Consider the following 120,559-nt stretch of genomic DNA (forward strand, 5'->3'; position numbering starts at 1 on the left):
GAAGTGCCAGGGAAGAGATGGTGGGAAGGGTGGCCTGTCTAGTTCAGACGGAGGGACAGCGAGTGTGGGGTGGGGCGAGGGAAGCTGAACTCCAGCCACTGGGTGTGGGGGGAAGGGTCGGTCGGCTCACGGTGACCTTCAGGGTCGGAGAAAAGGGAAGAGGAAGCACATTTTTGCTGCTCCTGCTCAAGGCTTCCTGAAGGCGGGGCCCCCTGTTCTCTGCTGCACGTCCGGCTTTCCTCTGGGCACACGCTCCCCACGGCTCACACATCCCCACACATGGACGGGGTCCAAAGCTCGCAGCGCCCGCCCGAGACTCTGCTAGTGACTCTGTCCCCGCATTCTTCTGGATGCTGAAAAGGAGGCCTTGATTCATAGGTTGAGTCTTGGCTTCACAGTAACTTCATTTCCCTGACTTGGAACCAAGCGCTCCGAAGAGCTGGGCCAAAACCTTGGCCCACGTGAACTTCCCAGGAGTGTCTGGCTTCCCTCGCAGGAGTCACTTTAAATCTGAATTGCCTTTTTGAATACAGAACCTCCTCTCTTCAGCCTCCTTTCTGCTCTCCTCATTTCCTGTTTCCCCTGCTCCCGGTCCCCTTAGTGTCTGCTCGCTATCAAAGAACCGCTGTGCTACTTTCAGGGATGTTCTGGGGCCCAGCTGTGCAAGGGGCCCAGGCCCCAGTGTCCTGGGGGCTGCCGCCCGGTTTCCATTCTCTCCCTGTGCCGAGAACCAGAACCCATAACTGGCATCTCTGGTGAAAATAGTATTCTTTTATGGACCCACTTGGGGACATTTTCATCTTCCCTGCCCTCTCTCCTGGGCCATGCCTTCCCCTTCCTTCCCCAGATCCAGCCAGAGCGCTACTGCAGAGCAGAATAGAGTGCCTGAGAAAGGAGACTGTGGATTCAGACCACCCTGCACTTACTCTCAACACCATCACTTGGATTAATTCATCAGTTTCCTCATCTGTAAAATGGAGACAATGACAGCTGCTCTGGAGGCACGTGGGGGGAGGGGGGGTCCAAAGAGACAATATATGTATAAAGAGAAGAACATGTTATTCCTCAGAATTCCTTTTAGGAAGGTAGAGCTGTCTTTGTGGAGAAAATACTTTGCTGAGTAGAAGCTGAGATCTTAGGGCCAGAGGTGGAGCCTCCCAGCAAGACAAAGGGAGGATTTTGTTTGCAACTCCCGGAGGAAGTGGGGGGCCAGCAGAGGGCGGAAATCCTGTGCTCCAGAGATGACCCCACCCCATGGCACACCCTTCTCCCACCAAAATCTTAGGTCAGGTTTACTGAACTCATGAAATACTTGAAGTAAGTAATGAGGAAAACAGAGAAGGGGCTGAGCCTTGTCTCCAGGGAGCGGAGGGGCAAAACCCTGACAGCATTTCAGGATGAGAGACGTGGGGGCAGGAACGCCTAAACACGGAAGACATGGGACCCTCCTGGGAAGAGGATCGGACTGTCAAAGGCCATGGATCTCAGAACCAGATTTCTCAGGGGCTGGAGGCACCAGCTGAGAACCTGGTTAGGCAGGCAAGAAACTGTAGCTCGGTATTGTTATTCTGTTTGGTGCTTTCCTGGGTCTTTCCCTGTTGACCTGCAGTTTCTGGGTAGATATCACTTCCTTCAGGAAGCCTTCTCTGATTTCCTAAGTGTGGGTTAGAGCTTTTAACTCCGAACCTTTCCATGTATTCTTAACATAGCAGTTCCCACCCTGAGTTATAATTGCGTAGTTGCCTGGTCTACTAGACTATACACTTCATTTCGTCAAAGCTAAATCTTCTATACCTTTGTGTTCCCAGACCTAGTACAGCACCTTGTACATCATAGGGTCTCAATAAATATGTGTTCAGTACATGACGGTATAGTAGAAAAATCAAGGTCTTGAGAGTTCTATAAAAACCAGGTTCAAATCCTGACTCTAACACTTAAAAGCTGTGCAACTCAGGGCATGTTACTTAACCTCGCTGAGCCTCACTCATCTATCTCCTCTGTAGACAGGAAGGTGCAGGATCGGTGTGAGCTTGGAATAGGAAGACAGTGCCTGGCCAGTGGGAGTTCAGTAGCTGTTGGTTCCTCAACACAGTCTCTCATATGTGGCCTGTCTTTTCCATCCACACGTCCCCACCACGTCAGAGCCCTCACTCAGCACCTTACTTGGTCTCCTGACTTCACGCTGTTTCTCTTGGATTTGTTAAGCTCTTCCACGGTGCCGGACAGTGTTCCAAAGCAGGAGTCAGCTAACTACACCCTGCGGGCCACATCTAGCCCGGCACCTGTTTTTGTTCTGTCCACAAGCTAAGAAAGGTTTCTACATTTTTTAATGGTTGTGAGGCGGGGGGGAAATAAAATAAAAAGAGGGCTATTTCATGACACATGAAAATTATTTGAAATTCAAATTTCCATGTCCATGAAGAAGGTTGAATTGGCCCGTAGCCATGTCTCTCTTTCTCCTGTCATCTGTGACTGTTTTCACACTGGAACAACAGAGCTGAGTAGTTGTGACAGAGGCCGTATGGCCCACAAAGCTGCAAATATTTACCATCTGGCCCTTTAGAGAAAAACTTGCCATCCCCTGTCCTAAGTTTCTAAGCAGGTCCTCCGGTGGACGATTACAGGGTTTTCTGGGTGCCGTGGGAGGTCAGTACGGTTACTACCATCCTTTACAGCCCAGGTGCATGAGGAGGAGAGAGGTTAAGCGACATACCCAGAGCTGTAGAGCTTGTAAATAGATTCGGGATCGAACTCCTACTGCCTCTGAAGTGGTTAGGTGCTTGGGGACCACGGTAGGTAGCCTTGTACGCCAGGCGGGGGAGTCTGTCCTTGCAAGTTCTCCATCAGGGGAGTGATGTGATCAACTGAGACCTCGAGGTGGTCACTACGACCATTACCCTGAAGGAGAGAGAAGGGTGGGGACCAGTAGCCTAGAGTAGGGAGTAAGAATTTGAACTCTGGAGCTCAGCTTCCTGGGTTTGATTACAGCCGGTTACTTATCTGTACAACCTTGGGCGAGTTACTCAACCTCTCTCCGCCTTATTTCCTCAGCTCCACAATGGGGCGGGTGGGGGGCTGGGTGGGATCATGGAATCTAGACTCTCCCTTACAGGGTTGTTGTGAAGATTGGAAGGGAAACTTCTGTCCTATCAATCTGCCATTGAGGCCCGGCGCAGCCCTTGATCTCAGCTAGGGTTCTGCCTGCTATTCTCCCAGCAAGAAGCTGCTGCTCTCCGTGTTTTCCAGGAGCCATTCCAGGCAATCAGGACACAAAGAGGAAGAAGGACAGAACAACCAGGCCTGCTCCCTGCCTCCCAGGCCCACTGGGCCTGCGGAGCGGGTGAGGAGAATGAACTGATACCTGGGAGGTGGCACAGGTGCTGCGATGGGCTGTGACAGGGAGCAGAGGCAGGAAGCACCTCCTCCGGCTCTCCCTTCCTGGCTCAGGCTCGCACTCCTTCCTGAACACCCCAGGCGTGCTGGTGGGTCTGCCCAGGCCTCCTGTGCTGGCCTAAACGGGGAATAACATGAGCACAGGCAGTTGTCCAGCGCCCTGGCAAGAGGCTGTGTCTGGAAGCCCATAAATCACAAACCAGACCAAGCACAGGGCCCCTCGGAGGACCTGGGCAGGAGGAGAACTTGGCCACTTCCACTCGACAAATTACAAAACAACAAATTGACAAGAAGGCCTATTGATGCTGAAATAAGCCTATCAAGTTCCAACCTGGAAACTGGTATTTGTCTCACTCCTGCACCTTTGAGGTACAGCAAGAATCCGGAGCTATTAGGAATTGTATCATACTGTGTGACAGCAAATCCTGCGTGCCTTGCTTCCCCCCCCCCTACTGCCACTTATTAGTTTTTTGTTTGTCATTTATAACTGTGCATTTATGTGCATGCATATGCAGCTATGTACAGAAAAAAAGGTCGGAAAGACACACCAGTGGCTTTCAGCTGAGATGGGGTGGGGCTACTGACACATAAGAGGAGGAAGAGGGTGCTGTTTATTAGTATCACCTCAATTCTTTTTTCCAAAATCCTCACACTTGGGTAGAATACCTCAAGCATATGTGTATTTTAAAAGCCACTCCCTGAGTTTAAACCTAATCCTGGCATGTCTCTGTGCCTCAGCGATGTCACCCGTGAAAGGAGAAAACTAAGAGGAGCTGTCTAATCGGGCTGCTGTGAGAAGTTAACGACTTGTTGCAGCTCAAGTTCTTAAAACTGTGCCTGGCACATGTAATGCTCAATAGGAGGTGACCCATTACTATTAAAACAGAAGAGACATGTAGCAATGCATGTTTTTTTTTTTTTAGTTTTAGAAAATATTAAAATGAAAAGAATAAAGAAGGGAAGGAAAAGAAGCCATGATGTTTGCATGTTTTTGAAGATCCTGGAAGATGGAGGGCCTGCCCAAGCTCTGTTCTCCCCTATGTGAAATGGGAGGGGGATACAGAGAGATGGGAACAGGCTCTGCAAACCTAAAGTGAAGTTCCAGAGCGAGGAAGGGCTGTTTCGATGAGGAGTTGGGTCGATGCAGCATAAAGGAAAAACCACCCGGCTGCCGGCCGCGAGGGCTGACAGGAAGGAGGTGGCTGGGCTTCCCTTTCCTTGTTGTTGGTTCCGGCCCAGAAACCCCACCCTGGCTGGAGAGAGAAGACTGGGTCATACCGAAGGGCGCCGCAACCACTCCCTGTTTTGTCAGACACTACACGGCACTCTCTGTTTTGTATATGCGTTGCGTTTCTCTTACTTCTCTCCCAACTCATTTTGCCTTCGGTGCCTCTGTGCTAGTTACTCACTAGTGGGTTACAGACAACCTAACAGCTAATGTCCACGGATGCCAGGTGCTGTTCTGAGACTGACTGTAGTAACTCATTTATCCTCCAAGCAATTCTAGAAGGTAGATAGTATGTTTATTTTCTCCATTTTACAGAGGAGAAAACTGAGGCACAGAGAGGTTTAGTAATTTGCACAGTCTGTAGATAGCAGCTCTAATATCCAATCTCCTGCTGTCTGGCTGTGGACTGTAGGTGTTCTTGGTGACCAGACTAGAATTCCTTTCAAACTTGATGACAATCAAAACAATTAGGGAAGAACAGGCCCCAGGAAGCCCACCACATAGCAATCCTCTAAGATCTCCAGGGATGACCTTGCACAGAGGTTTTGCTGAGACTGGGATGCAGGGTCCATATCCGCCATCCTGCCTCAGCCCTGCCCTCTTGCATTCACCAGCCCCGGAGCCAGGGGAGAAGCCCAGGCAGTGACTCCACAGCCTGTCTTGCTCACCACACACACACACCTAAATTGTCTCCAAAGGAGCACAAGTCAGTAAGGGATTTTTCAGAAACAAACATTGAAGCAGGATGTTGGTATTTGTGGAGACTCGGCTTTCAGAATCAGTTTCCACCCCATGCTTCCAGCAGTTGGTAAATACAGCCTCAAACACTTCAGTGCCTCGAAGCAAGTTGCCGAAGACCCTCCGTTTTAGGAAGAACACCCAGCCCTCAACGCTGGGGGAGTAGCTGAGATCATCTGATGCCAGGTGATGCCTGCTGCTCTGACAGCTCCTGGGATCCCTTGTCCAGGACATTGGACAGCACACGCTCTGACAGTGGCCTTTCCTCTCCCAGAACATGATGGAAACCCCACCCCCACCCCATCCTCAGCCTCAAATGGTTTGCAGATTGTCTGGGGTGACTGTTTCCTGTGTTTTGAGATCCCAGGTGGTGAGAGCATTCTGCCGGCAATCTGTGACAGCGTTTACTTGGAAAGCTGCTTTTATCAGTCAGGATGTGCTTGGTGGCAAGTAACAGAAAACACAGTCCAAACTGGCATAAACAATAAAGGGGAGTTTATTGGCTCATGTAACCGAGCAGTTTCTGGATAGGTTTCAGGTGAGGATGGATATACGTAGTGACTCAACCTTGTCACAAAAGGTCCCGCTTGCTTTTTATCTCTTCTCTCTGCTTTCCACATCAAGTTCATCCTAAGGCTGGCTCCCCTCAAAGGAGCAAGAGACTTCTAGAAGCCTCAGAAAGCACGCTTTCTTGTTCATTTCTAGCAGGAAAAGGAGTAGCTGCCTCAAATTATTAAATAAAAGTCTTGGGTCTTTCATGAGATCATCTAAGGTCACCTGCTGTCCATCTCTGAACCAACCACCGCAGCCATGCGCAATAAGCCAACTATAATTGGTTTTAGAAAAATTGCTGTTTTAATTTAAAATTTTTTAAATTGATTGATTAATTTTAGAGAGTAAGAGGAAGGGAGAGAGAGAGAGATAGAAAAACATGGATTTCTTGTCCCACATATTTATGTACTCATTAATTGATTCTCATATGTGCCCTGCATGGGGATTGAACCCACAACCTTAGCATATCAAGATGATGTTCTGGCCCTGGCCGGTTGGCTCAGTGGTAGAGCATCGGCCTGGCGTGCAGAAGTCCCGGGTTCGATTCCCCGCCAGGGCACACAGGAGAAGCGCCCATCTGCTTCTCCACCCCTCCCCCTCTCCTTCCTCTCTGTCTCTCTCTTTCCCTCCCGCAGCCAAGGCTCCATTGGAGCAAAGATGGCCCAGGCGCTGGGGATGGCTCTGTGGCCTCTGCCTCAGGCGCTAGAATGACTCTGGATGCAACAGAGCGATGCCCCAGAGGGGCAGAACATCGCCCCTTGGTGGGCATGCTGGGTGGATCCCGGTCGGGCGCATGCGGGAGTCTGTCTGACTGCCTCCCCGTTTCCAGCTTCCAACTTCGGAAAAATGAAAAAAAAAATAAATAAATAAATAAAAGATGATGCTCTATTGAACTTAGCTACCTGGCCAGTGCCCCTTGGAAACATTCTTGTTCCTTCATTCATTTCTCTCAACCATCCCCATAACCAATTTACCATCAAACCCTATTAGTTCTGTGACAAAATATAGCTAGAATCTGACCCCATCTCACTTTATACATGGTATCACCCTCGTCTAAAGCATCATTTTCCATCAAAATATTGCACAAGAGCCTTCTAATTGCTCCCTTATCCTCTCATCTGCAGAGAAGCCAGAGTAATCTTTTTAAATATTAAGTCATATCATGACCCTCCTCAGTTCAAAAGCTCCTAGTAGCTCCCATATCATTCCAAAGCAAAGTCAAAAGATATAACACTGACAGAGGTTACTATAGATCCGGAATATGTATCCACTATAATGTGGACATACGACTGTTTGCCAAATGAAGGTATATGAGTAACATTCATCTGCCAAAGTTGTCCTGGTAGGGGTCCTTGAGGGTTAACTCCAAATGAAGGGGCAGTATAGGACCCCTTGGACAGGATTTCCCAATCTGCCGTGCTGCTTCCCGAGAAAGTTGAAACTGTTTACACCGGGCTGCAGAGTTCTGGTGATGAATAGTATGAGACTGACTTGCTCGGTCTGTCATGGTTGCTCCATATAATTTTCTTTTGGGTAGCTTGATCAACAAGGGCATTCCTAGGCCCTGGCCGGTTGGCTCAGTGGTAGAGCATTGGCCTGATGTACAGGATTCCCGGGTTCGATTCCCAGTCAGAGCACACAGAAGAAGTGCCCATCTACTTCTCCACCCCTCCCCCTCTCCTTCCTCTCTGTCTCTTTCTTCCCCTCCCGCAGCCAAGGCTCCACCGGAGCAAAGCCACCTCGGGCACTAAGGATGGCCCCATGGCCTCTGCCTCAGGTGCTAGAACGGCTCTGGTTGCAACAGAGCAACACCCCAGATGGGCAGAGCATTCTCCCCTGGTAGGCATGCCAGGTGGATCCCGTTCAGGCGCATGCGGGAGTCTGTCTGACTGCCTCCCCATTTCTATCTTCAGAAAAATACAAAAATAAATAAATAAAAGAAAAAATACAACCAAAAAACAAAAACAAAAAAAAAGAAAAGAAAAGAGAAAAAAAAAAGGAAAAGAAAAGAAAAAAAAAAAAAAAAGGGCATTCCCTTGTGCTAAAGCTCCAGGGAGCATGGAGTGAGCTTGAGTATGTCCTATGAAACATGGAGCTCTATGTTGACATATAAGTCTTTGAAGAAGGAGGAACTGCTGAAATAGTTCATCAGCATTTGTCCCTAAGACAGCAGTCTTTATAGTGGAAACAGAGCAGGAGAGGCTGCTAAGCATGTTATAGCTCATTGTCTGTATGCATTGTTCTATTATTGGATTTCCTAAACCAGCTAAACTGAAAATGCTCCTGCATATGGAGCAAAAGCATTTACTGTATTTTGTCATGCTTACAATCTTTAATGTTAAGGTATTATTAAAGTGTATTCAGCAAACAGTTTAAGGTCAATTAAAAAAAAAATTAAAAGGGGGTAGTCATATCCTGGAACTCCTACGGGTCTACCGTATCATGTTTTTTACTTAAAAAAAAAATTTACATTTCTTTGGAATGCTGATGAACAGGAGACACCATATCTTTTTCGCCTGCAAACTACTACCTTCTTTATTATATCCAGCTAATAACACTGTTTTATCTTTTTCCAAATAGCTCCAGATATATGGAAAAGATTTATATAGGCGGATGGGGATCCTCAACCCCTCAGCGAAATCTTCTGAGCATGGCTTTTAAGATAACTAGAGGCAGAAAAAGCCCAATAGAGATCAGGGGAACTACCAGCTTTTAGGATACACCCTTAAAGGCTCCAACGCCCCAAAGGGGTCTCATAGGATGCCATCTGGGTCCGGCTTCAATAGTGGAAAGGAAGGTCATTGAGCTAAAGCCTGCAGGCTTACATGCCTCTGCTGTGAGGAAACAGGGACATTGGAAGTTAGGCTTCCCCCTCGCTCCTCTAAGGGAGGGTTCAGTCTCTTCCAGCCCTGCTCCAGCCACCTATGACCTAACCTTGCCCAGAAAGCTGGGGTTTGCCACTGAAGGCTGAAGGTGCCCAGGGCCGTCGGCCCCATCTACGACACTGTGGACGAGCCTAGGGTATTTCTTCCAAGAAGCAGGTAAACTGATCTCATTTGCACAAGGGCCACTTAACTATGTTTTGCCTGAATAGTCAGGTTTTTTATCCTTCCCTCAAGGATCTCTGTTGTGGGTGTTGATAGTCCTATTTTCTGCTGCTTTGCTTAATATATAGTGTTTCCTTTATCCCTCCTACCTCAATGCCCCACTCATATTTCAGGCTGGGACCTACTCCTAATTTAGAGCTCTCTTTCCCCCTTTTGCCAACTTCTATTATGAATCTACCTTTGCCACCCAGTTTAGTGTATCCCAAGGTTATCTTTACCATGCCACAGTCGCAGAGCTCCAGGGAAAAGCTACCTGGTCTCATCTCTCCAGGCAGAGGAGAACAGAGAAGCTCTATATCCACATATGCTGCAAATGGCTTTTCCAGTCTACCTGAACCATTACCAGCTAGAAGCAGCAGTCATTGGGACTTGGACATGAGCTGCAAAGTATAGAATGGTGACAACAATTCCAGTGCCATGTGGACTTTTCCTGGATGTGGACTTTTCCTGGACTCCTGCACCCTGTGACAGCTCCTAACAGACTGAACTGTGGTTGGGTTGCATTTTTCAGGGATTTGGCATGGTGATGGGGCCAACTTGGACTTGGTGAACATGTTAAGGACACTACTCTTTTATGGATTCTTGCTGCTGTATTGGCCAAGAGTTTGCTTAAAGGTTTTTAATCACTGTAAAAAAAAAAAAAATAGAAGATCGGATAAAGAAGATGGGGCACATATACACCATGGTATACTATTCAGCTAGAAGAAATGATGACATCGGATCACTTACAGCAGAATGGTGGAATCTTGATAACATTATGTGGAGTGAAATAAGTGAATCAGAAAAAAACAAGAACTGCAGGATTCCATATATTGGTGGGACATAAAAGCGAGACTAAGAGACATGGACAGGAGTGTGGTGGTTACGGAGGGGGGGGGGGGAGGGAAGGAGGGAGAGGGGGAGGAGGAGGGGTACAAAGAAAACTGGATAGAGGGTGATGGAGGACGATCTCTCTTTGGGTGATGGGTATGCAACAGAACTAAATGACAAGATTACCTGGAAATCTTTTTTTTTTTTTTTTGTATTTTTCCAAAGCTGGAAACGGAGAGACAGTCAGACAGACTCCCGCATGTGCCAGACCGGGATCCACCCGGCACGCCCACCAGGGGGCGACGCTCTGCCCACCATGGGGCGATGCTCTGCCCCTCTGGGGGGTCACTCTGCTGGGACCAGAGCCACTCTAGCGCCTGGGGCAGAGGCCAAGGAGCCATTCCCAGCGCCTGGGCCATCTTTCCTCCAATGGAGCCTCAGCTGCAGGAGGGAAAGAGAGAGACAGAGAGGAAGGAGAGGGGGAGGGGTGGAGAAGCAGATGGGCGCTTCTCCTGTGTGCCCTGGCTGGGAATCGAACCCGGGACCCCTTGCACGCCAGGCCGACGATCTACCACTGAGCCAACCGGCCAGGGCTGGAAATCTTTTCTTTGAATATATGTACCCTGATTTATTGATGTCACCCCATTAAAATAAAAATTTATTTATTAAAAAAAAAAAAAAAGAGGCCCTGGCCGGTTGGCTCAGCGATAGAGCGTCGGCCTGGCGTGCAGAAGTCCCGGGTTCGATTCCCGGCCAGGGCACATAGGAGAAGCGCCCATTTGGTTCTCCACCCCCCCCCCCTTTCTCTCTGTCTCTCTCTTCCCCTCCCGCAGCCAAGGCTCCATTGGAGCAAAGATGGCCCGGGCGCTGGGGATGGCTCCTTGGCCTCTGCCCCAGGCACTAGAGTGGCTCTGGTCGCGGCAGAGCGACGCCCTGGAGGAGCAGAGCATCGCCCTCTGGTGGGCAGAGCGTCGCCCCTGGTGGGCGTGCCGGGTGGATCCCGGTCGGGCGTATGCGGGAGTCTGTCTGACTGTCTCTCCCTATTTCCAGCTTCAGAAAAAAAAAAAAAAAAAATTAAAAAAAAAAAAAAAAAAAGATATAACACTGCCTAAGAGATCCTATACACTCTAGCCTTCTACATCTTCCATCTCATCTCCTACTCCTCTCCCTTCACTCACTCTGCTTCAGTCAGACTGGCTTCTGGCTGTATCCCCAAAACATCAAGTATGCCCGTGCCTGAAGGCCTTTGTATGTGTCCAGCCTGCAACAACCTTTTTTCTAATACCTTCTAGGCTCATTCCTGGATGTTATCTGATGTTATCAGAAAGATGCTGTATGACTACCCTATGTGAAAAGACACTCAGTCTATCTTTAAGCCACTGACTTCGCTTTATTTTTCATAGCACTTATCATTACCTAGGACATTTAAGCATTTTTACATGCCGTATTTCTCCCCTCCTAGAATAAAAGTTGTATAATAGCAAGGTTATTTACCACTACAGCCTTAATATCTAGAACAGTGAAGGCATTCAATAAATAGTTTTTGAGAACAAATGAAATATTTTGAACACAGAAAAAAACCAGCTAATGACAGATGAAAAAATAAGCTTTGCCAATAAGCAAACAAATTGACCAATTTTTTGTTGGTTAAGACAATATTTTTGTCTATTAAATTGGTAAGAACAATCAAACAACAAATCTACCACTGTTAATACAGCAATGAAACTTGTATTTTCATGTATTATTGGCAATCAGTCTCACTAATTTATTTAATAGATATTTATGGGGTACCTACTATATATTACTAGTCATTATACAATTATCCAATATGTACTTTAATCCATAATAACATTCAAAATCTATGTACTAGTCAGGATAGAATAGGTTATGTGTAGTAACAAATTAACTCTGGAATCATAGCACAGTAGTTTATCACAACAAAGGTTTACTTCTTGCTCACTCAACATATCTACCTCAGGTTGATAGAGAGGTAGGGTTTACATGTCCCTTCCCCTCACATTGCATTGGACAGAACTAGTCACATGACCTTACCCAATGGCAAGGAGACTAAGAAGTAAAGTTTTCTGCATGTACCAAGGAGCATAGAGGCAAGACAGTAAATATTAATACAGTCTACCACAAACCTTGATCATGAAATCTTACCACCTTACTGGAATAACCTAAACTACATAAAAAACTACATTAAGGACAATGTTCATTGATGTCTTATTATTATTTTAGTAAATAGAAAGAATCTTAAATGTTGAATAATGAGGAAATAAATACTCCATATAGAATAGATTATTACGCAGACATAAAAATGATAATGAAAAAAATATATATAATAATTAATGTTATAAAATAATAAGTAAAAATTAGGAAGCTAGCCTGACCAGGCGGTAGCACAGTGGATAGAGCGTCAGACTGGGATACAGAGCATCCAGGTTCGGAAACCCTGAGGTCACTGACTTGAGCACAGGCTCATCCAGCTTCAGTGTGGGGTCACTGGCTTGAGCATGAGATCATAGACATGACTCCATGGTCACTGACTTGAGTTGCTGGCTTAAGCAAGGGGTCACTCACTCTGCTGTAGCCCCCTGGTCAAGGTACATATGAGAAAGCAATCAATGAACAAGTAAGGTGCCTCAACGAAGAATTGATCTCATCTCTCTTCCTTCCTGTCTGTCTGTCCCTATCTGTCCCTCTCTCTGACACTTTCTCTTTGTCTCTGTCAAAAAAAAATTTTTTTAATTAGGAAGCTAAATTTTGAAATGGATACTGTGATTACAACAGCATAAAAATATATCTAATGAAAATTCTTTAAAAAGACATAAGAATGTATTTGTTCAACAAATATTCATTCAACAGGTACCTCCTAGATGGTAGGCTCTGTGGATTCAGAGATGAAATACACTGTGTTTGGACTGGACGTGCTACAGTTTCTAAGTCTATTTAGAATGAGCTAAAAGAAACCCTTGCTAAAATCAGAACAGTTATTCTAATAATTTTATGGTTTCACATAAGGGTGGACTTTAATTCCATTTTGACTTGAATCACCCAGGTTATTAGACAGAGTGGATCATTTACTCAACAGGTATTTACCAAACATGCACTAAGTGGGTGACAAACATGATCAGGACACCAGACCATGTTCCCTGACCTCCGAGGATTTACACTCCAGCTAGAATCCTACACATCAAGCAAGCCTGGTCCTTGCTGGCCTTAGCATCTGTGGCTCTCCTTTAGATAATTTAGATAATGTTCAATTCATGGTGCCTAAAATAGTGCCTAGCACATAGTTGGTGTCTTCTAATGTTTGGTTTTCCCCCCAAATCTACTCTACTTATAGGTTTCCCATCTCAGTTAATGACATCTACATCTTTTGTTGTTCAGGTGAAAAATGTAAGGTCATTCTTTTTTTTTTTTTTTTTTTTTTTACAAAGACAGAGAGAGAGTCAGAGGTCAGAGAGAGAGGGATAGATAGGGACAGACAGACAGGAAGGGAGAGAGATGAGAAACATCAATTTTTTGTTGTGGCACTTTAGTTGTTCATTGATTGCTTTCTCATATGTGCCTTGACCAGGGGGCTACAGCAGAGTGAATAACCCCTTGCTCAAGCCAGTGACCTTGGGTCCAAGCAATGAGCTTTTTGCTCAAACCAGATGAACACGCGCTCAAGCTGGTGACCTCGGGGTCTTGAAGCTGAGTCCTCCACATTCCAGTCCGACGCTCTATCTACTGCGCCATCACCTGGTCAAGCGTGAGGTTATTCTTCACTTTTCTCTCTCACACTCCACATCAAATCTGTCAGAAAATCCTATAGGCCCTGGCTGAATGGCTCAGAGTTGCTGGTTTAATCCTTAGTCAGGCACATACAGGAACAGATTGATGTTCCTCCTATAGGTCCCAGCTTCAAAGTACATTCCAGAGTTGGACCAATTCTCACTCCCTCCACTACTACCATCTTAATCCATGCCACTATCACCTTCCACCTGTTCTTTCATGCCATGATCTGAATATTTTTGTTTCCCCAGTATTCATATTTTGAAACCTAATGCCCAATGTAATAGTATTGGGAGGTAATTGGGTCATGAGAGCAGAACTCTAGTGAATGAAATTAATGCCCCTTACAAAAGAGTCCTCATCAAGCTCTGTGGCACCTTCCACCAGGTGAGGTTATAGCCGAAAGATAGCCATCTGGACTGTCAGCAGACAGAGTCTACCACTGCCATGACATTGGACTTCCCAGCCCCAGACTGTGAGAAATAAATGTCTGTTATTTATAAGCCCCCCAGTTTATGATTTTTTTGGTATATCAGTCCAGAAAGACTAAGCTGCAGGGACTCCTAATGGGTCTCCTGGCTTCTCCTCTTGCCTCCTAGGCTATTCCTCACAGAGCAGCTGGTGAGACTGTTTACATTCTACCTCTGATCACGGTACTTCTCTGTTCAAACAATTCTGCTGTGGATTCAAACTCTCCATTCCTACAATGGCCTTTGGGGCCTTTCTCAACCCCCTCGGACTCAAAGCCTCCTTTAAAAACAAATATTGTTTAACATTTCCTTTACAATTCAGAAATGGAATTTATAGATCCTATAACCATCCTTCCATACACAATTAATCAAAAGAATAATATGATGCCTTATATAGAATATAAAGCAGAAATAGAACTAATCCATAATAAACTATGTAGCTTAATATGTAAACACTCAAGCAAAAACATCTCCATGAATTAAAGAAACACCCACTATCAGATGACGCCACTAACCTTCACGATCTGGTCTGCCTTCCTCTCTCTGACCTCAGTCCCAGCCATTGCACAGTTCCCTCTCTCTGCTCCAGCCTCTCTTGACCTCCCCATGGTTTCTGGACCATGCAAGGCACCTTCCTGCCTAGCTCTTTGCAATTACACTCATCCTTTAGGGGGCCAAATGGCTCGCTCCCACACCTCTGCTCTTTTGCTCATCTCTCTTTCTCTCTCTCTCTCTCTCTCAGCAAGGTCATCTCCGACCACCCTCTTTAAAATATCAGTATCAACCTCTCTCCCCAAATAGCCACCCCACCCCACTCAGTTTTCTTCATATCACCTATTATTTGACATACTGGATATTCTATTTGTATGATGTTGTCTGTCTCCTCTATGAGGTCACAGATGTTTTACCCTACTCATTCTCCATTGTATATACTTATAAAGTGGGTGCCTGGAACATAGTGTCTAATGAACATTTGTTGAATGCATGAAAACAATGGATAAGGGGTATGTATTTGGTGATAGAATGGATTACTACAGACACCTAGCAATCGTGACATAATTGTTGAATCCCTTGCCTCTGTCCTCCCATACTTTGTTCCTCCCAAAACATCTCTTCCACGTGCTTGGTGCTTCCCACGGGATACGTTCTCCACTCCTCCTTTTAATGCTTGATCTGGCTTCCTCCAACTTTGGTGTCACATCTGGATCGTGGATTTGTCTCACTCCTGGGTTATGATCATATTGTGACAGCTTTCTAGAAATGCCTATCTTATCCTCCTTCTTCTCCTCTACCCTGTCTCCCACCCTTCCACCTTCCCAAACACTCCAAATCTTTGTCTACAAATGTACATCCCCTGATATGCCCACCAAATTTCTACCCATCTCTCAGGGGCAGGTTCACATGCCCCTTCCTTCCTCAAGGATGCCCAATCGATGTCCAGAAGTCAGTTCCATGTCCCAGAGACCTCATAACCACGTGTACCTCTTCCGGCTCCCGTCACATCCTTTGCTGTGTAAAATCTTCATGGTCACCTTGGCCCTCTTGCCAGAGTTTAATTTGTTTAGAGGCAGGAAGTAAGCCTTACTTATCTCTTGCTTCTCCCATGGAGCCAGTAGATGGCCAGTGAATAGTAAATGAGATCATTTATGTCAAGCCCTCAGCATAGGTCCTGGCATGTGGCAGATGTCCTGTCAGAGCTGGCTGCTGATATTAGTTCATATACAAGGGAGGCAGAGTTCAGTTCCACCCGGTGGGGAGCTACAGCCTGTGAGGGCAGCTAGGTGGGGTTTGAGAGCCTGTGGTGTGTCTGGGTCCTTGTAGCCTGTGCCTTTCCCATCTGTAGCAGGTCCCTGTGTTCCCTGGCCCATCTGAGTTCTCCTGCAACTGCGGAGCTTCCATCCCAAGTGACTGCAGATGTCTTCCTCTATGCCTGTCGTGGGAGCTTGCTAGGCTGCTTGTAAACACAACCCAGAGGTGGGGGGAGGGTACTCAGTACTCTTGGGGCCAACCTTTCATCAACACAGGTGGGAGCTATTGGGAAAATGCCCTAGTGTCCTTGAATTCCAGAGGGACAGTCCTGAACATGTTCTTTGTGGTTTCTTTGAATGTCCCTCTTGGGATTGAGTCCCTATTGCCCCAACTGTGACCTGCTTTTGGGTTTTCTCTCTTCCCTGACCTACTTGCCAATTTCTTTAATTGTGCGTTCTGGGATCACTCCCCAAAACTAAAACTATATGCACGCGAGTCCTGTTTGGAGGGGAACCATACTGCTGACCATTCCTGAAGAAATGGCTGTCCAGCCCCATAGACTGAAAAAGCCCTACCTGAACCCCACCGTGACATACCTTCCCTGTGGTCTGTCGTGCCAGCTCTGTGGCACCAGACATGTCAATGATGGAGGAAGGATGAGGAACAGTTGGGTCACCTGCAGTGACAAAGATTGGAGGGGGAGGTACCTATCAAGTTCATCCTGGGTTTCCCTCTACCCTTACAGAAATCGCCCCCTGGAAATAGTGGCAGTGACCCATTATTCACAAACAAAGGCCTTCCTCTCTCTCTCTCAGATGTGACCAGCACTTAGACCTCTACAAGAAAATGTCTCTTTCAGTTTAGACCATCGTGCTGTGAAGCCATTAAGGACTCACTTGTCTGTGGCTTTCATGGTGCCGCATCCTTTCCTCACTGTGGCTGCCATGTGTTCACAGAGCCTGGCGCCTCTTCTCACTGAGCACAGGACGGGATTCAATTCCTCAGCCTCTTTTGCATTAGGTGTGGACATGACTGAGTTCTGGCCACTTCTACACCTGGCCATTAAGACCCTCCTATGGGCCCTCCTCTGTGTTTACTGATCTGCCTAGAGGCAAAAGACTACAGGCCCCGGGGCATGGCAGAACTCAAGGTGGCAGTAGCCTGAGACCCTGAATCACCATGTGGGAGATGCCTACATTGACTTGACTGAGAACAAATAACTTTGATTGGGTTAAGCAACAGAAATAATATAACACTGGTTTAATAGTTGAGTGGTAGTTGGTGGATAAAGTGATGTAAGAAGCTAGAAAGAAGAAAATCTGTTTCATAAAGTGGCAAAATACTGTCTTCTTCTATAGCAGTAAGCATGCCTACTAAGCCTGTAGTTCTAGGGGAAGTAGTTAAGAGTCAGAATGATAGGATACACTGACTTTTCCCAGGAGAGACTAGGCTAAGGTGAGGGAGGCAGCTAGGGTCCAAATTAAGCAGGCAGTCACTTGCATGACTCTGCTCTTAGCAAGATCAAGATGAGTTTAGGAAAGATGGGTTGGTTTGAAAATAGAAATGGAAGAGGCTTGGGAGAGTCCAGCAACACAGGGTCTCCAGTGTTATAAAAGCCTACTACAGTACTTCTGGATCCCAGAGAGGAAAACAATATTATTTGAGAGACAAAGGCCCTTTCTTACTCAGACCTACTAACGAAGATCTGATTAAGGATGTATCCTTCTCATTGATGCCCATTATTTCAGAGAGTCTCAAGACAGCTGCTATTAACAAGAGAGGAAAAGACAGACACGAGTGAGGAAGCTTGAAACTGATTATCGGAAAAAGCTTTGGGTATGAACTTTTGCTCATGAAATTATTGGAAAGCAAACATTGGAGCTTTCTCTTTCTAGGTTTTTAGGGAATTATATTGCCAAATTAAAAAAGAGCCTAGAGCCTGACCAGGCGATGGAGCAGTGCATGGAGCATCGGACTGGGACACAGAGGACCCAGGTTGTAGTAGTAATATAATGTTACAGTAATTAAATATATAGAAATATAAAAACATATGGAAGATATATAAAAGTAATTAAGATATAATATTAAAATTAATTAAGAAAATTAAATAAAGTTATGCCGACTGGATAGGAATTAATATAGTGTGTGCAGATGTGATAAACAGACTCTGACTTTCGAGCAGGGCCCAGTTAGTGTGTGTGTGAAGTTATACATAGATAAGAAGTGGCTTGATGTCGTAACTCTGTAAGTTAACATAAACAAAAAGCTTTCCTAGGAACATCTTAAAAGTGGCTTGATGTAACATTTCAGTAGATTAACATAAAAAGGGCTCCCTCCGCTGAGGTAGTCACCCAGACTCCAACATTGAACATGGACTGTCTCTACGCTGCTCTGAGCTCTGACCAAAGACAGCTGAGAGGAGCAGGCCGACGGGGCCTCCTTAAGCTGTCTGTACCCAGGCATGCCAAAAGGATTTGTGAGTAATAAACTGCCTGTGTGATTCTTGCAACTAACTTGTGTGTCGGTTGTGTTTTTCCTCCGGTGGCAGTTAGTGTTGGCATTGATTAGTAGCATCCTCATAGCCTCCTCAAGAGTAGTCTCAAAGAGGCTGCCAGCCCTGCTGATTAGCAGGAGTGTCCTACTGCATGGGGAAGTCAAATCAGGAATGTCTGATCGATGTAGAACTTGGGCTCTACTGGGACACAGGTGCGGAACCCCTGAGGTCACCTGCTTATGCACAGGCTTATCTGGCTTGAGCACAGGCTCATCAGCTTGAGTATGGAGTAGCTGGCTTGAGCGTGGGATTATAGACATGACCCGTTGGTCACTGGCTTGAAAGTCAAGGTTGCTGGCTTGCAGCCCAAGGTCACTGTCTTGAGCAAGGGGTCACTCGCTCTGCTGTAGCCCCCTGGTCAAGGCACATATGAGAAAGCAATCAATGAACTACTAAGGTGCCGCAACGAAGAATTGATGCTTCTCGTCTCTCTCCCTTCCTGTCTGTCCGTCTCTTGTCTCTATCTCTGTCTCTGTTGCACACACCCAAAAAATGAGCCTAGATTTAAAAGGTCTTTGACAGAACCTTGAGCCAATCCCTGAGTCTCTAAACTTGCACAAGTAGGAAGTAGGCTTCAAATGTTGTGCGGTCCTCAAGGAGAATGGGCCCCCCAACACCCCAGGCTCATAGGTGGCCGTGGAGAACAATCGAGGAACCTTCCAAAGATCAAAGGGGACCAGAAAGCCCGGAACAGGAAACTCTTCCCAGAGGGACAAATTGGGGTGCAATTAAAAGCATGCAGCCAAGGAACTCACGCTGACTCCCAGGACAGTGCGCAGGGTACCTTCCCGTCGGGACCAGGGCTGTCTGCTGTGTGCCTGCCATTCTCCCCTCCTCATGGGCATGTTTATCACTCTATCCACCCCTGCCCACCGCTTTCCACTGGACATGAATGCGGCAGGGAAGGCAGCCTGTGCTTTCAGTTCAGAGGTCAGTGGACAATGAAGCAAACACTCCATCCTGGTGGCAAAGACCCAACAGTTCTGGATTTTTAAGCTGAATGCAGCAACTGTCGGGGGATGTTGGGTTGTCTCTTTTGGGGAGGGAATGAGTCTGCTGTCTGGGTGGAAAGAAGGGTTAGGTGAGTGAGAGTGGACTCTGGCAGAATCTGTGTGATCACCTAAACCATGTCCTCTTTTATCTGTAAATATAGCTAGACTATAATTCCTTTTTTTTTCCTTTTAGGTGAGAGGAGGGGAGATAGTGAAGCAGAGTCCTGCATATCCACCCAGCAACCCCATCTGGGGCTGATGCTCAAGTACTGAGCTATCTTTAGCGTCTGAGGCTGATGTGCTCCAACTGGGAGCGATCCGCAGTGCCTGCAGCCACACTCGAACCAATCAAGCTGCTGGCAGTGGGAAGGGAAGAGAGAGAGAAGGGGGAGAAGGAAGGGGGAAGAAGCAGATGGTCGCTTCTCATGTGTGCCCTGACCAGGAAATGAATAGACTATATTTCTTACCAACACTTGCAGTGAGATGAGGCCATGATTCTGAGTTGTGGCAAAAGGCACAGGGAGAAGACAGACGCTGCTTTCAGGCCTCACCTATTAAAAACCTCCAGTGAATAATTCTCCATGGTTGTCCTCCATTGGCTAGCTGGAAGAGAAAGACCCTAGGGCTCTCGGGTATAGGAAAGCTACCAGGTGAAAGGAGTTTGGGACCTTGAATCTCCTACCTGACACCTGCAAATGAATTCCATGTAACAAGAAATAAATATCTACTGGAGTAAGCCAATACAATCTTTGCTACAGTGACTACCGTTACCTTCATACAGCCTACCTAGTAGGCTTGTTGTCAGAATTGAGTGAGTTCATGTGAAAAATGATGCCTGTGTTTAATATTATGAAAAAGGTTGCTATATAAATGTTGGCTACTTTTATTTGCTTCAGAACAGGCAAAAATATGTCATAAACTATAGCTTGGCAGAAAGCAGTAGCAGCAATGGAAAGCAACTTACATACAGGATAGTGTTCCTAGCTTTAATAGGAAAGTCTTGGAGTCTGTAAGAGCCAGACCCTATCCCTAGGGCACATCAGGTATTAATAAATGTCTCCTGGCCAGCCCTAAATTCCATTTCTTTAGTGCCATGGATGCTTAAAAGCCAAAAAACTTAGTTGCTTTAGAAGCCCTCCAGCAAACCCAGGACAATGTGTGGTATGCAAACACCCAGGTAACTCAAAGAGTTTAACTTCATAGAACTAAAAGAAAGGGAGAGACTTTCAATACAATTGCCTGCCACTGGGGCAGACAATGGAGATCCACCTTTAACCCAGCCAAGAGCACTGCAGAGTTAGCTGTGTCTGGTGTCCTGTTACCTAAGAGAGGAAGGAGGGGAGGAGGGAGGGGCAGGGGAGGTGGGGGAGAGGACTGAGGAGGAAGAAAGGAAAAGGGGTGAGGAGCATGCTATAATTTCTCTGACCACAGTCTAAAAGGAAAGTCAATTGTTGACACATTTTGCTTACACTCCGAAATGGGCTTTTAAAACAGAAATCTTACTATTTTCTATCAGAATGTTTAGCTTTGTGATAGTCTAAGAAGGTTCATTTCATTCAGTTTGAGAAATACTTATTAAGGGCCTACTATGTACATGGCTGTTTTTAGTGTAGTTGGTTCTGCACAATATCATAATTACAGAACGTATTGTTTTTAATATATGATGTTCTTCCTAGCGTCATAGAATGCCATATCACGTGAGTAAGAAAAAAGGGCACCATTATAGACAGTAGAGCTTACCGGCCGTGAAACACAAGAAACCCACCCCCCTCCAGTATGACATCATCTGAACTAATTACATCATCAACCACCGTATTTTTAAGGAAGGCCACATTTTGAGGTATTGGGGTTAGAATGTCAACATATCTTTTATTTTATTTTTTAAGACTTAACTTATTTTTTTTCTTCCTTTTATAAATTATTTTTATTAATTTATTCATTTTAGAGAAGAAAGACAGAGAGAGAGACAGAGAGAGAGAAGGGGGAGGAGCAGGAAGCATCAACTCCCATATGTACCTTGACCAGGCAAGCCCAGGGTTTTGAACTGGTGACCTCAGTGTTCCAGGTCAACGCTTTATCCACTGCACCACCACAGGTCAGGCCTCAACATGTCTTTTTTTCGGGCCCAGGAGTGACACTATTCAGTCCATCACACTGCTCTCAAGGAGGTTCTTCTGGCTTAAGAAGAAACCATACAGTAAACACATTGTCACACGATAAATTATGAAAACGTCCTCTGCGGCAAATACTCCAGCGGTGACAAGGACAGTAAGACACGCTAATAGGAGAAGCTAACTGAGGTTGAAGGCGGTGTTCTGGACGAGTATCTCTGAGGAAGGGACACTCAGGAACAGTCCTGAACAGGGGAATGACAACCAGGGAGCTCCGGGATGAGGAGAAATTTGATGAGTGGCACATAAACGACGGCTCAGAGAAAACCTGAGAAGAAACACTCTCTCCCGTGTCACTTTCATCATCGAATGGCCCCAAACAGTGTGTGTGCGCGCAGGAAACCCGGCTCCTCCCGCTGCGTCTGTGAAAGAAGGAAGGTCCGTCTTATCATCAGGTTCTCCTGCCATTGAAGTGTTTGTTTTGTTTGGTCTTTTCAAGGACCACGTTGAGTGAGCCAAATTGCATTAGCAGTCTTTTCCCCTTGGGAGCTGGCTGAGGCCGCCAGGTGTTGTGTCTGACTAGGCAAATGTGAGAGAGTCACTTCCAGTGTGAACTGTTTGAGGAAAACATGTCATATTTACGAGATTTCTGGATTAGTGGAAATCAGTTCGAGGGTATGGTTTCAGTCCGTGCTGCTGGGCTCATTGTGAGTTTTCAGCACACCGCTGTGAAGTGAGCAAGCCTCTGAAAGTGTGCTTTTTTTATACTTTCCACACACACACACACACCCTCCTCAAGTCTCCAGAACCCAGCTATTCTAAAGGGAGTTAAGACTTCCTGAAGCAGTAGACAAAGAATTGAGTGTTAGCTCCTCGGCCAGGTTCGGGTTACCTCCGACGGCAACTGGGCCACAGTGCCGCCCGAGTCTATTTTCAGGGCTACGTGGGGAGAAGGGGAGGGCCCCTTGTCCCTGGAAAGGCTGTGCTATGGCTGGGTGTGGTGGGAAGTCACCCTCCCTCTTTGGGGACAAAGCGTCCCACCCTAAGCCGGATAGCAGCATATCACAGCTTGGCCTCCCAATGTCACCACTGGCCTCCGTTTCCCAAATCATCTGAGGTCAGAGAGCCCCAAGCCAACAGAGGTGACTCCACAGCCTCACAGGAAGCTGGAGCTGTGAGAAGAAGGATGTGCTGCCCCGCGCAGGTCCCGGTCCCCGAGGAGCTGTCCGCGCGGAGCCAGGGCAGCTTTGGGCCCACGTCCAGGGCTGCTGCGGAGGGCCAGGTGGTGTTGGAGTTGGCCCACAACCTCCCCTCCATCACATTTTCCAGGAAGGGGTGGGTAGGGATGGGTCGTAGGTGGGGACATGGTCAGCAATGAATGTTGGTGTTTTTGAGAGGGAGCCAAAGCATTGTGTGTTTCAGGGGTCTGGCAGGCGGCCTTCACCGAGGGAGACATACATGACAAGACCACTACCCCAGCCTATGGCTGACTTGTTTGAACTTTGCAGGGGAGGATGGGCATGGGTGTGAGTCCCACCATTGGGCCAAGCCCTTTTTTATTCCTTCCTTTAAGCTTCAAGCAAGTGAAACAAGGTGCTCAATGGTGGGCTTGATGAAGTGGAAGTGTGCTTTTTATTACCAGTCTTGCCAATCATTTCCCGGAGTTAGAAGTCAACAGAGAGTTCTTCGCTCTCTATTATTAAGTACTTGTTTCTAGGTCTTAGCTAAGGCAGGTAGACACTAATAATGGTTGTCCGTGCACACACACAAACACACGCACATACTCATACACACACCACACACATATGTGCGCGCGCACACACATGTGCGCACACGCGCCTAGAAATAGACCTGTATACTGAAAACTATAAAACTTCAATGAAAGAAATGGAAGACAAATAAATGGAAAGATATCCTGTGCTCATGAATTAAAAGAATTAATAGTGTGAAGATGTCCATACCAACCCAAAGCAACCTACAGAGTCAATTCAATCATCACCGAAATTCCTATGGCATTTTTTCACAGAAATAGTACAAACAATCTTAAAATTTGTGTGGAGCCCAAAAGACCCCTGATAGCCTAAGCAATCTTGACAAGGAAGAACAAAGCTGAAGGCATCGTGTTCTCTGATTTCAAAATATATTACAAAACTATAGTAATCCAAACAATCTGGTATTGGCATAAAACCAGAAAGAGATTAATGGGACAGAAAAGAGAGTCCAGAAATAAACCCATAGATAATATAGTCAGTTAATTTATGACAAAAGAGCTAAGACTATTAAATGGGGAAAAAACCAGTCACTTTGATAAATCGTGTTGGGAAAACTGGACAACTTTCTTACACATACGCAAAAATTAACTCAAAATGGATTAAAGACTTGAATGTAAGACTTGAAACCATAAAATTTCCAGACATCAGTGTTGGTGATAATGTTTTGGATTTGACATCAAAAGCAAAGGCAATAAAAGCAAAAATAAGCAAGTGGGATGATGTCAAACTAAAAGGCTTATGCACAACAAAGGAAACCAACAACAAAATGAAAAGGCAACCTACCAATGCAAGATGATATTTGCAAATCATATAGCTCATAGGGAATTAGTATCTAAAGCATTATATAAAAAAACTCATAGGACTCAATAGCAAAAAACAACAACAAAAAATATGATTTTAAAAGTGGGCAGAGGGGCTGAATAGACATTTTTCCAAAGAAAACATAGAGATGGCTAACAGGTATGTGAAAAGATGTTCAACATTACTAATCATCAGGAAAATGCAAATCAAAATCACAATATGTAGGCCCTGGCTGGATGAAGTGTCAGCTAGCGTGTGGATGTCCCAGGTTTGATCCCCAGTCAGGGCACACAGGAGAAGCGACCATCTGCTTCTCTTCCCCTCCCTCTCCTCCTTCTCTCTCCTTTCCCTCTCACAGCCAGTGGCTTGATTGGTTCAAGCAACAGCCCAGGGCACCGAGGATAGCTTGATTGCTCCGAGCATCAGCTTCAGGCACTGAGGATAGCTCGGTTGATTCGAGCATCAGCCCCAGATGGGGGTTGCTGAGTGGATCCTGGTTGGGGTACATGTGGGAATCTGTCTCTCTGTCTTCCCTCCTCTCACTTAAAAAAAAAATCACAATTAGCTATCACACCTGTTAGAATGATCAAAAAGATAAGAAGTAACAAGTGTGAGGATGTGGAGAAGAGGGAACCCTGTGTACTATTGATAAAAATGTGGAAAACAGTTTGGAGGTTTCTCAAAATATTAAAAACAGAACTACCGAATCATCCAGCAAACCCACTTCTGGATATTCTTCTGAAGAAAATGAAAACACTAGCTCGAAAAGATACATATACCCATATATTCATTGCAGCATTATTTACTGTAGCCAAGATATAGAAACAACCTAACTGTCCCTCAATGGGTGACGGATAAAGAAAGTGTGATATATCATATATACATCATATAATGGAATACTATTTGGCTATAAAAAAAAGAATAAAATCTTGCCATTTGTGACAACATGGATAGAATTTGAGGGCATTCTGTTAGGTGAAATAAGCCAGATAGAAAGACAAATACTGTGTGATCTCACTTATATGTATAATCTAAAAACAAACAAACTGAGTTCATAAATACAGTAAACAGATTGGTGGTTGCTGGGCTGGGGGTGGGGAGACAAAATGGGTGAAGGGGGTCAAAAGGTACAAACATCCAGTTATAAAATTAGTCAGTCATGGCATGTAATGTACAGCATGGTGACTATAGTTAATAATACTGTATTCCATATTTGAAAGTTGCTAAGGGTAAATCTTAAAAGTTCTCATCACAAGAAAACAATTTTTGTAACTGTAGGGTGATGGATGTTAACTAGACTTAGTGGTGATCATTTCACAATATATACAAATATTGAAGCATTATGTTGTACATCTGAAACTAGTCTAATATCAATAATACTTTGATATAAAAAATAAGAAATTAAAGACAAATCATGGTTGTCCAGCTTGCAGCCAGGGGAGCATACTCATGTATGTGAGTTGACTATTTATAAAAGTCCTTTCCACTGTGGTTAGATTTCTTCCTCATACAGCCCCCACTGCCCTAAACCCAGAGAACAAAAGCCGCAGAAGAATGTCAAAATCCACCATGGCCAACCTCTAGCGGCTCTCTGGGCAGTTTTCTATCAGAAAGAAGTGGGTTCTCTCTGGGAAGTTTTCTACCAGAAGTGGGTTCGGGCAGCAGCAAGCTCTCCCCGAGGAGCCAGGTGGCTGGTTCCACCTGGAAGGTTTGGTGCTGCAGGCTGTTTCCCACCTGGTGTAAATCACACCAGGGGCTACCTTTGCCACCAGCGGGGTATCCACAAACAAAACCAGGTCAGGGCTACTTGTTATAAATTTGAGGTCTGTGGTATTTGAAGGTGCACCGTCATCAGGAGCCTGGGTATTTGCAGGGAGAAGGCTGATGGGGTCGTGTGGGCACCAGAGGAGACTGTCTGTTACCTGAACTCACGACCTGGCTTGTGGGCTGTAATCCTATGTCAGCTTTTCAGAGCTCCCTTCACAGGATTGCCAGCTTTAGCAAATAAAAATGCAGCATGTCCCATTGAATTTCAAATAAACAATGAACACATTCTAGTATAATTATGTCCCACATATTGCATGGGATATACTGATACTTATTAACAAGCATTTGCCCTTTATCTGGAATTCAAGTTCAAGGAGGCACCAGGTGTTTTCTCTGACAACTGCCTGGTGCAGATGCCTGAGGAAACTTTGCCGAAGGCAGAGGTGAGGGGAAACCCTCCCTCGGTGCTGGCTTCTTTGTTTGCTGATTAGCCTTTAAAGCAGGGGTCCCCAAACTTTTTACATAGGGGGCCAGTTCACTGTCCTTCAAACCATTGGAGGGCCGGACTATAAAAAAAACTATGAACAAATCCCTATGCACACTGCACATATCTTATTTTAAAGTAAAAAAAAAAACAAAACGAGAACAAATACAATATTTAAAATAAAGAACAAGTAAATTTAAATCAACAAACTGACCAGTATTTTAATGAGAACTATGCTCCTCTCACTGACCACCAATGAAAGAGGTGCCCCTTCTGGAAGTGTGGCGGGGGCCAGATAAATGGCCTCAGGGGGCCGTATGCGACCCGCGGGCCGTAGTTTGGGGACCCCTGCTTTAAAGGCTCCTAGAGGCTGGTTGTCAGACTGACTGTTTGCTTATGGGATGAACAATTTAATGCAGAGAACCTGAATGGCTAGTTGTCACCAACCCAGCCAAAGAGGCTCTTCACAAAATAGAAAGGTGACCTTCAATAAAAATTAAACCTTCAGGTAACTTTATCTCCATGACCAGCTGATGTCTAGTGATGAGCCAGCCACCCCGGCCCAGCCCTTTCTGCACCATGGGACCACGGCTCCCCTCCTTCCCCATCACCCTCTTGCCCCGATCCAGACATGCGAGGAGGGCAAGTCCACTGGCTCCCCTGGCTGTCTCTGCAGTGTTCCCCGAACCCATTTACCTGAGAATCTGGGCGCATATTTGTTACTGAGGTGAAATTCACACAACATAAAAAATTAACCATTTTAAAGTGTCTGATTCAGTAGCATTTACTACATTCACAACGTTGCTCAATCGCCACCTTGATTCAGTTACAAAATGTTTTCTTTCATTCCCCCTGAAGAAACACCCAGTCCCCATCAAGTGGTCAGTCCCCAGCAACTTACTTTTGGTCTCTTCAAAAAGGGAGGGCATCTAACTGCTCTGCTGTACACCTGAAACAAATACACAATCATTTGAACTGTAAACTGTCACCGAAAAAGAAAAGACATGGAGGGCTTGCCTCCGTGAGGCTGGAGCCCACGGACAGGATGGGTCTACAAGCCTAACGGCACACCTTTACCCGGGTTGTAAAATGAAAGGTTTCACAATTACAGAGTCCTAGAAAGACAGGTGTGGAAATGGGACGAGTCTTTGCTTGACAGAAGAGGGCGCAGTATAGAGCAGGGCTTACCAGGAAGAATTGGCCAAAGCTGCCAGGCTGTGAGACAACGGGGAAGGAGGTCATCGGGCATGAAAGAGTTGCTTGTGAAATTATTGGGGAGGAGGGTAAGGGAAGGGACACCAAACAGGTGCCCAACTGGGCTTGAGCTTCCGGGTTTAGCGGAAGTAAATGAATCACTGTGGGAAGGGGCTGGGCTTCCCCTCGGCCGCTGAGTGCTTTGAGGTTTCCTGACTTACAGGAGTTAGTTCCTTCTCAAAGGAGCCCTTGACTCTCTTCTCTCTAGTGGGACCAACCCTCCTCACTGTATATGAAATCTGGTGCAACTGCATTTTTGGAGACAACTGCTCCTTCCTGCAGTGAATTGTAGACTTTTCATTACCCAGCCGGTCCCTACCTCCTTTGTTCTTTTGCTGCCAACAGGGGTTTGCAGCTTGCCACAACACTTCCCCACTCTGAACAGAGCGGCCAGGGTTGGTTGTCCCCGTCGTTCAAGATTGAGGGCCAGGTGTTGAGCTAATACCTCCTTTTTGTAAAGGATTGTATGAAAAAGAATGAATCAACAGGAAGACCTCTCTGAGACAGTTGGAGTGGCCAGGGTGGCAGAGTTTTACAGTCATCTACTTAACAAACATGTGTGGGGTGTACACGCCTGCCAGGCACTGGATTAGAAGGTGAAAATGGTCACCGCTGACCTGTAAGTATTGCATTCCGTATACCAGGCACCATTCTACATGCCTCGCCTGTCTTCACTTGTTGAAGTACAGCAGTGCTGTGATTATCTAGGTGAAAACAAGCTTGCCTCACGTGTCTACTCTATCCCCTCATGCATACAACCTGTCCCACAAACACCTTTACCCTCCAGGCACCTCTCCATTGCTCCTGTGGTTCACGGAGTCGAAACCGCTGACCCCTCTGTTAAGCCTATGGACGCCTTGCTCAGGAATCAGGGAAGTAACAATATTCAACTAGATGCTCTGAATAAATATGAAGGCATCAGGCAAAAACACCAAAAGGCAAAACATCCTAGTACCAGTCACAAGACTGATGTTTCTGTGAATAGAACTGGAAGAATCTCCTTGGTCCAGCCTGGAAGGTGACCTTTCATCCTAGGTTTGGGGGACAAAGGATCCCACCAGTGTAATTATACTCTCTTCTAAGAAAAATAATTTGTGACACATCGAACTTAATACCATTTTGTTTTATACTCTTACATGGTTTCTTTCATCTTAAAAAATCCATCAAATAGGGGAAAGTCTTTATTGTGTCCTGCCATGGGGATCAGAAAATATACATAGTTCCTATGTTTTTCCTTCAAAATTGTACTTAAGTAGTGATGATCTCTTTAGGCTTCAGTCCATCTGAAACTGTCTCGCTTTTAAACTAAGCTTGATTGCCACATGCTCTCATTGTGTTTCCTAGCTCGGATCAGGTTTTGATGGTGTGTCGGTGCCTGTACGTGTGTCTGTGTGTGTGATTGAAGTCTTTCAAGGAAGGGTTAAAGATTCATGTACAAATCATCTTCTCTCCAACTCAGGGCACTTAGAATCACTGTGCTCTGAAAAAGTGGAATCACGAGGGGGGTGCTGGTTGTAATGCTGTTTCCTGGGATGCTTCAGGAAGGGTAAGGAGACTAATTGGTTGGTCTGGCTAACAATTCAAGATGAGTCCAAAAGAAGGAGCCAGATGCTGGCAGGAAGTGAATGGAGATTCACCTTCGCCCTGGTCCTTCAGTGGCGGGTGCACAGATGGTGAAAAGCAGAACCCTTACAGGAGAGCAAAAGCCCTTTTCTATATCATCTGCCAAAGAGGGGACAAGGAAGATTTACCCTGCCTCCAGGGATCAGCCTTTGCTCTCATCTTAAAATCAGTTAAGCCGAACACATACATTTAATTTCTAAATATATTCTACATATATTTTAAAAAGAAATCATCTAAGAAGTTTGCCCACATTGCAAACCTATTAGTATGAGTTTAGTGGCTTCAGGGAATGTCCTGAAAGTGTTAACTTTGCGAAAGGCCTATGAGTGAGGCAGCAAAATAGATGGAAATAATTGGCTTAAAATACTGAACATGGGCACCCTCTAATCTGGGATGACGGCGAGTCATGAGGTTGTGCACTACTGAACGCTAGGGGGCACCATTGACATGCAAATAGCATTCCCTAGACCCCTGCAGATCACCGGCTATACAATACTCAGCAGTCCCACCCTCACTTCTTGGAAGCCGAGGTTCCCATTCAACTTCATTCTTCCTGCTCAATGGCGCTTTTCTAATTTCTTAGCAGAAAGCATTAGAGGCAGTGGTGGGATTCAAATAATTTAACAACTGGTTCTCACTTGCAATTTATTCACGTATGGACGGAATGAACATTACCACGGTTGCTTAGAATATGCTGTTGCATGGATGAACGTTAAAAAAGAGTAAGGAATGTAAATTTGTGATTTCCATATTGTGCAGCTGCCCAGGCACCCACCTTAGAGAGAACCCTGATTACAAGTGCCATTTTAACAAGTGGTTCGCTGAACTCAACAAAAAAAATTAGGTATTGGTTCTGTCAAACCAGTGCAAACTGGCTGACTCCCACCACTGACTGCAGGGGCCAGTAGATGCTGCCCTACACCCTCATTTCCACAAGGGATTGGTAGTATACATTTTCTCAACACATTAACTTCAGGTATAGAAACCTCACAGATTAAGATGAATTTGGTGGAAGGAAGTAAAAAAATAGGAAGGAAGACAATGTAAATTAGTAAAAAAAAAAAAAGTCTGAGCATACTTATAGTAATATGTAATATCTTTATGCTTGAGTACATAAAGGAAATCAGATTAGGGCTATAATTTAAATAAAAAATCTCTAAATGGTTTAAGTAAAAGGGAAAATTTACTAGTTGCTTAACTTATGACGTCTGAAGTAGGATGGAAGCAAAGTTAGTTAATTCAATGGTTCAACAATGTCAAGAAAGATTCAGGGGTTTTTTTGTGTGTTTTTTTAAACTATTTTTACAGTTTTATTTTGTTTTTCCAGTTTTTAACCATCCCATGCCATTCTCACTTAGCAGGTTGACTTTGACTCTCTGGCTGCCTCATGGTTGCAAAGTGGCAGCCATGGTTCCAGATATTCCCACAACATCTTTGGACAAACGATTCTTTCTTATGTGTACATGCAAGTATGTGTGTGTGTTTCATCTGAGAAGAAAACCTTAGTCAGATACACTCCATACTAAAGTACAAGCTAAGCTGCTAAAACAAAAAGACTTGAAAATACAATGGTTCAAACAAGAAAGAAGTTTTTTTCCTCTCCCGTACCAGTCCCCAGAGTAAATCTTTCTATCTTGTTTCTCCGCCATTCCCTGGAATTATGTTCTTGCTTCAGGTTGGATCACTGATACCACCTCCTGTTCTACAGAAAGTGGAAAAGGACAGCAATCATCTTATTAAAAACATGATCTGGAAATTAGAATCATTTTTTCTCACATTTCATTGGCCAACACTTAGTCATATGGCCACATCTTGCAGCAAGGGAAGCTGGGAAGTATAGACTATAGTTGAGCATGTGCCTAGCCAACACTGGAAGAATGCAACTATATAAAAACAAAAGGGAAAATGAGTAAGTGGAGTTAATTAACTGTTTCTGCCACACTTCTGTAGTAGATTTATGCTCTTGTCTCATTGGCCAGAATTACTTCACATGATTAGGTCAAACCATTCACTGAATAAGAAACAGGACCAGCATAATTGGCTTAGACCTGGGTTTCTCATCCTCAGCATCAATGACATTTTGAACTGTATAATTCTTTGTTGAGGGTGGGGGGCTGTTCTATGCCTATAGAATGTTTAGCAGCATCTCTGAGCTCTACCTACTAGATTTTAGTAGCGCAACCCTTTCACTTGTTGTGACAACCAAAAACATCTCCAGACATTTCCAAACTACTTAGTTGGGAATTCCTAATTTAGATCAACCAAGATTTTACCCTGGAGCAGAAATAGGATGCCTGTTCCTTGAGTCATATTTGAAAAAAGATGGACACAAATCAGAGCTATTCTAGCAGGGTGATGGAGGAATTAGCCTAACAATGTCCTCTATGAACAATCATGAATAAACATCAAACAATGTGTTACCAAATGGAGGTCTTGTCAGAGCATCTTTTTATTTATTTATTTATTTATTTATTTATTTTTTCTGAAGCTGGAAACAGGGAGAGACAGTCAGACAGACTCCCGCATGCGCCCGACCGGGATCCACCCGGCACGCCCACCAGGGGGCGACGCTCTGCCCACCAGGGGGCGATGCTCTGCCCATCCTGGGTGTCGCCATGTTGCGACCAGAGCCACTAGCGCCTGAGGCAGAGGCCACAGAGCCATCCCCAGCGCCCGGGCCATCTTTGCTCCAATGGAGCCTTGGCTGCGGGAGGGGAAGAGAGAGACAGAGAGGAAAGCGCGGCGGAGGGGTGGAGAAGCAAATGGGCGCTTCTCCTGTGTGCCCTGGCCGGGAATCGAACTTGGGTCCTCCGCACGCTAGGCCGACGCTCTACCACTGAGCCAACCGGCCAGGGCGTCAGAGCATCTTTAATTAAATATTTTGTTTATTCAACATGTACATCTTAAGAGTATACCAGATATAAAAATGTTTCAAGTATTCTCAGCTTTGGAAATACAGTAATAAAGCAAAGTCCAACATCCCAGCCTTTATAGACCTTGCACTTGAGCACATCTAAGTTAAGAGTCGGCTACGGAGGTGGTATAGGGTAGTACAAAATCCTATGCCAATGTCGGTGAAGTCAGGAACATTGATAATCATTGGTCAGAATAACTGAATTATATGCAAACTAAAAATATCAAAGCTTTTTCAAATGCTTGCAAGTTATTTGACTCCTTAAATAGATCGAATCTCGCTTACATTATTTTCCTAATGAATCCTTTTCCCCATGAACTCGAAAAGTAAACTTTATACCAACTCATATCCAAATCATGGCAAATATGGGTAGGATCCAGATGAATGGAATGTCACTATGTTTTTCTGGCTTTCAAGTTCTTTTTTAAAGTCATCATGTTAAATTCATTGACTTCATCTATAAAAATAGATTCAAATTTTGGCTGAAGAAGTGGAAACAGAGTGATAAGAAATGACAATCTAACACGTTCTAAAAATTATTGGTGACAAAATTGAGTTTGTTCTTCCAATTTGCTCATAATTATTTTATTCTGACTTTTATTATTTTTTTCTAGCGAATCAAGCTGTTTCCACTTAGATTACTTCTAAATCGTCTAATGTAGCTGTATTTAATATAAATCAGGAGGCAACTGAAAAGTTTGAGAGAAAACAGAGGCCCAAATGAATGTCACGCGGTAGGGCAAGTCTGCAGAGACTGTTATCACAGGCCCTGTTTCTCTACAATGTCTCATTTAAATCTGGAAAAATAAAAAAGGTGAAGTGTTTGTCGAATGCCTGAGGGCAGAGATGGAAAAAGCAAAGGTAAGCTTTCAGAGAAATAAATTTAGCAGGAAATTGCAAAATGAGATTTGGCTTGAAAATATAAGTTTATTTACCAAGAAGGAAATGACGAAAAGATCAAAGCACTCATTCGCCCTTGCTCATTCTCCCAATTTCATTCTGGGTATGACTTGCGAGCTCGGGGTAACGACCACTATATTAAAACTGGAGGAACTTTTACTTTTCCCCTTGCTACCTGGCCTCAAATATGGGTTGCTGCCCAGAGGTGTATGGCGGTGGCTCAGCTTATAGCTTTTGCCCGTTACGTAGGCTTTTGCACACATAGATGACTGCATTGGTTTTTATACCCTATGAGCTATACATATATATTTTTTTCATTAAAAATATCTGTTGAAATAAACATACATCATAATCACTAAAAGCATTTTTACATATTCATAAGGAAGTAAAAGCTAGTAAAAGAGTTAGAGACTCACGAACACATAGCTCTGATGGAGTTTCCTTCCTCACGAAGTCAGCTGTTAATATTATCTGGTTTGACCTCAGAAATGAAGTGAAAAAGTCATTGTGAGTCTTTTCTTAGGACCAAAAAGTCGTTTATAAAGAATTATTCACATCTGAGGAGGTGGTGATGCAGTGGATAGAGTGTCAGACTGGGATGCAGATGACCCAGGTTCAAAATACCAAGGTCGCCAGCTTGAGCGCGGGCTCATCTGGGGATCATAGACCTGACTCCACGGTCACTGGTTAGAGCCCAAGGTCGCTAGCTTGAGCAAGGGGTTACTCGCTCTGCTGTAGCCCCACGGTCAAGGCACATGTGAGAAAGCAATCAATGAACAACTAAAGTGCCACAACTAAGAATTGATGCTTCTCATTTCTCTCCTTTCTGTCTGTCTGTCCCTATTTGTCCCTCTCACTGTCTCTGTCACACACACACACACACACACACACACACACACACAATTATTCATCATCAGAGCTTATTGAACATAACAGACACTTTTAGGGGATCTGCCCAACCCATCTGGCCTTTATGGCTACAGCTTCTGTTGGGTGGCCTCTTCATGACTCCAGCACTCACTGGTCCCCAGTGACAACATTCTTTCTCCTGTGCCTCTCAGGCCTCAGGAAGACACTGGCCTCTTGCCATTGTTAACTTTTAGTGCCTCCTCATACCTGTCTTTTGTGCCCTTAACCTTACCCATACCTACAAAAAACATAGTCTCTCTATTAAATTTTTTGTCACTTAAAGCCTATACATGTGCCACTTGTGTCTTGCAGGGACCCTGAAAACCACATTTCCGGTGGTATTTCCTATCGCTACTTGAACAAATTACCACAAATTGGTGGCTTTAAAAAAATCTCACAAATTAATTTTCTTACAGCTCTAGAGGTCAGAAGTCCAAAATGGGTCTGTAGGGGAGAATCCATTTCCTTGCCCTTTCTGACTTCTAGATCCTGCCCACATTCCTTGGCTCATGGCCCCTTTTTCAGTCTTCAAATCCAGGGATCTGACATCTTCAAATCTCTCCTTCTTTCTCTCCTGCCTCTTCTACGGTCCCCTGAGATTAGTTGAGTCTGCCCAAATAATCCAGGACAATAACCCCATCTCAAGGTCCTCAATCCACAAGTCCTTTTTGTCATGGAAAGTAATTCATTCACAGTTCCTGGCATTAGGACATGGACATTTTGGGGGCTGAGGGTTTTAATCTGCCTCCCACCCTTCCTTCAATGCAAGACATCTTTCTGTTTTCTTTCCCAATACTCTGTCCCTCCAGACTCTATTTTACCTATCATCGTCATCACATTTCATCAAATATTATCTGTCCCATGTTCCACTCTATCTCAGCCCTGATGGGCCATATAACAAGAGGCATTTACTAGTCTCAAGAGGTCCATGCATAGTAATGGCTTCTTATGCTGCCCTCCTCATTGTGTTTACATTCTAACAAGATCTGTAATGCCCCAGAGAAGGGAGTAATAATGAGGCTTTCAGGTACTCAGTGAGGAGATAGTACAGTTGGTGTTTTAGAGCTCACTTGACTGTCCATCAAAGCCTGGAGATTATGAACTCTTGGAGGAACAGACACTACCACACAGCGGGTAGGAGCTTGGGCTCTGGCTTCCAAACTTCCTGAGTTTAAAGCTTTCTGTTATCATTTATTACACTGGGGATCAATTATTTTTTCATTTTCTGTTGCATGAGGTTTTAGAACTGTTTCTATATATTTTTGCATCGCTGATTCCAAATCTGAAATCCGTTTTCTGGTGCATGCTCTAGTTTTTATGCAATTTTAATTTCTTTTTGTTACAGTTAATGGCATGCATTGGTTTTTAAATTGGAGTTAAAGGGCAGCGACTCTTGGATTGAATATAACCACAAGGCAATTAATGTTTTACAAACATCACTTTTACATAATTGTAATTGTTTTTAAATGTAAAAAATTATTATCTGATAAAAAACACCCTCTTATTTTGTTTTAAAATTGAATTATGGCTTCTTTGAGTAGGCATAAATGTAAGAATAGTCCTGACACCTTCTGTTATATATCATATGTGGCTGTTACACACTTCAACGTAAAAGGCGCAATATTTCATCATTTGTGACACATGCATATATTGCCTATTTTCAAGTTCCCCTTGGTGTTCAAGACAAGAATTGGGCTCCTCATATTGTGTGTCATAATTGTGAGGAAATGTTTTGTGACTGGACAAAAGGAAAACACAAAGGAATGCCTTTTGGTATTCCCATGGTTTGGCGTGAACCTAAGGACCACAGCAGTGACTGTTATTTCTGTCTGATCCATATAAAGGGCATTGGCAAGAAAAAATGGCATATGATCGCATATCCTAATATTTCTTCAGCAATACGACCTATCCCACACTCTGAGACACTCCCTGTTCCAGTTTCCAATGGTTTTATTTCTTCTAAGGATGAAGAAAGTGAACATGGTGATCATGTGTATTTTGATAAGATGCATGAGGAAATGGTTATAGAATATGAGGGGTCTTCTTCTGATGCCAAGCAGTCATTAACCCCTCAGCAGTTTAGCCAACCCAAATTGAATGACTTAGTAAGAATGACATAAAAATTGTCCTTGACTTTCTGAAGTATGAGGAGCATAACTGGATCATTTGTGTGGATCTTAAAATGGTAAATTTCCTGCTAGGCCAACAGAGAGGTTTCACAAAGTATCCTTGCTTTCTGTGTTTGTGGGACAGCCAAGCTCAGGAGAAACACTGGACACAGAAGGAGTGGCTGAAACACGAAGCTCTGGAAGTAGGGATGCAAAATATTGTGAATGAACCTGTAGTTAATCGAGACAGGATCATTTTTCCCCCACTTCACATCAAACTTGGCTTACTGAAGCAGTTTGTTCAGGCTTTGAACAGAGAAAGTGAATGCTTTCAACATATTATTTCTGCTTTTCCTGCCTTGTCTTTCTAGAAGATAAAAGCAGGTGTATTCGATGGGCTTCAGATTCGAACCCTCATATGTGACGAAGAATTTTTCAGGAAGATGAATAAGGAGGAGAAAGCAGCATGGCAGTCTTTTGTGGCAGTTACAAAGAACTTCCTTGGCAACAAAAAAGCAGAAAAACTATGAACTTCTGGTTCAAAGGATGCTGTTGACTTTCCGCGACATTGGATGTAACATGAGCATTAAGATTCACTTCCTGAACAGTCACCTTGATAAGTTTTCCAAAAATCTTGGAGCTGTTAGTGATGAGAAGACTACTGCTGGAGCGTCAAACAAGATTGTTCTCAACAAGTACACAAATGCAAGAGCTACAAATGCAAATTTTTGCCTGAATAGAATTTAAGTAAGTTTTGTGCAAATTTTATGATTAAAATAAGTGTTTTAATATGTTCTATTTCAAAATTGTAGACAAATTCTGATGCAATCATATCTTTTAGTGTATTTACTGCATTATATAAATTATTATATTTTCACAAAGATGATGCCCAAGAAGACATTCTACATCATTACGTTAAACTAAATGTTGAAAATTTTACAATAAGATGAAAACCTAAAATCTTGAATTGCAAAAAAAAACTGTAGCTTACAGAGAAAAACTAATGTCAGATTTGAGATCAGCACACTCGAATTAGGTAAGAACAAGTGTTTTTGTGGATGCAACAAAAATTTTGTTCCTTAGTGTTATCTGTGTGATCTTGGGTTTGTTCCTTAACATCTCCGTGTAAGTTAAAATATAGACTAAGATGCGATAACAAACACACCCCAAAATTATCTAAAGGTAGATTTAGGGTAGGCATGTGGCTTTGTCTCACAAGCTCAGCCAGGGACCAGGTTCTCTCTGTGTTGAGCGCTGCTGTTCCCCAGCTTGCCCTTGCTGTCATGGGAAGTTGGCACCCTAATGCCCCATCCATTACTGAGCATGGGGACAAGGAGAAGCAAGCACAGTGGGCCAGCAGCTTCCTTTTAAGGATAGAACTCTGAAATTGCAGACATCATTTTTATTTTCTACTCACATCTAATTGGTCTAAATTTAGTCACATGACCACATTAAACTGCAAGGCAGTCAGGGACCCAGTCAAAATGTACGGTCTTCTATTACTTAAAGAAAAGAAGAAACAAGAAGGTGGGGGGGGGGGGGGGATTGGAGAACAATGAGGAGTCTCTGCCACATTCCCTGCAGCTTAGTTTTCTCATGTACAAAATGAGAACATAGTTTTAATGATTAAATATAATACACAGAAAAGAATTAGGGTTATTGACAGACAGAGTAAGTGTTCAGTAAATGCCAGTTTACATTACAATACTGTATGCCTCTCCCTTTTCCCCTCCACGCTTGGGTCTTCATGTCTGCTCCATGGTAAACATATAGCATGAGTGATCCAAGGAAGTGGGAGGTCAGCCCGTTGGCTATTGGCCTGGGTGTGGATAGACTGGCTGGTTTAAAGGTGCAAGGTTAGGGCACACCACCTGGCACCCGCTCAGAGCCTGGCTCACCCACAGCACTGAACAAACACGTGATGTGGTGAATTGAAGAATGTCATGGAGTCAGCTTGGCCCAAAGAAGAGGGTAAGGAGGGCGAGAAGCCAAAGGAAGAGGATGACAGGGCAGAGGAAAGGAAGACAACGGAGGAAAAATAGGGGACCAGCACCTTTGTGTGAAGTAGAGAAAGACTCCCCTTTCTCAAGAGAGGTTTCTGTCTCGACATTGTCATAATATGCAAATTTATGCTGACTGATATGATACGAATGGTGCTCCCTCGAGTTGTTCAGTTTACAACCCGTACAACCAGTCCTAGCACAGCCATACACAGGTTGGGGGACAATAGGGAATAAGAAAGCAAAGCCACATTGGTAGGAAATATGAGACTAGAAATTAGAAGCAAAAGTGATTTTGGACAGAATTGTGTTCAAATGGACTAATATTAGTGAACAATTGATTAATGCCTACTATGTGCCTAGCTTTAATCCTATGTGCTCTACATAGAAAATAATTTAAGTTTCACCATAATTTGTGTTCCTGTTCCCCCAACCCCCAAATTTTATGTTGAATTCCTAACTTCCAATGTAACTGATGAGACAATATTTGAAGATAAGGTTTATAGGGAGTTTGTTAAGGTTAAATGAGGTCATGGGGGTGCTAATCCAATAGGACTGATGACTTTGTAAGAAGAGGAAGATACCAGGATCTCTGTCTCCCTGGGCACGCACGAAGAACAGGCCATGTGAGGACACAGTGAGAAGACAACCATCTACAAGCCAAGAGAGAGGCTCCCCTAGAAAGCATCCCGGCAGACACCTTGATCTTCTAGAATTCAGAACTGTGAGAAGAGTTGTCTGTTGTATTTATTTATTTATTTATTTATTGTATTTTTCTGAAGCTGGAAACAGGGAGAGACAGTCAGACAGACTCCTGCATGCGCCCGACCGAGATCCACCCGGCATACCCACCAGGGGGCGACGCTCTGCCCACCAGGGGGCGATGCTCTGCCCCTCCAGGGCGTCGCTCTGTTGTAACCAGAGCCACTCTAGCGCCTGGGGCAGAGGCCAAGGAGCCATCCCCAGCGCCCGGGCCATCTTTGCTCCAATGGAGCCTTGGCTGCGGGAGGGGAAGAGAGAGACAGAGAGGAAGGAGAAGGGGAGGGGTGGAGAAGCAGATGGGCGCTTCTCCCGTGTGCCCTGGCCGGGAATCGAACCCGGGACTTCTGCACGCCAGGCCGATGCTCTACCACTGAGCCAACCGGCCAGGGCTTGTCTGTTGTATTTATATAAGCCACCCAGTCTGCTGTTACGGTAGCCTGAGCAGACCACCAACAGTGAGAAAAGAGAAAAGGTTCATTACAGTCCAGAAAGGGCAGAACATAAAGGAAAAGGAGGGGCAGGAGAAAGAAAAAGTTAGCTCTTTTCTTCATACTGTGCATCTGGGACTTCAATGAATCTGATAGCCTTTTTTGTTCAGTCTTTATAAATGAGGCGCTACTGCCACCTGGTGGCAATATACCTAACCTAGTAATTCACTCATTCAACAAACACCTACTGAGTGCCTCTGTGTGCAAGGAAGGGAGCTAAGCAAAGGGACTAATATTAGTGAACAATTGATTAATGCCTACTATGTGCCAGCTTTATCCTATGTGCTTTACATGGAAAATAATTTAAGTTTCACCATAACCCTCTAGGTATTATCTTTTTTCAGAGGAAGAAACAGAGATGCTAAGAAATTCAATAACTTTCTCAAGAGCCTACCGCTAATAAGAGAGAGAGTCAGAATCTGAACCAGGAAGCCTGACTCCTGAACTCTTCACAGATGCACCCTCTACCCTTCTGGTTTCTTCTTAATAAGCTGTAAATAACCAGTTTAAAGGAATTGTGTAAAATATCAATAATTTGAAATAGCAGCATATAATGTTGATGAATTAGAGTGTTTTGTAGGAAACAGCCTAGAGCAGGGACACTTTTAGGGAGGCTAATTGCTTGGTACAAGATATGATCAAGGAAGGGATTCAATCAGGTGGAAGAGTGGGATTAGAAGGGAAGGGGCAGATACCAGACAAAGAGTTAACAAGGCAGTGTTACAAGCAGGGTCAGACTGTAATTAGCTTGGGGGCTACCCCGTCCTGTGTGTTTGTGTCTGTGGGTTATTCCTTATGGATTCTGTTTCTGATTTGTCATCACAAACCTTCTTCTTCAACTAAAAGAGGCCACATTCACCTGACTCATTGTGCCTCCACTAGATTAGGGCACTGGCCCAGACTGGGAGGGTTTTAAAAAATAGGAAGTCCACATTTCACAGGAGCTATTTCAGCAAGAGGGAGAGAGGTGGGTGAGGAAATAAGGAGAAGGCAGAGCGGACGAGGGGAGTGAGAGAGAGAGAGAGAGAGAGAGAGAGAGAGAGAGAAACAGTAGAGTTGTGCTATCCTATATGACGGCAGCCACGAATGACTGTTTAAAATTTAATTTTAACTAATTAAATTAAAATTTTAGTTCCTCGGTTACACTGGGCACATCTCAAGTGCTCAGTAGCCACCTGTGGCTGATGCTTCTATAACAGACTGCATAAATATAGAACATTTCCATTATCACAGAAGGTCCCATTGGACAGTACCTCTATAGATCCCTTATCCTGGACAATGGGGTCTTCCCCAAGACTGATCGGGGCATAGGTCACCCAGAGACCGTCTGACAGCTGAAGTCTGCAGGTCAGCAACAGTCATTGAGCAGAAATTATGTAATCCCAAATGGTGCCTCTCCTTCCTCCTGACCTGTCCCGGGGAGGGGGGCTCAATGGTAAGTCGCAATAGAATTGGCTCTTTTTTTGGGTGAGGTGATGAAAGTGAAGGGAGGGACCTTGTGTCCCCGTTCCACAGGGTCCTGGAGAAGGTTGTAGGGTGCTTTTGCTTGTGCCTTCCAAGGGTCTCCTTGGTGTCCACATGGCTGCTGGTTAGAGAAAACAAGAACCACTTTCCCTACCAATCTCCATTTTGCTCAAGGCCTTTGTTCATAACTGATGCTTAATTAAATTGTCCAGACTTTGCCTGTCATTGCAAACTGACCTCTGGACTCCTGGTCCAATCCTTGTGAAGATCTGAAGGTGGTTAATAAAGTTCGTTTTGTGTGAGTGACAATCATGCTTATTTTTTCATATTTGTGCCTCTGATTCTCCAACCTTAATTTTTCCACTTTGCTAAAGTGGGAGTGATGGGTTATTTAGACAGGCAATAACCAGCTGATAAAATTAAATTTTAATGTAAGCTGGCTGCTTAAGAGAGGCTTACTAAAACCCACAGACAAAAAGACACAGAATGAAGGTAACCCAATACCAATAAGTAGGGTCAGACCCACTTATAGCATGGCCTTGTTAATTCTTTATCTGTCCCTTCCCTCCGATCCCACTCTGCAGCCTGACTGAGTCTCTCGATCCTATCTTGCACCAAGTTTTTTAGCCTCCCTGAAAGTGTCCTTGTTCCAGGCTCAGTCCCTTCTAAAATACTTTTCAGCTAAATTCAGTCAACAAATATTTATTGAGCATCTACTACCCTCAAATAATTATGGTCAAGTAGGGAGACACATTGCATAAAGAAAGAGACATAAACATGTAGACATAAAGTGAAATAGATCTGTTGGTTAATATCCTTTTGGTTGCAAGTAATAGAAAAACTCCAACTGGTATAAGCTGGAAAAGGAAATGCGTTAGCTCACGATGTCCAAGATTTATTTTGAATTTAGGAGGGGTGTCATTCAGAAGCTCACACAACGACATTGGCAGTGACATTGCCCACTCTCCCATTCCTTCCTGGCTCTCTTGATTTTGGCTTCATTCTCAGGCACCACATGAAGACAAGAAGGCTGCTGGTAACTTCAGGTTTACCATGGAAACATGAGTTTCTCCCCCAAAGTTCCTGTCGTGTCTCAGCATTCATTCTATCTAGACAGGTCTGGCTCATAGGATTGTCTCTGAACTGGGGCTGCTCTTAGTGCTTTGATTGGCAAGACTTGGGTCACGTGGGCTACTCCAAAAATGAGGTGGGTCACAGAACCGTTGCCAGAGAAGAGAGACTAGAAGCTAAGTAGACAAAAAACAGCAACTGTTTCAATAACATGAGCGAGACCTATTGAGAGCATGGAGAAGCAGGTATCCAAATCTGTATGCACGTCACAGGGGTTCCACAGCAGAGGATGGGCCTGAGCTGACTCTTGAAAAAAGTGCAGGCATTTATTTGCTGGTCAGAGAGGAGAAAGGATGAGAAGGTAATGAGCTGTGTATCCATATTATTGTACCAGGCAAAAAGCCTGATTAAAAGCCAGGCTTTAGGGCCATAATGCCTGATTTTAATCCCAATTCTGAAATTGACTAGCTTCATAATCTTGGCTGGTTACTTAGCAACTTAACTAACTTGGTTACCTAACCAGGACAGGGCTCATGCCTCAATTTTCCAATCTGTAAAATGGGAAAAGTAATAGAACTGACATCACAGGATTGCTATTAGGATTATTTGAAATGTATCAGTATGTCTAAAACACTTAGAATAGAACCTGACACATAAAAAGTACTAAAAAAAATATTAAAGAAAATAAAATGTCTTTATTGATTAATGCTTGCTATAACCCAATTTAAAATAATGGCATATGATTATTTTGTGTAATGTAGTACAAATTTGGTTTTAAAAACTCACAACAGAAGAACAACAAAACTTTACCTTTCACATGATCATTTATAGAAGTGACATTCTGTGTCGAATAGAATGTCATTTCTTGTACATAAATCGCCCTCGACCCCGTCATACTGTGGTAAACTGTTATCCCACAGTTGCACATTGTATAGGAAATATAGTTTCTCTTTCCGGCTTTTGTTTCTTAAAGTCTAATCTTACAGACTTATTTTTGCAACATGTTGCTTAATTTAGCCCACCCAGCCTCAGGAGACAGCAACCTGACCCAAACACCCACAAAGGAAAGGAATCTAACAGAATGGACACGCTCTGCCTTGTGTTCCTTTTGTAAAGGTCTGGCTCTGAAACCGGATCAATAGTCTTGTTATTCGTAGTCTGCAAGTTATATTTTCTTAATTGATTCATTAATTAATGTGTACACATAAAGGGCTTGGACAGATGTTCTCGTTATATTTCATTCTTTGGAAACCCTTCAATCTCCACCCTTAAGAAACAATGACTTTCAAAATGGTCTAAGCAAAAGGAAATATATGTTATTCACAATGCAATGTTTTGTGCAGTAGGAGGAATAAAGGAAGTTAGAGAAAGACCTGTGAGGAAGCCAGGGGCCAGGGCAGTGTTCCAAAAGGATGTGGTCTAGGGTCACACTGCCCAGTCTGAACCACAGTTCTACCTCTCCCAAACTGAGTGACTTGAGCAAATGACTTAGCAGAGCCTCAGTGTCCTCCTTTATAAAACGGGGGTGGTAATAATGCCTACTTCATGGTAGTAGCCAGTCCCCAAGAAGCCCCCACTGACCCCCACCTCTTGGTATTCATAGATTGATATATTCCTTCCTGCTGTCTCCGGTCTGCTCTGTGTGATCAACTGAAAATAACAGGAGTAGTAGCATGTCACTTTCCAGGCTCAGTGATGCCAGTTTAAAGCTGGAAAGGCAGCTTCCCAGAACTGCTACTTCCTCCACTGCTGGGGGACAGGAAACCTCAGTGAACCCTGCCCTGACCGCCAGGCCAGGGTACAGTGGACAGCCCAGGACATAGACATCTTGTATAAAATGTGATGCATTCATTTTTCTTTTAAAATACATCTGCATGATCAAAGTGTGTGGGTTATTTTTCTGACTTTGCCTTTGGTATCTGACCTTGCTCTTAAACATCAACTTCACTGGAAGTACTTGCCTTTTCAATTCTCCATCCAAACTTGACACTTGTGCAGAAGGGGTTTCCGGTGTGTGTGTGTGTGGGGGGGGGGTACACACAGGCATACAGCGATCATATGGGAGCTGGCAGAGAGTATTAAACCTCTAATTTTATTTATGTATCTGGTGTGTTTCACAGGCATGACTAGCTGTATTTTGTTTTTCTGTTGTTCTTTCAACTTTTCTCAGTGGGTTAGTGTTTTCTCTGCCACCTGGTGAATACCTTCTGCAGGCTCATGACTTTTCTAACCATTCAGGTAATGCAAAGGTCCAGGGTCACAGTCCACAATTCGCAGCCTCCATGCAGAAGTTGGAATGCAAGCATAGTGAGCAACAAGAAAATGGCAGAACTAGTGATTCTCCAAGTCTGAGATAAGGTGGGCATGTCGATTTAACAAACACAACAAAACAATGGTCATCAAATCAGATGACGAGGTAGTCCCCTCATGGCAAGCAAATCAAAAGTATTAAGATGGTGATTTAAATTAATAGTTTATATTCATTATCATTGACAATGAACCTTGCCGTAAGTGTATTTTGTGCCTTGAGATATTAATTATATTAGCACATGTAGAAAATGTATAAACAATCAAATAAACATTTATGGAGGGTGTGCCTCCAAATTCTTACTAAGGTTGGTTAGCAATAAAAAAGCACTAGAGATCCTTGTTTTATGTTCCCACGCAAGCCTAACCACTTCCAGGGAGATGTCCACTGACCTCTCCATCGAACTCCTACAGGATGTGTTGACTGGTCCACCTAAACAGTTTTTAATTATTATTTCCCACTGCTCTTTGATGTTTTCTTTTTTTTTTTTTTTTTTTTTTTTTTTTCATTTTTCTGAAGCTGGAAACAGGGAGAGACAGTCAGACAGACTCCCGCATGCGCCCGACCGGGATCCACCCGGCACGCCCACCAGGGGGCGACGCTCTGCCCACCAGGGGGCAATGCTCTGCCCATCCTGGGGGTCGCCATGTTGCGACCAGAGCCACTAGCGCCTGAGGCAGAGGCCACAGAGCCATCCCCAGCACCCGGGCCATCTTTGCTCCAATGGAGCCTTGGCTGCGGGAGGGGAAGAGAGAGACAGAGAGGAAAGCACGGCGGAGGGGTGGAGAAGCAAATGGGTGCTTCTCCTGTGTGCCCTGGCCGGGAATCGAACCCGGGTCCTCCGCACGCTGATGTTTTCATTTTATGATCTCCATTTTCCCAGTAAGTTTGCAAACTTCTCAGGGACAAATGGGCCTCCATGCTGCTGGTACCCGTGAAAGTCTGATGATACCCCAGCGTTGTAGTAATGCCTGCCGTGAGGGTCCGCTTTTGGCCGAAGTTCAGGAGTTCCGCCGTTAGTTACCCTTCTCCAAATGAAGACCAAGAGGTGGATGGGAGGGGGGAGGGGAAGGAGAAACGGAAAACTTCGGAAGAATCTGCAAGATCTGCTCTGTTGCATTCCTGACGGAGCAGAAATAAAGGCCAAAATCTATCACAAAATATCACTTGATTTCTAATGTTATATTTTCTAGCCAATGACTGCTCTCTGAAATACAGAGGAAGCGTTTGAGGAGTGAGAGACTGAGAAGTGCTGGGAACCCAAGTCCTCTTCAACAAGTGATGACGCCAGTCCACCTGTGCGTCTTTCCTCTCTGCCCTCTCCCTTCCTTTGTTCCTCCCACCCTCGCCTCCCTTTGACTCCTTTTAAATGAATTATTGGGGAAGGGGGGTTGGTGTCGAGTTGTATGAGTTCTCTATAAATTTTGGATATTCACCCCTTACTGGATGTATCCTTGGCGAATATGTCCTTTCATTCGGTGGGCTGTCTTTTCATTTTGTCTTTGATCGCTTCTGTTCAGCAAAGCCCCACCATGCCATTCGTACCGAACTGGGTGCTGTAAGCGAGTGGAAGGCACTGTCGGGCGTGCCTGTGAGAAGCCTGCTGCCTTAACTCCTTTGGGAAGGAGCGAGGTTGGAAGAAACATGCCAAGTAACTGGAAGGATAAGACATACCTGCAGGTCTGTCTCCTGATTGGCAGTGACTGTGTTCTATAAAGTCGCTGCGAACACTGAATAAACAAACCCTGTGCTACTGCTCCCGGGAGAAACACGGTAGGCTCCTGAGAACCTCCCGTCATAATATTTTCATCAACCAACTGAGGCATAACTTTGTTTTATGTGTGTTTCTAAAAACACTGTATTCACTGTATAGTTGTCTTATTAACATTAAAGACACGGCCAACAGCACAGTGACTCAGGCCTAAACGAAGCTAATCTGACTCACACTTCCTCCATACGGCACGCTGCAGCCTCCTTGTCCGAGAACCCGAGATAGCTCATCCGCCTTCGCTTGGAGGACATGTTAAACAGCAAAGTCACCAACAAAAAGCACAAAAACGTGAAAAACAAGCCACCAAATAGACCACAGAGGGGACACTTATTCACACTTTAAGAAGCAGAAACAAGAACACGGAGCAGCTAGGCCTGGGAGCCTCAGGCAGCTCCAATTTCTCACAGCTCTGCCTGTGTCCACGAATGTCCACGAAGAGGCTGTGGGTATTGATTTGGGGGTATCAAATAAATTTGAGGAAGTAGAAAAAATCGGAAATATAAAATCTGTAAGTAAAGAGGGCTGTGTGTATGTGTATGCATATATACATATACATGTGTATATAAAATTCTCATTAAGAAAAATTAAGAACCGCCTGACCAGTGGTGGCGCAGTGGATAGAGCATGGCTTAGGATGCAGAGGATCCAGGTTAGAAGCCCAAAGGTTGCTGGTTTGAAGCCCATAGTCACTGGTTTGAGCGCACAGGTTGCTGGCTTGAAGCCCAAGGCTGCTGGCTTGAGCAAGGGGTCACTTGGTCTGCTATAGCCCCACGGTCAAGACACATATGAGAAAGAATCAATGAACAACTAAGGTGCCGCAACGAAGAACTGATGCTTCTCATCTCTCTCCCTTCCTGTCTGTCTGTCCCTACCTGTCCCTCTCTCTGTCTCTTTCTGTCTCCCTCACTAAAAAAAAAAAAAAAAAAAAAAAAAAAAAGGAAAAATTAAGGACCAAAACAGTGAGGAATACAGAGTGGGAAAGTCTGTTGGAGAGTGAGGGCAGTGCACAGAGGGGAGGGCAGCGAGCAGGGAGAGCCGCCCTGCACAGGGGCCTGGATGAGCAAAGTCGAGCCCAGGGAGGTGTGTCTGGCAGGGAGCCCAAAGGAAGTGCTTGGAGGGGAGGGAGAAGCCAGGTTAGGAGGCCTGTGGAAACATGTGACCCGGCTTGAGAAATACTGATAGACATCTGCAGAAGAAGGGAAGAGAAGGCCAATTTTGTGTGTGTCTCTTACATGAGTTTGCTCAACTCCAAATACCAAGAGAGGCCTTTTGTAAGAAATGACAAAATAGTAGATAGTTCCTCACACACGGATTTGTAGATCAGAAAAATATTTAGGAGGAAAACCCTTTAGGTTGGTCTTTGCTGGAAACATATTTAACGGGCAAGAAGAACTAACCTGCTCTGTTGGCAAAATCAGAAAAATTGGGCTCAGAGCCAATCAACATGAGACAGAAACATTGCTCTTGACAATGAAATCCTGTAGACACACGTGTCATCCTACTCATGATTTACACAATCAGAACAAAAGGTTTTACGTACTTGTATTGAGAAAATGCTACTGGCTACTTAGGGAGAATACACTGTATTTTAACACACCATTTGGTTCAGAATATTTTTTTTCTTATTTTCCTCCTTAAAACCCTAGGTGTGTCTTATGTTCAGGTGCGTCTTATGGAGCAAAAAATACAGTAAGTGAGCTGGAGTATGAGTCAGAATAAAACCAAACCAAACCAGATATAGCTGAATCTTGCAATTAGGCACATCTAGAAAAGAAACAGAAGTGCCTAAAAGGAAAAGGAAGTATGATCTAGATCAGCATTTGTGAAGACATTTTTTCTGGTAACTTGGAAACAGCTCCCCCCCCGTTTGACCCACCTTTCCCCATGTAAGCTGGGGGTTGCTGGGTTCGTGTCCATGACTACAGACCCTGGGTTGTTGTAACCAATGAATTTTGGCTCGGTGCAGCGGTCCCAAAACAATGGGTTTTGGCATGGGTTAACCTGTCCGAACTTCAAAGTGGCATGTCAAAACCTGGCTACAACGTGTCCACCAAAACACGTGTTCTAGAATGCCTGTAGTGATGCCATTCATAACAACCCAGAACTAAAAGTTACCCCAATATCCATCCACGGTAGGAATGGAAAAGTCAAGTGTGGTATATCCACAGAGGTAATACTACTCAGCAATGAGACTCTGCAACCTAGAACTACACGTAATAATATGGATAAATCTTATAAACATAATGAGCCAGAGAAGTCAGGTGTGAGAGTACCCACTGTATGTCTCCATTTGTAGAAAAGAAATTATATAAAAGCAACAAAGATAGAAGTAACATATTACTGGAAGTCAGGTGGTGGCTACCCCTGGGGAATGAGACTTCTAGAGGCTAAAAGGAAATTTCAGGGGGGCCTCTAGTGGGGTGGAGGTAATGCCCTGTGTCTAATCTGGGTGATGATTGTATAACTGGTTCAAAGTCTGTACTCCTGAGGTGTCAAAGGGTCAAATCCCAAATCGTCAGAGTTTGGAGTAGGAAAGATTTATTGATCTAGAAGGTGCCAACCAAGAAGATGGAAGTCCTAGTGGTCGCTCAAATCCATTTCCAAGAGTACAGAGGTCAGGCTCCTTCTATGGCAAGGGAAGGGCAAATGGGAGCAGTTTTTGGAGAACTCAAGCTCAAGCAGCATTCCTCTAATGATTAGCATGTCTAGACATAAGACAAGGCAGTGGCTATTAGCCTCAAGGCCATGGGAATGACACAGGCTTGAACAAGATGGAGTCAGAGAGACTGAGCATTTCACTCTGTTACAATTGCACTGTGTGTTCAACTTACAAAATTCAGTGAGCTATACACTTATGATAGGTGCACTTGTATGAATGGATAGCATGCTTTGAGAAAGATGTTTTTGAAGTGTTTACCATTAGCAAGAAGGTGGTAGGGCATTCTCTGTCACAAGCAAACATATTGTCTGGTATCCCTGGAGGACAAAGAAGGGGTTCAGGAGGTGGCTTTCTCCTCACCCCAGAGTCAACACAGACTAAAGCACTGAAGAGGAGAAAGCCCAGAACCTGTATGAACTCTCATTCATTCATTTACACATTTGTTCATTCACATGCACTCCTACTGGTAGGGGGAAGACCAGGAAACACAGTTACATGGAACTACACGGTGTGGGAGGTGCCGTGTTGGGACGACATTAGGGTATGAAGGGAGATCTGACTTGAGGGTCCAAAGCCGTGGACAGCAGGAGAGGTTGCCCTGATATGTTGGATTACTCTTGCACTGAATTTACTCCAACCGCGAATGTATCCGTTGAGCACACAGATCACCTGAAGACCTTGTTAAAATGCAGATACTAATCCAGTCGCGGAGTGGGGCACGAGATCCACGTTTCTGGTGGGGCTTTTGGGAGATGCTGAAGCTGCCGGTCCTGTAACCACACTCTGTGGGGAGGAGAGGAGGTCATTTGACCAGCAGTGATTTCCTGGGCTGGATCCAACCCAGCACAGCTTGACAATCTATCTTGTTCAGGCTAGTCCCTCCCGAGGGTAAGCAGAGAAATGAAAGACAGACCTGTGCGGAAGGAGACACAGGGCCCGGCAAGGCTCTCCACCAGCCCCTGCCCGCTGTCAGCCATAGTGGGGAGGGAGACAGAAGGGGCGTGGCTGGGGGCGGGCGGCCGGGTGGGGGTGCCGCTGATGCTATTTTACAAAATTGGAAGAACTTTGACTTGTACTCCTTTCAATCTGGCCTGTCCAGCTGTCCAAACCTCTCCTCGACATGAAGAACAGACGAAAGATGTAAATATAAACATAACGTGCTTGCACAAGCAAAATGAGATTGAACAGAAAAATGGAGGAATGGGTCAGGGTTGCCTCAACCATTTTGTGAGCTAAATGAAAAAGGGCGGCTGAAATCATTTCTCACTCTTTGGAAGGGAGAGTTGAAGGGCGTCACACACACCTCATTCCATTAGGGAAAGAGACTACTAGACTGCGGCCCAGACTGCAGGGGAGGGAGGCAGAGTCTGGAGGGGGAACCCAGCCAAGGGGCACAGGGTGGGGGCTGCTGGGGGGCTGGGTGGGAGGAGGAGGCTTCCAGCTTGAGGAAGAGGAGCAGGAAACCGACAAATTGCACTTTCTGGAACAAGTTTCTTTCAGCTTGGCCTGTGGAGGTGAGACTGCAGGGCTAGAAGGGACCAGCGCTAGTGAGCTTGACATCAGTGGGAGGTCATGGAAGGCTGTTTTTGTTTGCAAATCTGGGTTCTGGTGACCTTTCTTTTTTAAAAAATCAATGGATAAATTTTTTGGAATAGGTAATATATTCACATACATCAAAACTCAAAATATTTAAGAGGTTACTCAGCTGAAACATCTGCTTCTCACCTCTGTTCCTTAGCCACCCTGGCTTTCCTCCCCATAGGAAAACCATGCCATGAGGTTCTTGACACTCTTTCCAGAAATATTTTACATAGATACAAGGAAATTTGATATGTATTCTCCTCCCCACCCTTGACACAAAAATAGAAAGTCATGCACGTGTTATTCTGTCCAACTCTCTGCTCACATGGCCCCTTTTCAGGCCTGTGCCCTGATTCTGTCTTCCTTTGGCCCACAGGAGCTCCGATCTATTGACTCTGCCTCCTCACACATTCTCACACCCCTGGTGTCCTCACCTTGCCCAGCTTGTACACGTTCTTGGCTAACCCCCACCCCCACCCCCCCAGACAGTCACATCTACTAATAAAAGTAGAGACTATCTACTGGAGACATTGGTAGAGACTTTGAAGGATTTTTCTTTTTTTTTTTTTTTTGTATTTTTCTGAAGCTGGAAACGGGGAGAGACAGTCAGACAGACTCCCACATGTGCCCAACCAGGATCCACCCAGCACGCCCACCAGGGGGCGACGCTCTGCCCACCAGGGGGCAATGCTCTGCCCCTCCAGGGCGTCGCTCTGTTGCGACAAGAGCCACTCTAGCACCTGGGGCAGAGGCCAAGGAGCCATCCCCAGCGCCCAGGCCATCTTTGCTCCAATGGAGCCTCGGCTGCGGGAGGGGAAGAGAGAGACAGAGAGGAAGGAGAGGGGACGGGGTGGAGAAGCAGATGGGCTTCTCCTGTGTGCCCTGGCCGGGAATCGAACCCGGGACTTCTGCATGCCAGGCCGACGCTCTACCACTGAGCCAACCGGCCAGGGCCGAGACTTTGAAGGATTTTTAAGCGGGATAGTGATGTGATTAAATTAGAAAGAATACTCAGCAGAAAACACAAGATACAGGAAAGAAAGACCTATTTGATAAACAACACTTTCAAACTTATGCCATCGTCCACAGTAAAGTGGTGCCAAAGCAATAAACAAGGGCAGGCACCTGCGTTCAAACTGATAAATCCATCTGAGCGAGACCGGGTGTCTGAGTAAACACTGAGTTCCTTGTGAATGACAGAAAACCTAAAACAACACGGTCTTAAACGAAGCGTAAGCTTATTTCTCTCTCAGGAAAAATCAATCCAGGAGCAGTCAGTCCACAGAGGAGTTCCACGATCACCAGAGACCTGGTACTTCCAGCTCACAGCTCCTTCTGCGTTGCTGCTCCACTACTCGCAGCACAGGGTCCCAGCCTCATTACACAGCAGGGCTGTCAGAGCCCTAGCCATCAACTCTGCGTTTCAGAAAACAGAAGAGAGGAAGGGTTTAAAAAAAAAAAAAGTCACTGTTAAGGATGCTTCCTACAAGTCATAATTGACAATTCCACTAATCTTGTCCAGAACGAAGTACATGACCATAACTGCAAAAAGATTGGGAAACATAGCCTTCTGGGAGGTTGTATGTACAGTTAAACATCAAAAGTTTTACTAAGGATAAAAATATATAGAGATGTTGGGGAGACAACTAATAGTCTCTGCCACATCAGATGTATAACCTGAAGAAGAACGAAAAAGAGTAGTTATTAAGGAGTATGTGAAGCACTGGACTGGTTTGTAGGCTTCTGTACCCTCAGAATTAATCTTTCCCAAACACATCACTGCTTCTGGTCCCGTGCCTGGATTCCTGCTACTATGTCTACCTGGAAAGCTGCCCACCTTACATTCCCATGTTCAATTCTATAGTTCCTACCATTTGTCCTATTAAAATCCTGCTCATTCTTCAAACCCCATCTCAAATGCTATATTGTTGTTCCTGACCTTCCATAAAGGGCTAGAACGTATCCTCTAGAACTTCATTTATAGTTCTCCTTGGGCCTTGGCCTTCATCTAACATCATACTTGAGTCATTGGTATAGCTGTGTGCTCGAGTTTAAATTATCCAACAGGTAGGACAGAACCTTCCCCAACTCTATTTTAGGTGGCGCAGTGTCATAGAATGCACTTAGTAATTACCTGTAAATTGCACTGACTACTTAAAGAAAGAAAAGGTCTGTGTGAAGTAAGGGGAAAAACAATGAGAAATCTGTGTACCCTTTTAAGGACAGATGTTAATGCACCAGCTGCAACTTCCTGAATTTCCTAAATGCAAAAGTATCTCAAAAACGTATGATCATTGCTAATGTTGTAAACTCTTTTTAGAATCCTACTGCAGTGTGATCTGCTTCTCATTTCCCATGTCTGGTTGCTTTCCATTTCCCAGGCCTTCCTAAAAACTCTTGCTAACAAACAAGAGAACATAAGTATTACAATTGTCAAAATAAAATAAAAGCCAGCCAAAATAATACTAGCTAACAGGTGACCAATGCTGACACCGTGCCAAGCTTAGTGCTAAGCACTTCACCTACATTATCTTGTTCCATCCTTTCAAAAGCCCATGAGGCAGAGGTATCTCATTTATCTTGAGGCCTAGATGGATCAAGTAACTTTGCCAGGTGAGCGGTAGAGCTGGAATACTTCCTGTTCATATTGCCCTATAAACATATGTACTAGTTCCTTTCATAAAACTTCATGTAAGTCATCTTTCTCATCCTTAATAAAGTCTCCTTTCATATATGCACAGTAATATCATGCTCATTTTATGGAAGCAATTAAAAGCTTCATTTTTTACACTAGTCTCAACCCACCATTGCATAAGAATAACATTCCTCTTGTTTGTGAGTCGATAATTTTGTACACTATATTTGGGGGGTTGGTGCGATCAACTATATTGCATCATATTTGTCACCCTATATTTGGTAACTCCCAAAGCACTTTTAGGCCACAAAAAATGTTTACAAATATAAAGTATGTCATTTTAGCCCTGTGAAATTAAAATATATGCAGATGTAAGGTGTTGGATTTCATAGTTTGAAATGTATTTATTTTCCTTGCAAATAAGTGCATAACATCTTTTTCTGTTGCTGGAGCCCAATTTAATTGTTAGATCACTTTGATATAGAATGGAGCTATGCAGCACTCTCCAATGCTCAATTCCTCAACTATCCCTCACACTTTTTTTTTTTTTTAACACAGAGACAGAGAGAGAGTCAGAGAGAGGGATAGGTAGGGACAGACAGACAGGAACGGAGAGAGATGAGAAGCATCAATCATCAGTTTTTCGTTGCGACACCTTAGCCATTCATTGATTGATTTCTCATATGTGCCTTGACTGCGGGCCTTCAGCAGACCGAGTAACCCCTTGCTCAAGCCAGCGACCTTGGGTCCAAGCTGGTGAGCTTTGCTCAAACCAGATGAGCCTGCACTCAAGCTGGCGACCTCAGGGTCTCGAACCTGGGTCCTCCTCTGCATCCCAGTCCAATGCTCTATCCACTGTGCCACTGCCTGGTCAGGCCCTCACACTTTTTAAATCTCCAATTTCCTCTTCCCTAGAACCCCTTTCACTCTATATCCCAAATTGTTAAAGTATCCTCTCCCTAAAAACGAAACAAAACAAAATACTTTCTCAATGCCACATTCCCCTCTATTCTTCTTTTATCTCTCCTTCCCATATTGGCCAAGCATAGACAGAGCAGCCTATGTTCTAGTTCCCCTCTTCTCTTTTATTGCTCAATCCACTGCTTGCTGGTGCCCACCTTCAACTAAACCACCAAAGCCAACGAAATGACCATCCTCCACACCTCTGATCCAATGAGACATTTTATTCGTTATTGTAATGGCCCTCTAGGCGGAATCTGACATTGCTTGTTGGTTCTTTCTAGTTTATTTAATGAGTTTCTCTTCCTCTATTCCTCCCTGTCCCTGCCCTCCTAAAAAATATTTCAGCTTTATTGAAGTATAACTGACAAATAAAATTGAAGGTGATTGATTGTGAAAGGATTTCTCCAATTCTCTAGCCCCTTTTTATTAAATGCTGGTGTTCTCCCAGCTTCCAACCTCTTTGCCGTGCTCCTTACACGCTCTCCTTCGGCTCAGCCTACCCACTGTCATAACTGTCAGCCACATTATGTGATAACTCTCATGTCTACTCCAAACTTCCCCAGAGCTTTGGACTCATAGACATCTCCACTTTGATCCCCATACATTCTCAAACTCCGTATGTCTAAAATTAAACTTAGATCTTTCCTACCTAAATTTGTCCTCTTCCTATAGTCTCTATCTTTCATTAAGGATTATCCAGCCATTGATGCCAAAAACCTGAGAATCACTTTAGGCTTCTTCTTGATCTGAGAATCCATTTACCGAAGTATACCAATCCTTCCTTCCTCTCTGTCCTTACTATTGATACTTTCCTATGTCAGGCTCCCGGCATCTTCTTCCTATTTTAATAGATTCTTTACTCTCCTGCCTTTCACTTTCATACCCATTCTCTGAATACTACCAGCGTTTTCTTGATAACATAAATCTGACCATGTCACTGCTCTACTTCAAACTCTTCATGGGGAATCCATTCATGCATTCAGGACTATAGGCCCAGCTGCTTAAAGTTCTTTGAGACCTCTGAGGTCCCATCCTAAAAGTAAGCCGTCCATCAATCCTTCCTCTCTGGAGCAGAGCATTCCCCTTGTGGCCAGGGCACAGTCATATTACAGGAGACTGACAATACAGCATATTGAAATAATCTTCCTAAATTTCTAAGATGGGAATATTGGTTTATTCTGTTTTAGACCTCCAGGACCCAAAAATGTACATAATAAACACACAAACACATCTCAGACGCGCAAGCCTGCGCAAACACATAAAGAACAGAGAAAAAGAAAAATCACTTGTTAAACTGACAGATTTGAGCTGGGGTTTTTTTTTGGGGGGGGGGTTGTTTTTTTCACTTTACTGTATTGCTAACATGGCAAACAAGCAACAAAAAAATCCTCATAAAATATAAATCTTTCCGTGAGTTACTTCTCCCACACTGGCGTTTAGAGTGTCTGTATGAACATTTTCAAGTGTATTTAAGGAGGAAAAATTACCACATGTGCCTCCCCGTCGGGGAATCGAACCCCGGTCTCCCGCGTGACAGGCGGGGATACTCACCACTATACTAACGAGGAATTGCACACAGGAGCGCTGCTTCTGACAGACTACTTATCTTATTTCACCCCGCCCAGTTCTTACTATTTACAACTATAAATAGGCTTTATATGTATTTTTTACCATTACAACTTCCAATAAAATCAAATAGAAGGAAAACTAAAGCGGTCCGTTTTATACTATCCCCGCTCTTCATTCCCGTCTGTTCCCACTCCCTTCCTTTTCCTCCCCTCCATTCAAGGAGCAATCCAGGATCCTCCGCACACGCTGACACACACTCCCACGGTGCAAAGCGCACGTCTTGTCGCGCTGCACTACGGAACTTGTAGTTCCACCCACGCTACTGCCCACTCTTCTCTGGCTTTAAGAAACTTCGTTTCCCGGTAGGCGCCGGGAATCCCTCCTCCTGTTCTTAACCTCCCTCCCTTCGCTTCTTGCTATCAGTCGAGTAGTCTGGCGGCTGTGTTCCGGTTCTCGTCTGTGTGCCGCAGAACTCCCCCATAGTCATGCCGGAGGTAGTGGATACGTGCTCCTTGGCCTCTCCGGCGTCAGTCTGCCAAACCAAGCATCTGCACCTACGCTGCAGCGTTGACTTTACTCGCCGGACGCTGTCTGGGACCGCGGCGCTCACGGTCCAGTCTCAGGAGGACAATCTGCGCAGCCTGGTACGGTGGGATGCGCGCCCAGTGCCCACCTCTCCCCGGCCACCCGCCTCTCGTCCCTCGCCGTGCAGCGGCCCCAGGCCAGCTCCACGCCCCCGTCTGCCCCGCGCATCCTCGGTGCTCCGCCGCAGCCCTCGCCCCTTATTCTGCACCTCCTCCTTAGCCCCACTCATTTCTCAACGTCCTCTTCAGCCCTCTCACCCGATTGCGCCCCTTTCCACCTCCACTTACGCGTCTGCATCGCTTCCCTCACCCCACTGTATACTCCTCCCTCCAGTCCCCAGGCACAGGCTCGTGCCACATCTTCGCGCACTCCTCACCCAAATCCTCGTTTTAGCACGAATCCCCTTACCCCTATAATCCTAGTTCCCAGCGATACCCCCCCCCCCCCCAGTGGCCTCCGTATTTCCTCAACCTGGGCCCAAAACTGCCTCCTCAGACCCCAGGGTTCTTCTAATCCCCAGTACACCTTCCTCAATCCACACTCTCATCTAAGTGTCAGACCCACATCCTGCAGATGTCTGAGCCCACTCGTCCCTGCCAGGAACCTTTATTTCAACCCGTAGGTCTGCAGGACCCCTCCCTCAGCCTCTTTGTCAGTCGTTCTCAAACCCCTTAGGATTCTCCGCCCCACACTCTCTGCCCTGCTTTGATACTTCCAGTCTCTGCTAACTCTAGAAGTAGGTCCTTTTCTTCAGGGTCATGGTCCTTCCTATCCGTGATTCTTGTCACCTTGCTCTTCTCATAACTTAAGGACAGGGGGGCCATTCAAGCTTTCTAAGGATGTTTCAATTTAATATATTAGTTCTTGATTCCAAAGAGCAAGTAATAAGTGCACTTCTTAGAGAAGATGTACTTCTGCACGGTCTCCATCTACTTGAATGATGAAAAACTTTGTTTGGATTTATGGAATTTTATTAAATTATTTTATCTGTACAACATAACCTGTTTTCAGTGTTCTCACTCAAATTGTCTTGATAGTATTTGGATTGTGCCTTCCAGCTGGAGAATTTCATAGCTGAGTATTTTAGAAATAAAAGGCCAACCACAGTGTCTTTTGCATAAAGTAGTGTGGTGATAGCTTATTTACTAAAGTTTAAGTAAGAATTTATGGTTTTCATGCCTTTTTCCTGCTTATGTAATAAGCTTATATTTTGAGTTCATTAATATGAACTAATAAAGTACATCACTTTCTTATTCTTTGTCTATTAACATTTTGCTAAACTAATTCTGAGTTGATAAATAGGTTGACCCCTCTATGTATTGATATATAGTTACCGAAAGTACTATAAGGAAGAAAATAAAAGTATTATAAGCCAGTAGGTGGCTATTTCCTTATGGGTTGTACTTTGGTCTTCTTGAAGTACCATGTTCTCTTTGATTGCAGGCAGCTTTTCCCAGGCGGGATTGGCTGAACTAAAGTCCTCTTTCAGTGCAATCTCCTTTTATTAAAAGAACTGAATTTTGATGGCTTATCACTGCCTAATATGACCTTGCACACTCACTCTACCTGGTTTGTAAAAAATAAAACTTTACCTCTGCTCCATGAGTAAGCACAAGTCAGGAGGCCTGAATGAAGAAAGGGCGCCTCTCCCTCTCTCAGGACCACGCCTATGCTGTCTTCTCTCTCAGGCATGCATCTCCTAAACTCTAAGGTCCCCAGGAGACTAGCAACCAGGGGAGCAATGGGCAGCGGCAGTTGGTCCCGGCCTAACTCCCTGAACCTTTCTTCAAGGCCCCTTTTCTCTAACTTTCCTGTCACATTTCTGGAGAGCCAAAGCAGCCCCACTTAGGTTTTCTCCTGTTGCTTCTTCTACCCTAAGCCCTTCCTGTTTCACTGTCTGCAGCTTTAATAAATGTACTCAAAAAACATTTTTTTTTTTTTTGAAAAGAGTGTCCCAAACTAAAATCTACCCATTGTTTTTACATTCCCCACATCTAGAGAAAAATGGTTTTAAATTATGATTTCTGGTTGGCAGTGGTAGTACAGTGACATCTGTTTATAATTGTTTGCTTGTTTGTAACAATAACCTGAGACCAAGAGTTTGATTTAATTTTTTTTGAAGTTAGCTTGTTTTCTTTCTTCCACTGAATTATGGACTCTTAAAGGTAGGGATGGTGTTTCATGTCTCTATGTATCTCGGGTTGTAACTATATAGCTCCTGGCATGTAAAGAACACTCAGAAGTGTGATGATGAAATGGATGAATTCAGTTGGAAAGCAGTACCTAGTTTGGCTTCACTGATAGTAGTGCTTAGTCTATTCCGAGGGTGAGATGGGATCCTACCTCGCTGTCATGAATAGAGAGGACCCAGGCCCTTTGCTGGGTGAGGGTATCATATTCTTTCAGTTTCCTCTTCTTCCAGTACATGATGCTGAGGAATCCTGAAGGAGCTCTAATAGGACTAACTCCCAGCTTTTCTGAACATCCTTTTGAAGTTTCTTTTGTTATTTGCACTCAAGTTGAGTACTCATTTCTGATAACTTTCAAGCTGTTCTTTCAGTTGGTGGCTCAAAAGAGGTTTTAATGTCTCTGCCAAGATCATGTAGTAGTTAGAGGCAGAAGACAGAAATTGAGCACAGCTCTTGCTGACTGCGAACCCTCTAGTCTTCACTAAGTAAATGGGAATCAAATCAAGGTGGTTTTGGTTTTGGTTTCAAAGCATAACCCCAGGCTTTATTTTTTTCTTTAACAGCACCCTGCAAATAACAAGTAGAAAATATAAATAGAGACATAGTAATAGAAGCAAACATGATGTGAAGCCCAGACACAAACACAGCATTGAGCCCCAGGATTGGCATGGAGAACTTCCCAACAGCCTCTGCAAAGTGGGAATCAGTTGTATAGTCTGTGGCAGCTGGCCAGCTGCTTAGAATGTTATTCAAGGAGGGTACTGTGAGAGACAATAAATTACATCCTCAGTAACTTTCTGCCTTTAGTAGTACTACTTCCTGTAACTACTGGTGGTTATCTTGGCCTTATATATGGTTGGTACTCAATAAACAGTTGTTGAAAAAATACTAATTCCAGCCTATTTAGTTTCCTTTGTTATTTTTTTGGTGTTATTATTTTTAGTCAACTGTTTAATAATATTTATCAGTGAAATTTAGAAGGGAATTTCTTAAGTAATTAATTTGGGAATGATAGCCGAGGCTTAAGACTTGAGATGGACAGCATAAACAAAGCATTTTCTATTTTCTCTTGGTCCCAGACTTGCTTCATACATTGACATCTACCATTGTTCAGACATGTAGTGAACCCTGGGCACGCAAACCTAAGTAACATTGACTTTCTTAAAGAATCCTCAGTCTGGTGGAGAAAACGCATCTTTGAGAGAACTGGGCCAACCGCTGTGACAAGTACAGAGGATGGGGAAAGGTTTTCACAGAAAATAGTCTGAGAATAACTTGCCTCTTCTGATTCTGAACATACTTGAAAAGTTTAGGCAATACAGAAAATGGAATGTGTTTCACTAGGAAATGACCCAAGTAATTCATCCTCATGGTTATTAGGGCAGTATAAACACAAGTAGTTACCGTATTTCCCCAGGTATAAGACGCACCTTAATTTGGGGGCCCGAATTTTGGAAAAAAAGTATTACATAAAGTTATTGAACTCAAGTTTTATTCATCATAAAATTCATACAACTCCTCATCACTGTCAAAACTCCCATCCATTAGCTTGTCCTCATCTGTGTCTGATGACAAATCACTGTCTTCATATACTGCCTTGTCCTTAGTTCCATCTATGGCATTGGAAATGCCACAACCACTATAAGACATAACCAGTTTTTAGGTCCCAAATTTTTCAGGAAAAGATGCGTCTTATACATGGGGAAATACGGTATATACATAGATATAATCAAGTTTTTAAAACAATTCCGATATTCAGAAATAGGTACTATGATATGAAGAGACAACAGAGTAACTATTATTCTTAATAAAATGTAGTAAAACCATATATTCTGAATATAGATGATATTTCAGTTCTACTAATGTAAAGTAGTGGCACCTGTTGAGATACCCCAAAAAGAGAGTAACCCAGAAGAAATAATTACCCAGTAGGAGGCAAACAGATTGTACTCATGACAAAATCTGGTTGCTCTTAAAAAAAAGGAAGTGAAAAAAAAATAAACCAGGATGGAAATTTTTTCCCAACCCAATATTGTTGATTCTAGAGAGGTGAGAATCAAATTAGTGATTGCCTCTGTGACTTTTCCTGAGCCTGTCACCCACAGTTAGCTAACATAAAAGAGAAGACTAGCCTTCCAACTCCCTGTGCAATCCCAGGCCAGCCAGATTTTAAGGAAAAAGTGCCAGAGGAGGTGAGATCAGACCGTAGGCAGTTCTGAGACAGGTGCCAGACTTAGGCTGATGGTAGATGGAAAGAAAAGGTGTGAAGACACTGTGCAAGAAAAACTTGTTAATTGGCCCTGTTGGATTGGGAAGTGGGATCAATTGTGGATTATTTGAATGTTTCAAATGTTAGGTACCTTGAGGAGTTCCGTGAACAGAATAGAGAAGTCAGAGAAGAAAGCTGATTTAGAGGACATATGGTGGCTTCATTTTTTAGAATTTTAAGGATCTATTAAATGTGAGGCAAATTTTCCTGTGGAAATCTTAAGGGGATAGTTAGAGACATCCAGTTGAGGTCCTGGGGAGGCGGTACAACTGCAGTCTGGAGTCGTCAGCAATCCTGTTAGTTGATGTGGGCATGGCTGAGATGTAGGGAGTGAAGAATGTGGTAAGAAATTCAAAGGACAAGGGCTGGAGCATTTGGACATACCCATATTTAGGAGTTAGAAGGGGGAGGAAAAAGCATTAGACAAGTAGAACCATTTATGGGTAAAATCAATGAAGCCAAGGAAAGGACTTTAAACAGATTGTGTGGTCCATAAGCGCTAAGAGTAGACAGAGGCCAAAGGTATTGAACAGAAAAGGCCTACCAATCAGAAGGACTGCCCTGTCAGCCGCAGAGGAGCTAGAAGCCAGATTGAAGAGGGGGAAGGGAGGAAAGATGGATGAGGAAGTGGACAAAGCAGCCATAGATTGACCTTGAAGTTTGAAAAAGGAAAGAGGAAAATGAATAGTTATCAGAGTGGGCTGAAGGATCAAGTGATATTTTAAAAATAATATGAAAGGCTTGTTTAGGTTGTTTGGAAACAGTCTCATGATCAAAGTCGAAGATTCTAGAATGAGAAATTAGTTGAGAGACAACAAAAGGGCATGGTTTCTAGGCCTCAGATAGGGGATTACCAGGATAGAAAATGCTCATATATATTGGCTGCCACTTCCTGCACAGAGCAGTTGTCCTTAATCAGCCACTGCAAGTAGATAGGCCCTTCCAATCCTAAAGGTCATTGGGTCAGGGTAGCCATACCAAGTTTGGCTTTTTCTAGATACACAACTGCAGCAGTTAGTCTGTTTATTTGCTTAACCCGTGACAAGGTTTGTTTTAATGTTTAGATATATAATAGTGCATAGGAGTTGGACTATATTAATTCTGGGAAGAAATACAGTAAGATATATTGAATCATGCTGAAATACACAAGTTATAGATGAATGTTTTCATAGCAGAGAGGTTTTAGGAGACAGAAGCAAAAGCATTTTAACTTACGTTTGACTTTTAACTAAAAGCCCAAAATTTGTATGAGTATTCCAGACTTACATCAATACATATGTAACTCTTAGAACCCAATAATTTTCAGAAAGTTTGGGTCCCGAGGGACAGGGCCTATGCTAACATTTGACTCCTTTAATTCCTGAAATTTCACTCTGTCTTATTCTCCTTAAGCAGCTAGTTCTGCTCTATACTCATTGCAGGTAACTTATTTCTAATACTAGTTTTCTCTGGTGTATAAAGCTATTTTCTTATTTAAAATATTAATTTAATTTAATTCTAGATTTTGGATACAAAGGACCTTACAATAGAAAAAGTGGTCATCAATGGACAGGAAGTCAAATATGCTCTCGGAGAAAGGCAGAGTTACAAAGGATCACCAATGGAAATCTCTCTTCCTATTGCTCTGAGCAAGTATGTTACCCTCTTTTATCACTAAATAATGGGGGGAATATATCTGTAATTAACTTCGACATCTTTTCTATTTTTGGTTTGTGTGTATGTAGTAATTGGTCCATTACTCATGATATGCTATTCAGATGAAAGCTTATAGTGAAAATTATGTGTTCTTAAGATACTAGAGAAATTCATTATATCAAGTACTCAAACATAGGACTTTTGATAACTGTTCCTTCTTTCCTCATCATTTTACTAATATCTCGTCAGCCATGGCAGTGGGAGCATGCCATCTTAAGGAGGCATTTCAGGATCACCTGGGAAACTTTTATAAGCTGCACATTTTTCACCCTTTCTCAAGAGGCCAGCCATTTTTATTAATGGAATAATAACAGTGACAAACAGAACCATTCCTATGTAGCAATTTTGAGAAAAGTACTTCAGATGCAGTCTTTTACCTAATCCTTACTGTAACCCTCTGGAGTATGACCTGCCTTTTACAGAGAAAGAAAGGGAAACTCAGAGAAATAAAGTAACTTACCCAAGAAAGTGACAGCTAGAATTGTCCTATTGAGAGTATATTCCACTCCTTGATACAGTGGGGAAGGGAAAGGGTAGAGAATCTTTGACCTAGAACAAGGGCAGTGTACCCCGCCTTTTAGTGGCCAGTGTTTTCATGCCTTCTCTTTCCCTTTAAGAAAAAGAAAAGAAATACCCACATGTAATGCGTGAGGTAGATATCATTAACCCCATTCTACAGACGAAGAAACTATGGCCCAGGGAGGTCACATGATTTGCCCATGTTCCCAGCACCAGAAAGTGCTAGAGTCCGGATTCAAACTCAAGTATGGCTCCTGGTCTCCAGCGTTGTCTTACTATTTCCTCATCACCAGTGCTGCCCAAACTATCTGGGGCGAAGGACCAGTTTCTGTTATTTTCAATCCATCGCAGACTGATACTTTTGTAAAATGCAGTAAAAATGAAATACAAGAAAGAAAAGGTTAAATACAAGCACACTAGATTTTTAATGACTAGATTCTACAAACAAAAATGACTCTAAACTTTTCTAAAAGCTTATACTCGATTTCTTGACTTACCTGGTCAAGTCACCGTTTTGGAGACCACACTGCTCGGTGTCAGACTCTGGCACCCGCCGCTGTGGTAGTTCAAGTTCCAAAATGACTTCTTCCACTCTCCCACTACCATAAAAAATGACACAGTGTGACACACACACACACACACACACACACACACACACACACAGCCGATGGCACCCAGTGGGGTGTTCAACTACTGTTAGTTCCTGTGACATGTTCGTAAGCAGTTAGCACGGTAGAGGGAAAAGCACCCCAGACCGGCAGGAATGGGAGAGGCCAACTTACCCGCTTCGATGTGGCATTTCTAGAGCTTGCTCTCAATCCGTAACAAGACCTCTCAAATTATTATTTATATCATTCAGTGTTTGTATTATGACTTCAAATTTTAGTTATATTGAATTATACCATACTAATATATTGGTTTGTTTCATATAGAAATCAAGAAGTCGTGATAGAAATTTCTTTTGAGACATCTCCGAAATCTTCTGCTCTTCAGTGGCTCACTCCTGAACAGACTTCTGGGAAGAAACACCCTTATCTCTTTAGTCAGTGCCAGGTAAAAAGGAGTCAAATGATATATTAGTCTCAGCTCATGACATTGAATAAAGCAAAGTGGACAGTGGTGTTATGCATACCCAGGCCTCACCTAAGATGGCATTTTAATTTATCTTATGTTATTAAAATAACATATTTTCATTTATATCTCTCATAAGTAATACGTTTGCATATTACTTTAAAAAAGAAACTTCCTTTAATTTGAAAACATGTCTACTTAGATTGGACTATGTAGGTCACATTTATATATCTCAGCACCTAGCATACAACTTGGCATAAAGTGTGCACTTAACAAATGGTTGTAAAATGGAAGGAAAACATTAATAAAACAAAGTAAGTACTGGTTATGAACATTGCTAACCATGAAAAGTAGAAATGAGATATCATATTTCCTAATTCTTTCCAGACACCATTACTCAGAGGTAACCACCGAGTTTGGTATATAGAATTTCCAGAGTTTTCTACATACTTGCAAATGTATATATTAAATATACCTTTAAAACAATATGATTTCAACTACTTCTGTTTTAAAATCTAAGAATAAAGAACCATATAATAGAGACAGTCTATCACAAACATAATATGTATCAAACTCTTCTGAAAGAAAAATAAAACCCTAATTCTGTCAGCAATCAAATAGTTGACAATTAAAGGAACTCATGTCATTAATCATTTACTATATATTTCCAAGCATTGTGTTAGATACTTTGCAGTTTTGATCCTCTTAATATTCCTGTGTGACGATATTATGGTAGGCTCTAATTTGAATGCAAGTCTATAAATAAGGAAGCATATGTGAATTAGACATATTTACTTTCTATTGCCGATTGAAATATTTTTTTAACCTAAGAAACCCTTAGTTCAGTAATCTGGAAGAAATAGAATGTTCTAGGCAAGAATGTACAAAGTGTGCACTCTCTCTTAGTAATATCTGATTCTCAGTCATTCTTATAGAATGTCCATGAACTTAAGTTGGCAATAAATACAAGATTCGTGAGCCACAGTAATATGCATCTTGAATATATTATTTCATTTTTCTTTTATTGGCAACTGTTTTTCATACACAGGAAAGAGATTTCAGTTAAATTCAGAAATTTTTGCAGTTGATAGGAAGCCCATAGACATGCTTTTGTTTGATAAATTTTCCTACAATTGTTCTCTGTGCATCTTGGCCTGGGTTGGGTCTTAACTAGAGAGATGCATGTAAAAACCCCTTGGCATTGCTGAGTCACCTACCAGAGACATGAAGGAACCCCAAAGGCAGGCACGGTCTCGGAACCTCACTTTGGGAGCAAGAACCAGGTGGTTCTTCTAGTTCTGCTTAATTCATCTAAAAGTCATTTGGGATCTTATATCCTTGGGGAATCTACTAAATCTGAAGTGAAAAGGGCTGGAGTTTGGGGGTATTAAGGAAGTTTCTGATGGCATGAAGTCTATCTAGGAATTATGCCAACTTCAGAGAGAGACATCAGTATCAATATTCCTTCAGGCTCAATAGACTGTCAGCGAGTCTGATGTTCCTTTTTCACCAGCAATAGATACAGACTTGTTTCTAAACATGCCCAGATATGAAATTGTAGGTTCCCTAACCGTCCTTGATGGAACCCGTGTTTATGACAGATTGCTGTGCAAGCAGAGGGACACGTTCCATACTATATCAATGAATTTGGCTGCATGGTGTGGAGGGAGACTGTTCTTTTCCCTCTTTTTCTTCTTAGTTTTTACTTTCAAAGTTTGTTGCAAGATGAGAACATCAAGACTCTAGCCCCATTTCCCAAGCAGTATTTCTCAAAACACTGGTGTCCCATTAGATGTTAATAACTAAGCAAAGAAAAATGGGTTTCATGTTAAAATAAGTGTGAGAACCCAAACAGGTTTATTTATTTTAGGTCTTTTCAGCACCCCCAGGAGGCTGATGTTCCTAGTCACTCTCACAGACAGGAATGTTTTGAGCCACCGTTCCCAAGTTTATTTCACCGAGTAGCCCTTTTTCTCAGGGTTCCTACCAGCCTCTCGCTGGGCCCTGCCATCACAGAGTAGGACACTACTTAGCATTGCTTCATCTTACACATGTGAGCACTGACCGCCCATTAACATGGGAAATCAGATTTTTTAAATCTACAAATCAATTTTTACTATCCCAAGAAATGTGAGCTGTATTTTTATTTTATTTATTTACTTATTTTTGTATTTTTCCAAAGTGAGAAGCGGGGGGTGGCAGACAGACTACCACATGCGCCTGACTGGGCCATTGCTCCGCTGGAACCAGAGCCATTCTAGTGCCTGAGGCGGTAGCCATGGAGCCATCCTCAGCACCCAGGCCAACTTTGCTCCCATAAACCCTTGGCTGCGGGAGGGGGAGGAGAGAGATAGAGAGAAAGGAGAGGGGGAGGGGTGGAGAAGCAGATGGGTGCTTCTCCTGTGTGCCTTGGCCAGGAATCGAACCTGGGACTTCCACACGCCAGGCTGATGCTTTACTGCTGAGCTAACTGGCCAGGGCCTATTTTTATTTTTAAAAAGAATGTGTTTAAGAACAGTGCTACAATTAATGATTTTTTCAGTGACTTGGCTTATAAGAAAAGCATATATACAGCTGTTTCTTCTTTCTCCCTCTCCCAGGCCATCCACTGCAGAGCCATTCTTCCTTGCCAGGACACTCCGTCTGTGAAATTAACCTATAGTGCAGAGGTAAATATCACAAATCATTCGCTGCATTAAGTGACCCATGCAGGTAAATGTAGTATAAATGATAAGTAGAAATAATTGAATTTTTATGGCAAGAGATATTTTACTTAATTAAATTCTGCCTGAAATATATAAAAAAGAGGCTATTTACCACATTTTGAATCTCTCTACATATGTACCCTGATTTATCAATGTCACTGCATTAAATTTAATAAAAAAAAAAAGGCAATGTTGAACATAAGTGTAAAAAAGAAAAGGAAATGAGTAGCCTTTTGAATTTAAAAGGGATTCAGAATTCTGGACCTAAAAGTACGATTTAGGGAACAATTTTTTAACTTTTAAAAAATTGACATTTGCAGGATTAAAAGTATATGTACTCTATACCCATATAAACATCTAACAGGTATATATTACAAAAATATCTGTATACATTTCCTACTTTTATTTTTTGAGAGAGAGAGAGCAAAAGACACAGACAGGAAGGAAGAAATGAGAAGCATCAACTTGTAGTTGTGGCACTTTAGTTGATCATTGATTGCTTCTCATATGTGCCTTGACTGGGGGCCTCCAGCTGAGCCAGTGACCCCTTGTTCAAGCCAGCAACCTTGGGATCATGTTGATGATCCCATGTTTAAGCTGGTGAGCCTGCGCTCAAGCTGGTGACTTCAAGGTTTTGAACCTGGGTCCTCAGCATCCCAGGTTGATGCTCTATTCACTGTGTATGGCACCTTCTTGATTCCAGATCATCGTACAGCCAAACTACACCTAGTATAGTGCTATAGAAAACTACTCGTGGAAGCAAAGAATCTTAGGTTCTGGGCTCTTCTTCACTACTTAACTAACTGCATGACGTTGGGCACGTCTTTTGACCTCACAACCTCAGTTGCCTCATCTGTATAACATCGCTGTGTAAGTGAAAGGAAGAAACGGAGCCAGATTATTTTCTGAATGCTTTTGGTTCTGGGACCCATCATTGCAGTAGCAGTTGGTTCGGGAGATTGATTCTGCGCCTGCCACGACAGCTTTACAGACTAGACCATAAACAAGAGAAAACAAGAGAGTCTAGCTCTGTCTGGAATGGATACTTGGTAGCTCTTTGAACTTGAGAGGATAGTCCTGATTGGGGCATTCGTTAGAAATAAAACTTTAAGAATCATGGAGCTGGGGTGCACATTTAACTGTCTATACAGTTTGTGCCAGAAGGGTCTTTTCCATAAAAATTTCCGGAGAAAATGACTTCACAGTTCTTGGCAGTGACTTTTAGTTTTTCATCTCTTGATCCTTAAAAAAGTTCTTCTATTTGTAACTCCAAGTTTATGCTTTAAATATAAAATTGTTCAAGCTGTATTCTCTATCCTAAAGTGAATGCAGGCTCCTTTGAATCTGTTTTAAGGGTGGAGAGGGGAGCGGGGTGGCGGCCGTCTTTGCCAGGCGTGGCGCTGGGCTCCTCATGTGTATTCACTCCTTGCAGCTGTCCTATAAAGTATCGTCTTCACTTGACGGAGAGCTGAAGCTCAGGGAAGTTATTTGCCCAAGTCCAGGCAGTTAGTAAGGGGCAGAGCTGGGATTTTAATTTAGTTTCTACCAAATTCTCTTAATAGAAGTGGATGAATGGATAGATAGATCATGTTTGCTCTTAAAGAAGCCAGTTTTACCTATTGCTAATTCTGTGTACAAAATTGGTACGTACAAACTTATTGGTTCACAGTCTATTATTTAGACAGTCACGAAGGGAGGAGGGATGGTTATTTTACATAAATAGTTTAAGAAACAGAACACTTTAGTTATAATTGAAAATGACTTGTCTTCTCCATTAGGTGTCTGTCCCTAAAGAACTGGTAGCACTTATGAGTGCCGTTCGTGACGGAGAGGCACCTGACCCCAAAGACCTGAGCAGGAAAATCTACAGATTCAGCCAGAAAGTAAGTTCTTAGGATCTAGACTTTTGTATTAGTTGGTGATTGAACTATAAATAGCTTTCACCCATCCAGAGAACAAAACTGCTTTTGAAATATTTCAAAATTTAGAAAGCAGCTGGGTTTTTGTTGTTGCTGTTTTGTTTTCTTCATTTCTTTTTCTTTTGTGCTTTTAAAATATTTTGTTCTGTTTACAGTGTTATACTGAAGAAAGGTTGCTGCGTAGGCATAGTAGTAGGGAGCATGCCAGGTCCCATTTTCCTCATCCCAATTAGTAGCAGATCTCATGTTCCTGTAAGTTGTACTTTCTTCTGCCCTGGTACCAGCGTGTGTCCTGTGGGTGTTCGGTGTTTGCAAATGCAAGAGCTGTTTTAGGCCCCCCCCAAAAGCCCTCTATTACAGTTGCTTAAGTTAATGTTTCTATGTTGCTGGTAATTTGATTTGTATCTTTGATCTTTAATGGTGTGTGTGTGTGTATGTGAGAGAGAGAGAGAGTGTGTAAGTGTGTGTGTGTGTGTGTGTGTGTGAGTGTGTGTGTGTGTGTGTGAGTGTGTGTGTGTGTGTGTGTGTGAGTGTGTGTGTGTGTGTGAGTGTGTGTGTGTGTGTGTGTGTGTGTGAGTGAGTGTGTGTGTGTGCACGTGCACGCGCTTTTCAGTCATCCTCCTCAGCAGAACACGTATTTGACCCACAGTGGACGATTTTACTCCACCCCAGCTTCTGGATTCCAAACTCCCAAACCTTCACCATCCTCTTATTGCTGGATTATTTTGTTTTTCTCTTAAATACATCAGGAATGGTGTAGAAAAAAACAAATTTAACTCAAGAGAACAAAACCTTTCTAAAGACTTAAAAAGGTTCAGTTGCCTTCTTAGAGGTTAATTCTTGAGAAATGCTTAACCTGTACCTTGTAATACTATGTGCAATCATGTTTTTCACGTTTCGGAAGCTTTCCTTCCTAGTGGAATAAAAGGGAAATAGATGTTTTGAAATATTTTACATCACAATTCTGAACTGTTTGATCCCTTAAAAATGAGAACTATTTGAGGAGTACAGAAGAAAAGTAATCCATACTATTGTTTGGGTATTTGTGCATTCACTGACTTGTAAATACAAATTGTCTTACTCTAACATTTTCAAACACTAATGCGAGCATGCGCTGTTTTGTTTGCCCCGTAGGTCCCGATCCCCTGCTACTTGATTGCTCTAGTTGTTGGAGCTTTAGAAAGCAGGTGAGCTTTCGGATACATTTTAAGGTCTATGGAAAGATCAAACCCTAGGCATCTTGAACATTTGTGTGGGATTAATTGGTAGGTTATTTGTGTGTTCCTCAAAATACCAAGGACACAATTCTAGAAAAATTCAAAACTAATTATAAAATGTAACAAATTAATTTTAAATTAAAAAAAAATCTTTACTGGTCACTGACTGCTTAGATTTTCCAGGTATTACAGAATGAGTTTGCTCTTCCCTTTAGTCAGAGACCTGGGTTCTGCTGTGAACTTGAACCAGGCACTTCTCACAGCCCCCTTGGCCTCACTAAAATGACCCCTCCCTTTCCTGCCCCCTCAGCTGGTCCCGTGAAACAGATGAGATCGACTATAAGAAAGCACTGGGGGCCTAGAAATATGAGAGAGAGAGAAGATAGCTCACTAAAAATTTATCAGAATACAGAGTGCCTTTCCTTCTTCATTTCTTTCTTTGTTCTTATTTCTAAGCAACTAAAAAATAAGAAAATCTGTAGTAATCGCAATTTTCTAAATTACCAGAACTATGGACATGACAGAGAAGTCAGACAAACCCAGATTCTAACCCCAGCTCCGCAGTTACTCACTACATCCTTGGGTAACTCGCTTCTTTGGGTTTCATTTTTATTTATTTTTTCACCTAAAAGCTAGAAAGAATATGGATTTCAAAGGATTTCTGTGAGGATTAACAGATCTTACATATGGAAAGCTCCTGGCCTGTCGGAAGCTCTCACTAAAGGATAATTATAATAATTGTCACAATAGCTGGCAATGGAAAAGGTCTTATTATATATACCAAGTCCAATGCATTAGCCCTCTGAATCCTCACAACTCTGTAGATAATCCTATTTTACCAATGAAGAAACCGACACTTGGTGAGTTTTCGTAACTGGCTTATTGTTCTATAGCTGGAAAATGTCAGGGCAGGACCCAGACAAGCCTAGGTTAAGTGAGCCCATGCCGTGGGACAGCCGCTAGCCACAGGAGGCTTGGCCTGTGGTGTGAATGTAAAATACGCACTGGGTTTCTACTGGCTTAGTATGAAAAATAATGTAAAATATTTCATTCATCATTTTATTATGTTGAATCCAGGTTGAAATAATATTTTGGATATTTTGAGTTAAACAAAATATATTACAATTAATTTTTCCTATTTCATTTTGCTTTTTCTTTTGTTTTAATGTGGCCACGAGACAATTTGAAATTAGATCTGTAGCTCACATCTGTGGCTTCCGTTAGGTTTATGTTGGCCACAGCACAGGTACTGTTGCTACTCAGTGTAGTCTGCAGACCAACAGCTTTGGCGTCACTTGGCTGTTGGTTGGAAAGGCAAATTTGGGGGCCCTATCCCAGACCTGTTAAATCAAAATTTGTGTTTTAACAAGCTTCCCCGTTATTTGTACTCTGAAGTCTGAGAAGCTCTGCTGTAGAGTCCATTGCCTTTCTGGGGCAGGGAGCCACGGCAAGTCCTGTTGATTGGGGTTTTGTGTTAATTTAAAATTTTTTAGATGAAAAAAAAAGTATTTTAGAGTTTAAGCTCTGTGTAAGTGATACATGGCTCTATTTGTTTCTTCCTTTTTTTAATGTGGTTTTAAAAAGACATGAAATTTAACATCTTAATTACTTTTAAGTGTACAGTTCGATAGTATTAACTGTGTTCACACTGTTGTGAAACAAATCTCCAGAACTTTTTCATCTTGCAAAACTAAAACTCTATATACCCTTTAAACAAGAATTCCCCATTTCTACATCCTCCCGGCCCCTAGTAACCACCATTCTACTTTCTGTTTCTGTGCGTTTGGCTACTTGAAATACCTCATAAGTGCAATCAGAGAGTAACTGGCTTGTTTCTCTTAACATAACGTCCTCCAAGTTTATCCATGTTGTGTGACAGGATTTCCATCCTTTTCTGTTTGTTTCTTCTATGTACAAGGGTTCAGTCTTTAAGTGCATAGCAAAGTTTATATCCATCACTGTTCTGTAATCAGGTTTCTACAGTGGTGAGATTGAGGGAGAAAACCAGACCCCCACACAATTTAGCAGACGCCAGTAAACTAACCTCTGAAAGTACTGGTGCTCAGTTTTCACTTGGCCCAGACCATCTCCTGAGAGAGCTGCATCTCAGTGACGCATGTACAACAGCGGGCTCGTATCTCAGGCAGGACATTCAATCTTGGCCCTGCTCCTAAGCACATGGTAAATCACACTCTTACTGTAAGGATTTGTGCACAGTACTTTAAATCTTTCCTAGAAGCAGATGAGTAGTTTGCCTTGAATTTCCTTTTTATTAGGCTATTTGATTTTGCAGGCAGATTGGCCCAAGAACATTGGTGTGGTCTGAGAAAGAGCAGGTGGAAAAGTCGGCTTATGAATTTTCTGAGGTTCGTCATATAGTCGCCCTTCTTACTAATTGCGGTAGACAATCTTTTTAAGATTTTGAATATGAAATGTGATGGTGTTAAGTGATGTGGTGAAAGAATCAGATACATGTTCTTTTTTGTAAATTTGCATTGCTACATTTTTGTACTGTTTTCATTTAAAATAAGCATCATTGACTCATAACTTTCAAAGAAAGCAATATGTACTTTTAAGAAATTTATTATGATAATGATAAAGACATACAAATTCATATGCATTAATTTTTCAGACTGAATCTATGCTTAAAATTGCAGAAGATCTGGGAGGCCCATACGTCTGGGGGCAGTATGACCTACTGGTCCTGCCTCCGTCCTTCCCGTACGGCGGCATGGAGAACCCCTGCCTCACTTTTGTAACTCCTACTCTGCTGGTGAGTGTAAACATGTTTCCATTTGAAATTGACTTTCCACATATAAACCATGCATATATATATATATATATATATATATATTTTTTTTTTTTTTTTTTTTTTTTGCGGGAGAGAGAGAAAGAGGGAGACAGAGACAGGAAGGGAGAGAGATGAGAAGCATTAACTCATAGTTGCATCACTTTAGTGGTTCATTGATTGCTTCTCATATGTACCTTGATGAGGGGGCTCCAGCTGACCCAGTGACCCCTTGCTCAAGCCAGCAACCTTGGGCTCAAGTCATTTACATTTGGGCTCAAGCCAGCAACCATGGAATCATTTTGATGATTCTATGCTCAAGCTGATGAGCCTGCGCTCAAGCCAGTGACCTCGGGGTTTCAAACCTGGGACCTCAGTGCCCAGGTCAACACTCTATCCACTGTGCCACCACCAGTCAGGAAGACTTCTAATACTTTTTTAAAATTGCCTATTTATATAAATCTTGTTTCTAATTTTATTGCTTATTGTGATTATCATTATCTCATCTTTCAAGAGAAAATAATTTGGCCATTTGGGAGAAAAGAATATTTTGTGTTAGCTGTTTGGGGATATTAAGGGGTAGGGCTGTGTAACAACAATCCATTGATGAATTATGTATCCAGACAAAGAAACTACACCATTTATTTGTGCCATATAGGTACTGGTAAAACAAAACAAACAAACAAGAAAACCCTCACTTTACCGCCTGACCAGGCAGTGGCACAGTGGATAGAGCTTCAGACTGGGATACGGAAGGACCCAGGTTCGAAACCCCGAGGTCGCCAGCTTGAGCGCAGGCTCATCTGGTTTGAGCAAAGGCTCACCAGCTTGAGCCCAAGGTCACTGGCTTGAGCAAGGGGTCACTCGGTCTGCTGTAGCCCCCCAGTCAAGGCACATATGAGAAAGCAGTCAATGGACAACTAAGGTGTCGCAACGAAGAATTGATGCTTCTCATCTCCCTTCCTGTCTGTCCCTATCTGTCCCTCTCTCTGTATCTCTCTGTCTCTGTCACAAAAAGAAAAAAAAGAAAACCCTCACTTTACCATGGATAGGAAAGGGTTAGGTCACAGAACATGGGTGTATTTTATATGCCTTGTAAGGTGCCTCAAATTCTTCCTAGAACCAAGTGAGTAACGGATTAGCAACTAAATAAGTAAAATAAAATACATCATAAGAGACACTATAAATTTATTTTTACTTTTAATTTATTGTGTTGACATGGTTTCAAGTGTCTCACTCAATGTAACACCCTCTATCCACCTTATCATATACTTCCCCCATGCCCCATGCAAAGATACTATAAATTTTTTAAAGTATACTGTGGATATAGAGAGAGAAAGAAGGTAACTCAGAGTAAATAAGAGCAGATGTAAAAAATTAAAGTAGGAGAAATGTTTCCTAGAAATTAATTAGAGACAGTTATACTGTCCCTACTGGAATTTGGAAAAATTCTCTAGGATTATTAAGAGAGAAAGAACTGTGCTGTTTTTTAGTCCTGCGTTTTAAGAAAATTTTCTTAACACATGTCTCTTGAACTCTTTGGAGCGGAATACAGAGGACAGTGCATGCCAGAACATATACTACATCTGGGTATAGACAGTCTTTCTGAGTGAGAGAGTCTGTAATTTGATCACTGAAATACTAAGGTAATTTTCTTCTTTTTTAGGCAGGTGACAAGTCACTCTCCAATGTAAGTTAAACATTTATTATCGTGGCCTTACTATCCCCATTGCATTGTTATGTTGAAGATATGGTTATAGCAGAAAACTTGAGAACTCTGGTAGTAAGACATTATTACATTAATCGTTAGGTTTAACAGATTTAAGAATATTTTATGGTTTTATTTCTTCCTATGTTTATTAAATATGTTTTTATGAAGTGATGTATCCATTTAATATTTTCTAAATGATATTTTTGTTCCTAAATTTTTAAATTCTGCTACACTTTTTTGTCTATGGCTGAAATATCATTATTTTTGTTGTTTACTGAGTAACAACGTGAATCTCTCAGCTAGATGTTTAAAAAAATTGAACTACTTGGAATTGAAAGGACTAGAATGCTGATAATAATTGAGTTATTTTAGAATAAGGTAACCAGTTTTACTGCTAATTGCATTCACTATTTTCTTTAGGTTATTGCACATGAAATATCTCATAGTTGGACAGGAAATCTAGTGACTAACAAAACTTGGGATCACTTTTGGTAAGAATTTCTTATTACGATTAATTTCTTTTCCTGCCTCCCATCACTCTGAATTGTTTTGTGTGTATATCTTGTTTTTGTTTTGATATTGTCCCCTTAGTACAGGGTTTTGTTTTGTTTTTTAATTCTGTCACACTTGACACAGTGAGAGGTAGAGTAGAGGTATTCATTTTATGCTTGTTATTTGGTTCCTGGTATAGTCACGTTTTAGTACGTGGACTCGTGAAACTGGAGCCGTGGCCGAAGCTGCCTGCTGCCCCCTGCTGGCCGGGCTTCCCGTTGTCCCGGACTGAATGCCGGAGGCGGCCTGGGCAGCCTGCCTGGACCGGAGCGGTCGTGCTCTAAACCACTTTCCTTCGTAGAAAACCCAGAAAGAGAATACCTTGTTGACTATCATGCCTTTTCCTTTCAGCTATATCACTGTTTTTATTTTTATTTCAAAAAAAAATTTTTTTTTTCAGGTTAAATGAAGGACATACCGTGTACTTGGAACGCCACATTTGTGGACGGTTGTTTGGTGAAAAGTTCAGGCACTTTCATGCTCTGGGAGGATGGGGAGAACTACAGAACTCGGTAAATGAGTCATCCTTTTCACAGCGGTCATCCACAGTTGGGTGGGTGTTCAAAATCGTAGGTCTGAGAAGCACCCTTCCTAAGGAGCAACGAGGAAATAATTCTTACAGGTGTGGAAAATCACACATCTGCTGGTATAATGTTCTATTGAACCCTACCTTAGGTGTGTTCATGACCAGTAGGACCTCAGTAGGTCTCTGCAATTAAAAGTAGCTCTTCCTTTAAGAGGCTTTCAGAAACTGATGCTAACATATCCTACAGTTTCCAATCTCTAAGACCCTCCTAAAGTTATGCCAGTGAGGCGAGTAATGCTTCCTCATTAGCTTGTTTGCATGGTGGTAACTATTGAATAGTATTCACGTTTGAACGTTCATTTAATGTTGCGTCTTGCAGATAAAGACTTTTGGAGACACACATCCCTTCACCAAACTGGTGGTTGACCTGACGAATGTGGACCCCGATGTGGCGTATTCTTCAGTTCCCTATGAGAAGGGCTTTGCTTTACTCTTTTATCTGGAGCAGCTTCTTGGAGGACCAGGCAAGTCGTTGGCGTTTTCTGATTTTCTTTCTTTCTTTTTTTTTTTTTTTTTTTTTTTTTGAGGGTAATGTGAAGAATAAGGAAGCATTTTTAACTGTTGTTTCTGCTTCATTTTATTCCTCCAGTTCCTTTGGCATGTAGCTGCTGGAGAAATCTGTATCATTTTCTAACGTTACCTCTCTACTTAAAACCTCGAATAACCACTGAATTCATACTTTTACTGCTTTAAAAAAAACAACTCATCAGTATTTTTTTTTTTTATTTCAGAGACAAAGAGAGAGTCAGAGAGAGGGATAGACAGGGACAGACAGGAACAGAGAGATGAGAAGCATCAATCATTAGCTTTTTGTTGCGTATTGCGACACCTTAGTTGTTCATTGATTGCTTTCTCATATGTGCCTTGACCACGGGCCTTCAGCAAACCAAGTAACCCCTTGCTTGAGCCAGTGACCTTGGGTCCAAGCTGGTGAGCTTTTTGCTCAAACCAGATGAGCCCGTGCTCAAGCCGAGGACCTCGGGGTCTCGAACCTGGGTCCTTGGCATTGTAGTCCGACGCTCTATCCACTGCACCACCTCCCGGTCAGGCCTGATCAGTATTTTAAAAATTAGAAAAATAATATATACTTATTGAAAAACATTTGTGTAGTCTGTCCCTTCTGCTCCTCAGGGCTGACCTCTGTTAGCAGTTTGGTATGTATGGCTCCAGATCCTTTCCTAAGTATAAACAAACAAATAGGCAAATAAATATATATAATTATTTTAATTAGAGAAAATGAATTCTTATACTATATACTTCTCCATTTCTTCAGTTCAGTATTTCACATATACCCTTCCATGTCAGAACATACAAACCTACCCTAGATTTCTTGCCGCCAGCGCAGTATGACTTGGCAGAGATGGGCTGAGTCTACGTAACCCCGCCCACTGCTGGGCGGTTAGGTGTTCTCCTTGTTGACTCTGAAAGCCCTTCCTCGTCTGGACCCCTTCTGCCTGTCCAATCCTGTTTTTCTCCTTTCTAGTCATACTAGGGTCATGCTTTTCGAACTTGTACTGTGTATTCCATTTCTGTGGCTTCATTGTGTGATCCCTTTCCTGTAATTGGGATTTCTCTTCTCCATTCCAACAAATCACATATATTCTTCAAGTCCCAACTTAAGCCCTCCCTCCTTTTCTAGATGTTCTTTCGCTCTTCAAGTCCTCACTGGCTTCCCTCTCCTCCGAGTGTTCTCTGTGGCTAACAGTGCCGTGCCAAGCAGCAAAAAAAAAAAAAAAAAAAAAAAAAAGTTAAATACCTTTCCATTAAATAGACTTTTTCTTTTTTTTATCTCTTAGAGGTTTTCCTAGGATTCTTAAAGGCTTATGTTGAGAAGTTTGCCTACAAGAGCATAACTACTGATGACTGGAAGGATTTCCTGTATTCCCACTTTAAAGATAAGGTTGGCTTTTAAGAGCTCGCTTACTTTTCATGCCCAGTATATCTTTATCTGCTGTTTGTCAGGCTGATTTGAATTACTTAACAGTAGTATTGGTCTAGAATTTGTTTTAAGACTCAATCTTTCATTGCATTTTTTTCCTATTTAAAATGTGACCTCAACAACATGGACTAGTGTGTACAATTACCTGTTTGAGAGAGATCTGCAATAGTGTTTTAGAAATTTATTTTTTGTATGTGTAAATGCTTGTCATATTTTGATTATTTCACAGAACATGATTAATATAAATTTCTTTTAGAAAAGAGATTTAGAAATCATCTGGTCATGTCAGTAAAGACAGAATTACAGATTTGAGGACCCAAACGTCTGTTTTAGACTGTTCCCTGGAACACTGGTGTGCTCACTGTTGGCAGGTGGATATTCTCAATCAAGTTGATTGGAACACGTGGCTGTACTCGCCCGGACTGCCTCCTGTGAAACCCAAGTAAGTGCTTAGCCCGTTGACGGCTCCCTTCTCATTCTCCTAACTCCTGGCGCTCCTCAGAGAATCTGAGAGGGTTTCATGCCTACCTTAAGCTGTCACTAGTTAGTGATGAGAGTAGAGTTCTTAGGTGTTTGAACCTTAGACCTAAGGTCAAAAGAACAATTTCCATGACATTTAAATATAAATCAGTTCAATTCATTGCAAGTAATTATTTAGTGCCTCCTTTTTGCACAAGGATGGTGAGAGATAAGAGAGAAGGGTAAGATCTTGCCCTTTCCTTGAAAACATCTGCAATAAGAAAAAATAACCTAAGTCTTATGTTAATCGTTATAATGGTGTTATAAGTTAGCTTTCCCATATCCAGAGAAGGCAGGTGAGGCTTAGCTGGGTAATGTATCTTGCCCAAGATTACACAACAAGTAAGAAATATGGGTGAGATTCAAACCCCAGGTGTCTTAAGCCCTCCGATATAGAGAGAGCCTTTTACACTAAGCGCCTTCCTCAGTCAGGGACCTGAGCTCTGGTCTTTCACAAGTCACGGGAGGATGCAAACTCCCGCACGGTCTAGATAGGTATGCTGTTCTTCTTATCTGAAGTACTTTTACTCAGTTAACTCCAATTTCAGCACAAGAAGTACTGCTTCATGAAAGCATTCCTTGACCTCTCTGACTAGGTCAAGTCTCCCATTCAGGGTTTCTTGGTGCTCTGCGTGGCCTCTTCGTAGCCGTGGCTACAGCAGTGATCCCACACTTACTGTGTGATTGTTAACGTCCTTCTCCCTTACTGCGCTGGAGCACCATGAGAGTAGGCTCCAACACACCTGGTTTTGCTCATTACTGTTCTGTCGACCTTGCCATAAATGAGGGTTGCTTTCCTCATTGGGCTAATCCCTACCTACTATAGTTCTTTTCATTACAACCAGAAGGAAACTTCAGGACACCAAGAAGCAGGCCAGCCAAGTTTGTCTTTTTACTGGCCTGTCTACTGTGGAATGTTCTAGTTAAGGTGATTTACTGCGTGAACAGTCCAGGATCTGTGATCTCATTTGGTCTTGAGAACAGACCAAAGACCAAAGGGTTGTCTCAAGTCCACAGCCTGACTGCTTCATGAAGATAAACGGGCAGCTGATTCAAAGAAAGTCACTGCTGTGACCCTTTTATTATCTCCCTATAGCAGTGGTCCCCAACCGCCGGGCCATGGACCGGTACCGGTCCGTGGGCCATTTGGTACCAGTCCGCAGAGAAAGAATAAATAACATGAAACGTTGTCAGAATAACAAACTTAAATACAGCCTGAATAATGAGGACATGTTTGTTCCTCCTTTAACTTAGCCCAATAAATATCATAAGTTCGACAGTTATATTTAAAAATACCACAGTTTTTACGCTGGTTGCATAATTTTATTTTGTCCATTTATCCATCCCACCCTAAAGGCCGGTCCGTGAAAATATTTTCTGACATTAAACCGGTCTGTGGCCCAAAAAAGGTTGGGGACCACTGCCCTATAGTACCAACTCTTATAGCAGGTTCAACAGCAGCTTCTACTCAAAACCTACTTCATTTAGGCCCTAAGGTCAGGTACCCCTCTGTTCTCCGAAGGAAACACTTCACAGCAAGCATGATTCACAGACAGAGGGCAATGTTTTGCAAGAATTTTACACGTTACAGAGTCTCTTCCATGGTTGTAAAACATGATTTATTTTCTAAGGTGAGAACACACACATCTTAGTGTAACTTGCTTGGTTTAATGGTCAGAGTTTGCCATTTCCACTTTTTTATGAAAAGAGAGAAAATTATCACATGATTTCAGAGTCCCCCCAGGGTCTCCTCTGACACCAGTATTTCCCTAGTGATTAGAACAGTGCCTGCCACATAAGTGCTCGCAGCCCTACTGGATGGTTAGGTGGTTGGAACAGCAGAAGGTAAGATCCACGAGAGCAAGGACTCTGTTACTGCTCTGTCGTCCGAGGCCCAGATCTGTGTTACTGACCTGTCGTCCCGAGGCCCAGATCTGTGTTACTGACCTGTCGTCCCGAGGCCCAGATCTGTGTTACTGCTCTGTCGTCCGAGGCCCAGATCTGTGTTACTGCTCTGTCGTCCGAGGCCCAGATCTGTGTTACTGCTCTGTCGTCCGAGGCCCAGATCTGTGTTACTGCCCTGTCGTCCGAGGCCCAGATCTGTGTTACTGACCTGTCGTCCGAGGCCCAGAACTGTGTTACTGACCTGTCGTCCGAGGCCCAGAACTGTGTTACTGACCTGTCGTCCCGAGGCCCAGATCTGTGTTACTGACCTGTCGTCCGAGGCCCAGATCTGTGTTACTGACCTGTCGTCCGAGGCCCAGATCTGTGTTACTGACCTGTCGTCCGAGGCCCAGATCTGTGTTACTGACCTGTCGTCCCGAGGCCCAGATCTGTGTTACTGACCTGTCGCCCGAGGCCCAGATCTGTGTTACTGCCCTGTCGTCCGAGGCCCAGATCTGTGTTACTGACCTGTCGTCCGAGGCCCAGATCTGTGTTACTGACCTGTCGTCCGAGGCCCAGGTCTGTGTTACTGACCTGTCGTCCGAGGCCCAGGTCTGTGTTACTGACCTGTCGTCCGAGGCCCAGATCTGTGTTACTGACCTGTCGTCCGAGGCCCAGAACTGTGTTACTGACCTGTCGTCCGAGGCCCAGAACTGTGTTACTGACCTGTCGTCCCGAGGCCCAGATCTGTGTTACTGACCTGTCGTCCGAGGCCCAGATCTGTGTTACTGACCTGTCGTCCGAGGCCCAGATCTGTGTTACTGACCTGTCGTCCGAGGCCCAGAACTGTGTTACTGACCTGTCGTCCGAGGCCCAGGTCTGTGTTACTGACCTGTCGTCCGAGGCCCAGGTCTGTGTTACTGACCTGTCGTCCGAGGCCCAGAACTGTGTTACTGACCTGTCGTCCGAGGCCCAGATCTGTGTTACTGACCTGTCGTCCGAGGCCCAGGTCTGTGTTACTGACCTGTCGTCCGAGGCCCAGAACTGTGTTACTGACCTGTCGTCCGAGGCTCACATCTGTGTTACTGACCTGTCGTCCGAGGCCCAGGTCTGTGTTACTGACCTGTCGTCCAAGGCCCAGGTCTGTGTTACTGACCTGTCGTCCGAGGCCCAGAACTGTGTTACTGACCTGTCGTCCGAGGCCCAGATCTGTGTTACTGACCTGTCGTCCGAGGCCCAGAACTGTGTTACTGACCTGTCGTCCGAGGCCCAGAACTGTGTTACTGACCTGTCGTCCCGAGGCCCAGATCTGTGTTACTGACCTGTCGTCCGAGGCCCAGGTCTGTGTTACTGACCTGTCGTCCGAGGCCCAGAACTGTGTTACTGACCTGTCGTCCGAGGCCCAGATCTGTGTTACTGACCTGTCGTCCGAGGCCCAGATCTGTGTTACTGACCTGTCGTCCGAGGCCCAGAACTGTGTTACTGACCTGTCGTCCGAGGCCCAGATCTGTGTTACTGCTCTGTCGTCCGAGGCCCAGATCTGTGTTACTGCTCTGTCGTCCGAGGCCCAGATCTGTGTTACTGACCTGTCGTCCGAGGCCCAGGTCTGTGTTACTGACCTGTCGTCCGAGGCCCAGGTCTGTGTTACTGACCTGTCGTCCGAGGCCCAGGTCTGTGTTACTGCTCTGTCGTCCCGAGGCCCAGAACTGTGTTACTGCTCTGTCGTCCGAGGCCCAGATCTGTGTTACTGACCTGTCGTCCGAGGCCCAGGTCTGTGTTACTGACCTGTCGTCCCGAGGCCCAGGTCTGTGTTACTGCCCTGTCGTCCGAGGCCCAGATCTGTGTTACTGCTCTGTCGTCCGAGGCCCAGGTCTGTGTTACTGACCTGTCGTCCGAGGCCCAGATCTGTGTTACTGCCCTGTCGTCCGAGGCCCAGATCTGTGTTACTGCCCTGTCGTCCGAGGCCCAGATCTGTGTTACTGACCTGTCGTCCGAGGCCCAGGTCTGTGTTACTGACCTGTCGTCCGAGGCCCAGATCTGTGTTACTGCCCTGTCGTCCGAGGCCCAGATCTGTGTTACTGCCCTGTCGTCCGAGGCCCAGATCTGTGTTACTGACCTGTCGTCCGAGGCCCAGGTCTGTGTTACTGACCTGTCGTCCCGAGGCCCAGGTCTGTGTTACTGACCTGTCGTCCGAGGCCCAGGTCTGTGTTACTGACCTGTCGTCCGAGGCCCAGGTCTGTGTTACTGCCCTGTCGTCCGAGGCCCAGGTCTGTGTTACTGACCTGTCGTCCCGAGGCCCAGGTCTGTGTTACTGCCCTGTCGTCCGAGGCCCAGGTCTGTGTTACTGCCCTGTCGTCCGAGGCCCAGATCTGTGTTACTGACCTGTCGTCCGAGGCCCAGGTCTGTGTTACTGACCTGTCGTCCGAGGCCCAGGTCTGTGTTACTGACCTGTCGTCCGAGGCCCAGGTCTGTGTTACTGACCTGTCGTCCGAGGCCCAGGTCTGTGTTACTGCCCTGTCGTCCGAGGCCCAGGTCTGTGTTACTGACCTGTCGTCCGAGGCCCAGATCTGTGTTACTGACCTGTCGTCCGAGGCCCAGATCTGTGTTACTGACCTGTCGTCCGAGGCCCAGAACTGTGTTACTGACCTGTCGTCCGAGGCCCAGATCTGTGTTACTGACCTGTTGTCCCGAGGCCCAGATCTGTGTTACTGACCTGTCGTCCGAGGCCCAGATCTGTGTTACTGACCTGTCGTCCGAGGCCCAGATCTGTGTTACTGACCTGTCGTCCGAGGCCCAGATCTGTGTTACTGACCTGTCGTCCGAGGCCCAGAACTGTGTTACTGACCTGTCGTCCGAGGCCCAGATCTGTGTTACTGACCTGTCGTCCGAGGCCCAGATCTGTGTTACTGACCTGTCGTCCGAGGCCCAGATCTGTGTTACTGCTCTGTCGTCCGAGGCCCAGATCTGTGTTACTGACCTGTTGTCCGAGGCCCAGAACTGCTCCTGCCGAGCAGGAAGTACTAAGCGCGCTCAGCTGAGTCCCGGCCCCTCAGCCTCTGCTGCTAAAGCCATAACCGTCTTGGCATTCTCTCCAAGGAATAATCAGGAGTTTCATTAATTCAGTGTCCACTTGATCTTCAAGTTCTTAAATGACATCAGTAATATTTAAGTCAGCCAGGAGATTTCCTGTTCCCAGCACTCTAGAGTTCTTTATCTTTATTTAAAAATAACTTTGAAATTTGAAGTATTTTCTATAACCTCAAAATTGCATTTTGCCAAGGCATGTGCATTTTTGTAAATTTAATGTCTAATGTTTTTTCATCTTTGCAGTTATGATATGACTCTGACAAATGCTTGTATTGCCTTAAGTCAAAGATGGATTACTGTGAGTAATACTGTGCGATCTTTGACTCCTGTTTTGAATAGTACAAATATGTCCGTATACATGAAGGTGGTGGGGCCGGGGGTGATGGATACTGACTCATGGAGGCATGTGTTTGGAAAGACTAGTTGTCAGTCAAGTTTGTCCAAAGTGATGCTATGCCAGCTCCCAATGTGTAAAGTTAAGTTTAAGTGGGAAAATGAGTAGATGTTGATGGCATTGGTGCTGATTTTTTTTTTTTTTTTGCTTCTTATCAACTCTTAAAAAAGGTATGCATAAATATTTGCATTTTGTTCTTCATAAATCATTTGTAAGCTACTACTTTAAATATAGCCATTACACATACCCAGTAAGTCTAAAATGATCATGGGTGACTGCTAATGCTGACGTTCTGAAAGAACTGAGCTGCTTCTGCTCTGCCGGTGTTCCTGTTCACATCTGTGGACTGCCGACAGAGGAGCTTCCCCTGGGTATACTGCAGCAGCCCTTAGAGAAACGACAGTGAATAGAAACGTGGATAATTCTTTAATGGAAAATTTAGGAATAATTCTTGTAAAGGAGGAAAGATAATTTTTTTCAGTACCCTCTGAGTTCTTAGCTGAATTCCCTGTAATAAAAGACTGATGAACAAAGCCCTGGCCAATTAGTTCACTGTGTTAGTGCGTCATCCCTAACTGACAAGGTTGTGGGTTCGATCCCCAGTCAGGGCACAGATGGAAGCAACCAGTAAGGGCCCAACTAAGTGAAACAACAAATGGATTCTTCTCTCTTTCTTTCACTCTCCTGCTACCTCTTTTCTCGCTCTCTCCTCCCTTCCTCTCTTTTCTCTAAAATCAGTCAATAAAAATAAGAGAAAAAAAAACTTTTAGAAGACAGATTAACATGAATGATACAAAGGATGTCAAAAGTTTCCTCTACTCTTACTATTAGTAGCCTAATTTTTAAAAGTAAAACAGATTTTAGGAGTCATAGTTATAGGGACATTATCTCAAACATTAAAGTAGCTAAAGCTTAAATTTATTTTTTACAATTTTATATATTCTTTTTTTTTTCTTAAGTGAGAGGCATGGAGGCAGAGAGACAGACTCCTGCATGCGCCCTGACTGGGATCCACCTGGCAAGCCCCCTACCAGGGTGATGCTCTGCCCATCTGGGGCCACTGCTCCCTTGCTCAGCAGCTGAGCTATTTTAGCGCCTGAGGCAAGGCCATGGAGCCATCTTCAGCGCCCAGGATTAACTTGCTCGAACCATTCGAGCCATGGCTACAGTAGGGGAAAAGAGAGAGAGAGAGGTGGGGGGTGAAGCAGATGGGTGCTTCTCCTGTGTGCCCTGACTGGGAATCGAACCTGAGACTTCCAGATGGTGGGCTGATGCTCTACCACTGAGCCAACTGGCCAGGGCCACAATTTTATATATAGTAGTCTTATATTTGTCCTTTTCCTAATCTTTACTTTGATGTCAGATAAACCAATAAATATTAAATTGTGCACAAATGGCAATAACTGAGTAACATTTCTTGCAGGCCAAAGAAAATGAGTTAAATTCATTCAGCGCAGCAGACCTGAAAGATCTCTCTTCTCATCAGCTGATTGAATTTTTGGCACAGATGCTTCAGAAAGTAAGTAGCTCAGAACATTAGGCATGAGAATGGGAATAAGGCACAGCATTTATGTCAGACCTAACTTGGGGGGGAAATGTGGAATCTAGTTGGAAAAAATAATTTATAAAATTTATTCATTTACTTAAGAATATCTGTTGAACATCTATGTTTAGTATTGTGCTGAATATGTATATATATTCACAAAAATTAGAGGCTGTTTCAAAATGAACATGAAGCAATAAAATATCCCCTAATTTTTGTGAGAAGTATATATGTATATATATGTTTATTTATTTACTTGTGTGTGTGTGTGTGTGTGTGTGTGTGTGTATATATATATATATATATATATGAGAAATACATGATGTCTGCAATGGAAAATATAGCCATAAAAGGCTGTATATTTTAGGTGTCACTTGAGCAAAACTTAATGAGGAAGGACTCCCAACTGGCATAATCTGAAAGTTAATACTTATGTGTACCCAAAAGTCTGAGGAGCATAATTCTCTGTTAATACTCTATATATCTCACAATTTAAATTATCCCTTTGCTCCCAGTAGAACATCCTTACTCAGCATAAGTTTGCACAAAATTAATTTTATTGTGATTTGTTTCTTTCAATTTAATCTAACTTTTCTATGATAAAATATTTAGGATTTTAACCTGGCTGAGAATTTCTCTCCAGCTCCTTTGTTCCAAGGACTCCCGTTGAAACTGGGTCCTGCTTCTCTGTTTCTCTCCTAGGCGCCTCTGCCCTTGGGGCACGTAAAGCGCATGCAGGAGGTGTACCACTTCAACGCCGTTGGCAATTCCGAAATCCGATTCAGGTACGGCACTCGAACTTGTCTCCAGGGAAGAAAGGAGAAAACTAGTTTAAAAAGTGGACAAATCCTTGTCAAATTTATTGCTTCTATGGACATAATTACAGTGGTTTTTAATGAAGAGTTGCAGTGCCTATAAAACATTAATGTTAATGGTTTTATTAGAATTTTTTTCTATACTTCTCTTGCCTTTAAAAATGATTAGGAGGAAGGATTCGATGGTAAATGGGCGTTCTTCCACCACTAGCCAAATTGACCCTGAAATGGGAATAGTTAGAAATCACTGACTCTGTTATGTGGTTAATCTTCCTTAATTCAAATATGTAATGTGACACTTAAACCAAAGTATAATTCCTTGAGAAATTGCATATATAAGGTACATGAGCCCCTACTTACTCCAGACATTTTAAAATGTATGATTTTTTTTAAAGAAAAAATTCCTCTTCTCCAACTATTAAATTGTATATGTATGTATCTGAGCTCCTCAGAATAAAGACATGGTGTACAGGGTAACTCTATAGGCTGATTCATCATTACAGATTCCTCTCATATATACCTGCCTGTCCCCCCCCTCCCTCCCCCCCCCACCCCGCCCCCCTAACACCCGTGCCTGCAGATGGCTGCGGCTCTGCATCCAGTCAGAATGGGAGGAAGCAATTCCTTTGGCTCTAAAAATGGTGACTGAGCAAGGAAGAATGAAGTTTACACGACCCTTATTCAAGTAAGAACCGAATCAAACGGTGCTTTGAAATTATATAAGGACGGAGAAGAAAATGTTAAACAGATGTTTTTCTTGTTGCTCAAATACATTGTAAAATGCAATCTAAAAATACATATTTTTAAGTTTGTTCAGGGTTATAGAGGTAATTTTTGTACAGGAATTAATACTTCTAAGTATTTAATATTTAAGTTAATTTCATTAGCTTTTTAAAGAAGCATTTACAGGCCAAAGAGGGTTAGACACTGATGAAAAGTAAAGAAACCAAAGGCACTCTGATAGACACAGAGAGATCTTTACAAGCAATAGAAGATAACTGGTGAGTAGGTATGGCTAAGAAAAACGTCTGAGGAATAGGGCAGGTAAACCCCAATTTTTTTTAACTGAAATGTTACAGTGAGTTAAAAGAAGAGGTTGCTTGACATAAAGGAGTGCCTGGTAAAAGGGGGGAAGTTATATCTTGGCTGTAAGGTAGTTAAAAATACCTCAGTGAAGCTATTCTGACTATGCACTTGGCAGGAATTCTGAAAGAAAGATAATCATGACATAAATATCCGTGATTAGTCTGTTTGCTTTTCATTTACTTCGCAAATATAATAATATAGGCCAAAATAGCAAAACAAATCATTATCCATCTTTCTTCTTCTTTCCCCCCGCAGGGACCTCGCGGCCTTTGACAAGTCCCACGATCAAGCCATCCGCGTCTACCAGGAGCACAGGGCGAGCATGCACCCGGTGACGGCCATGCTGGTGGGCAAGGACCTACAGGTGGACTGAGGACCTGCCTGTCCCTCCTGTCGGATGTTGCTCATTTTTAAATTAAATTAAGAAAGAAATATAAAACTTCAACTCGTATTATAACTAAAAATGTCTTTTTTATTTTTGGCTCTTGATTGTTTTGCCAGTGATTTTCATATATAAAGCTGAGCTGCCTTCCTCCCACCCCCCACCCCCATGGCAGTTCTTTATAAAGTGAATTTTATAAAAGTTTAATCTTCTAATGTATAAATATAAAATGTGCAGTTTCATATTTATTTTCTCCCCATATGGTCACAAAATATATCAATATATTATTTACATGTTATTTTAAGTTCTTTGATTTGAATCTGCTGCACACCAAAAAGTCAACATTGTTAGGGCTTTGCCTTTTAAGTAACTGTAAACACGAACATTCAGTTGGGTTTGCTCACCACTCAGCTGGCGGATGTAGGATGAACTCCCTTATGGAAAGCTGTAGGGTTTAGTGAGAGCACGGCTCTCACGGCTGGATCCACCTGCTGACCCACTGGACTTGTCCTGCTCCCCTGCCCTTAGGGTCTGGTGGCCACCAGTACTTCCCGTCAGCCTCACAGTCTGTTCAGCCTACCTCGTTTCTCTCATGGTCAGCAAACATTCTTCACCCACACAGAGCACATGGCGCGTAGAATGAACTGTCGGGAACAATACAACAACTTGATCCAAGTAAGAGGAACAGTACACCTGTGTTTGCCATGTAGTCGGTGGTGGGATTCTAATAATGTAACAACTGGTTCTCTGCTCTAATGACCGTTTTAAGTATAAAAAAATGATATACCAAAAGGTTGTTTATTATTTCATGCATTTTATACTTAAGAACAATAAAGGAGGTACGCAAAACTAGATTATTTTCTAAGAAAGAGTTTTAAAATATTAAAAAAATATTGGCCCTGGCTGGTTGGCTTATTGGTAGAGTGTCAGCATGGTATGTGGATGTCCCAGGTTCGATTCCTGGTGCGGGCACACAGAAGCACCCATCTGCTTCTCCACTCCTCTCCCTCTCTCTCTCTCTCTTCCCCTCCTGCAGCCATGGCTCAATTGGAGCGAGTTGGCCCTGGGCACTGAGGATGGCTACATGGCTTCTGCCTCAGGCACTAAGAAGAGCTTAGTTGCTGAGCAAAGAAGCAATGCCCCAGATGGGCAGAGCATCACCCCCTAGTGGGCTTGCCGGGTGTCTCCTGGTTGGGGTTCGTGCAGGAGTCTGTCTCTCTGCCTCCCCTCCTCTCACTGAATAATATATATATAAGGTATTTTTAACTACCTTACAGCCAAGATATAACTTTCCCCTCTTTTACCAGGCACTCCTTTATGTCAAGCAACCTCTTCTTTTAACTCACTGTAACATTTCAGTTAAAAAAAATTGGGGTTTACCTGCCCTATTCCTCAGACATTTTTATTACCCATACCTACTCACCAGTGTGTGTGTGTGTGTGTGTGTGTGTGTGTGTGTGTGTGTGTGTGTAATACCTGGGGGGGAAAAAACTAAGATATCTCCATATTGCTTCTTGATTGGCATCCTCACTTGCAATTTTTTTCTCTTATGGACAAAATGAACATTATTACGGGCATTTAGATTATGCTGTTGCTCATATGAATGTTAAAGAGTATGGAATGTAAATTTGTGATTTCCACATTGGGCGGGTGCCCAGGCGCCCACCTTAGAACCCTGATTACCAGTTTCATTTTAACAGCCAGTTCATAGAACTTAACAAAAAATTAGGTATCAGTTCTGCTGAACCGGTGCTGACCAGCTGAATCCCACTGGGTCTACTGCTGGCCAAGTAAGCCCTAGCAAAGAGGAATGGTCTTTGGAGTATATAGATGTGGGTGGGAGTGTGTCACTATTAAATACCCACCAAAGTGTTGATGCAGTGATGTAACTCATAAAACACAGGCACACACATCCAAAAGGTGGAGCGGACATCAGAGTGACAGCTTCCTGTCCTTGCCTACAATCCTGAGACTGCTGCTGCCACTCGCCCCAGGACATGTATCTGCACTGCAGTGTGATTCGGTATCTCAAGGCCCTGTTCTCACTTGCCTTCAGTGCCAGGAATACCAGGGGAGAGAGTTCAGCTCAAATCTGTAATCACGTTCTAAGAGATTAGACTTCAGAAAATCCAGGAACCCAACACGATTCTTTTGAAGGCATCTCCGGCCCTCTAAGCTTACCCCATCTTCTAAGCTAACGTCATTTTTCAGTATCACTGTTGACAGTGAATGGTGGGAAGAAACCCTTGAAGGGTGGTGTGGGAGGGTGCTATGAGGAAGGTAGAGGGTGCTAAAGACAAAGTCGGAACAGATTTACCCAGGGCCGCTCCGCTGAGTGTGTGTCTATTCAGTGTCTCTGTGCCAGGCTAGATACACACACAATTTCTGGATGAACAAAGACAAATAATTTCTATAAAATGCTAAAGACGAGGTACGCTAAAGCAGCCCAGAGGAAGGGGTTTAGGGAATGCTTTCTGGAGAAGAGAAGGCATAAACTGAGTTTTAAGGAATAAGAAAGACCTAGCCAAGCAAAGAAAGCTGGAGGTATGTTCAAGGTGCAGAAAGAATAATGTAAGATACAGATTTATGGATTCTTGGGTCTTGAATGTGGACAGAGGCAGTGGAAAGAGCTCACCTCTGCTCTACCATGTCTAGGGCCCAAGGTTGGGATCCTCAGATGCCTGGGCGTGATACAAATTGCTCAGAGCTGGTATCATTGGGAGTCTCTTCCCTCGCAGGCCTGGCCTGAGAGGACTCAAAAGCTGGGCTCAGTTTGGGTTTTGTCACAGCACAGGGGATAGTTGGACTTAATCAGTCTTCCTTCTGTACCTGGATCCATCCCCAGAGAGTAAGCACTGTAAAGACAGAATGTATTTTATTATTTAATTTCCAGCACCTAGCACAGTGCTTGGGACACTGAGACAAAATGGACATTCAGGAACTATTCCTCAGCCTGACCAAGCAGTAGCACAGTGGAGAGAGCATCAGCCTGGGATGCAGAGGATCCAGGTTTGAAACCCCAATATCTCAGGCTTGAGCGTGCGTTCATCAGCTTGAGCATAGGGTTGCTGGCTTGAACGTGGGATCATAGACATGACCCCAAGGTTGGTACCTTGAGCCCAAAGGTTGCTGGCTTGAGGCCCAAGAGCTGGCTTGGCTGGTTTGCCCCCCATCAAGGCACATAGGAGAAAGCAATCAATGAACAACTAAGGTGCTGCAATGAAGAGTTGGTGCTTCTCATCTCTCTCCTTTCCTGCCTGTCCCTATCTATTCCTCTCTCTGTCTCTCTCACTAAAAAAACAACAAAAACAAACAAACAAAAAAACAACAACAACAAAGAAAACAGTGCCCTGGCCTGTGGTACAGTAGATAGAGCTAGAGTCCAGGGACACCAGCTTGAGCCTGAGAGCACCAATTCAAGCCCCGGTCAGGGCACATATGAGAAGCAATCAATGGCACAATTAAGTGGAACAATGAGTTGATGCTTCTCTCTTTTCCTAACCCTTCTCTCTCCTACCTCTCTCTCTCTCTCTCAAAAAAAAAAAAAAAAAAAATCTGAAATGTGTTCTCAATTTCCCTTAAAAGTGATAATTAAATAAAATGCACAGCAAGGCTGTTTCTTTAAAAAAATAATAAAAACCTATTCCTCGGTTGGGTGAAGGGAAGAGAGCAGACAGTGAAGGTTTTTCATGCCTAAGGGCCTCAGTTTTCTCAGAGATGTACGAGGTGAGGTCTTGCTCTGATAATTAGGGGAGGTAGGTATTGGAAAGGTCCTTGAAGAGTGGGTGAATGCTTTGGAAAATGGGGGTGGGAGGGACAATGAGGGCAGCGCCATAATCTGCCCCATCCCAGGACTTTCTGGAGCAGAGCCTGCCACCTGGGTGCACACAGGGGCAGTTTGTGTAGTGAGCCAGGGGTCAGGTTTTACTCAGAGTGTAGGCATAGGGCTCGTGTTATAAAGGAACTTCAGAGTGCTGAAGAACGTGGTCCAAGTGAGTAACCAGGGGACCAGCTTCCTGAGAACGTAAGTGAGGAAGCAGGTGGGAGGTGGAGGAAAGAAGGAACTCACCAGAGGTCAGGTTGTAAGGGCAGTGATGGCCAAAATAGGGGAGGGGGGCTGGAAGGCTATTAGGTCACGATCAGAATGTGGGTATCGGAATTTAAGATTTATGTGGGTCAAATTCAGGTGATGACAAATTCCAGGGTACAGTCAGGATTTGGGTGGCTCAAGTGCAAGTTTCTATAGGCTTGAGGCATGGGAGCTCTTCCTGTGTACACATACACCCCAGAAAGCTGGCAGAGGGAGAGATGCTGGGTGTGGCTGTTTTCTGTGAGCAACTAGGTCTCTGGTCCCAGCAGCAATCTGAATGGAAACGGATTTCCCATTGTGTTCATCAAATCTCTAGAATCTGGCTTACTATTAAACTGCTGCTTAATTAGTGCCCACTACAAAGCTAGTACCCACATTTTTTTTATTCTTTTCATGCTCTTCAGACTTTCTTAATACTAGTGGTAATGAACTGGGTACCGGAAGCAGCTCTCTGTGTTGAAGAAGCTTAATTGGATTAGCAATATTCATGTACAAAGATGAAAGAATATTTATAAAGCAATACAGGTATATGGAGTATCATAGTCCAAACAATAATCACAAACATTTCCATAGCATTTCCAGTGTTCCAAGTGCTGCTCTAAGCGCTTTGCAAACATGAACTCACCCAATCCTCTCAACAGCCCTTTGCAATATCATTATCTATAATCACCCCTATTTTAAGTAACTTGACTGCTCACAGGTCACATAGCTAGTAAAAGGCAGAGCCAGGATTTGATCCTAGGTAGATACGCTAAATACTGCAGGGAGGCATTTATATTACCTTTGCCTTCTGAGGAGGAAACAGAAGCTGTCTAAGAGCTTATTTGCTGGAGGCTGGTAAGCAGAGGCGCTGGAGTCCCACCCACTGCTGCTTGGGCTGTTAACCATGGGGGCTTCTTCATTCAGACAGTGACCTTCAGTTGGGAAAATGATCTCCCGTTTTTGCAGTCTTCCTTTGTGGAGGGGCAGCCCCAGAACACCTGAGCAGTGGCATTGTCATTGCTCAACACCTGTTTGTGGACTAAACAAATGAGTGAGGGTTGCCACACTCCCTGGTGTCACAGTTGGCCAGCAGGGTGTATTTTACGGTTGAGTAATTCCAGATAAAGACTAGAACATGGTGTAATAATTTGCCCTTTATGGAAGAGAATGCAGACAGGAAACCGGGAGGGGGAAATCGGGATCCCCCAGGAAACTGGCCAGCAGCTGGTGCCCACAGGCTCTAGGACCCCCAGGCCTTTCTGCCAACAGGACTGCATTGCAGGTGGACAGGCGGCTGGCCTGCGGACATCCGCCTTTCCAGCCTCTAGCTCAACAGCAAAATCCCAAAGGGGCACCGTGGGCCCTTAGTAAATATTTGTCCAATGCCTGAATGAGTAAAGGTAAGGGAGGTGTCCTATTTTGAAAGTCCATCCTCGCCCTCCTGGCCCACCACACCTCAGTAGTCACTCTTACATAAAACTCTCCCCTCCTGGTGACTGTCACCAGTAACTGTCACCTGCGGAGGAGCAGGCGTGGTGTTTGTGGTGGCCTCGCCGGGCTGCAGGAGCTACAGGGAGCCATGCCCAGGTACACGGTGCACGTGCGCGGAGAGTGGCTGGCCGTGCCCTGCCCGGACGCGCAGCTCACGGTGGGCTGGCTGGGCCGCGAGGCCGTGCGGCGCTACATCAAGAACAAGCCAGACAACGGGGGCTTCGCCTCGGCGGAGGACGTGCACTTTCTCGTGCGCCGCTGCAAGGGCCTGGGCCTGCTGGACAATGAGGACCCCCTGGAGGTGGCCCTGGAGGACAATGAGTTTGTGGAAGTGGGTGAGTTTGTGGAAGTGGCTGGAGGGGAGTGCGCGAACTGATGCAGCGGGGCACCCCTTAGTGCTCGCGACCCTGGGAGGGAGGGGGGTTCCCTTGTTATCGCCACTGCGGGGGACAGGGGGGCGGGGTGCAAAATGAGGAAAAATGTGCTGATTTGTGCAGGTGCCGAGAGGTTTCTAGGTGCCCTAGATTCTCACACGAGAAAGGTGAGGTTCTTACCGCCTTGCACAGCAAGGCGACAGACTCGGAAAGGCGGTCACTTAGGTAGGGTCAGGCCGCCAGTCAGAAGTGAAGACCAGATTTTAAATCAGGACTGCAGGTTCGAATCCTGCTGCCGTTACTGAATCACTTGGTCTTACGTAACTATATAGACTGAAAGGTGAAGATCCTTTGCCCTTCAAAAGACGCTCACCAGATGAGAGGCCAGTGGCTAGAGAGGTTCAGATAAAACAAGATAAAGCTGGGATAGGGATAGAGGTAGGGTTAGATCTTGAACTTTCTTTTAAACCCGGGGCCGTGCCTGACGCCTACATCTCGGCCCTTTGCTTTCCTCCATCGTAAGGATGCTGAAAAGCCCTTGAGAGAATCAGAAGTTGTTTGAAAGTGGCTGTTTCGATAGAATTCAAAGGCAGTTGAAGAGCTAGCTCTTCCTTGGTTTACCAGCAAGGCCAAAGTGGCTCTCTGCTGGGATCTGTGATGGGGTCCTTCTCGTACTCTTGTTTCAGTCATAGAAGGGGATGCCATGTCTCCTGACTTCATTCCGTCGCAACCAGAAGGAGTGTACTTGTATCCTTTGGCGCGGGCCCCTCCTACCCGGGGCGGGGCTGGGGCTCTCCCACACTCCCCGGGACTTTCCTTTACCTGGCGTCAGATACAGCAAGTACCGGGAGCCTGAAAAGGTGAGCTTCAAACCACCCCCTTCTTGTTAAGAAAATTAAGTCCCCCTCGTTAAAGGAGAGGAGAGCCAGTAAAATTTGTGCACAAACACTATCCCTTGTGACGGGACTGTCCAGCTCTGGGCCATACAGAAAGGCATTGGCTTTTCTGTTTCTGACATCCTGTACTCAGCTTCCTCTTAAGTAAGCTGGCTTATTAAATTGGCACATTAATTAGTGGTGATAAACTCTCTGCAGTGTCAAAATTTGGTTCTGCTTGAGGCTTCCCTCCTCTCTGGTTGGAGCAGTGGAGCTGCTCAGACTCACGAAGATCCCCTTCCTTTGTGCAGTACATCGCCCTGGACGGGGACAGCCTGACCACAGAGGATCTGGTGAACCTGGGCAAGGGACGCTACAAAATAAAGGTGTGGGCGAGGGAAGGGTGTCCTCTGACCTTTTTTGCTACATGTGGAAATTTTCAACGTGCTCAGCTCTGACCAATGTTTTCCTAGCTCACCTCGACTGCTGAAAAGAAGGTGCAGAAATCCAGGGAAGTCATAGATAGCATCATAGAAGAAAAAACTGGTATCTTGCTCCCTTTGTGTTGTACAATTATTTTTATAGACTTAAAAAAATAGTCCACATCTAATTAGATAACGTCTGTTTTTGTGTTGTTGTTTTTTTAATTCTAGTTGTTTATGGCATTACAACGGGTTTTGGGAAATTTGCCAGAACTGTAATTCCTATCAATAAGCTACAGTAAGTTTGATTCCTGCTCTCCTCACCAAATGCATACACATTCACATGCCACCTGCCCCCATTTTCCAGATTGCTTTCAGCAAGGGAAGTAATGTCCACCCCAATTTACAGACGAGGAGGAAGCTCAAGTTAACTTGCCCAGGAGTTGGTATTGAGAATGCAGACGGGCTGGTTTCATCAAATTATCTCATGCTGCCTCGCTTTGCCTCTCCAAAGATTTAACTGTCCCTCCTTTCACCTCCCCAGATAAGGGAACATTTTCACCACCAGGTATCTAACAGGTTTTACCCTCTCTCTTTCAGGGAACTCCAGGTCAACCTAGTACGTTCACATTCTTCAGGTAAATTATTGCAAACATTGTGATTGTCTGAATACAGAACAGCACAGTGCGCTGTGTCCTGGCACAGCCCAGAAGAGCTGGTGCGTTCCAAGGACCGGGTGCTTCAGGGTGGGTGGGGGAAGCAGACATCATCAGACAAGACCACCTTCCAGCTGACTCTCAGGAAAACAAGTGGGCCAGGCAGAGGGACAGCATTGGGACAGGAATGCCTGCACAGTCATGCCAAGAGAATGGTGCACCCAGGGATAAACATTAGTCTGGAAGTCAGGGAATGAGTTGATCGGGACGAGGTGACATGGGACAGTCTATCAGAAATCAGCTCCCATCAGATTGTGAGGCAACTTGTGCTGATGAGTCCAGACGCTATTCTAAGGGCGTTGGGTGGGGCGTGGGGACTCACTGGAGTGTCCCAAAAAGGAAAGCTGAGAAGGCGAGACTGGGGTTTCACTTTTTTCTGGAAGATGGGACTTGAAGAAGCAAGTCAGTCAGGAGGGAGAGCAGTCCAACTATCTTGAGTCAAGAAGTGAAGAAAGATTTGAGAGACGAGGCAGCCAGGAAGTCGAAAAGATTCTGTTTTTCAATTTTTTTGTAGGTGTTGGGAAACCACTAATCCCTGAGAGATGTCGGATGCTCTTGGCTTTAAGGATCAATGTCTTAGCCAAAGGATACAGTGGCATTTCCCTGGAGACCCTCAAACAAGTTATTGAAGCATTTAATGGTAATGCAATGGATTCCTGACTGACCTTCCATTGAGGGTGGGCATATCCTATGAGGTAGACTTGATTGATGGGACGATGAGGAATTGGTTGAGACAGCGTAAAATAATGGAGAGGAGTGGAAAATGGGCTTGGCAAGAAGGAGAATAGCTGGGTGGGGGAGTGTGGTGAAGACACTTACTCCTGTGTACTTGAAACCCAGTTCTCCATTATTCTCCACGTTGCATTTGGCATCTTTAATACTAGAACCAGCCCCATAAGTCTGACCTTAAGTTCAGGGCTGGAGAGAACTATGATTCAGTGATGCCCAAATGTGGTTAGAGAGGTAGCATCAGTTCATCTGGGAAGCATAATGATTTCCAAAGTAGCTGGAAATCTGACTCAGTAGTTCTGGTTGGTGCCTGGGAATCTGAAATCTTCATGCTCCCCAAGTGGTAAGATTGCTAGACCTACATAACTGAAATCTAGCTTCTGGCAAAAGTGAAACAGAAAAGAGAGTCAAGACTTGCTTGTGATCGTGAAGCCACCTAGTGCCAGTTCTATAATGCAGTTTAACTATTTGGAGCTTATTTCCTGAGATAGGAAAACTCAAATAAAGAAACAAGATTTGAAATGCTTGGGAGGCCATTGTCCTTTTTCAAAGCTAAGGATAAACATTCAGGTCAGCAGAGTCTCGGGGACTCTTTGGGCTGAAGGAATGGGAGGAGGAGGAGGGCTGGCAGTCACATGGACTGGAACACGTTCAAGTCCCCATACTATGGGCACAAGTGCTCTAAATATGATATGCCATAAACATTCATAAATATAAAAAGCAATTTGAGCCTGACCAGATGGCACAGTGGATGGAGCATCAGACTGGGATGCGGAGGACCCAGGTTCGAGGCCCCAAGGTTGCTAACTTGAGCAAGGGGTCACTCGCTCTGCTGTAGCCTCCCGGTCAAGGCACATGTGAGAAAGCAATCAATGAACAACTAAGGTGCTGCAATGAAGAATTGATGCTTCTTATCTCTTTCCTTTCCTGTCCGTCTATCCCTGTCTGTCCCTCTCTCTGATTCTCTGTCTCTGTCAAAAAAAAAAAAAAAAAAAAGCAATTTGAATAAACAATCTATAGTATATAGGGCTATGCTAAACAGACAAGTCGTGATTCCAACACCTATTTCTACTCTTTTCCTGGTCAGCCCTACAATCCCAGCTAGGACAAATCTGGCTGTGAACCCACCTATTGTATACTTTATAGGCACTTCTGGGGCCCTCGAGTTCTGAGAAGCCCCAGGGTGAACTCTGATCTGGACGCTGGCCTGTGGGTGGCACTGCTCTATCCTATTGACATTATTTAGCAGTTAGCAAAAACACTGTTATTAGGAGTTTACTTAGAAAAACAAAGCCCCCCCCCCTTTTCTTGGTAACTTATTGGAAATTTTTTACAAAACAGTACATGTCTACTAATAAGCAGTGATGAGGTGGCCAATTAGGAATCTGGCAAAAAGAAGCAACTAAATTGACTATGAAAACCTAACACTTTACTGAACCTTTCCAGAAAACCCAACACTTTATTGAACCTTATCCTCCTGGAACATTTTCTAATTACTTTTCTAATGTTAATATTTACTTACATGTTTCAAAAATTCTCCAATAGGTTTTAATGGCCACACACAACTTTTGGTCATAGGAAAATCTCTTAATTTCGTATTTAGATCATTTCTAACTTTTTGTTCTTAGAAACAAGGCTACAAAGTACCAGCTAGCTCCTGATCATGTCTTTAAGATTCATTGTTAGAATTCTAGAAATTCTGGGACTCTGGTTTCCAGATCACCTTTCTGCCATGAGGACTCATCGTGGTTACTTCTCTGGGTACGGTGTTCCCCCAGCCACCTCCACATGGCAAGTCTGAGCACTTTCTGGAGTAAACCTGTAAAGCTTCCTGTTGTCCTTTAGAGAAAGTCTGAACTTAAAGTGGCCTACAGGAGGGTTCCTGGGAGGGTCTTCTTTCCTTCCTGCCCTCCCTTTTTTCTCCCTTCCTGCCTTTCTTTCTGTCTCCCTCCCCTTCACCTCTTTCTCCAGCACCGCAGCCAGGTCCCGCATGGAGGAGTGAGCTTGAGGTATTCCTCCCCCAGGCATTTGTACAAGTGATGCCTGATTCTCCCGGGAACGAGGGTCTCCAGGCAAAGTGGGGCAGGCCGGAAGGATGTTCCCCTGGAGTGACTGGTGTCTCCTGCCCTCCCAGCCTCCTGCCTGCCCTACATTCCAGAGAAAGGAACCGTTGGTGCCAGCGGAGACCTTGCTCCACTCTCCCATCTTGCTCTTGGGCTAATTGGAGAAGGGAAGATGTGGTCTCCGAAGAGTGGCTGGGCCGACGCTAAATACGTAAGACTTTTACAGCAACCATGTGTAGGATTTTCCCTGGGCTGGACAGCGGGTGTGCGGCGTGCTTTGTACCACTTAATCCTTACGGCAGCCCAGCGAGGGGGCCTCCGTGACTCCTGCGTTATAGATGAGAAAACTGCAGCGTCAAAGTCAGACTAGGTTCCATACCCAACTGTCAGCCTCTGGGCTTGGTGATCACCATGGTGACAAGGTACAGCTGCCAGTGTTGATCCCAGAATTTCTTCTGCACCTAAAACACTTCTGGTGCCTATCTGGAAGGCCACACATTGTCGTCAGTTTACCTAGTTGCTGGTCTCACCTCACAGGTAGTGCGCAGGGGGTCACAGCACTTCTTCTAGGGCCTCCGGGAAGGAGGCTCCGTTCTCTCCCCAAGTCCCCACCCTGGTGTCTAATTAGACAGGCTTGTTTTTGATAAACCTTTAATATTTTCTTCATTCATCTCCAAATTCCATCAGAGCAGCCTAAAGAATTATTTGACGTACCATCTCTCATCAACTGTTGGGAGGTCCCCGAACAGTAACCGAAGGGTCGAGGACCAAGGAGGAGGGAGGAGTTAAGGAAACACGTGATCCTGATGGGAATCTGGGATCCAGGTCCCCTTTCTCCCATGCAGACTCTGTGACTACTTCTCTGTATGCAATATTCCCCCAACCACCTTCACACAGCAAAACTGAGCAGGTCCTGGCTAAAACCTACAATGCTCTCCATTGTCCTTAGGAGAAAGTCTAAACTTAAAGTGGCCCACAGGAGTCTAGTTTGTCATGTGACCCCTCCTGCCTCCTGCCAGGGTTCTCCTTCGCAGCAGCTGGAGGCTCCTTGCAGCTGGAACGTGCTGTGTCCTGGACAGAGGGACCAGCCCCGGCCCGTTCTTCTCTTCTCCATTCTCTCCTGCTCCCTCGTCTGACCAGTCCTCTGGGAAAGTCCCCTCTGATCCTCTGGCCCTTTTCTCAACACCCAAGTCTCCTTTGCTCTTCCTTTGTGCTCTTCTAGCTACGTATGTGATTATTTCCCACTGAACTGTACCCACCGCCTACCTCCAAAGCACTGAACATTCTGCTACTGTAATTGCCCTTGAACTTGTCTGTCTCCATTTTTCCAACCCCGGCCCCAGCTCCACACTCAGAACAGAGTTAGATGTGTAATAGGTACTCTGATAAACCTGGGAAGTTGATATAGTGAATGGTGCTGGCCCTGTCTTCCTTCTTCCCTAGAGGGAGCTTCACTCATTGACTGCTTTTGCTTCTTTTATTTCAGAGTAAGATTATTCTGCCCATTTCCCCTTAGGATTCTGCTTCCATCTATTAGGCCAACAATTCCCCTTTCCCTGGTGCTCAGACATTTGCCCCACAAATGAGAGGCCCTGCTCTGAGATTCTGCCAATGTTTAGATACACAGGAGGACCTTTTAGGTTAAACTCTGGAGGCAGGGAGGATGGACAGACAGAAGCCCAGCCTGACAGTACAGGTGTGCAGATGTGCTCTGGAAGCAGCAGGAGAAAGGCGATTTCCTAACGTGGACATTTAACACAAAGGACCTGAAACCAAAACTTAGGGTCAATTCTGTAGACACTAGAGCCCCTGATTTAAGTGTAAAAATCATTTGAAAGCTAAGTGTGCTTTCATACTGAAAAAACAGGACTAGAAAACAGACCATAGGTGATAAGCAGAGCTAACCCACGTGGGCCTGATTTTTTATAAGACAGATCTTTGGGGTTAACAAGCTTTTATTTGGTTTCTTGTGAAATTTGTAATAGATTGGTAATTCATTTGCTATACAATTTTAAGTTTTCAAATCATTCTTTAGGTTCTAGAAGCCCATGGACTGAAACCAATTGTTCTGAAACCAAAAGAGGTAAGGAAGTTCAAGAAAAGTTTCTTCACATCAACAGGCCTTTATTTATGCACTCTTTTTAGTCCCAATATCAGTCCCAGTGATTTCTTAAAATAAACATGGCTCAGGTGTTTGTTAAAAGTTGGTCGCTCAAATATACAGTGACGGAAAATTATTTGACTTTAGGTGATGGGTATACAACATAATCAACAGTTCAAATGCTAGAGAAATGTTTACCTGAAACCTACATACTCTTATTGATCAATATCACCCCATTAAATTTAATTTTCTAAATAAAATATAAAATAAAAAGAAAGAAAGTTGGTTACTAAAGAAACAGCTCCTCCATAAGTATTTAAAAGATTCTCCATGCTCTGATTCAGGGGTTGGGAACCTATGGCTCGCAAGCCAGATGTGGCTCTTTTTATGGCTGCATCTGGCTCACAGACAAATCTTTAAGAAAAAAATAATAACGTTAAAAATATAAAACATTCTCATGTATTACAATCCATTCATTTCCTACCGCTCATGTTCATGGTTGCAGGTGGGGACAACACCAAATTTTTATTGGATAATGCATAACGTACATGGATCGTTGTATGGCTCTCATGGAATTACATTTTAAAATATGTGGCATTCATGGCTCTCTCAGCCAAAAAGGTTCCCGACCCCTGCTCTAATTGCTTAGGGGTTGTCTTACCTAAGAACTTAAATTTTCAATTGGGACTTCCAGGGACCCCTGAGAGATGTTCTAAGCCAGCATCCATTAGGGTGCTCTAAGACAGCCAGGAGTATTGGACCAGAAATGTTTTAGGGTATCTTGCCTATAATAATGAGAAATTAAAGAAGAGATGCAGCATAATTAAGAGCTGAAGATTTTATATGCCTTCTCCACTGGAGCTACTCTGCTGCCTTGGGAATGGGAATTCTCAACACCTATTCTATTTGCCAGATTGATAGTAATGATTTCACATAGGATGTCACTTAATCCTCCAGGGCCTAAATAAGCTTCATTGCCTTCCACTTCAGAAAACATGAATAAACATCATTTAGGTTACTGACTGGCTAAATTGTCTCTTCTGGAAGCAAAAGATAATCAACTTGTACACAGGCTTGTTACAAAAATACAGTAGGAAGCTTCTCTCCCTTGCCCCAAAGGGTCTGGCGCTCATCAACGGGACACAGATGATCACCTCCCTGGGCTGCGAAGCTGTGGAGAGAGCCAGTGCTATTGCGCGGCAGGCTGACATAGTGGCGGCCTTGACCCTCGAGGTGCTGAAGGGCACCACCAAAGCCTTCGATACTGGTCAGCATGGTTCTTCTGTTTGGTTGCTATTTACTCAACCAGAGCTCATGGGGCGGGCTGATTGAGGTCTTTAGACATGTGGGTGAGTGGGGGGGGGGGAGTGGTAGGGAAGAAGGACAAGACTCCAGAGCCTATGGTGTACCCAGTACTGCTACAGCTTCCTCTAAATTCTGCTACGCTCAGCCCTTAAAATGGTCACATTTCACAGATAGACACTGGCCCTGAGAGTTAAGTGACCTGGCCCAGATCACCTAAATCTGACTCTCATCAAACTATGTGCTGTGCTAGGAATCTGATTGCAGCATTTTAGAACTAGAATAGGATTCAGGTTGGTCCCCATTAGAAAACTGGGCGAAGGGGACTACAAGAGTGGTAGTTTGCCTAAAAAGTAGTAAGTTTGAAAGCCTTTCTAGTATTTTAAATAGTAGAACAGAAAAACTGTCTAAAAATGACTAAGTTAAGTTAGGCCACTATGGCGCACCCTTCTGTTATGAGCCTAAGTCTTTTTAGGGTAGCCCAGTATCTTGAGTTGAATTCCCAGTAGCTGAATTCTCGACAACCGATTTGCACTTGGATATTTAAAGTAGAAAGAATGAAGACAATACAGAATATCTTGCTCATGGAGTTAAGTTTCTAATCCTGAGTGGTGGTTAAGGGCCCGTGGGACTTTTGAGGGCTCTGACAGCACTGTAGGTGGTTCTGAGCTATTCACGGTAGTTCATTCTAATATAAGTCACTCAGACTTTCTCTCCTTCATTAATTCTAGACATTCATGCTCTTCGCCCTCATCCTGGGCAAATCGAAGTTGCTTTTCGGTTTCGGTCACTCTTGGACTCAGACCATCACCCATCAGAAATAGCAGGTCTGGGCATGTTAATGTACTTGAGCTTATTTGGTTCTGTGTTTTGTTGGAGGAAAAACTGATACCACGTTCCCTGCCATCCCCTCTAACTCTCCCACAGAAAGTCACAGGTTCTGTGACCGCGTGCAGGATGCCTACACCTTGCGCTGCTGCCCACAGGTAAACCAACAAACATAAAGTTTTCTTTCTCTTTCCCAGTGCAGGGGGAGGGGGTGGGTAGAAAAACAGGAAGGTGTTAGAAAATCATAGGCAATTAGAATCAAAATTTCTTTACTGCCTCTATTAAAAATTATGTAGACCACATACTTCCATTTGTCCAATTATTGTCATTTCTATTCCCTGAGATAAGCTGGTTGTTTCCTTTTGAATTGCTTTACTCAACCTTGTAGAGAAGTCTAATAGACAGCTTGCTGTGTTATCTTAGTGCCTTCACTTTTAAAAATTCTTAATAATAACATCATCCTAACCAGTTAGTGGAGTTTTACTTGCTCTCCTTTATATAGAACTAGACCCAGAAGACCAGGGATGTTGCCATGAAAGCCTAATCAAAGTTCAAGTGCCCAACCACGGTATACCTTACCTGCATTTACTGGGCAGAAATAAATCATCATAAATGAATCTGTGAGGCTTAACTTTAAATAAAAAATGCAGATGACTTGGGTTAGCATGAGGCATCCTATATTGCAGATGCTACAGTTTGTTTACATGTGGCAATTAGTTGAATGTGAGATTACATGCTTCTCAAGAACGAAAAGATACAGGGTGGGGCAAAAGTAGGTTTACAGTTGTTTATATGGAAAGTAATACAATACTAATGAATAATAATACAAGAATAAACTGTTTCGCGTACTCACATCTATAAACCTACTTTTGCCAACACTGTGGTTTATCTTGTGACAAATTCCAATCTACAGTATATTAAAGAGTTCTCCCTAGAGCCGTGATGGCGAACCTTTTAATTTTTTTTTATTTTTCACGGTGAACCTTTTTATAAAAACCGCCCACTTTTGCAGTGCTGTTCAACCTGCTCCCTCCCGCCCACTAGTGGGCGTTCCAGCTTTCACGGAGGGCCAATCATGGCACCGTTTGGTTGCTCCGCTACCGCCCACCACTAGTGGGCGGGAGGGCCCAGGTTGAACAGCTCTGCAAAAGTAGGTGGTTTTTATAAAAAGGTTCATCATCACGGCCCTAAAGGAAATACCCTCACTTCCTTGTACTCAGCAAGTTCTGTTCTAACTAGCTAGATCCAAAATGTCTATGGGGAAGAATTACCAAAGTAACTCTACTGTAAGAATAAATCTCACTTTCAAACATCCTTGCTATTCTGGCAAGCATATCAGACTCTATGTGACAGACACCATTATCAATGTCTTCCATGTATTAACTCATTTAATCTTGTATTTTAGGTTCATGGTGTGGTGAATGACACAATCACATTTGTGAAGAACATAATTACCACAGAACTAAACAGCGCAACAGATAATCCTGTATCTTTTGACTGTTTACTAATCTGTAATTAAGAATCTCAGCTGGTAATTTTATACTCTGAAGTGACTGATCATTTTGTGTAGCATCTCAGTTACGTTATTCTGTTTCTTTTTTTTTATTTTTTATTTTTTACAGAGACAGGGAGAGAGTCAGAGAGATGAATAGACAGGGACAGACAGATAGGAACGGAGAGATGAGAAGCATCAATCATTAGTTTTTCATTGCGCATTGCGACACCTTAGTTGTTCATTGATTGCTTTCTCATATGTGCCTTGATTGTGGGCCTTCAGCAGACCAAGTAACCCCTTGCTCGAGCCAGAGACCTTGGGTCCAAGCTGGTGAGCTTTGCTCAAACCATATGAGCCCGCACTCAAGCTGGCAACTTCGGGTTCTCGAACCTGGGTCTTCGGCATCCCAGTCTGACACTCTATCCACTGCGCCACCGCCTGGTCAGGCTTATTCTGTTTCTTAAACCGAGCACCTGAATCTCAGAAATTAAGTGAGTTTCCCTAGATCAGAGTTAGGAAGTGGTAGAGGCACAGCTGTCAACCTAATATTAGATTCGGAGTCTAACGTGCTGTGCTTTCAAAATTAGCCCATTCAATATCAAGGGACAGGCTTCCAGCATTGACAGAGAGGCTTCAGGAAGACATCAGCCCTCAAACCCACTGCTGAGGTTGTTGGTAGAAGGATGATGACCGATGTCAGAGGTGTGACTGTAGAGACCTGGGGTAGGTGGCATTATGCAAGCCTTCCTGGTTCTAGAAATGCCATGACACACTAAATAGAAAGTACCCCTTTAATATTTACCAAAGTGTTGGTCAATGAGTTATGGCTTCCCGCACCCTGAGCTTTTGTTTCTGCCATGGACATTACTCAAATCAGTGTTTCTCCACCCTGTACAAAGACAAATAAGGACACTTCCATTTCTCAAGAATGAGGCTCGACTTTGTTTCCTGCTGTGGGGTCACAGAGCCATCTTGTTTTTGCTATGGAATGTTCTGTGATGGCTTAGTCCCCCAGAAGTTGGTGTGCTCTGCCAAGGGTCACGCTGGCTTCACAGAGATGATACCTAGCCTATGGAGACCGTCAAACCCCTGTTTTTCTTACCCATGTCTGCCTCAGTTCTTAACACCGACGAAAGTGCAGAGTCAGCAGCCCTGCCAGCAGCTCACGGCCGGGGTTAGCAGACAGGTGCACAGCCGCTGTGCGAGGTCTCTTACACGCCTTTTCTGAGGGTCTCTCTGACGGGCTTCCTTCAGGACATGTGCTTTACACCCTCTCATATTGTTACATAGTTCAGTCAAACTCACACTAAATAATCCTCAACCCACTAACCCACCTCTGCATCACCCCACCTCCCAAATGTAGTGGTTTTCCCGAACTCCATGTAGTCTTAGCTCATCTCTCTGTCTTGCAGAGCAGAAGTGTCCCTTCTACACTTACATAATTCAGACTTCAAGAGTATTTTAGAGAGAGAGAGAGAGAGAGAGACCATTAAATTATTGGAATGGAGGAGGAAATAATTCCCTACTAAATTCTCCCCTTACCACTTGCCTCAGCAAAAATTTCAGCCAAAAGTCCTTTACTTCCTCAGTGAAAGATTTTTAATTGCTGATGAATTTCCAATAGATGAATTTTTGGGAGTTCTCCTGTGATACTCACTTGTGTTATCTGAAAGAATGTGTTTCTAAATTTTCTATTGCAGATAAAGATCACATATTTCCTAATTGCTGGATATTATGGGTGTTCACTTCTAATTACTATAATCTAATAGCCAACAAACAAATTTGGAGCTGGAGAACACTAGAACTAGAACATGCCTAAGTTCTAAGTGGTGCAGAGATCACTTGCTTTACAGATTCAGAGAACGGAGAGAAGACGCAGGCCTGTGGTTGGGGTGGGTTCACAGAGAAGAGCAGGAGCGAGGCCCAGTGTGCTCACAGTTACCATACACGGAGAAGTGTTAAATCCAGACTTGACTAAGATAGTGTAGCATGTGCATCTCCGGGTCTTTGGAAGTCAGAACCTCTCTCACACAGAGAGAGTTCCTAGTTAATAAAGTAGTGGATATTCTTTGGTCTGGTTGGTAAAAATTAGCTCCTTGGAACCTGGAAGAAGGGTGTTACTGCCTTTGTTGGTTTAAGTGAAGTGTATGATGGAATGAAACGATCTCTGAGGATGCTAATGTTCAGAGAGCCCAAAGTTGCCTCTGACCTACATGGGTTTGTGAGGACATATTGGCCACCATTTGCTGTGAATGCTGCCACAGGATCACTGAGTAGAGAGTTGACAACTTTTCGCAGAATTGTTCCAGACACTTGGGTGGCTGGTCATCAGCAAAGTCTTTCATTCAGCAGGCTCCTCTATGGAGCACAAGCTCACAGTGCCCACTGAAGAAATAGGATTTGCTTTTACATTGGCATCCTGGTCTCTGCTCCTAGTATCAGGTTAGAAACCTTTTGAGGGCAAAGACTGGCTACCAGATTCACACAGCCTGAGAATCTCCAACCTCAAGAGAAAACAGCATTTCACGCCTTGTGCTTCTTTGGCCCCAAATTGGGTATACATGAGTCTTCTTGAAGATTGTGTTCATAGGTTTTTCCCTGTGTGTCGACAACTGCTTGTGGAAAGGCTTTCCTTCTCTCCACCCCACATTTTACAAGGGCTGCCGCGTCGATGTTAAAAAATAAGCAGATTGGGGAAAGCAATATATTTGAAGGAATCAGCAAATGATATGTTCAAGCCTTAACTTGTTTTGAAAGATGGTCTTTGCCAGCAGGGGCGAGACGATTTCTGGAGGAAATTTCCATGGTGAATATCCAGCCAAAGTAAGCTTTAGAGAATTGCTGTGGCCCCTGAACGCATATTCCAATATGGGCCGACTGATTTGAGACACTCTTTCAGGCTCTGGACTATCTGGCCATTGGTGTCCATGAACTTGCTGCGATTAGCGAAAGAAGAATTGAAAGGCTCTGTAACCCCTCCCTCAGCGAGCTTCCTGCCTTCCTAGTGGCTGAAGGTGGTCTGAACTCTGGATTCATGATAGCCCACTGCACAGCCGCAGCCCTGGGTAAGTACCCTGCCCCTTTCCCAGAACGCAAGCCTCTCTATTGAAGGGTCTCTCCATTTTATCCCAAAATATCGAATCTTGTCTTTGCATGAGATCTAACCTTTTCAGCACCTCTATTTGCACCCTATCTCTCTTAATACAAATGCAGAAGGTTGTCTCTTTAATATTTTTTTAGAAAAAATATAAAACAAAATCTAAACAATATTACACTGAAACATAATAATACACTGTGAGATTGAAAACAATGAGGTTTCCACAATTTCTCTGTGGGAAACAATCTGACATCACCTAGGAACTTTATCTTGGTAGCGTTTGCTCAATCTTAATTTGAAGACGGTCAGAAAGAAAAAGACAAAAAAGTTTGTAGTTAATGGTGAAACTTGAACCGGCCTGAAAAATTAAACTTTGGATGTGTTTCATTAGATATACCAACCATTAAACACATAATTACAAATGCAACAATGCTTACAATATAGCTGATTTCTGACCTGGCGCTGTAAGGGACAGATCAATAACTCGTCAGAATGGGGCCAGGCACAAAGGAGATGCTAAGGGCTTCACTTATATTCACTCACTTAATCATCACAATAGCATGGGGCAGTGCTATTCATCCATTTTCTAGATAAATTCTTAAAGATCCGAGAAGTTACGTGTCTTACCGAATATTGCACAGCCAGTAAGAAGCAGAAAATTTAAACCCAGGAATTTTGGCTCCCAAATCTGTGCTCTCATTTCAATTAATGAGGATCCCATTTTAATCAATACTTACTCCTAAAATAGGTTTCCCAAATTTAACAAAGAGAAATGCAAAATATCTTATCAAATTTGAATTATTTGGGACATACCTGTACTAAAACTTGTTTTTATCTGAAATTCATATTTAACTGAGCATCCTCTATTTTTATCTAGTAAGTCTACCTAAGAGGCAGGATAGACTGGTAGCTCATAAAGAGCAGAGTCTGGATTCAAATCCTGACTCTGCCATTTACAGTGTGGTATGGAACAAGTCTCAATCCTGTTGACCCTGAGCTTACACCTGTGTAAAATGGGCATGATAAATTACTTAGTGGGGCTGTTTTGAGGATTAAATAAATGAATGCAGGTAAAACCTTAGAACTGTGCCTGGTGCCAAATAAATATAGTTGCTATTACTATTACTCCTGACCCTTTCTCACCTAAGCTCAACAAAATAACCAAGAAAAAGCCCCTGAATTCATCTTCTCCTCTGTCCAGTATCTTCTGTTTGCTCACTTTCCTGCTTATTAAAATACCTTCAAAGGGTAACACGTTCTCACATTACCATGGTGGGGGGGGGGGGAGAAGAAATTGATTTCTAGAGAATATTATGGACTTTGGGAACCTGGTTTCAATGTATTTGCCTTCCCAAGCTGCCCATTGGAGTTGTTCAGCTTGCTTTTGTTATAATGAAACTGGCATTTTTCTTGTTTCGGTTGCCTGTATACTATGTTCTGAACAAGCCTTGCCACAGCCCGTTGGTCAGGTCAGGCTTAGGGTCCCAGGACCTGAGTTGCCGTGCTGATACCTGAAAGTCCCGGGCAAACCAGGACAAGGCGATAGCCCAGATTATTGCTACAGACAGGATTCCCGAGAGCCTGGAAAACACTGGACTCTTCACTCGGAGCCGCAGTCAGCATCACAGAAAGAGGGGGAAACACCCCTTGAGTTTCACCTTTCCTGGCTTCTGACGCTAGGTGAGGAAACTCCGTGATCTAGGTCCTTGATACTTAAAATAAAGCAGAGCCATCACTTTTGTTAGAGCAGAAGAACTTGGGCCCCGCCCACAACTCAACATTTGCATATTAATAAATCTAGTGAGTCATATGGACAAAAGAGTTTGACAGACATCAATCTAGGTCATCTCTAGGATCCTCTCCCCTCCCTAAGATACCTGTGGCAGTTATCAAGCTCTTGACAAAACCCAGACTATAATTTATGTCATTGTTGAACTGTCTGAACTACTAAAATCTTCTTGCCCAAGGTCTGTAGGTCCAGACTCCACCTCCAAAGGCCACGCCTGGATTCCAATATCGCCACCTCTGGCGAAATAACCAGTCAAATTGTTCTCGAGTACCTGGAAATGGCCACACAACTTTTTCTCTTAGTTTCCCTGGCATGCTAACTGCTTCCAATGTTTTTGACTTGGCTTTGTAATATTAGAGTTCCTATTGGGTATTAGAACTCACTATAGCTTCTCATTTTGGGGGGAAAAACCAGCCTCCTTCGTTTTCCCAGAGTAACTTTGGACCATCTGGTATTTGGATAACCACAAAAAACTCCTGGAGTGAGTATTCCATGCCATGGAGTGCTTTGGGAAAATACATGTCATTTTGTTGGTTTTTCCTGCGAAAGCATACTTAACTTACACTGACCTCCTGCAGTTTCTGAGAGCAAGGCGCTGTGCCACCCCTCCTCTGTGGACTCCCTCTCCACCAGCGCTGCCACGGAGGACCATGTCTCCATGGGAGGATGGGCAGCGAGGAAGGCCCTCAGGGTCATCGAGCATGTGGAGCAAGGTAACTACAGGCAGTCTGGGATGACGGGCCTCCCGGATAAACGACTCCACCATGGTTCCCAAAGTGGGATCCCTACAGGCAGCAGCGGCGTCACCAGGGGTCTTGTTAGAATGGCGGATTCTCAAGCCCCTCCCCAGACCTGCAGAATGAGAGACTAGGGAAGAGAGCAGAGAATCGGTTTAACAAGCCCTCCAGGTGGTTCTCATGCTTGCTGACGGTTAAGAACCACGCTGTTGGTTCATCTGCTGGCTTTATCACTTTAAAAAAAAATAAAAAACAACATTTTCAAAACATATTCAAAAGTGGGGAGATTAGTACCATGAACTTCACATATACCACACCCTGATTCAACAGCACATTTGCTGCATTTTTTTCTGTGCTTTTACTCAAGTTATTTTCAAACAAATCCCTGTTATATAATTCTCTTCCTGCATACTGTTAACTCTTAAATACCAAGACTTGCTTATCTGACAGAATGCCATCACCGTGCCCAACAATGAGCTTTGGCTTCACCATTGAGTGCATATTCAAATTCCCCCATTATCTTAGTGTTCTTACAAACTCAGTGTCTAGAACAGTCCTAACTCCATTTTCCCCCTCTTCATTCCGTTGACTAGATCAGTTTTCTGATAGACACCGGTATTCCAGACTTACCTGTTAGCTTCTCTGTGGTGTTACTTTTAACTTGTTTGCTGTCCTAGGCATTTCCTGGATGCTGCAGTTGGCTCTAAAGGGTTGAGAAACTTTAACTCCAACCTTTCTGGCAAAGATGCTTCATAGTGGAGCTTGTGTGAGGCCCACGTCTCCCTGCCTTCCTAATTACTGCTTGTATTGTTTTTTAAAGAGAAATTGCCTTCCTTTAGGACTTATTTTTCTAAGTTCCTAATGTTTTGCAACTGTGTTAAAAGCAGTTGACTGACAAAAAAAACACCCCCACTATTTTAAGATAAATGTGACAGAGTTAAGTATTCTTTGAGGGGGGGGGGCAGGGACAACTGTATTGAGTTATAATTTACTCACCATGCATTTCACCCATTAAAAAAAATATACAATTCAGTGGTGTTCAGTATATTCACAGAGTTGTATGATCACCATCACAATCAATGAGGACATTTACATCATCCCAAAAAGGAACCTTGTATCTTTAGCTGTTACTCCCCTCCTTCTCTCTATCCCACCCCTCTTCCTGCCAGGAACAGACAATCACTGATGAATGTTTTACCTTGGTTGGTTTGCCTATTCTGGGCATTTCATATGAAGGGAAACATATGATGTGTGTGTGTGGCAGGGTGCGACTAGCTTTTTTCACTTAGCATAGTGGGTTTAAACTTCATCCCTGTTGCAGCATGTGTCAGAACTTCATTCATTTTTCTGAGCAAGTAATATTCCATTGTACAGATGTATCACATTTTGTTAATCCACTTGTCAGTTGAAGGATGTCTGGGTTTGGCCCACCTTTTGGCTAATATGAATAATGTTGCTATGAACATTTGTGTGAAAGTTTGTGAGGACATATGTTTTCATTTGTCTAGAGTGAAATTGCTGATCTATGTTCATCTTTTTAAGGAACTGCCAAGCTATTTTTCCAAAAGTGGCCATACCGTGTTACATTCCTACCAGCAATGTCTGGGAGTTCTGATTTCTCCACATCCTCATCAACACTTGTTATCATCTGTGTACCACAGTGTTTTCATAATGTTCATTCTTAAGATGGTCTCCCCACTGAGCATGTTCCTCTGACCAGAGTCACCCTTATCAATTCTCAGATCTTCTATCCAATTCCTCAGCTATTCAAGCTGGCCCTCAAAAGACACCAAGCTGTCTCCTTCTGCTTGGTCTCCTTGTTTCCACCACTGTCCTCCTACAGTCACCATGTGCAATAGCCAGGGTCAGCTTCTTAAAACATAATTTTGACCCCACCTAATAAAAATATGGAAATTACTTCCTGTTGCTCAAAACAAGACCCAACCCCATTCCCGTCACCTAAGAGGATCATGCAGGGTATGATCTGACTTCTGGCTCTCACTGCCACCTCTCTCCGTCCTAGTTGCTACCCTGGAACTGCAGTGTTATACTTGCACCTGCTAAGGACACATCCCTCCCTCAGCACCTATATGTGTCCTCGCTGGTCTCTCTCCCTGCAACACTGTTCCCCCTGGGCTTCATGTGGGTCAGTCCTCACTCCTGCTGCACAGCTGCCCAGATTTCCCCTGGCTGACTTCCCTGCTCACCCCGGCTAACGCAGCACCCACCACTCGGCACCTCCCTTTTTTCCTAGTAGCGTTAGTCCTCCTGACATCCTTAGGCTTGTTTGTCTTTCCCACGTGCTTGTTTTCCTTTCATGGGCAGGAGAAGAGGCAGCTTTGAAGAAATATTTAAGATCAAGAGTATTTAAGATCTTGGCTGTCTCAATCACATCCCTAGATGAACCTAGAATACCTAGGACAGTGTCTGGCACAGACTTGATGTTTTAATGTTTGCATGACAATAACTTTGTAGGTCCAAATTATAGCTCTAGCTCATCTGGTGTAGTTCTATACATGTATATCAGATGCAATTTAAAAAAGAATTGGCATGCTCAAGCATGCTCATTGTTACTTAAGTTTGCTTTGGTTTTGATAAACAAATACCTGCAAATCTTGGAATCCAGTGGTGCTGGGTATAAAGTAACAAGATAAATACCCGCTTATTATAGTACCTAGTGATTCTGCATTGCATAAGCAGCTCAGAAAGAGATAACTTCTCCCTGGATTAAACAGTGAATGAGACATTCTTTCTCTCTGTCCACCTGGCAATTAGAGGCTAAGCGGAGAGGCAGACATTGGACACACTTTGGCAATTCTTTGTAGCACTTATCAACAAAATTCTGACTAGATGGTAGAGTGCTAGGAGGACGAAGCTGAGTCTGAAGGCGTGAGGAAAGGCATCTCCGTAGGAGTATTTAAGATCAAGGTCTCAACAACAAATAAGGCCAGCTACTTGGAGGAGAGGTGCAGAATTGGTTTAGTAAGGGAAGGGGTGTGTATACCACATAAATTATTCTGAGATACATTGAGATGAAAATACAAGACATCTAAGTACCAATTTCTAGAGTTTTAGTTTTAGTGGACTTGGGGGCCTCTGAGTTTGAAGGCTCAAAAGGGACATTATATAGTAGAATCAGTCCCGGGGCAACCAAACTTGCTCATTCAAATTTGCTCATGCACCTGCTCCTTCAATCCTCTGATGAAGTTCTACATGCCAGCTACCTCAGCTCAAAGAGCAAGACGGAAAACAAATAGAAATTTACAGAGAGGTGGACATAGGACACAGATATTTTCCATCTCAATTAGATGAGGCAAGAAGGAAAAACTGAGTCATTTACCTGGATAGTTTCCCCCTTCTCACCATTAGAGAGACATCTCAGGTGGCCATCAACTTTGGTGTCATTGACAGCCCGCAAGCAGGAAGTCAGGTTATCCCAGTCACCCCTCCCTCTTTCCCGTTTCAGTGCTGGCCATCGAGCTCCTGGCAGCCTGCCAGGGCATCGAGTTCCTGCGCCCCCTGCGGACAACCACTCCCCTGGAGAAGGTCTATGACCTGGTGCGCTCCGTAGTAAGGTAAAGCCAAACAGGTCCCTGGGAGGAACACCACTTCAGAACCATGAACCCTGGTGGTGTCCATGACTGGCTGACGGTTTGCTTTGCTTCCCCGTAGGCCCTGGCTAAAAGACCGGTTCATGGCCCCCGACATCGAGGCATCACACAGGCTGCTGGTGGAACAGAAGGTACGCTGACGACCTGGCTTATTTCTTAGGTTGGGGTCATTCTAGGGAAGTACAGTGGAGTGGAGAAACGTTGTCTTATTCTCTTGTTTTTTGGCTGTTCTTTGGACATGAACACAAAGGTACTTATACAATTTGCAAAGCCACCAGGAAGCTCTTTGATAAACTCGTAGGTGTCCCATGTTGCACCCAAACATTGACTAAGGATTGGAAGCTGAAATCAATTTTAAGTGGCATTTTGGAACAAGTGTTTGTGGGGAGAAAATTACATGAAAGGTTCATGAATCCCCTTCACCAAGAATGTACTATTTCATTCAAAAGTACTTTCTCTTCCTATAATGCCATCACCACCACCGCCTGGTCCAATGCCTGCAATAGATCTGAGGAGAAAACAGAGTCCCAGGCTTTTGCTCCAGAAGGCTGTGGGTCTATTTAGTGCTCAAGTGTGCCCTGCCCACTGCATACACCATTCCCTTTTTGCCAATTTCCTCTGGCTGCACAGACTCATAGCCTCCTCTGATAGAGACAGTCGTCTAGCATGCTGACTCATTTCCTAAATATGTATTTTAATGTCCTTTAAGCCTTTTGTAGTAATTTGTGCATAACATGTTCCCTAGAATTACTTGATTTTCCCTGAAATCATTGCTCTTCTCTTGGGGAACAATGTTTCCCTTTGATCCTCATGCCTGTCATTTTCAAATGTGCCCCACGTCCTCCGAGGGGGAGCCCCTTGCTTGCTGCCAACTTCGGTGCTAGTAGAGAAAAGTGTGAGAGCTTAGTCTTTTTGAAATTCAAACACAGTTGGCACAAAACATTATTTTAGTTTCAGGTGGACAACATAATGATTCAGTATTTGTATATATTGCAAAACAATCACGGTAAGTCTAGTTAACATCTATCATTGCACATAGTTACAGATTATTTTTTCTTGTGATGAGAATTTTTAAGATCTACTCTCTTAGCAACTTTCAAATATACAATGCAGCATTTTAACTATAGTCACCATGCTGGACATTCGTCCTCATGCCGTATGCATCTTATAATTGCAAGTTTGTACCTTTTGACCCCCTTCGCCCGTTTCATTACCCCCTGCTTCCCACTTTTAGCAGCTGTCTGTCTGTTCTCTGACTTTGGTGTTATTTTACTTTATTTTTTTAAGTTCCACATACAAGTGAGATAATGCAGTATTGTGTTTTGTTTGTTTGTTTACTTATTTCACTTGGCATCATGCCCTTGAGGTTCATTCATGTTTTCACAAATGGCAAGATTTCCTTTTTTCAATAGCTTGATAGCATTTATATATGTATATATATCACATTTTCTCATCAACGAACACTTGCTTCCTTTTTTTGGCTATTGTAAATAATTGCAGTGAACCTGGGGGTGCAGATGATCTGTTCAAGGAGGTTAGCCTTTGAAAGAATACATTTCCTATTGTGATACAAGAGAATAGGGAAAAAACACTCCTTGACCATCAGGAGCAATCAGATAAAAAGGAGCTTACTTAAGGAAGATGTCATGCTTGAAAGAGAATAGATTGGCAGGTGGAGGTAAAACTAACCAGGGGTCTGAGGCACTGCTTCTCACACTGTAATGTGCATGTGACTCTCCCGGAGATGTTAACACGCAGACTTGCATGCAGTAGGTCTGGAGTGGCGCTGACGTTCTGACTTGTCCCTGGTGATGCTGACGCTGCTGGACCACAGGCCACTTTGAGTAGGGACAGAGCACATGTGTCAGGGAAATAGAGCAAATGAGGAAACCCAGTGGTTTTTCTCATTCAAGGATTGCTTTAGAAAACACAGTCAGAGCCTGACCAGGCGGTGGCCCAGTGGATAGAGCGTCAGCCTGGGACACTGAGAACTCAGGCTCAAACCCTGAGGTCACTGGCTTGAGTGAGGGCTCACCAGCTTGAACACAGGGTTGCCAGCTTGAGCGTGGGATCATAGACATGACCCCATGGTCACTGGCTTGAGCCCAAAGGTCGCTAGCTTGAAGCCCAAGGTTGAGTCCAAGGTCGCTGGCTTGAGAAAGGGGTCACTTGCTCTGCTATAGCCCCCAGGTCAAGGCATATATGAGAAAGCAATCAATGAACAACTAAGGTGCTACAACTAATTGATGCTTCTCATCTCTCTCTCTTCCAGTCTGTCTGTCTCTTTTTGTCCCTCCACCTCCTTTTCTCAAAGAAAGGAAGGAAGGAAGGAAGGAAAGAAGGAAGGAAGGAAGGAAGGAAGGAAGGAAGGAAGGAAGGAAGGAAGGAAGGAAGGAAGGAAGGAAGGAAGAAAAAAACACAAACAACATAGACCCTTGGGCAACTTTCCTTAATTCTGTTCTCACTGAATTCTGTAGGTTTTGTTTTTTGGCTTGTTGGGCTTTAGAAGAGTAAGCAGCTGAAAACTTTGGTGGTAACTTTAGAAAAGTTTTGAGTTCTGTATTTTAGAATCTCTGAATGCAACCAAAGACTCATGGGCACCAATTGTGTGTTAAATGTCTTATAATAAAAGCAAGGAGAGGAGGTAGGGATAGACATGGTGGGGGCACTGTTCCTTTGCTAGGCAGAAGCCTCTGTTTTGTCTTCAAGCAAGGGAGAGCAGTGCTAGCTTTTAACAGGGTGAAATAGGCCAGAGAAGTCAAGGAAATCTGAAGAGTCAGGTTCCAGGTGCATTGACCAGGTTCCCTGACCTTAGTGTGGCAGAACTGTCAGGGCTGAGAATTCAATGTACCTTGGAACTCTGCTATTTTTACAATTAAGTCCTGGGCTTGATCCTAAGATTTTTTTGACATAAGGGCATAGATCTGTTTATACAGGATAAAAAAAAAAGCAAGCAGACAGCAGCTGCGTGTCTGGTCGGGTATAGATAATGCTTTGTTGTCAACATTTCAGTTTTGTCCTTGTTTCTCAGGTTTGGGAAGTAGCTTCACCATATATTGAAAAATACAGAATGGAGCATATTCCTGAATCAAGACCTGTTTCTCCAACGGCCTTTTCACTGGACTCTCTGCGCAGGAAATCTATCAACACCCCCGAGCCTGGGGACCTTTAAAGAGCTTGGGCATGGAATTGTAGGTCAGATGGTACAGCGTTTCACAGCAAGCAGTATTATGCTGAAGGGAGACCTGAGAACTTTTTTTTAGGTAGACCAATCCGTTCTATAATTCACTTCTTCTAAGATGGGTTTTGTTATATTGGTGGCAGCATAACAGTTGCTAAATTCAGCACTGTGTTCTGGTTGATCTGGTCCAAGGCATGGCAGGTATTTTTTCTTAAATTATAGGAGCTTTCCTTCTTTCATGCTGTCAAAAGGGTGCTCACTCTTAAGGGACAATCAACTCAAATTTTGAGACGATGATGACATTTTTTTCCCAATAGCATTAGACTTTGGTAAAAAAAATTTTTTTTTTTTGCTTTGACAAGCTGTCTACTAGATAACTTTGGCTGATTGTACTGTGCTATGACTAAAGTTCCTTAATATGTCTTCATAAACAACCTTTTAAAAATCCTAATTTGTCTTTAAGCTGCTCTTTTATCAATTGAATTATAGTAAAGAATAGTCAATAGGTCAACAAGAGGTTTGTGTAAAGAAATGACTATAAACGTTGCTACTGGAGTGGCTTATATTGAACTGTGCATTTAATATTTATCACTACAGATATCAAAAAAAGGACTCTGATGCTTAGACTTGGAGGTTAGCATTATCACTTCCTCACTAAGTGTTAGTATTTGATTCACATTCTTTATTATTTTATTTTATTTTTATTGAATTTATTGGGGTTGTTATAAAGTGCTGTACTTTAATCTGCGGGTTACATAGAGACACCAAGGCAGGATACGGAAGAAATTTTAGGAGATTTATTAATAAGCAGCTAGATATGACTTACACGAAGTATATAGCTAATAACCCAAATCGTGCAGCCTCGATTATAGTCCTGAGGCTGGTTATATAGACATGATCACATACTGGTTGGGGGGAAAAGGAGGGGAGCATGATACAAAAGTCATTTACTGATAAGCTTACAACATTTATCTATAGAATCTATTAAAAAGAAAAACACTCCTAGACATCAAGACTACAAGATAACACAGTAGTGATAAATGTTTTACATACCCAACACAGTAGCAGTAAGTGTCGTTTTACATATCAAAGACATTCCCAGATCTTCCAGGGTTTACACTTATCCTTGCTGCCACAACAGTGGGAAATGAAATGTTTAGCTTAGGAGAAGGAGAGAAGCTAAACGAAATCACCTTTGCTAAAGTGTTGGGGCTAGCTTATTAGGAAACCTAGTAAGCTAGTTCCCGCTTGCTTAGTTTACAAGTTTTATACATATAAAGACTTTCAGAAGGATGATTATTAGAAAGCATATAAAATATTACAGAATGCAGGGTTTTTCAAGCAAGGGGAGTGGGCTCATGATCTCTTTGTCTAGAGGTATACGTCATTCTTATGACTCCAGGAGGGGAGGAAGAGTTATAGGAATTTTTAATTAAGATATGTGAACATTGTCTCCTAAAGGCTCTTAAGGAAGGGGAAGATAAGTTCTACCTTCTTTGCTCTGTCTAGCAAGTAGTGGCCTCAGTCCTTCCAGAGAATTATAGTTAAATTATGATTAACTACTAACTAATGTTTGCTCCTTTAATCGCTTTCTCTTGGGTTTTTTTCTCCTCAGAAGGGAGGTGGAAGGGGGCCCTGGTTCTTTTTTTTGAAATACCAGTATCAACAGTTTTGCAGTTCCTTGACACCCTATCACAGGGTGACATTGGTTAAAAAAATTACATAGGTCTCAGGTGCACAGTTCTATAACACGTCACCTGTACGTTGTATTGTGTTGTGTGTTCACCACCCCAAGTCAACTCTCCCTTCTCCAGTCACATTCTTATAATAACCCTGCCTTGAGCCTTCTCATTTCACAAACAGGGAATCTGCTGTTTAGAAGTTAACCAACACCTCGCTGTAATGGTAATCTTAAGAGGAGGCCCACTGACAAAGATCAGGTGGGGCCCTAGCCCGTATTACCCAATCTGCTTTTTCCCAAACAAAGAAGTTTTAAAGGGCCTCTGGGAAGGCTTAAGTGTCCTTTTCCAGATGCAGGATGGATCCAATGGCCTCTTGGCAAGACCTGTGACTTTGTGCCCATCTGTGCAAATAGGTGCAAAGATCTCCTAGTGCAGGAGTCTGAACCATGGCTCTAAAACCAGCAGTTGGTTAAGAAAAGGACAAACACACTTGCCAGGTTGCCTAACTGATTACAGCCTAACATGCGTCCCACAGTGTATTTCGCAACAGAGTTTTCATTCTAGATTTCAACCTGTTTACAGGAAAGGTGGAGACAGGAGTCAAAACCACTGCAATTCAGTGGGGAAAAGGTGCTGAGGAACTGTTTGCCAAAAGGTTGTTCTTGACGCTGTTCTTTGCCAAAATGCGAATACACATGCACGCACACATCTTATTCGTTCTTTCCCGCAAGCTGCAGCTGAGCCAGTGTACACCCGGTTGTCTGATGGCTCTTTTTCACTCCAGTTTGGGGGGGGGGGTGCTGAATCCCACAGGTCTCAGTGGTCCTGGGGGCCCTTTGTCATTGAGCTCTTTATACAGCTCTCTTAGTAACTGACATCACATGCTTTCAAGAGAATGTCAAGGTAAATACGGAATAAACTTAGTTGTGTTATGTTGTCACTGTATTCTTCGATTTTTAAAACAAAGCTCAAAACGTCTTTAGGGAAAGACTATTCTAACTGTGGCTAATCAAATTTCTGAAAGATGTAGTAGATGAATATTCACCTGTGACAAAGTGTCTTTAGAAAATGTGACTGACTCAGTCTTTCTCTTTTCTACGGAGTAGCAGCCAAAGAGTTAGAGGCACACGCATTCCTCTCCTGCAGGCTCACCTGCCTTCCTCCCCTGGCATCTCGGGGCAGCCAGAGGGGAGCCCCAAAGTGCAGAGACTGTCCAAGCACCTGCGGTTTCTGTTGGCCAAAGCAAGGCAAGGTCAATTTGAGAGAGCAGTACTCAAGGGCATGAGCACATAATTTGGCATGATTTGGGGACTGTTACTTTAACAATCTACCACATACATCAAATCCCACACATAAGCTGAAAATTTTGAAAAAAGGTACTTTTCATACTTAGTTAAACTTGTGTCTCATTTCTGTATCCGGTCGCTGGATTATTATCTTTTTATTAAACCTTCCGATTATCTCCTGAGTAGCATGATCACGTTGCATTTGGAGGGTTACTTGTGTTGAAGGTATTTATTAAATTTACACATTGACAATAGACCAAAAACCAAAACAAAACAAAACAAAACAAAAAAGAGTTAGTGGAAATTGATTTCAGCTCTGCTACCTGGTGTTGCCGTTCTCCCTGCTTAGCGGTTAGTTTAAGAAAGGGCTGAGGTTGCAAGCTGGGCCAGTGAGACAGAGAACCATTTTACTGGAAGCTTCAAGAATCCATTTTCTCCTGATAACCACGGCAGCCATCCTTGCTTGACCTGAATGAGGAGGCATGGAGCACCCATCCCTGTTGATAGCCAGCGGGACCCAAGGGGGACATGGCCTTGGGGTGACATCAACACCAGGTGGCAGAGCAGAAGGAAGGAAGGAATCTGGGTCTATCAGCATTCCTGACCTTCCAGATAAGTCAGTCCAGAAGCCTGCTGTTTCTCCGACATTTCCAAGGGTGAGCCAATAAACTTCCTCATTCCTGAAGCCAGTTTTGGCCAGCTTTTGATACTTGTAGCTATTACCACAGCCACTGTTTGTGGGGTACTGTACCAGAGCTGTGATGCATCAGTAGCATGTGCTCCTATATTTAGAACTTCCCATCTATTTGGGGATGAAGTAACAATTACTCACCAAGCATGTGTCCTGGGAGAAGGCACCATAACTGCAATGCTTTTGGATCGTCAGGGAAGCTTCCTGGAAGAGGTGGCTAAGCCGGGTTTTGAGTGAGGAGAATCAGAAAGAAGGGAGAAAAAGGAGAGGTATATGCTAAACTTCAATGCCAGCAGGTACTTATGCCAGGAAACCATTTTTATGTTTGGCCCATTTCCATCGCTAAACACACAGTGACCAACATGGTCATGGTCCTGCCCTCAGAGCATGTAGCTGAGGCAGTGGGCTGGAGGATGAAACAATAGCAGCAGGTAGCAGTCAGATGGGAAGCTTGGGACGTAAGTGGAGTCTGCGTCACCCAGAGCATGGAAATCCATGCTCTGGGACAGTAGGGGAAGTGAAACTGCACCAGGACAGCCCCCTGGATCTCCCAGGTGTGTGAGCAAGGGCAGACGGCTCTGGCTCATCGGTGGTTTCTGCCATCTGGGTGCCAGGTTCCCGCTGCCTGAAGCAGTTGCAGTAGAACCCATTGAAAACATGTGCCTTCCTATTTTGGAATAACTTCCCATTAGAAAAATCTCTCTCCGGCCCTGGCCGGTTGGCTCAACGGTAGAGCGTCGGCCTAGCGTGCGGAGGACCCGGGTTCGATTCCCGGCCAGGGCACACAGGAGAAGCGCCCATTTGCTTCTCCACCCCTCCGCCGCGCTTTCCTCTCTGTCTCTCTCTTCCCCTCCCGCAGCCAAGGCTCCATTGGAGCAAAGATGGCCCGGGCGCTGGGGGTGGCTCCTTGGCCTCTGCCCCAGGCGCTAGAGTGGCTCTGGTTGCAATATGGCGATGCCCAGGATGGGCAGAGCATCGCCCCCTGGTGGGCAGAGCGCCGCCCCATGGTGGGCGTGCCGGGTGGATCCCGGTCGGGCGCATGCGGGAGTCTGTCTGACTGTCTCTCCCTGTTTCCAGCTTCAGAAAAATGAAAAAAAAAAAAAAAAAAAAAAAAAAAAAGAAAAATCTCTCTCCAAGAGGCTGGCGTTGACTTTATCCTTCTGCTTACTGTTATACAGGCCAAGATGCTCATGCTTTTGTGGGGCGGGGTATCTGGCAAAGCTAATTTAAATTTTAAAATTACTGTGTTTCACAAGAGTCCCTTTTAAGATA

At 43.8% G+C, this 120,559-nt stretch overlaps 2 protein-coding genes, 1 long non-coding RNA gene and 1 other non-coding gene across 4 annotated transcripts; 2 read left to right on the plus strand and 2 right to left on the minus strand.

Annotated features, from left to right (window-relative positions):
• Positions 1-55,217: 55,217 nt before the first annotated feature.
• TRNAD-GUC (transfer RNA aspartic acid (anticodon GUC)) lies at positions 55,218-55,289 on the minus strand. Its single transcript has one exon. It is a non-coding gene; the product is annotated as a tRNA-Asp (tRNA).
• A 418-nt stretch (positions 55,290-55,707) lies between these two features.
• Positions 55,708-87,599, plus strand: LTA4H (leukotriene A4 hydrolase). The gene is made up of 19 exons (XM_066357294.1): positions 55,708-55,934; positions 61,835-61,965; positions 63,480-63,600; positions 66,219-66,287; positions 68,102-68,206; positions 69,377-69,429; positions 71,753-71,825; positions 72,092-72,232; positions 73,914-73,937; positions 74,379-74,449; positions 74,911-75,022; positions 75,416-75,560; positions 76,893-76,996; positions 77,407-77,477; positions 82,769-82,823; positions 84,343-84,438; positions 85,165-85,247; positions 85,858-85,962; positions 86,619-87,599. Exons 1-19 carry the CDS (start codon positions 55,776-55,778, stop codon positions 86,734-86,736), a joined length of 1,836 nt encoding a protein of 611 aa, XP_066213391.1. The 5' UTR covers positions 55,708-55,775; the 3' UTR covers positions 86,737-87,599.
• LOC136385963 (uncharacterized) lies at positions 76,205-91,875 on the minus strand. The gene is made up of 5 exons (XR_010747877.1): positions 91,617-91,875; positions 89,381-89,600; positions 85,084-85,266; positions 82,416-82,582; positions 76,205-76,274 (listed from the first exon to the last, which is right to left on the minus strand). It is a non-coding gene; the product is annotated as an uncharacterized lncRNA (long non-coding RNA).
• A 378-nt stretch (positions 91,876-92,253) lies between these two features.
• HAL (histidine ammonia-lyase) lies at positions 92,254-116,079 on the plus strand. Its single transcript, XM_066357292.1, has 20 exons — positions 92,254-92,643; positions 93,369-93,429; positions 93,515-93,542; positions 93,869-93,943; positions 94,031-94,103; positions 94,211-94,277; positions 94,580-94,617; positions 95,210-95,335; positions 97,559-97,698; positions 99,523-99,570; positions 100,708-100,855; positions 101,622-101,717; positions 101,818-101,876; positions 103,124-103,204; positions 105,971-106,036; positions 106,113-106,278; positions 108,678-108,812; positions 112,303-112,411; positions 112,509-112,578; positions 115,479-116,079. Exons 1-20 carry the CDS (start codon positions 92,397-92,399, stop codon positions 115,617-115,619), a joined length of 1,974 nt encoding a protein of 657 aa, XP_066213389.1. The 5' UTR covers positions 92,254-92,396; the 3' UTR covers positions 115,620-116,079.
• The last annotated feature ends 4,480 nt before the right edge of the window (positions 116,080-120,559 follow it).

Source organism: Saccopteryx leptura, chromosome 1 (assembly GCF_036850995.1).
Source record: "Saccopteryx leptura isolate mSacLep1 chromosome 1, mSacLep1_pri_phased_curated, whole genome shotgun sequence".
NCBI lineage: Eukaryota > Metazoa > Chordata > Mammalia > Chiroptera > Emballonuridae > Saccopteryx > Saccopteryx leptura.

What these genes read in the sequence shown, in the direction of transcription:
- LTA4H (XM_066357294.1), top strand. Translation starts at nt 55,776, where the DNA reads ATGCCGGAGGTAGTGGATACGTGCTCCTTGGCCTCTCCGGCGTCAGTC. An exon ending in AATTCCGAAATCCGATTCAG is followed by an intron (nt 85,248 to 85,857) that starts GTACGGCACTCG and finishes CCGTGCCTGCAG; the next exon opens with ATGGCTGCGGCTCTGCATCC. An exon ending in TTTACACGACCCTTATTCAA is followed by an intron (nt 85,963 to 86,618) that starts GTAAGAACCGAA and finishes TTCCCCCCGCAG; the next exon opens with GGACCTCGCGGCCTTTGACA.
- HAL (XM_066357292.1), top strand. Translation starts at nt 92,397, where the DNA reads ATGCCCAGGTACACGGTGCACGTGCGCGGAGAGTGGCTGGCCGTGCCC. An exon ending in AGTACCGGGAGCCTGAAAAG is followed by an intron (nt 93,543 to 93,868) that starts GTGAGCTTCAAA and finishes TCCTTTGTGCAG; the next exon opens with TACATCGCCCTGGACGGGGA. An exon ending in CACCAAAGCCTTCGATACTG is followed by an intron (nt 100,856 to 101,621) that starts GTCAGCATGGTT and finishes CATTAATTCTAG; the next exon opens with ACATTCATGCTCTTCGCCCT.